Source organism: Ictidomys tridecemlineatus, chromosome X, assembly GCF_052094955.1.
Source record: "Ictidomys tridecemlineatus isolate mIctTri1 chromosome X, mIctTri1.hap1, whole genome shotgun sequence".
Classification (NCBI taxonomy): domain Eukaryota; kingdom Metazoa; phylum Chordata; class Mammalia; order Rodentia; family Sciuridae; genus Ictidomys; species Ictidomys tridecemlineatus.
In genome coordinates, this window is record NC_135493.1 from 38,179,485 (window position 1) to 38,311,763 (window position 132,279).

Below are 132,279 nucleotides of genomic sequence, written 5' to 3' on the forward strand. Positions count from 1 at the left end.
CAGCAATTTAGCAAGGCCATAAGCAACTTGGTGAGAACCTGCCTTAAAATACAAAATAAAAAGGGTAGGGGCGTGGCTCAGTGGAAAAGCACCCCTGGGTTCAATCCCTAGTACTACCTCCATCCCACCCCCCTAAAAAATGTAAAAAGATAGAGATTTCTGCTCTATCTCAATCTATTCAACATTTTATTGGAGGTTTTAGTGAAAGCAGTTGCACAAGAAAAAGAAACAAAAGGCATCCAGACTGGAAAGAATGAAGTTCAACTATCTATTTTCAGATAACATGATTTTACATTCAAGAAATCCTAAAGAATCTTATTTTTTTAAAATTTTAGCACTAATAAATGATTACTTCAGCTAGGTTGAAAGATATAAGATCAATGTAAAAAAAATCAGTTGTGTTTCTATGCATTGAACCATCCCAAAGTGAAATTAATAAAACAATTCCACCTACAATAGCATAAAAAAAACACTTAAGAACAAAGAACAAAAGAAGCTAGCACAGTTACACACACCTGTAATCCCAGCTACTTGAGAGGCTGAGGCAGTCTGGACAATTTAAGTGAGACCCTGTCCCAAGATAAAATTTTAAATGCTGGAGATATAGCTCAGTGGTAAAGCACTTGCCTAGCAGGTAGAAGGCTCTGGGTTCAATCACCACTACTGCAAAAAACCTGTGGGGAATTTTACTCTTATTCTAAAAACTGTAAAATATTGTTGAAAAAATTAAAAAAGACCTTTGTAAGTGGGTTAGAGTTGTAGTCCTCAAATTGATCTACATTCAGTACAACTTCTGTCAAAATCCCTGTTGGCTGTTTTGCAGACAGTGACAAGATGACCCTGAAATTCATATGGAAATGCAAAGGTCCCAGAATAGCCAAAAACAATCTTGAAAGAGATGAACAAATTTGGAGATTTCCAACTTCCCAATTTTGAAACTTGCTGAAAAACTATAGTAATTAATAAGATAGTATGGTTCTAGCAAGAGGACAGACAAATAGATCAATAGAGCAGAATGGAGAGTCCTTAACAAATGGTGCTGGATATTTGCATGTCAAAAAAATAAGTTTAGATACCTTCCTCATGCTATGCAAAAATAACTCAAAATGGATCAATTATCCAAATGTAAGCACCAGGAAACAGAGGTATAAACCTTCATGACCTCGTATTTGAGTGTAGTTTCTTACATATAGTGGCAGAATTATACACAACAAAATAAAGCACTGGAAATTGGACTATGTAATAAATAAACACTTTCTTTGTTTCAAAGAACACTGTTATAAAAGTGAAAAGACAACCCACAGAATGGAAGAAAATATTTGAAACTGATTTACCTAATTTAGGACTGCTATCCAAAATATATAAAGAACACTTACATTTAATAAGAAGACAACTCAATATAAAAATGGAGAAAGGATTTGAAGAGAAATTTCTCCAGAAAAGAGATACAAATAACCATAAGCACATGAAAATATGTTCAACATTATTAGTCATCAAGAAAATTCAAATAAAACCAGAATAAGACACCACTTTGTACCCACTAGGATGGCTGCAATGATAATAACAATATTTATAAAAGGTAAAAAAAGTGTCAACCAGTTTAGAAAACAGTTTGGCAGTTCCTAAAAAGTCAAACGTGGAGATACCATATAACCCAGCCATTTTACAAGGTATATAACCAAGAGAAATGAAAGTATGCATCTATACAAAAACTGGTTCACAAATATTCAATGCAGCATTATTCACGATAACTAAAAAGTGTGAACACCTAAGTATTAATCAATTGATGAGTGAATAAACAAATGGGGCATATTCATACAATGGAACACAAATTATCCACAAAAAGGAAGTAAGTACTGGTAGATAAATGTTATAGTGAACTTGAAAACACTCACTAAGTGAAGTAATACCTAAAAGAGAAAATATTTTATGGTTCCATTTATATGAAATGTTCAAAATAGTTAAATCTATACAGATAATAGACTAGTGGTTGCCTGGTTTGAGGAGAATGGGAAGGAATAGACAGTAACTTGTAATAAGTATAGAGTTTCATTTTGTGGTGATGAAAGTGTTCCAAAATTGATTATATTGATGGTTGCACAACTGAGTGAATATTCTAAAAAACTGCTGAGGGCCATTGTCAAGTAGAAATGACACATCGAAATTTCCTTGCCAGCGTACCCCATGTTAAATGGACTTGCCTTGGACATTCGCTGTGACATTGCATGTGTGTTTGAGAAAGGTGACCCTGCTCAAGGACGAGGGTGGATCCAGGTTTAAGGTGTATCCTGCAGGTTTTAGGAAGTATCTCGCTCCTTGGGTTTAGGGCGGTCCTGGTTTAAGACAATTTGGGTTTAGGGTGTTCCCGGTTTAAGACAATCTGGGTTTAGGGAAGTTCCAGGTTTAAGGTTATTGCTGCTGGGGATAGGGCGTATCCTGCTGCCTGAGTTCCCGTTGAGTTCCCGTGGAATTGAGAAAGTATTTGGGATGTGAATTGTGCGGCAGAACTTGGATTTCCCCAGAACGTGTTTGTAGAGGGCCCGTGTGAGTTCGGGAATAAAGAATTGCTGTTTGAATCTACAAGGTGTGTGGTGGCTCGTGATCTTGTGCCCAGCCAGACTACGGCAAAAAACAATGAATTGTAAAATATAAATGGGTGAATTATATGTGTTATGATTACATCTCAATAAGAAATAATGAGAAAACTTTGGGGATCTACAGGGCAGGTATAGCAGGGGAAATTTTAAGCCCTTTTAAAAAGCCATATATTACTATGAAACATTTGAAGTAGAAATGGCAGCTTGGGGGTTTTAGTTAGAAAGATTCATGAAAGAAATCTAAAATCCCTTGTGGAATTCTGTGGAGGATGCAGAAGGCAGCTGAGGATTAAGTGGCAACCTACCCACCAGGCAGTTGCTGTGGTATAAGGAAACAGCCCCCAAAGAAGAGTCTGTGGGGTGGATAGCCAAAGTAAGGGCCTGGATGGAGGATATGACTAAAGTTTAGAGGGTTAGCAGCAGCACTAGGAGTTGAGATAGGAATACTAGACAGTAAATGTGAAGAGATAGCAAAACTTCCTGACATGACCATTGTGCATTAAATATGCTGAGAGAATGAGCCATAAATGATGGATATTTAAGTAGTGGAGAGTGTGAGACAAAATGAGCTACACTTCAGCTAATATCCAACAGAGGTTATGGGGCTCCTCAGATTTTGCTCCTCAGCACCATGAGTGAGTTGGAAATTTAAATTGAATGTTTGCATAAAAGAGACTTTTAATTCAGAGTAGACTTTTACATTTTAATTAACAGTTTTAATCCTCACCCTGCCCAACCTGTGCCTCCAATCAACGGGAAGAGGTAGGTGTTTCAGAACATGATGAGATTAGTTGTAGGAAAACAAGTATATTTTTATAATTAAATTTGGAGGTGGAGTATAATAGTATACACACCTCAATAGATGCATAGGGAATAGTAGATGAATTCTTTAATGAAAAGGGACAAGACAAAAACAATCAAGTAAAGATTTTCCAAACTATAGTTGACACCTTCATGTTTTTGTTGCTTACAACTCTTCCTTTGTATCATCCCCTCACTGAAAAGCTTTCTTTTCTAATGTACAACTAGCTAGCTCTGTTATATCTTTCACATTCAGTGAAGATATTAGCTTATGTAAATCTCATTAAAGAGTTTATAAAACTTTGTCTCAAGGAAACAGATAGCAAAACAACATTCAATTAGTTTGTATTCAAGTTGATGATAGAAGATGTAAATGAAACAACTAGAAAACCATTCAAGGCAAATCTTGGTGCTTTGGCTCATAAACGTGTTCATTAGATAAAGCAGGGGTTTAGAAAGGGAAGAACTGCTTTACATGAGGAAAACAAAAACTGATGCATCAATTTGAATTGAAAAGTAGGTAAAGAGTTTCAGAATTTACTCCAATATTCATTAAACATAAAAGTGAGCTAATCACCACCTCTACCATCACAACTATTGGTCATATGTGTATAAGGTTAGATCAAAGTAGTAGCTAAGAATATTACATTCTGTGGTTGATAGTTGAGTAAGTTTGATGACAGAAGATAAAAAATAACACCTGTTTGGACATAAATGGCAGATTTTTAAAAAATTAAACTATGTGAACGTTTCTCATCTCACCTACACCCCCAGAAACTGAAGAAACTAATTTTACAACATTAATATGTTTACTATCTCATCAAATTATAATTATTCTTGTTTTCTGAAATTCAATTTCCAGTTTTACCACATAGTAAATAATGTGCATAACCTCTGGTCAAGTAGCATTTCCACAGTTGTAAAAACAAAGACTTTGACAAGAGTTAATAGCAATTTAGAGGTAGATACAAAAGCAGAAATGCTTACAATTTGAATGTGCTTTGTTGACGAAGAGACTATGGCCTATTTATGTTTTTATTTAAAAGAAATGTGGATTCTACTGTCATGTATAACTAAAAAGAACCAATTAAAAAAAAGAAATGTGGAATCTTCAGCTGCCAGCTTGACAGTTACAAAGAGCAGAAGGCACCTTAATGTCTCCTCTGGAGGGTATTATCACTGCACTCCAGTATCAGCAAAGGGTAGAAACACATGTGCTCTATCATACTTTGACCTTTATACTTCAATAGTATCCTGACAAGATCAATTTTCCTATGTAGTATGCACGTTGTATAGTTGTTAAAAAACATTTTCACAGAATTTGTTCTGTGGATTTCATTTATGTTTAAATGAATGTTTGTTTCTATGCTGGAGACACTGCAAGAAAACAAGGCCGGGAAAGGCGTTTCCTCAAAGGCTAAAAAGAGGTATTACCACCACCACCACCACTACCACTGCCACTTCTTGCCAGGGGATTTATAAAGTTTCTTGAAACTCAAGGTTAGGATGGGAGATGAGCCAAGCTTAGGAGAAGTTAACATAGAGGAAAAGGCTAGAAGTTCCCATCCCCTGCCTTTTAGCCAATCTGTACAACAAAGCATTTCAGATGAATAACCCCTAGCGGTCAGGTAATGATATCTTTTCTGCAATGATTACATTTGGTTTGTCTATTTTCTTTATGCTAGTGAGGTTTGAAATCAGAATTAAAAATCCTTGGGAGAAAAGCTATTTTTGTAATTCAGCTGTAATGTCCTTGTCTTTGGGTTTCCCATTGCATCAGTCCCTTAGTCTGGTACCATAGCTGTGATAGTGTTTTGTCTTTTAGATTAAATGCAGAACTAAGGACATGACTTCTGGTGCTTATTAAAGATTCCTTGCTATTTTCACTAGAGTAGGGGCGTTAGACTCTTGTCTACTGGCCAAATTCTAAATTGGGAGATTACATTCTGCTTTCTTAAATTCCCCTTGCAGAAGCAGCCATCCATGGTATCCTACTTTGCTTCCTGTGCTAAACTGCAGTGTGATGTCATTAAATGGCTCTGGTTTTCTGCTCTACAAGTGATCACTTTTTAGTGGGGTGGGGAGAAAATCGGTTCCTATTATCTAATATTGTATTTGATCCAGTTTCTTTTTTTTCTATCTTTATTGAGGTGTAATTGTCAAGTAAAGTTGTATATGTTTCATGTGTATGACTTGATGTTTTAATATATGTATATATATACATTGTGAAATGATCACCATAACCAACCTAATTAAGGTACTCATCACTTCAGAATTAACATTTTCTTTTTCTTTCTTTTAAACATTTATTTTTATTTTTAATTTATATGTAATATTTGAACTTATTTAAGGAGTACAGTATTGTATTTTGACACACATATACAGTATGTAATGTTGATCCAGTTTCAAACAAATTTAAGAAGTACATTGTGATAACTAAAGATAAATTACAGAACACCCTAACAACATATCAGTTATTGTGAAAATTTTAATTTTTGAAACCATTTTGCTTTCTTTTCTGAAAAATCAATAAGAAAATAATGCATTGTTTACTCCAGTAGTAGTTGACAATGAATTGTTATTTGCCTCAAACATAAAGCTAATTCTAAAAGTGATGACAAGGTTTGAGGAGATGAAATCACATTTCACAAACCAGTTAAACCATCTTTATTTGTCTTTATGCTACATGTAATCATTCCAGACAGTTGATCTGTTTCATAAAATCTTTTTGGAAGGAGATTATTCATCTTGGCTTAGTAACATATTTTAGTGTCTCTCAATCTTTTCATAAAAACTAGGTTCTTATTTTTGTTTAACCTCAGTTCCACCTACTATACTTTAATGTCACTATCCTTTGCCCATCACTAAACTTGTTATTACATATTGCTATTGAGAGGCAGGGTAACATAAGGCATAATTTTTAGAATCAGACATGCCTGCATTCAGATCTCTAGTCTGTCAATTTCTAGATGTGTAACACTGGACAACTTACTTCTGAGGTTTAAATGAGCAAATTCAGAGTCTTGCTGTGAATAGCAAATGAGATATTATTTTGAAGGACTGTGGAATAAGACAAAGCATGGTACTGGGCAACTAGAAAGCATTCAATAAATAGTTGCTATTTTTCTTATTATGTGCTTGAATCTGACAATTTATAAACTCCTTGAGAGTGGGAAGCATACTTCCTGTGTATGCCCTGGATTTCAACAGAAATGCAGTGTTGTGAACATAGTATGGTGCAGAGGCTCAATATTTACTCAATGAATACACTTTTTTTTTTTCAGAACAGAAAGAACAGTCCCCAGCTATTTGCAAGATCCCACACACTTAGATCAAAGATGTCAGAATTAATCAATCTTTTGCTCTGTAGAAATATGCAGATACCTGACTTTGTGGAGATGTTTTGGCATGGTATAGATAGACACAATACTTTCTGTCAAGTTTATTTCTATGAATTTTAACATTCAAGTTTTTTTGTAGTTGTAGATGAACAGCATACCTTTATTTTATTTTTATGTGGTGCTCAAGATCAAACCCAGTACCTAACACATGCTAGGCAAGCTCTCTGCCGCTGAGCTACAGTCCCAGCCCTGAAATTTAACATTTTATTATTGTAATTTTAAACATTTTTTAGTTGTAGATGGATATAATACCTTTATTTTGTTTATTTTTTATGTGGTGCTGAGGATCCAATATATGCTAAAGTGCTCTACCACTGAGCTACAACCCCAGCACTTATTATTGTCATTTTAAAGCTGCATTGAGGTGCCCAGAATGGGATTGACTCATATGCCTTCTCATTCATCCAAGCATTTTAAAATTGAAAATAAAAAAATGAATATTAAGATATTTCTAATTACATACTTGAACAAAATCTTCGAACTGGTGACTAAATATACTGCCTTCTCTATTTACCTCTACGATCTGTACACTACAGATGTATTTTGAATTGCTTTGTTCCAAAGCCACCCCCCCAAAAAAAAAACCAGAAAGCCCACTAAACAAATCTCAAAGCTCATTTAACATCTATGAACCAGCGAGGTGTTGTTTAGGACTTTAATTTTTACTTTTGAACGCTTTCACAGGGCTAGGAGCAAAAATTGGGGGAACACATATAGATTCACTGGGCTTTAATATTTGCCAATTAGGAAAGAGTATTGCTTTTTTTTTTACCACACGCTCGGAAAACCCCTGGTGTACACTTAGGTTGGTATTAAAGACACCACATTGTGGCTTTTCCCGGGTCTGCTTTGTATATACTCTACAGGGCGGTCTCAGGTGTGGAGCTCTGAGGAGCACCTGCTTGCTCACACCCCAACAGGTCAGAAACCAGCGTATTTGAGGCCAGGTGGCTCAGGTTCCACGAAACTGGGCTCAAATGTCACTAGCACTACGGGTAGTAGGGTCAGCGAGCTGTGCTTTGGGACTTGGATGCTCACTTCGGACTTTCTCCTTTCTTCTCCCTCCCCCTCCACCACTAGTTTTCCTTTCCCTCTTTCCTCCCCCGTCGTGCCCACCTCCTCCCTTTGCTCCCACTCTCCACTGTCTCGCTCTCGTCTCCTTCACCTTCCTTTCTATCTGGTTTCCTGTCTTCCATCCTCTGTGGGCCCAAGGGCTTGGTCTCTGAGGAGGCGCAAGTCGGGCGGGACAGGCGTGAGGCACCGAGCCACGAAAGTGCGTGGCGCGCGCCGAGATGGGGGCGCGCGCGAGCAGCCGCGTGGCTCGGCAGCCAGGCCTGGGAGCGGCGCGCGCGCACCTCGCGAGCCCCCAGCGCGCCCCCGGCGGCCGGGGCCGCAGCGTGCTCGCCCCCGCCGCCAGCTCGCCTCACTTATGGGTCGGAAGCGCTGCGTGGGGGAGACTGTTCCAAGATGGCGGCGGGTTGCTGTGGGGTGAAGAAGCAGAAACTGTCCAGTTCGCCCCCCTCTGGCTCGGGTGGCGGTGGTGGCGCCTCCTCCTCCTCCCACTGCAGCGGAGAGAGCCAGTGTCGAGCTGGGGAGCTGGGACTAGGAGGCGCCGGTACGCGGCTCAACGGGCTGGGCGGTCTAACCGGAGGAGGTAGCGGCAGCGGCTGTACCCTCTCTCCCCCCCAGAGCTGCGGCGGCGGTGGGGGGATATCCCTGTCGCCACCTCTCAGCTGTGGAGTAGGGACCCTACTTTCTACCCCGGCCGCCGCCACCGCTTCTTCGCCCTCCTCATCGTCCGCCGCCTCGTCCTCATCGCCGGGCTCCCGGAAGATGGTGGTGTCAGCGGAGATGTGCTGCTTTTGCTTCGATGTGCTCTACTGTCACCTGTATGGATACCAGCAGCCCCGGACCCCCCGGTTCACCAACGAGCCCTAGTGAGTACCGTGCCCTCCGTCACCCTCTCTCTTGCGCTCGGAATGGGGCTCAGAGTTGAGGCAAAGTGGAGTTCGCCTCCCCGCTGGCGGCTGCCCCTACCCCTCTCGCTGCCCCGGTCCCCTGAGCCACTCGTCCTAAGTATGGGCACCCCGCGTTTTCTTCCCCACGAGGCAAGCACCCCACACTTGGAGGAGGTTGCTGCTACTAGAGATGGCCCCCTGGCTTGCAGAGGTGTATGCTTTCTCTTTGCGATAACTTCGAGGAGTTTTGACCCTTTTCTTCTCTCTCTGCCTCCCCTCACTTCCCACTCTGTCTGGTTTTGGGAGATCTGGATTACTCAAGGTGCTGACCTCTCCTTACTTTGGTTTCCTTAACCCCATGTGAAAGCCTCGCCAGTCTTCCCACGCCGCGTACCTTGCACATGGAGAGCCACTATCCCAATGCAGGGTGAAAAATAGCAACCATCCAAACTTCCATTCTGCTAGTGATGGAACTTGGCTCCGAAGCTTGAGAGGGTTACCCTTCTTTTCCTGTAGGTTCCCTTGTGCCTTGGAAGCGAGGAGTTTTTTTTTTTTTAACACATTTCCCCTTACTACCTATTTTTATCCGAACATAACCATTAAAATGTGTTTCTAGTGAAGTGAGCGCACCGCCGGCTTCCTCACATTTGAAGAGTGAGACCTTTTTTTTTTTTTTTTCCTCCCTTGGTTCCACTGTCTGGGTAATAGCTCATTCAAAGAGAGCTGTCCCCACAGAGCCACTGTCAGTTTGTACATTTAACGTGCATTCGCTTTTGTGTCGATTTCACTTTTAAGAAATCTATGTTATACTTAACGATTCGAGAAATAAACAGTCCAATAGTGAATGTGTAAGCATTTTTATGGTTTCCTTTGGTTTTGTATTTTACTTTACCCTTCAAGTGTGTGATTGGAATTGTTTAAAATAGCACTCTTACGACTAAAAGCCAGGTTAATTCTAATCCCTGTCCATTTGGATGTGTGAGAGATGTGCATTTTTTTTTAATGTGTAAACTGAGCGTAAACTGACTTTTTGAGTTAAATGCTAGACAGAATGTAAAGACCAAGAGAGGGCAGGATGGGGAAAAGGACGATTGTTTTAATTATGAGTAGTTAGCATCCACAAGAAAAATAAATGAAAAATTTTATTGGAACTCATATTGAAAAGCATTAACCCTTTTTCTAGTTAAGACAAGTGCCCCTGTATAAATACCTAAATTGATGTTCTTTTTTAACTGTTTTTTTTTCATTTTGTGAGATTAGAGGATTGAACAATTACTGATAAGTATAAACACTTCTGCCTAGACTAAAAATATTAATATGTAAAGTGGAAATTGCAATAAAATGTCCTGGAAATTGTGCATTTGTATTTGTTTTCTTTGGCTTGGATACTTTAATTTTCTTTAATTTCATATGATTCCTCTGTGATCTGTGCACTTTCTTTTAGACTTGGTTCATCTTGGGGCATTATTCATGAGAATACTTTTCAAATAAATAAACTATCTTTATAAATTTCAGTGTTAATTCTAGGAACTTAAATGCTAACTCTACACCTTAGCCAATTTATTTTTTGGTTGAGAAGCAAAATTCATTTTGAAAAGACTGCCAAAGAATCTGTGAAATCTTTATTAGCTTGAGTCACTTATTTGTGACTTTTCTGTCTTCTCTTGGATGTCTGTGATGTATCAAAACTAGTCCTGGGATGATAACTTAGATTGACTATGCGAAGTCATGGGACTGTAAAAATTCACTCCTGTTTAGTTCTTGAGCTGTTACATGAGTTTGGCAAAGGCTGTTTTAGTATTCACGCTCCATTGCTTCAAAGCATATGAGAACACACTTTCAGAAGGTGCTATTTTCACACATTTTAAAGTGAGTTTGGGTTAACTGAATGAGTATAACAAAAAATTTGAGAGGAAAGTGAGCTTGACCAGTTCATACGGAAAATTATCTTTGAAAATATCATTATTTGCTTTTTAAAATTTTAAATACCCCAGCTGGTGAATTTATTTTTCAAGGAATTAAGCAGATAAAGAAAACACACTTTTGACCATTGTGTATATGTTGAAATGGTGGTGGGAGAATAATAACTATTATCATTCAGTAGATCTTGAGTGTGTAGTGTATTTTATAGAACAGCTAATTTTGAGTGGACCCTGAATATGCCCAAGCAGAGAAAGGTCACTTATGTGGAAAGAGGGCTGTCTTATTTTCATTTATCTTAAGCTTATTTTTGGTGTGAATTGTATAAAATTCAGAAATATTTCTTGATTATGGGAGTTATATAACTAATCATTCAGCAATGTCTTAGAAGCCACCACACATTTTTCTGTTTCACATACCTAATAGTATGGTATGCTTATTAGTGTAGCATTGTGCTAGGTGCTATAAGGCATGAATAGACATATTAGGCTTATTTCTCAGAGTTATTAGTATCACGAGTAGTGTGTTTCAGGTCCTCTCTCTGTCCACTAGAATATGTGTTTTTGGCAACTTCCAATTCTTATATGTAAAAGCACACTATTTTCACTCCTTCCCAGGACCTTTTTGTCAGAATATCAGTAACGGTGAAATCTGACTTTTATAGGTTTTGAAGTTATATAGATCCACTAGTTTCCCTTCCATTCTGAAAGGTTAGTAGAAATTTCAAGCCATCTATGTTTTTCAGGGTTGAAGGAGATGTAAGTATATAAACAGACTGTGTAAATACAAATTCTTCACTGTTGCTCTTTTTGAATGCATACCCTATTACAGAGAACGCATTGGACCACAGAAATCAGGCTGCAGAATGAGAACAACATAACTTTAGGTGCATTTTACTATTCAAAACCCAGAGCTCTTGAATTTATATGTGAATGAGCTCAGTTAGCATTTGGAGGGAAGTCCTGGGGATTGAACTGAGGGGTGCTTTACCACTGAGCTACATTCCCAGCCCATTTCATTTTTTTTTTTTTTAATTTTAAGACAGGGTCTCACTGAATTGCTAAGGCTGGCCTTGAACTTGTGATCCTCATGCCCCAACCTCCCCATTCGCTGGGATTACAAGCTTGTGCCACCACGCCTGACTGGATAGCCATTTCATAGGAACCTGTTTGTTACTAAAAAGAAATCCACTGTGCCAGGTGTTGAGCCAGTTAGATTCCATAGCAGTCATTCTCAACCTTGGCTGCACATTGGGATCACTGGGAAGTAAATATGGATGCCTGGGTTCCAGCATAGAGATTCTGATTTAAATAACTTGTAGAGGGACCTGGGAATCAGGATTACTAAGAGCTCCCCAAGTGATTTCATTGTGTAGCAAGGGCCGAGAACCTCTGGTTATCTTCTATATCATTCTCTTGAGATTCAGATTAATTTGGCCTAGGGTAGTATCCTGGAAAGCTGTGTTTTATGAGCATCCTGGGTAATTTTGCTGAACAACTGATTTGTGTAACACTTGTAACTGGTCTGCAAAGATGTCACCTGGGAGCTTGTTAGAAAGGTAGGCTTTCAGGCCTCACCTCTGACCTGATGAATTAGAATCTGCATTTTAACAGGCTCCCCAGGTTATTCTTATGCTCATTAAAGTTTTAGGAGGACTGGCTCTCAAACTTTAGCATACATAGTAATCTCCTGTAGTGCCTGTTAAAACAAATTGCTGGGCCCTATTCTCAGAGTTTCAGATTCTCTTGGTGTGGGGTGGGAGTATGAATTTGCATTTCTAACAACCTCTCTGCTGATGCTACTGTTCCCAGGGCCACAGGTCAAGACCACTGGGCTAGAGAGAAGTGAGGGTCTGAATAAGTGTTTGAGTAACTGGGAATGGCAGTTTGGGCTGCCAGTTTCCGATATAAAAACTTCCATTTTCTATATCTATCCTTTGCCATGTTCATTCTCATCTATCATCTGGGAAGTTGAGTGCTGCCAAGAGCATAAGAGTCTGAGGTTCTGGGGATGGTTTCCATTGGGGGATGGAGGGTAGGATGATTCTTGGTAACCCTTGGTATGATTTTAGTTCCTTTTTCAGAAATTGTTATATGTGAGGAGTACATTTCAGTAGTTAAGAGCAACATAAATAGGATATCTTCAAATGAGTTGTGTTGATTTTGATAAGTAAAGCCCCCTCCTGTTCCCACAAACTAAATAACTTGATAAAATGTTAAAAGTGTTTTATGTTTGCTAGGTTTCATTTTAAGAATTTTCCCTATTAGCAAAGAAATATAAAAGAATCTTGCTTAAGATTCAGTGCCCCCCTATCTTAATAGTTTATTTTTAAAATACTTCTGAGTGTGTCCTTTAGTAAGCCTCTTTCACTCCATAGAAAGAAGATGGGCCATAAATGAATTAATTTAGCATTTATGCATAAAACATAAAAATATTATCTACTGAAATTCCACCATTAGAGAAAACCACTCTGGAGATTTGACAGTGTTCCTATTGCTCGATGAGCGCAAGAACCATCTTCAGGAGAGTGACACCACATGCCTTCAATCTTATATTTTTGATGCTGTGTTGTGTGTCACATATTCCATGAACTTTTCATTTTAATCTTCTTACCACCTTTGAAATTAATGCAATGCATCATTTCATATAGACCATAGCATATAGAAGGTGCTTTACTGTTAAATACCAGGAAGTGTGGTTTACTATTGCAATGAATAAAGCATTTTAAAAAATATACTTAGGGACATGGAGATTTTGAGAGATTCAGATCAGATGTTTGAACAGTTAACTCTTTCTTGTCTTGCCACATTAGTCAAATTACTGTTTTCAGTGTGCTTGGGAGGAGTTGGGTTGTTAGGGGAATAGGCACTTTGTTTCACCAGAACAGTAGCCATCCTATTGCACTATCAAAAGATGATTTGATAATGCAGCTCAGGTTAAAGTAATATTAAATCAGCATCTCAAACAAAAGCTATTATATTCCTATTATGTCTTTTTTTTTGAGAAGACTGGCCAGAATAACTGGAAAATTTATCTGTCAATTGCAGGTGATGCTACAAGACCATGACAAATTTCCTTATCCACACTAACATAATGGTACTGACTTCTATTCTCTGGCCATAATGTATAGTTTCCCCTAAATTTTTTTTTCAGAAAAATCATTGAGCCTTTTTGAAGGAATAATATAGGTGTTTTTAGCTATGGTGATTTACATTGGAAGACAATCTGATATCATCCCTTAGTGATAGAGAAGAAGACAGGCATGTCCCCAGTTGCCATTTATGTCACAAAAACTGACAATGGCTGACATGGAAGGATGAATAAATACAAATTATAAAAATTATTTATATTTCCATACATTTAGGTGTATGTAGGACAAAGTATATTTACTTAAAAAGAAAAACCCAATGCTTATTTTACCTTCTCCCCCATGTGGCCAAAGGGAGTGATAATTTAGTGCATAATTCTTCCTGCTTATGAATTGTGTTTATTCTGTGTTCAGGTTCCAATTAATGGGTTGCAGCCAAGAGGGAATCTGATGGGATCTCCCAGTCCAATGTGAAGAAAGACCACTAATGAAAAAGTAAAAATGTTTTGTTAACCCATGCATGAGTTGTTATATCTAAGTATGTGTTTCTCAGAAACATAGTCTTTCACGTTGCTGTCTTTCAGAACCTGTACACTTTTTGAAATTGAATTTGTTATAAACACTGAAACCTTTTTGCTGCAATGGATTGTTTTTGAAGTTAGTTGTAACTTCTCTATTATAGATAATTTTACTTTGAGAATGTATATGTAGGAAGCACTAAAACTTATGTTACAAGATTAGTCAAAGTTCCCAAGTTTTGTGATTTCAATGGGCATTATTCTGTTCTCTCCATGTCACCCAGGCTTGCCTGTTTTAAAGCAGCACAATGACCAGGGCTTTTACATTTAAATTTTCTTAAGTAGTCTCTTTTTCAAACTTGTGTAATAATGTCTCTTTTTGATACTGTTCTGAATCAATTAAGCTAAGTGAGGACCAGCAATAAAACCCAGTAGCTGCTGAGAATGGACCTTCAATGTGTAAGCTGTCTTTCCACAATCAGTAATTGGGTAGTTGCTCAAAGGACATTGGAGACAGTGTTGGAAGCCAGTGGTTGTGTAGGTGGGAAGAGTAGATTCCCAACAGTAAATTTATTTAGACTTTAAATTCTGTAGTTAGTGTTACTAAGAGCAAAAATGATCTACAAGATTATGTAGTATAAAGAAAAAAAACAGAGGAAGAGAAGTATGGTATATAGTATAGTTGGTTGGGTGGAGCATGCTTTATGTTTGGTCCAACTATAAGTGGCATCTTTTGTATCATGTGTGGGTGTGTTTTCTCCAGCTCTTAATGTATCATACTTTCAAACTTGCTCAACCTTAAAAAAAATGTTAGTGTTGAATAGCTGAGTGGAAATTAAACGTCACTGTAAAAAAAAGCCTGTTTTTTAAAATATGTACATTATGCTGAGGTGTATGGTTGGAAATTAGAGATATAAAATGGTCCTCTTCTCATAGAGGTTACAGTCTTTCAAGCTATGACACCAATATAAGGTTGCTTAAAATACCTACAATGCAATATATACAGAATTGTAGATTAATAAGATGTAGATAAAAAGCATAAGTATGGACATGACATGGAATAAAAGAATGGTAAAGAAGAAGGCCTTTGGTATGGGATAACTTGAGTCAAGTTTTTAAATGGAAAAGATACAGAGATTACTGGTTAAGATACTATGACCAGTAGTTCTTGAAATCTCACTTGGTTGTTCTCAAACCGGTTGTTGTCACCACCACACCCCTTGCCACAGCACTTGGGGATTCCCAGCAGCTGTCTTCAGTCAGCAACTTGCACTTTCAGCATTCTTCACCCCACTCCCTTTTGCTTTGGTCTCTAGGATTGTAAAACTTCAAGGGAATTAAACATAGCCTTTGTCTTGGGAACCCTCTGAGAAGACTGGATGGGAGATTTTGCATCTGATTATTGTTTCTTTTACTCAGAAGGGAATGGCACTTGCAGAAGGGTCCTCTAGAATGAAGGTAGATTGGAAGATTTTTAAGATAGATGAGACCAGCTAGGCTTCAGGTTATTAAGACAGTAAGAAAACTGGCATTGGAAAGTGGGAAAACTGTCCTGGGACAGAGTTTGTGAATATAGGAATGTTGCAAAATTAAGAATTGGAAGAAGTTATCAGCATGTGTGGGGAATCCTGCTCCAGAGCCAGGTTTTGTGTAGGAGTGGAAAGATTGCAGCTCACCTGTTTTTTGGCTTCCATCATTGCCTTTTCTTTTCTTGGCTCTGTGCCTAGCTATTCTTGTGCTCAGGAAAAGTTTGTTAAACAACTCTGTTGGAATGGCTATGAAATTTGATCACCAGTATAAGAACCCTCCTCTCCCACTCTTCACCTATTCCCAACTGCATCTAATTTGGGAGAAAGAAGAAGACATGTTGGCTTATAGAATTTGTATCAAACATAAAGATAGTGGGGATAGCTTTTAGATGAGGGCCTACATGTAAGAGGCATTGCAGGAAAATGAGCAAAAAAAAAAAAAAATCCCACTTTACCAAATTCCCATTGCTGGGGGGAAGTGAAAGAGAGGCCTTGAACGCAATTTCAGTTTATAAGGCGGGGGAACCAGGAAGGTGGTGGTGCCACTGAAGGAAAATGGAATAAAACAAATGGTTGGGCAGGTGAAATCAGAATTCTTAATATGAGCAGTTCCAAATGTTGGCAGATACTAAATGTCATTTCTTTTTAAATTAGCAGAACCTGAGAGCGGTAACAGAGCTATTGTGGTGTTTTGGTTGGTCTTTTGGGATCACCTCAGTTACTCTCCCTGCAACTAACATTGATTGAATTGCTCAGATGGGTAGAGAGAGTTTTCAGCTTATTACTGCTAGTAAAAATAACTGGCTTATAAATTTGTAAAGCAGTCAGTGATTCTTATATTTCCTTATGTGTATATCATAAAATAGCCTTTAGCAAAATAGAGCCTGGTGGAGGACCATCTTAGGAAATTTTTGAGTGCATTCTGGTACTAGATTCTAGGTTCTGTGGTTCTGAAGTTTAGAAATTAAGATAGATTGAATCAAGCTTTATCTGTTTTGCAGCTTTGCTTGATAATGAAGGATGGATGTTATCAATAGATAGGATTAGCCATATTGCTTTATGGTCTTTGTGGTCATCAGTGGATGGGCAAATGTGAGTTCTGCTGGAGTCCAGGCCTTACCAATACTAGTTTTTTTTTTTTCAATAAGGTCTGTGATAGTCTTGATGATTCTTGCCTTTCCCCTATCTGTTTGATTTTACAGATAATCCACAATGTGACCCAAAGCCACATGCAATGCTGGGAGAGCACAGTTGACTGTTTTATGCAATATCCTGCCAGAAGATGCTGACCAGCTCTCTAGTAATGGAAAGTAGTGAGACTGACTTAACAGCCTATATAGTTTATCTTGCCATTCCATATATTTTAATGTGATTTGTAAGCATTTGACACACAATTCTAGAAACATCTTCTCTTGGGATTTTGGATTACTGTAAGGTGGTAACATCTTTAAACAGCTATTCTGCTTTGCTTCTAGTGTTAATGGATTTTTGTGTGGTTCTTACAGAATAGACTCTGAAAAATTAATTTTGGTGCTGTTGTCCTAGGGGTCTCACAGCACTCTACCTGGTCAAAGAAATGCTCATGTACTAGTCACATTACTGTGCTTCTTTTCTGTGACATCATTATTGCTTAGCTACACAGGCAATTATAGGTGGTTTGGGGTGCAAATTAAGTTAGATAGCTGGTAAAAGTTGGACCTCAGTAAGCATCTCATTATCATAATGCTAATATTCTGTGTGTGCTGATTTTGAATGATGGTGAGCTAAGTGGTCAGATGATGGGTGCTCTTTTTTAAAATATTTTTTAGTTGTCAGTGGATCTTTTATTTATTTATACGTGGTGCTGAGGATTGAACCTAGGGCCTCATGCATGCCAGGCAAGTGCTCTACCATTGAGCCAGAACTCCAGCCCCTGATGGTGCTTTTTTACATAATTTTTTAATGTGGTAAGTAGAAGATGGTATTAGTGATTTAGTGATTTATTCACCAAAGAAAAATCTCATGAAATCTTCTGACCTTTCTCCATAGTAGTGTTTTTAGTACATTCCATAAATTGTCCCATGATAAAAACAGAAAATAAAAAATCTTGTGATGGCTTCTTTTGTATTAAAACAAACAAAAAACTTGCCACTACCTTGGCCAGGTACTTGATTTTGTGGAATAGCTCTTTGTAGTTAGGGCTAGATGTGGGGCAGTCAGTGGTTAACATTTTGTGTTCAGCTCAAGGAACCATCTACTCCTACACTTTACCACTTTTCAGTTCAAAAAACCCTTACAAAAACAAATGGGAATGATATGGCTTCTATTTCTCTGACACTAATGAGGTGATATGTGGTTTGTGGTGCGCTTTACTCCACAAACTCCTCCAGCTACTGCCCTGTCTAGTGAGTTGTTTTGCAGAAGTCTGCTCTTCTACACGAAAATCATTGGCTATGTAGAGAGAGTCACATAGGACTGGAGGCAGGAATAGAGGGCACCTGGGAATCAGGGAAGGAGAGCAATGAATTGTAGTTAAATGAGGTGAAACACAGATTCAGGGCAGAAAGGGATACTGAACATATGACCAGGAGAGGAGTGCTCTAAGGGGCATGTTTTATATTATATACACCTAGATGTCCCTTCTTTAGGACCAGTGGCCATGACACACCTGTTACAAAAATAATTATTTCTAGCAAAAACGAATGTTCAGCCTGAAGTTTAAAAACATAAAAGGGCTTGCTATGGTCCTTTGAGTACTTCCAACAGACCACCTTGAAAACCATTTATATGGTGTCATCAGAATGAGGCCTGTACACAAGTTTGGGAGTTATGAAACAGATAACTTTAGTATACCTCAAACAGCATAAATATTTCTGGTCATTATAATTTCTTAACTTGTCTATGAACATAGTTATAAATTGTCAGTTATTCAGACATATCTAATTTTAGACTGTTGTATTTATTTATTTATTTATTACTTATTTATATTTTTGGTACTAGGGATTAAACCCAGGGATGCTTTACCACTGAGCTACATTCTCAGCTCTTTTTATTTTTTATTTTGAGACAGTCTCACAGAGTTGCTTACAGCCTTACTAATTTGCCAAGGCTGGTTAGGAACTTGCATCCCCCTACCTCAGCCTCCTGAGTCATTGGGATTATGGTTGTGTGCTACAGCACGTGACCTGTGCATCTATTATTAAGTTTATGTTATATAATTTGCTCCTATTTATTTGTAATAACCAAGATTATAAAACAGATAATATTAAAGGATAGCTCCACTTATAATTTCTTCTTCTTTCTTTTTTTTGGGGGGGAGGGGTGTACTCAGGATTAAACCCAGGGCTGCCCAAATGTTAGGCGCGTATCTACCACTGAGCTATAGTCCCATCCCTCACCTGTTATTTCTAATTGGCTGTTGAATACAGTTACACAAAGGTACATTTCTATATCTTCTGTATTTTGTCTCTAGAGTCTCTTAACAGGACTTGCCATTACATATTACATTGCACACACTACCTTCTTATGAAAAATTAGAGTTTCAGTCATTTTGGATTAAGCAGTTTAATTATATACATGTATGCTGATTTTTGTTTATTTTTTATTGTGGTAAAAAAATATGAGATCTGCCCTCTTAAAGTGTACAGTGTTGTTAATTCTAAGCACAAAGCTTAGCTTACTTTTTAAAGGTACATGATATTGGCTTTACCCAAAGCAATTTATCTTTCGTATGAATTTTGGGAATTCTTTAAAAATTAGTCTCACAAACATGTACTAGAGATGCATAGAGCCTGCTTACAAGAAAGCCTAATTTAGGCTTTGAGGTATTTTTTTTCCAAATTTACTAAAATTATGAATAAACTAGATTAAAGGCATTAGAATCAGAAATGGCCATTTTTAATGTTTCAAACTAGTAGCATTTCAATTAGTATTTAACCCCACATTTATCATTTACTTTATTAGTATACTTAATAACAACTGCTTATATTTGAGAAGAACTTTTCTACCTTTTGTTCTCCTTATCCACTGTTCTTTAGGGCTTTCTGATGAATTTGCTAATAATAATGTAAGGAAACATCTTTGACAGATAGAAGCTTTTGCCTTTGTTCACCTACTTTTAAAGGTGGAAGGACTAAGGCATTAAAGGAGAACATTATTTTTGACAGTTTCTGAGGAATATTTCTGAGCAAATGTACTTTCTAAAGGGATGGAAAATTGGAAGATAAACTGCATAATGGATATAGTAGGTAAGATCTTTAAATCCCTACGTGTGTACATAAACCACTTTAGTTAAGCACTTCTTGAAATTGCTGCTTATAGTCTACATACTTGTTTCTAATGAAAAGCTCTCATCTGTATATGACAGTGGCATATGTGAAAAAAATAGATGTGGTCAAGTCATGGATCTTGAACTTTTTTTTTTTGTCTTTTTGTCTGTATAACCAACATGAAGTTCTTTGTCATTAGCAGGGATGCACATATTTTTAAATATTACCAGTGAATTGTAATGCATCAATTTTGGTTTTGGAACATTTTTTTAACTTCTGCCTTTCAGAGATGGCTTTACAGTTCTAAATAAGAAAGTAGAATTTCCACCACGATTATTCCTTTGCTTATAGACTTTTAAAATGAACATTTGTTCAAGCCAAACATTTATTTGACAATATTATCTTAAGATGGTGTGTTTTACATCAGTACTTGCCTATTATTATAAGCTAATACTTCATATTATTTCTAGTTCAAATATTTTCAGCTCAAGTAATATAGTTGTTGTGGGCAGAGCACTCTGCTTGGCTCCCTTTTGGTTATAAGTGAGAGGCCTATAAAAGAAGCATAAACCATACTTCCTGTCCTTAAAAAAGCTTACAGATATGTTGAGGAGACAACATTCATGAAACAAATTATGAAATCATATATGATTCTATGGCTGAATGAGAGTGATAGAGACAATGAGTTCTGTAGGAGTTTGAACAGATGAATGTAGGCTGGGGTTACATAGAAGCGCTTCAGTGACAAAGTAGGAAGGATTCAGGCTGGGTAGAACTTTCATCGATGGAAAAGGCATTCTAGGCAGGGAAACAACAGAGGTCAGAATGAGCATTATACAATGGTCAGTGGGTACCAATCAAAGATAGATTGAAGTGATGGAGAACCTAGCAAAAAAAGGGCACCTGTCAGGAGTTAACTGTAATTCAGGCATTCGGAAATGAAGTTCTACCAGTTGACAGTTTTCAACTAGTAATGGCCTGTGAATTGCCTCTTTCTTGGTAAAGTTTCCTTTTTGTTCAGTTAATTATGCTTCAGCAGTTCCTTTAATGTCATGAATGTCGTGAAGCCTGGACAAGAAACTGGGAAATAACACAAGCAGGAGTCTGCTATATAGACAGAGTGCTTCATCAGTACACATTCAGGAAAAGTCAGAGTAACACTGGTTGTATCACACTTGCCTGAGTGCCTTCTATGTTCAGTGTTCTTTTTTTTCTTCTAAACTCAGTGTCTCAAATATGAAGTTGGAAAAAATGACTAGCTATGAAGATTATGTAATTTAAAAAAATATTTTAGTTATTATAGACTTAATAGTTTCAACTACTTTTTTCTCCCTAAATTAATAAAGAAAATTTACTTGGATATTGAAAATTTAGCAACAAAATGTAGGTACTGAAAATTATAATAATTGTGTTAGGATTGTGTACTAATTATTGAAAAATACAATTTATTAAATTAGTTGAAACATCAATTAGTCTAATGGGTATGTTCCTCATGGTTCTTAGCATGCCCAATTTATGATTGCTACAACTCTCTCTCTTTCTCTTTTATTTTTGGTACCAGGGGATTGAACCCAAAATATTTAACCACTGAACTACATCCCAAGCCCTTTTTATTTTTTATTTTGAGACAGGGTCTTACAAAGTTTTGGAAGGCATCACTAAATTACTGAGGCTGGCTTTAACTTGGATCCTTCTGCCTGATACACACTATATCTAAGCAAAATGTGTAAAGGTTTTATACTATTATTTAGGAACAAAATTCTAAAATAGTTATTGAATTATAATAAAACAACATTTTTATTTTGTATTGAGTAATGATTACTTTTTAAAGAGAAAAAGAACAAAATTCTGAGTCCATTAGCTAATGGTATATCTTTAATTATATTAAGACGTAAAGTTAAGACCTAAAATTTTTTCAGTTATGACTGTAAAATATTATTTTAGTAGCTTCTTTTTATTCCCCAGAATATGATTCAAAATATAGGGAAATTACTTCCCAAGTATGGAACTGATGATGGGTTCTAACCACATAAGCATTAACATTTTGTCAACATACTTAACAGTGTTCTCTATAGTCTATGTTTATAAGTAAATGAACTCTTCTTCATGTCAAAGGCTGGAATTATGAATAATCTGTGATATGAATTATATATTACTATAATGAGATGACGAAATGATATGTATTGAGAAAAACAGTGAAAATACTTTTTAATAGAAGTTGATGAAGATATGGATATTGACCTAAGCAGTGATTCTGGATCCTTGCTGTGTAATGGGATAGGAGGCCAAATGGAATCTAGCAGTTCTCAGTACAGACCATACAAAGGTTCCTGATAACTCTTATTAACTCTGGTTAATGCTGTATTAACAGAGGTGGTTACCTCATCAGGGAAGAGGGAGGTAACTTTGTTTATACAGGGTTGAACCATTTAGATGTCAACTTCATTTTTCTCAGGCTTAAAACAATGTGCATTTTAATTTGGCAATGACCTCCATAGAGTACAACACAATTGTTGAAAAAAGTCAGTGGCTTTCCATTTTGGCTGTGGCAACAGAACAAGTAAATCTTGTTTTAAAGTGGAAAAAATGTGTATGGGTCCTCCCTCTATCAAGCTACTACTATTAGAACCATAGTTTGTTTATTTCAATTCAGTCTAGAAAAATTCAAATCAGTTCTTACAAAGAGGAAAGGTTTTAGTCTTGAAGCTTTCTTTCACTTTCATGAAGTTATAATTATTGAATATCTCATAATAAGCCCCCATTAACTCTTTGCTAACTAATAATTTCCACTAGCCTAGTATGGTCTCTGGTGCTTTAATTTTCTCAGAATTGGTGTGTGTGTGTGTGTGTGTGTGTGTGTGTGTGTGTGTATTTTGTGGTGGGTACCAGGGATTGAACTCTGGGGCACGTGACCACTGAGCCACAAACCCAGCCCCATTTTGTATTTTATTTAGAGATAGCATCTCATTGAGTTGCTTAACACCTCACTTTTGTTTAGGCTGGCTTTGAACTTGCAGTCCTCCTGTCTCAGCCTCCTGAGCCACTGGGATTGCCACCACATCCGGCAGAATTGGTATATTTATTTTAATACTTTTCTCTCCCACTCTCTCCACCTCATATTTGAGGAATAAATGAAGGAAGAGCCTTCTTTCCCCCCCTTCTCAACATAATTTCTCTCTGGAACTTTGCCATTTTCAAGAGCAATAGTATTGAATATCTGAAAGTCTGTTAGTAACTATATTATGGAATTTTTGCCACTTGAATTCTAACAGTGTTTACCATATTATATTACCTTGAAAGTTATTTACTGATTCTACTTGTTTTCCATTTGGGGGAGGTAGTGGAATGGGGGTGGAGAGGTTGTAAATTTATGATTTCCAAGTGTTTTCAAATAATGCATTTTATTATCTAAAGGTGTATAGACATTATTTAACTGGTTCAATTTTGAATTCAGGGAAACACAAGTCTGAAAAGTTTCTAGGATTTTTTCTAGAAAATGAGTGAAATGTTACATTTTGCTCCTTCCTATACTTTACCTGAAAGTGATTATCTCTTTCTGTGTGTTTAATTGAAATCATAACATCTTTTTGAATTTGATATTTGGGTACTGACTCGAATATATGTAGCTGCATGCAGAGAGTAAGGGTATGTGTTTATGGACCTCTGTGAGATATAGGATAGGCTTTAATTGTGCTTATTTTTAACTCTGATTCCATTTCTACAGAAAATTGAAATGCTTGGAAATTTATTGATACTATTGCTTCTGCCTTTTCTATTGCTTGTTTTAAACTATATGTTCTCATATGTTTAGATAAATGCTTTTTCCTTTCTTAATATGCTTACATCTTTTGTGTCTAAGAGTAGACTTTAGGGGTTTGGCAAATGTAATGATATTTTATGCAAAATTTTGAGGGTAAGAGCATTTTTCTGATATGAAGTTTTTATCTTTCATCAAGGTTTCATAGACGTTTTCAGTAATGCTGACTTTTAACACAAGTCCCAATTTTTTAATTCTACAAACAAAATAAATATTCCAACATTATTTTAAAGTTACCATAAGTGGTATATGTGATGTTCAATTTGAGTTTTCATAGGTGTTTCACATCTGGGACAATGGAACAAAATGGGTTAAGGAATGGGTTAAGAATATTCCAAGATTATTAGCTGACACTGCCTGGGAAAATCAAGGTCTGCTTCTCAAACTGGGGCATTACTGCAAACTCCTAAAATCTGCCCTTGGACTTCAAATGATGACTTCCTGACTGTGGATATCCTAGGGAAGAAAGAAGCATTTGTCTAAACATATTAGTGGTACCTATAAATACATGTGATGGTGTGCTAGAAGATAAATGAAAATACAGGGTAAATATGGTATCTTTCCATGGAATGCCAACTTTTCCAGAAATAAAGCTTAGAACATAAATTTGATATTAAAAGAAACACAAATATACTATGGCATAGAATGTAAAAGTCACAAAGGTAAAGTATGAAACAACAAAAAATTTGTCATTTATGATGGGGCACTGCTATTGTTTGGAACTGGATTGTTCTCCAAAGCTCATGTATTAAATGCTTGATACTCCACTTGTCACTCTTAGGAGATATTGGAACCTTTAGGAGGCAGGGCTTAGTAGGAGGGAGTTAGATCATTGGGACATTCCCTTAAAGGGGATCCCGAGATCCTCACCCCTTCCTCTTTTTCTTGGCTTTCCATGAGGTGAACAGCTTTGCTCTCTACCACACACTCCCTGCCATAATATACTGTGGTGCCACAGGGCCAAAGCTATAGGGCCAAGTAGCCATGGATTGAAATCTTGAAAATCATGAGCCACTATAGAACTTTCCTCCTTTTAAGTTGAATATCTGAGGTATTTGTCACAGCAATGAAAAGTTGACGAACACAATCACTGATGGCAATTCCTACCCATATATACTTTTAATCTTCTTTTCTTACATGGTACCTGAGTTTGAAAGCCTAATGAATCTGTTGGCTTAGTGATTGTGGACCACTGAGAATCAATCCTATGTTAGAAACAAATGAGTATTTCACAGATAAAAATAACCGTAATAGAAAACTGATTTCCATGGTGCACTTATTAATTCACTATTATGTTATTGTCACGTTGCAATACCCTTCACGGTGAAAAAAAAAGGAGTACCTCTTCCCTTGAACAGACATCTTTCCAGGTAGGACATACAGATGGCCAATAGGTACATGAAAAATGGTGATTGATATCTCTAGTAATCAGAAAAATGCAAAGCAAACCACAGTGAAAAAATCACCTCATACATGTTAAGATGGCTGTTATCAGAAAGACAAATGGATGATAAGTGTTTCCAAGGATTGGAGAAAAAGAAACACTAGTACTCTATTGGGTGGAAAGTAAGTTGGTACACCCATTATGGAAAACAGTATTGAGATTCCTCAGAAAATTAAAAATAGGACTACCATTTAGCAATCCCACATCTGGGTTTATATCCAAAGCAAATAGTATGTTGAAATGATACCTGCAGTCCCATGTTCATTACAACATTATTCAGAGCAGTCAAGATGATAACCCAAGCATCCACTGACAGGAAAGTGGATAAAGAAATTGTGATACACATGCACATACCTACACACATACCCAACAGGGATATAATTTAGCCATTAAAGAAGGAAATCCTGCCATTTGCAAAAATATGGATGAACCTGGAGAATATTATGCTAAGTGAAATAAGCCAGAGACAAAAAGATAAACACTGCATGATCTCATTTATATTTGGTGTCTTAAAAAATTCAAACTGATAGAAAAAGTAGAATGGTAGTTGCCAGGGTCTGGGGGAGAGTGAGGGAAATGAGGAAATATTGATCAAGGGGTATAAACTTTCAGTTATAATGTGAACAAATTTGGGAATCTAATATACAGCTTGGATGGTGATGGATATGTTAATTTCATCATGATAATCATTATACAGTGTATGTATATCAAATAATCTAATTGTATGCCTTGAATATTTACAATCTTTATTTTCAATTAAATATCTTCAAGAGGAAGTTACAGTTCTTTGTTTTTATGGAAATTCTTGATGTGTCTGTTCTCACATTAATATAATTTAGATGAAGGAAAACAGATTTGAAGAAGTCTGACCCCAGGGGATTATAAGGTATCCTTGAAAGCACAAATAATATTTTAATATGTAATTTCCTTCATAAAATGTTTTATGGCAGACTTATTTATTTCATTGGTCTGAGTTGAAGCTGAATTCAACACATTAGTTTTTAACTTGTCCAAAATTCATATATTTTGGCTGAGAACCAACTCTGCTTTACAATTCTTAAATCATTTCCTTATATTAATCACCAGCACTAGAAATTGGCTTTATTTGGAGGGGCCTTCTTTTAAAAACAAAAGGTTTATCATTTCTGGCATTAATACATAGTTTACAATGTAAAGAAAATATTTAAGCCTAGTCAGATGATAGGATAGTCTTACTGACCTAGTAGATCATTTGTACACATTAGCCTTAAAGTACATGAGACTCAAATTCTTTAATGTCTTAGTAAAATGAGAAATTATTTAATCAGTGACCTTAATGGTTGGCCATAAGTTCTTGAAATTGCATATTTCAAATCCATAGATTCTCAAGATTTATAGTAATAAAAATTTCCATGTTATATACCTTTATTATAATGCTTATGCTATTTTTATAAAATACATATGATGGAATAGAATAGTGAAGATATGAACAGTTGACAGCATCATAAATATCACTGAGACTATTGTTAGTGTTGTTTTTATGAGTGATATGCTCAATATTAAGTATCTGCTCTATTTAAATTGGTTTCCCAGAAAAACCTTAATGACTTTGTAATTACTCTTATAGTGTTATTATACATTGTCATTGATTCTCAACATTTTTTCCTCAACAGAACTCTATCCGCTGCAGCTTAAATCCCAAACTCAGACCTTATTACAATTCTAGGTGCTACATTAAGAGTGGTAGAGGAAGTGTTTTCATTTCCTCCCTCCCTCTCTTTCTTTCTTTTTTCTCTTTCTCTCTTGTGTGTGCTCTCTCTCTTCCCATACAACCACACGTTATTTTGTTGTAATACCTGCAACCAGAATCATTCATCATCCCCCAGAACTTGACATCTCCTAATTATTAGGAAAATTCTACTATTGTTGTCAAAATTTTTCATAATTGAATTTGACTTGCCAACATTATGGTAAATAACCACTCAGGATAAAGTAGTAAATATTTAAATGAGTTAAAAATGTTTGTGATTCTTTTAAAAGTCAACACTTAGAGCTTATAGTTTCCATTTTCCTCATTTCATCAAAGAAATACATTGGAACCTTAACAACCTTTCATCTGTTTAGGTATGACTCTTAGGCATTGAACTAGATGCTGTGCCATCAATCCTACCATGACTAGGATTAGTTTCTCATCTTCTTTTATTTAAAATTTAAAAATATGAATCTTTAAAAAGAAGCAGTTATTTTAAAAACATTTGAAATGCAGCCAAGTGTTGATAACAATAAATGCATTTTTATTGCATCTGTTATCCAAAAACACATTATTTTCTTGTAGCCACCAAAGGTAAAAGGAATGCAAATCTTCTAATTTTATGGTTCTTGAATACTTTAAAATAGCAGTTTATGTGGAGGTATCAGGGATCCCATGTATTTTGCTGGGCAATTTTAAAAGCTAAAGATTATAGTCATTTTTGGTTTGTTTTTTAAAAGACACCAATACAAGAATTATTTCCAAGGAGAGGATTTCTGGAATAGTGGAGTAAAGTATTCAGAAAATAAATCTCTATAAATGCAATGTGAAACTAGCAAAAATTGTCAAAAACAAACTTTTTCATAGATCTAAAAAATTAACCAAAGGCTTCCAACAGCCCAAGAAGCATTTTTTTCAGTAAGATAATTGATTTTTGCTAAGAATAGTGAGCTCTGTTGTGTTACATCCTAATCTACTGCCTTAGTCCTACTCCCTTTTCTCATTTCCACTTTAGCCTCAAAAGCCATCAAGCTGACCACCATGGTAGCTACAAAAATATGCAGGCACTGGAGGGGGGAAACCTCCCCGGATATACTTAGCTCAAATAGTGACAATTATTTGGGATATCTGGAAGCTCTCTGGAAAGGTTCTATTCACAAGAGTTGTCTTTATTTGATCTTACTCATCCTCACTCAGTGGAAAAGCCCAGAATGTTTGTTGAAAACCATCAGGGACAATTGTTTAACCCTGTATCTGCCTGAGGTGTCTGACTTTGAGACCCTGAGCAAGCAGGAAGTAAAGGACAAGGCAGAATTATAAACTTCCAGAGCATTGAATGTACACCCCAACACATGGGCCCCTTGGCAAAGGGTGAAAGGTCTTGATTCAAAAATTTTTCAGAAACCTGTCTAATCATTAGCTGATAACTAAGCTTAGGGAAGAAAGACTTTAGCAGCAGTCCATGAAATGGAATATAAACTTTACAAAATTAATCCAGGAAAGTCACTAAACAGCACCAATAAAAAAAAAAAAAACCTGGGATAAGGAAATCTAATTTTCAAACTTGCCACATTATACCATATAAAATGTCTTGTTTTCAATGGAAAATCAATATACAGTTGAATAAATATGAAAGTATGGATAGTAAGTAGTCACTAGATGCTGTCTCTGACGAAGCTGACATTGTACTTACTAGACAAAACTTTAATTCAAAGAACTAAAGGGGCCCATGTCCAGAGAATTAAGGGAAAGTATAGTAATTATGTCTCACCAAATAGCAAGAGTCAGAAATTATGAAGAACCAAATATAAAATCTGGAATTGACAGTTACAATAACTGAAATGGAAAAATGGAAAAAATTTACTAAAATCTGACAGTAGAGGTGAGCTTCTAGAAGTAAGAATCAAGAAATTTGAAGATATGTTAACTGAGATGATCATATTTAAGGAAAAAAATGAAAAACAAGCAAATTTTAAGAGACTTGTGGGATAACATCAAGTATATCAACATACAAATACTATCCCAGATTTGGGGACAAGGACAGAATATTTGAAGGAACAACAGCTAAAATCTTCTCAAATTGGTTGGAAAAAAACTGCAACCTCCAAGCTTAATGAACTCAAATTAGGACGGACTCAAAAGGATCTACATCTAGACACATGATAGTCAATTTGTTGAAAGAGTTTGAAACCAGCAAGTGAGAAGAGACTCAACATGAACACGGTATCCTTAATAGGATTATAAGCTGATTTCTGATCAGAAATTATGGGACCAGAAGGGCAGTGGGGTGAAATATTTAAAGTGCTTGAAAGAAATGAACTTTCAACCAAGAATTTTATATATGCCCAAACTATCTTTCTTAAATGAAAGAATTAGAATATTCCCAAATACATAAAAACAGAATTTGTTGCTATTGACCTCCTATATAAGAAATACTAAAAGAAATCCTTCAGATTGAAATGAAATTATACATGGTCTCCAGTTTATGATGGTTCAATGTATGCTTTTTTTGATGTTATGATAGTACCAAAGTGATAAACACTTAGTGCAAACCATACTTCAAATTTTGAATGTGGGTCTTTTCCCAGGCCAGTGATATGCAGTATGATGTCCTCTCATGATGCTGGGCAGTGGCAGTGAGCCACAGCTCCCTGTCAACCATATAATCATAAGTGTAAACAACTGAGATTCTATTTACAGTGCACTGTGTTGCTAAGCTATGATGTTTGGTAGGTTAGGTGTCCTGAGTGCATTTCAACTTATATTTTCAATTTATTATGGGTTTATTGGGATATAACTCTATCATAAGTTGAGGAGCATTTGTAGATATTAAATTCACATGAAGAAATAAAGAGCAATGGTAAAGATAACTGTATAAATATAAAAGACAGATAAAGTTACTTTTGTTTACAACTTTTTCTCCTGATTTAAAAAATCATCTTCATAAAGCATTAATTATAAAACTCTTGATAGGTTTATCACTTATAAATATGTAATTTGAATGTCAATAGCACAAAGGAGAAGAGAGGTAACAGATGTGGTGTAGAAGTTTTTTTATACAATTGACATTGGTTGGTATTAATCTGAAATAGATTTTTAAAAGTTAAGATGTTAACTTTCAGTCCCAGGGCAGCCCTTAAGATAATGACTCAAAGTAAATAAAGAATTGATAGCTTTAGAAATCTCAGTGCTTTGGCCAGTGTGCTCAGAATCTCAGATTGGATTGTGAGTTAGGTTATAGATTATTTCCAAAGCTAAGCTTTATTTAACAATTTTTTCATTTGTTGTGAACAGGTATATTATATTGCTAAAACAGACTATTTACTCTCTAAAACTATTTTAAAACAATACATAATTATCAATTCTAAGAACATTCAAATGAATATGAGTTTGTTCTTGTTCCAATTTTTAAGATGATAAGACTGCCAAAGAGAATGTAAAGCTTTGTCTACTTTTTCCCAGTATGATTTTTAATGTTGTTGAAGTTGCAATACTCAAGCATTGGTTTAGTAACATATCCATTTTCTCCTAAAGTGCTTAATGGCATATATTTGTTATCTGATATTAAAATTAACATTTAAGAATTTCATGATACCCCCCAAAATGATGACAACTATTTAAAATCTCTCTCTGAGCTTTCTCTTCTTTCAGAAGAATTTCAAAAGACTTTCAGTTTTATGTGAAGAAATCTGTCACAGAATTTGTACATCTAAGACCCAGAAAGTTGTTTTTAGATCAGGTGGAATTTCTGAGGAAACCCTGGAAATGTTTGTTTCTGAAATAAGAATGTCACATCAATAAAACAATGTTTGAGATTTTTTCCCCCAGTGCTTGGGATGTGATCAGGGGCTAAGAAGTGCTGGGCAAATGCTCTACTACTTATCTACAACCCCAGTCCCAATGACAAGTATTTTTAACAGAGGTATCTGAATTTTAGAAGTCAGTTTTCTGTCAATTAACAGGTAAATGTATCCTTGGAATAGTTAATTCAAATACATATTTTCAAAGAATTTTCTGTATCCAAGGCAATATGAGAGATTAAAAGATAGTTAAAAATGTGGATTTTGCCCTCATCAAGACATTATTAAAGACAACTATGGCCAGGTGCCAATGGCATATGCATGTAATACTAGCAACTCAAGGCTGTGGCAGGAGGATCTCGAGTTTGAGGCCAGCCTCAGCAACTCAGTGGGAACACTGTCTCAAGGTTAAAAAAAAATGTCTGGGGATGTAGCTCAGTGGTAGCATGTCTGCCTACATGTGAGTCCCTGGGTTCAATCCCCAAAACTATAAAAAAAATAGAGATAAGTGTGAAGGGTTATAATGTGAGGAAAATGGATTGTTTTATATAAATGATTATTTTAAAAATCAATAATTATAATGGAGTTTTAGTATAACCTATCCTTTTTGAACTTATAACCTAACTCACTCAATGAATTACAAAATAGACTAACAAAGATCCATATCATAAATGCTCTTATAATTTGCATTATAACATTATAGAGTTATTCTTATGAGGAGAAAAATCGGCTTTCCTTTGATTCTCTTTCTGTTTTGTTTATCTGAGAAAGAACTAATGTGACAGACAAAAAGAATCAAAGCTCTGAACAGTTTTGAGTATATCTTAAACTGTCTGTAAGTAGCATCAAGCAAGGATCTAATGCTTCTGTTGCTGACTGTCAGGACCAGGGATATCCACCAGACAATTTCTTCTGAGTAGGAAGCTGTTGAACTGGTGCTCTCAGAAGGGACTACCATCTTCTTCCCTCTCCCCCTAGGGATCTTGGTCTCCATATTTAGCATTTGTTTACCAAGTTTGGGGAGAGAGTAGCTTAGCAATTTTGTAGTAATATTTCAGCTTACAGGGTGGCTGTATGTGGTAGAAGGAGGGAGAAAGGAACCACTTTTAGTAAATAAATTAAATTCTGGTCTCACGTCCATGAAATCAGAGCAATATCCTCAAGATGTGAGGCTTGTTAGTTATGAAAGTATCATTTCTTTCTACAATATGTTTGTAAAAATATTTTCTTTACCTTGAAAATAAACCTGTACTATTTTAAGCAAATTCAGTTTAAAATTAAATTATAAAGTTATTTAATTTTTAAATTGTGAAATGTTAATTAAATGAAATAACTTCAAAGATAATCGACCCAAATAATAGTTACTGAGAGGAAAATGTGATATATAAGCTTCCCTGTCCTTAACAGGTTTATACTCTAGTAAGAGAACTATGTTATGCACTCAGATAACTGAAATATGAATAAATAAGTGCCTTGTAGAGGTACAAAGCCTGGAGAAGTTAGAGGGTGATGACTGGATGGGAAATTTTAGCTAAGATGACTGATGAGTCATCTCATTCAGACACATTAAAATAAAAAGAAGATTGATAAATCATATTTCCACAAAATTTCTGCCCTCACAAAAATAAGCCTACATCTTTTTCAGCATTAATGTTTAGGAATAGGCAATTATTGATCTGGGAATGAATTGTGCTAATGAGAAGTTAATATTTTAAACATCATTCTGTGGACAGTCACTGGTAAAGAGTCTTTCTAGGTTTGGAGTTGTAAGAGTAGGTCAAAAGGAATGATCAGAATAATAGGTCAAATTAATTCAAGAAAATTTGTGTTCATAACTGAGTCAGTCATTTTGACCAATAGGGCAAAGGTCCCTTGCCCTTGATTAGTGCACACTCTAACAGAACACATAATGCTGGATCACTGGAAGAACTTATCCCTAAATCCCATCCCATGCTTCCTGGACCTTATAAACTGGGTGAAAAGCATGGAAGGGATACTTAAAAACTTTTTGGCAGGGAAACTGTATGCCTGGAATGGACTTTTCTTTTGAAGAGTTAGTATAAGTTTATGATGTTTAAAATAGCCTGTTCAAATAACACGAGGACAATGAGATGTAAATTTTCCTCCCATCAGTCCCTCCCTAGAGGCAATCAATGCTACTACCAATTTCTTGCATATCTTTAGAGTGGTCTATGTATATACTAGCATTTAAGTTCACATACCTACCTTTTAGTTTTGCACAAAAGGTAGCATCCTATATATACATTGCTTTTTTTTAATTTGTTCTTATTAGTTATACATGGCAGTAGAATGCATTTTGACACACCATACATAAATGGAATATAACTTATCATTCTTCTGGTTGTACATGATGTACAGTTATACAGGTCATTAATCATATATACACATAAGGTAATAAATGTCCAATTCATTCTACTATCATTCCTACCCCTATATCCCTTTCCCTCTTATCATTCCCCTCTATCTAATCCAAAATAACTCTATTCTTCCCTAGCCCCCCCCCCCATTCTGTACATTTCTACACTTTCTTTTTTTGCACTAAACAGTCAATCCTGGAATTACTTTTATAACATTTTATATTTTTAGAGCACTTTTAGTTCACAGAAAAAGTGAGAGGAAAGTACAGAAATATAACATATTCTCTGTCCCCATAGATGCATGGCCTCCCCCACTATCAGTATCTGTCACTGCAATGGTTTATATGTTATAGTTGATGATCCTGGCACATCATTATCACCCAAAACCAATAGTTGCATTGGGGCTCTTAGCATTGTACATTCTGTAGGCTTGAATAAATGTATAATGATATGTGTCCATCATTTTATCAGAATAGTTTCATTGTACTAAAAATCCTTTGTGATTTGCCTATTCATTCTTCCATCCTCCCAAATCTCTAGCAACCACTAATATTTTAAAATAAATTAGTTTTTCTTTCCTGGTACTGATAATTGAACCCAGGGACTTATGAATGATAGGCAAGGGCTCTGCCTCTGAGCTATCTCTCTGACCCTTCACTGATCTTTTTACTGTTTCTATCATTTTACCTTTTCAAGAATGTCATATAGTTGGAAGCATATGGTATTTAAGCCTTTTCAGATTGTCTTCTTTCAGTTAGTAATTTGTATTTAAGTTTCCTCTGTGTCTTTCCTTGGCTGTACATTTCTTTTTAGTGTTGAATACTACTTCATTATCTGGATAGATCAGAGTTTGTTTATCCATTTACCTACTGAAGGATATCTTGGCTGTTTCCGGGTTTTGACAGTTTTGAGTAAAGCTTCCATAAACATCAATGTGCAGGTTTTTGTGTAGACATGTTTTTTAAGTCATTTTGGATAAATATCAAGGAGGTGTAATTTCTGGATCATACAGTAAGAGTGTATTTGGTTTTATAAGAAACCACAAACTGTCTGAAATGACTACCATTTTCTGTTTCTACCAGCAATAAATGAGAGTTCCTGTTGCTTCACATCCTTAGAGATACTTCAATATCAGTGCACCTACAGATGCCTGGTCTTCTATTTTTTCTTTTAACTTTTTATTTTGAAATAATTACAAGCTTACAAGAAGTTGCAAAAATAATACAGAGAGAGATCTTATGTACCTGTCTCCCAGCTTCCCCTACTTGTGATATTTTAACTATAGTATGTTATCAATACCAATCAATTGATTGCCAGAGTATAATAAACTACTAGAATACAGTGATTTTTTTTTATTTTTAGTGCCTGCAAGATATTTCATTGCCTAGGTGTACCATAGTTTTTTTTTAAATTAACCTGTTCTTTATTAATGGGCATTTACATTGTGGCATTGCTTATAGAGAAGGACAGGAAACAATGCAAATCTCTGTGTTGGGGGGAGCCACTTCTAACATATATACTGTCTTTGTGTGAATTAGAAAAATGATACTCCCTTTGGGTGGATGTAGCCCCATAGGCGCATAGCTTAGAAAGCAGAATACAACCTGGATAACTGTATGTAGCACCTCTGTGTGTATATCTGTTTGCACCTATGTGGGAATCCACATGCACGATAATGGAGTGTATTCTGAATTCTGAAGCATGACATCATCGTTCCATCTTGAAACATTGAATTTGTCCCTTTCAGAGTTGGCACATCCCTTCCCCACTTGTAGCTTTGATGACCTCTCCTCAGTACTTCATGCATTGTACATTTTCTATTTGTATATGTTTCTGTCTCTCACATTGGATTTTAAGCTCCTTTGACAGCAGAGACATCAGGCCTTCATCTTTATATTTGCCTTTCTTTTCTTCCCTGCTCCTTTATCTATCTAGAATTTTATTTTGTATAAAGGTACAGAGTGAATTTTTGACCAATTTTTTTCTTAAGGCAAAGAAATTAAGAACAATGAATGTAAAAATCTGCCTCTCAGTACTTCAAGAAGGTGTTTTGAAAATTTCAAACTCAAATTATTTTGAATTAAAATTCCCACACATATCACACTTGTAGGAGAGAGAAAGGGTGTGTTATGAAGTTAACCAACTAATGATAGGATACTGCAATTTCAAAAATATTAAGCATTATACTATTGAGAAGAAGAAAATAGAACAGCTGAACTCCTTGTGACATTGTAAGCAGGTTATTGGGCTTGGTTCCACTGAATTTTTAGACATGGGAATAAGGATAACCCTTTGTAAAGATGTTTTAAGGATTTAAAATGTGCAAAAGAAATGCATACTGGTTTGGATAAAATAAAGCATTTTGAAATGCAATTCAGAATGAAACTAAAATATTTTATATGTAGTATATGCATTTTTTCAGCAAATACAATTCTGAGAAGTTGCATAAATCTTGTACCCTAAAAATATCTAATTTCATCAGATCTTAACTTCTATATGCCATTGATTTAGGAGGGAAATTGTCCATTTTTAACACTGACCTTTTTTATTACTGTTAAGCACTAGAAATGTTTTATGAATTTTTAATTATATTAAATATTTCATTAAAGCTTAAATCATTGGAACCATATGTGGTACATGTCAGAACTGCTACATACATACAAAGAATAATGAAAATGTACTGTTTTTTAATGCATCTTTTTATTGTGTAGACTTTATATTGGCAATGTAACTAAATAAAATTGACAGGCCAACCATACAATCTAATCAGTATAAATCTTATACAAGTGAAAAGTATAGTTATAAAAATAGTTTGATCTGCAGATTAAGTCCATGATGAGGCAGTGAATGGCTTAATGTCCATATTGGGTAATTATGTTTGCTTGTGTACAGTATTTAAGGAAGTACTGCGGGATCTGTGCTGAATAAAACCGTGGAGGAAAATGTTCTTTAGTTCTAATGTTCACAACGAATTACCAAGTGAGAATTGCTTTGCTTAGCATCCCACAAGCATTTCTTCATTATAAGGAATGACTGTTACTCAAAGAGAATTGGAGAAAACATTTGTATTCCATGATTATTTGATGTAAATATTTTAGTAACAAAATCAACAAAGTACTGTGGATTCACTGAGACAGCATTGTTTTATAGAAGTTCTGTTTTTCTGGATGTTAACTATGATGTGTATTTATTTTAAGAAAGATTGGTTGATTCTGATAGCTTTTATTTTTCAATGTTAGTGCTAAAATCAGATTCTGTACAGCTCTGAATCATGGTTCTATAAATTCTTGGCTATACTAAGTAAATTACAGTATATCTTCCAGTACAAGTATAAGAATGCTGAAAAATGCAGGTGCATTAGAGTTTTTATGATTGAAAATTAATTTCCTTCTGAATTTGGCTGATTGGATTTCCATTCTGCTAGTATTGAATATCACTATCAACTATCATTTGAGTGCCATTTATGTATTTAACAGTTCACTAGGGACTAACAGAAGTTTGAAGAATAGAACAGTGCCTCTTTGGTTTACCAAACTTTCTTACTGGGTTAAATAGGATAGATGCTATTACCTTGTGCATATATATGTTTATGTACACGTATTTTTATATTTATCTTGAACTATGGACTTCCAATATATGTAATAATTCAACAACTTACTCTTTCACTGAAATATATGAAAGTAAGCTAGTTTTCTTTTCATTTTAACTAAGCAAGTATCTATTTCTATGATTGTGAGGTATATTTCAATTTTTAATATAAATTGTGGGGTTTTATATACACAACTCTAATTTCTATCAAATGTGTGCTTACACACACACACCCCTGACATAATCCCTGCTTCTCTGAGGGACCCTAATGCACATGGTACAAAATAGAAATATCCTTACCTCCTTTTTTTTTTTCACTTTCCCCTTTATTCCATGAACTGACTTTATATACCTTCTTTGCTCCATTTACTTCTCTGTAGTGGCCATACCATAAGTGGGCAACTGAAAGAGGGGAAGTGCTACATGCGGATAATTGGGAGTTGGGTATTTGCAATAATACATGGTAATGGAGAAGGCATAGTAATCATTTTTAAGTTAATTCTTATTTTTGAAGGAAGGACTCATTTTATGTTTTAAATCTTAAGTAATTAGAATTTGGTTTTGAGGAAAAGGTGTAGACATTCTAGTCAGTGAGGATCATAAACAGCTGGGAGATTGGTTTTGTTTGGGGAACTATCATGTAATGAATATTTGAGAATTCTTGAATCAGGAGAGGGAAGACTGGAGTGGTTTGAAATTAAAACATCAGCTCATTTTGACTTGATTTTCTCACTTATTGGGGAATACTATAAAAGTTATATAGTTGGATCACAGCAAGGAATGATCATATTTAAAACACACTCATTATTGAAGAGAGCATAGGACTAGTTTGTCCCAGAAAGGACTCTGATCTACATAAGGATTAACTATGAAATTAGATTTGAGATGAAAGAATAAATACAAATAGTAGTACAGGAAAAACATGGCATGGTTTGCTATGTGACTGAATAATGTGGGCAGCGATCTAGAGGTTCCTGTTAGGCTAGCGCTATTCATCCAAAGAGGACTGTGCTGTTACCAACTGGAGTTTGGAGAGTTTGGTCATCCAGACACTGATGAAGCTCTGCAGAATAGGGTTTCTACTTTTGCCTCCAGGTATACTTTTAGTAATCTCCAGTTTTCCAACAGTTCCTGGGAGTGCACAGTCTGACTCTTAGAATTCTGGTAGAGTTCATGGAGAGAAATCCGGAGAATCAGGTTTGCTGAGAACCTATTATGTGGCATGTACTCTATTGTTTTACATACTTGCTTTTCTTCCTGTTTCCCCACCAAATCAGTTCTTCTGTGTACATACCAGTGGGTGGGTGAGTGGGCACTGTGCTGAGAGAAATCTCCCCACCCTGTTAAAGCCTTTGTCACCTAAAAAAAGATCAGAAGCCACAGTGCTCCTTTGCTGTTTGACCAGGAGCTTTCTAGCCTTTCCACTTCCTTTTACTGCATTTTCATTTATACTACAATGACATAATATAATACATTGACATAATGTAATTTATCCAGTCATGGGCCTCTTTTTTTGCTTTCCTGAATGTCCAAATTGGGTAAGTGGCTCTCCTCACACTCCTCATTCATAACTATTTTCTTACCATGTTTTGCTTTGTATTAAATTCTCTTCATGTGTTTCTTTCCTTAAGAGAGACTACAAATTCCTGAAGAGGTAGGGATGATATTTCTCATTTCTAATCTACAGTATATGGCACATAGTACAGAAGATTCTTAATAATGCTTTCTTAAACTAAATTAACTGCAGTCTGGATTCTCATCTTGTCTGTCTGTTGAGAATGAAGGGGGCAAGAAAAAGTTTTTAGCTTTCTTTGTAGTTTTTCTTAATTTATTCAACTCTATTCTCTGAATACCTAGTTCTGACTGGCCTCCAGGTAACAGTCCTCCAATGGCATAGTGCCCACAAATGTTCCCTCTATTGGACAGTGCCATGTAGGTTATAACTTGAAAAATGGAAGTATAAGACATAATGGAAGTCAGAATTCTGAGCAGCAGTATACATACTAATTTCTCCTGCAGAATGATGAAACTCAGGAAACAAGGGAGTCCCTGGTCATCTAAGAAGTTTGTGAACTCCAGATAGAAATTAAAATGTCATGCTAATTACTGTCCTTGTGACTGAGACCTGATAGGCAGGCATCCTCTCTACAACAACAATAAGGTGGCCTCTCTCTTTCAAGATTGAAGAGGAAAACAGAACAACTTGAAAGTTCTTGCATAACTAGGTCTGGAAGCACAGCCATTTCTCTGAAGGCAAAAATCCTCTATTTCAGCAACTCCTTCTCAGTCTTAATAACTTTTTGTGACTGTACCACTTTGAACATCTCTGCACTTTGATTCTATTTGGGAAGGAAAAGTGACACAAAATTAAGAGATAGTTTATCCTTCTTCCCCTCTTTTGGTACCCTATTCTTGAACTCTAGTAAATGGAATTCTTATGTCTTTTTCAAACCTGCTACCTTCACAAGAAGGTAAATTGTTTAAACTCACTTGTCTCATATTGACTGGATAGCAGCAGGTTTCATAATTCACAGAAACATTGGCAGTAAGGTTGTTAACCCTTCTTAACAGTCCCATTTTTCTGATGGTTGAAAATTCTACTTAGCTGTCTGTCAGATCTCAAGAAACTATTAACTCATATACAAGATTTAGTGTTCAAGAACCTTGTGTCCCTCCTTGTAATCAAGGGTAACCAGATAGTCCTCAAGAACCCTTGAAATGGTATTGAAGTTTAGTACATAGTAGCTAATCTATAATTCTGGGGATAAACCTGGTCCTTTAAAAAAAAGACTCTCCAGGTTATGGTCAGTGAATTTGTGAAACCAGAAGGACCTAGTGAAACAGGAGGACAGAGATTACCTTAAGAAACTTTTCATACATGCTCTAATTTTTTAAGGGTCATTTGCCCATATAGTCCTCATTGTTCAGAATGAGTTGTAGCAAGAGACTGTATGAGGATATCATTGAAGCTTTTAGCTGTGCTGGTGTTGGCTTCTTTTAAAATTAGACCGTTTCCAGATGGCAGCTATATATTCTGGATTTCCCAAGGTGGCCTTGATTTCATTTTGTCCCATTGTGTCCAGAAGTATCTTACATTAACAAGACTCAATGCCAGTTTTTGGTTTGGAAAATGTGGACACCAGGTGTGTATACTTCCTTCTTGCCACCTGAGAAGAGAGTCCATCACAGCCTATAGCTTTGCTTGGAAAACTCTGCTATTCTTACTGCTAGCAGTTCTCACCCACTGTCAGCAGTCTCTGATTTTGCTCCCATCTCGTTTCCTTAACCTTCATGAGTTAACTAATCTCTTTTCTTTGGCAGCTCCTTGCCTCTGGAGTCAGTAAATAGTGTATCTTTACACTCTCACAAAGCTGCTTGGATGCTAGCATTTTGGTGGTAAGATATTGCCTTTTGAAAATCAGCATACTCACTTTTTCCCAGAGTACCCTTGGAATTTGAAAATTGTTCCTGTGACGTAGTCATCTTCGGAGGCCTTGAAAAACAGATTCAGTAAGAAGTAGCACCATCACTATCACTTACTGAGTGTTTACTATGTATGAGAACTAGAGCAAAATATTTTTAACACTCATTTAATCCTAACTACCCTTCTTACAGATAGGAAACATACTTAGAGAGGTTGATTGTTCAAGATCCACTGGAAATAAAATATTAGCTTTGCACATACTTAGATTATGGATGACATGAACACTGGAATGCTTGGTCAGGTCATCCAAAATTCTAAGTCTGATTCCAACCCCATAATAGAAGTTTTACCTTTATACTTCCCATCACCAGGAAATACATATTTTTGCACAGTAGGTGGGTGAATTTTTGTACATCCTTATATACCAGTATTCTTCAAAGTTGATCATGTGTGAAAATCACCTGGAGGACACAGTTTGCTGACCTCACAGCCATAATTTCTGATTCAGTAGGCCTGAGGTAGGGCCTGACACTTTAAATTTCTAGTAAGTTCCCAGTGGTGCCAATACTGCTGGTCTAGGGACACACTTTTAGAATCATTGCTACACTCTAATCATTTTTGCATTCAGCATACTTAAGGCATTATTTCATACTTAAGGCATTCCAGGCACTAAAGTTCAGTCAGAATCTTTGTTCTCATAAAGCTTATAGTCTAGATAAATGACTGAACTAATTTTATTTGGGAGAAGTAAACAAAGTATTGATGGGTTGAGAAAAATATGCACCTAGGAACTGAGCTCATGAACCTGCCTTTGATGGCCACCTCCCTTACCTTATAACTATTTGTCTGATACCTTAAGATCTTATCTTAATTGCCAGGTAGCACATTTTCCCAGAAAGGGGAGTCTGTGGGAATCTACACAACTCCCTAGCTGTCCTAATGTTAGGTTCCTCTAAGAAAGATTCCCAAATTCTTGCAGAGCAACAGAAAACTGATCTTGCTTTTAGTTTTGTTGACTAAAGTTCACACAATTTCAGGCATTTTAAAAATAATAAATTAAAATATATCTCCTTGTAATTACTTTTTTCCTTTGATTTATCATGAAGTCCACACCCTGAGGCAATCATTTAGTTTTTTCTTTTAATTTAAAAATTTTTATTACTATTATTTTTGATTGTTAAATTACGATTGTATACATCTATGGGGTAAAACACAATGTTTTGATATATTTATACATCGCATCATGATTAAATAAAGGTAATTATCACCTGGTTTACCTATAATTTTTGATAGATATTTAAAATTTACCCTCAGTTACTTGGAATTATTATTATTATTATTATTATTATTATTATTATTATTATTATTATTATTATTCTGCTTTGGATTGAACCCAGGGGGAACTGTACCACTGAAGTACATATCCAGCCCCTTTTTATTTTTTATTTGGAGACATGATGTCACCACTTTGCTTAGGCTAGCCTTGAACTTGCCTCCTAAGTTGCTGAGAATATAGGCGTGCACCATCATGCCTAGCATAATACATTGTAATTGACTATAGTCACCCTGATGTGCAGTAGATCTCAGAAACTACATCTTCTATCCAAAGTTTTGTACCTTTTGATCAAGAAGTCTCTATTCCCTCCCTTCCCCCTCTTCTACTCTCTGGTAACCATCATTGTTCTACTGTTTACTTTTATGAGTTCAACTTTATTAGATTTCACATATGAGTGAGATCATGCAGTATTTGTCTTTCTATGTCTGGCTTATTTCACTTAGCATAATGTCCTTCAGATTTCTTTATGCTGTTGCAAATGACAGGATTTCCTTTTCCAGCTTTTTAAGGCTAAATAATATTCTGTTATGTATATTATGTATATGTACTGCATTTTCTTTATATTTATCCATCGATGGACACTTAGATTGTTTCCATATTGTGGCTGTAGTTCTACAATGAAAATTAGAGTTCAGATATCCTTTTAGCATACCAATTTCATCTCCTTTGGGTGATATACACAGAAGTGGGATAACAGGGTTTGAATAGTAGTTGCTTTTTTTTGTTTGTTTGTTTTTTGGTGCTGGGGATGGAACCCAGGACTTCTTTCATGTTTAGCGAGCACTTTACCACTGAGCAGCCCTGCATTGTAGGGTTTTTTTTGTTGTTGTTTGTTTGTTTTTTTTTTTTTAGTTTTTTGAGGCACCTCCATACTGTTTTCCATAATGGCTGTACTAACTTATATTCCTATCAACAACGAAGTTCTCATTTCTTTGCATCTTCTCCAAAAATTGTCTTTCCTCTTTTTGACAAAAACCACTCTAATAGATGTGAAGTAATATTTCACTGTGGTTGTTGATGGACTTCCCTAATGATTAGTGATATTAGTCATTTTTACATGTATCTCTTGGTCATTTGTATGTCTTTTGAGAAATGTCTGTTTAGCTCCTTTGTTCATTTTAAAATCAGATTGTTTTCTTGATATTGAGTCGAGGTCCTTATATATTTCAGATATTAACCCCTTATCAGATGTATAGTTTGCAAATATTTTCTCCCATTACGTGGGTTGTCTCCTCACTTTGTTAATTGTTTTCTTTGCTTTATAGATGATTTTTTTTTGTTAAGAGAGAGTGAGAGAGAAGAGAGAGAGAGAGAGAGAGAGAGAGAGAGAGAGAGAATTTTTTTTTAATATTTATTTTCAGATCTCGGCGGACACAACATCTTTGTTGGTATGTGGTGCTGAGGATCGAACCTGGGCCGCACGCATGCCAGGCGAGCGCGCTACCGCTTGAGCCACATCCCCAGCCCTACAGATGATTTTTGGTTTGATGACATCTTATTTGTCTCTTTTTACCTTTGTTGCCTGTGCTTTCAAAGGTCCTATCCAATTCATTTTTGCCCAGACCAATGTCATGGAGATTTTGCCCTGTGTTTTCTCCTCATAGTTTTATAGTGTGAGGTCTCATGTTTAATTTTTTAGTTCTTTTGAATTTATTTTTGAATATTTTGTAAGATAAACGTCTAATTTCATTCTTCTGCATGTGGATATCCAGTTTTCTTAAAACAATTTACTAAAGAGACTATCCTTTACCTTTTATTTGTTCTTTGAAACTTTGTCAAAAATTCTGGGATTTCTGTCTTCTTCCTTTGGTCCATGTGCCTGCCTTTGTGCCAGTACCATGCTGTATTGATCATCTTTGCTTTATAATATGTTTTGAATTCAGGGAACATGATGCCTCCAACTTTGTTCTTTTTGCTCAAGGTTGCTTTTGGATATTCAGGTTTGTGGGTGCGTCTTTGTGTGCTGGTGTTATTCCATACAAATTTAAGGAGTTTTATTCCAATTTCTGTGAAAAATGACGTTGCTATTTTGGTAGAAATTTAATCGAATCTGTAGATTGCCTGAGTAGTATGAATATCCTCATATCAATTCCTCATATCAAATCCTCATATCAACCCATGAACATAGGATACGTTTTCATATATTTGTGTTTTTAAACTTCTGGTATCAGCATCTTAAAATTTCAGTGGAAATGTCTGTTACCTCCTTGGTTAAATTTACAATAGTATTTAATTTTTTGTTAATATTGTCAGTGGGATTGTTTTTTTTAATTTCCTTTTCAGATTGTTAATTGTAAATATATAGAAATACTACAGATTGATTTTATATTCTGTAACTGAATTCATTACTGATATGTTCTAATTTTTCAATTTCTTCTTTCTTGTAGGTTGTGAGTGTCTAGAAATTTATTGGTTTCTAGGCTATTCAGTCTGTAAGCATATAATTGCTATAGTAGTCTCTTAGGGCACTTTGTATTTTGGTGGTTTCAGTTTTAATGTCTCCACTTTCATTTCTGATCTTATTTATTTAAGCAGTCTTTCTTTTTTCCTAGTTAGTCTAGCTCAGAGTTTGTGTTTTGATAATCTTTAAAAAAAAGTAACTCTTGGTTTCATTGATTTTTTTCCCCTCTATTATTTTTTGAGTGTCTATTTCATTTATTTCTGCTCTGATCTTTGTTATTTCTTTCCTTCTGCTAAGTTTGGCTTGATTTGTTCTTTTTTCTAGTTCCTTGAGGTGTAACATTAGATTGTTTATTCATGGTCTTTATTCTTTCTTAATGTAGGCATTTATTGCTATTAATTTCCCTCCTTGGGCTGCTTTTGATGTGTCGTATAAGTTTGCTATGTTGTGTTTCCATATTTTTGTCTCAAAATATTTTTTAATTTTTAAAATTTTCTTTCTGTGACTTGTTTAATAGTAGCATTTTGTTTAATTTTCACATATTTGTGTATCTCCCAAGATTTATCCTATTATTGGTTTTTTATTTCATGCCATAATGACCCAATTCAGAGTCTTTCTATACAGCTGTCCTTATCTTTTGCTCTTAGATTGTTAGTCCCGAAGTTTGGTGACTTAATCTTTTTCACTCTGGGCCTTCCCTGCCTTTAGCTTTTGCTTAGAACCTTCCTGTATCTGGAACCATATTCTTGCTGTTCAGTTTTACTTTGTTTTCATTGAACATTTTCTTTGATATTCTGATTCTGTGGAGGAAAAGGGTCTTTTAATAGGTGTTATGATATAACTGTTAGTGTCTCCTCAAATTTCAAATAATGAATCCTAATTTCCTGTGTGATGATATTAAGAGGTAGGATCTTTGGAAGGCATTCAGATCATGAAGCAGAGCCCTCATGAATAGGATTAGTGCCCATATAAAAGGGACCCAAGGACTGGACATGTTGGTGCATGCCTGTAATCCCAGCTGAGGCAGGAGGTTTATAAATTCAAGGCCAGCCTGGGCAACTTAGTGAGACCCTGTCTCAAAATCTGGGGATGTAGCTCAATGGTAGAGTACTTGCCTAGTATGTGGTGAGGCCCTAGGTTTAATCCCCAGCTTCCCCCCTCTTTTTCTCTCATGCATGCGTACATGCACACACACACACACACACACACACACACACACACACACACACACACACACACACACACACACACACACACCACCAAACCTAAATGCCTAAGCCCAAGAGAGCTCATTCATCCATTCTGCCATGTGAGAATACAGTGAGAAGGTGCTGTCTATAAGGAACAGGCCCTTTAATGATGCCTTTATTTTGGACTTTCCAGTCTGTAGAACTATGAGAAATAAAATTCTGTTGTTATAAAATACCCTATGGTATTCTATTGTAGCAGCCTGAACAGACTAGGACACCAGGTATTTCTCTAGGTTTATTCAGGTGAGCATTTTCTTTGGCTTAGGTACATTTGTTCGGATACCAGACTCCCTTAGTCACTTACCATAACTTTCAGAATCGAAGGATGTTTATCAGATGGGGAATAATGAAAATTGATTTTTCTGATTTGCAAAGATGACTTTGAGTTTCTTTGAGAAGTGTTTTGAACAGTCACCCAGTACATGCTTAACAGGATATGATATCTCCTACCCATCTACACCTAGGAGCCAGATTTAGCTACTTTATCCAGCCTGGGAAGCACATTCCTTTGTGGATTCAGAATTTTCTCCTTAATAATTTAGTTCCTGATGGTGTTGAATGGACCAGCATATTTTGTCAACACATATAACTCATATAATCCACAAGAATGACTGAAATAACAAAAGAAATGATATACAAGCTTATTCATATCTAGAAATTTTACATTTTCTGTAGTTTTGGAGTCAGATAGCCCTGGTTATTAGTATCATTTCTATCCCATACTAGCAGTGTTTTGGCTAGTAAACAAGGCTTTTTAAAATTTAAATGATTTTACACTGGTATATAAAATCATAAAAAAATTGCACGTATTAGTAAACCAATCTTGCTGCTAAAATTGAATTCTACGTGAAAGCATCCAGTAGTGTTTGACTTGGTGTAATCTCACTGACTGTTAACTCTGGCTTTCCTCCTTGATGTTCTTAACTTCTGGATCATTTGATTGGGCAAGGCAAAAATCTCTCACAGTATATCCCATCAGCACCAGAATCTTGCATTTCCTAGGTATGGAATTCTTTCAAGAACCACCTATTGTTGATGGAACCACCTATTGTGCTTATTATGATAAATTATAATATGAAGAATATTCCTACATCTCCCAGGTATCCAAGGAAGGAAATTAACAGTTATTGAGAAGCTTCCCAGTAGAGATCTCATTGGCTAAAAATTGTGATAACATTAATAATTATACTTTTACTGATAGGTATTCTAATTCTTGGCAGTTTTCAGGACGATTGTAATGGATAGTGTTCTTAGATTCCTATAGGAATCCATTGAGTATGCAGTTCCCATTTTGCATGTCTGAGGATGAAGATAATTGAGTGACTCCCTCACAGCCTTCTAACCGAATGGTGGAGTTGTTCCTTGGGCCTGTGTCTTCTGGCATTCCTCCACATCCTCTCCTTTTCTAACACTTTTACCTACTGGGACACATGGTTTGAACTCTGAGGTTCTGGTACATGATTTATTTAATAACTAGACTTTTATGAGCAAAGTATTTCTTAGGTTTCCCCTAATTTTATCACTGTTTATCTCCCTAAGAGACAGCTCTAAAATGTGGAAATTTTGAACTCTATCAAAGGGTCAGAGAAAATTGTGTATCCCTTTGATGTAAATTCTGTGTGCTTCTAAACACTAAACACTCAAAAACAGTTTTCTTAGGTGTAGACTTAGAAAAAAACTCTTTTTGAATGTAACATATTCTCATTGTATCTTTTAGATTAAATTATTTCATTAATTCTTTCATTCAACAAACGTATATTTAGCCCTTACTATGTGCCAGGGGCTGGGTATACAAACTGGTAGTGAGAGGTACTGTGAAGAAAAATAAAACACTTTTACATTTTTCTCCAAGCTATGATATTACTAAATTATAATAGATATCAATGACCTCTGATAGACCCTTTTGAAATGTTAGCTGTTGGGAAGATGGCCTTAGACAAGGAACATTGTCTCTGATATCCCTCTGCTGTTCCTACCTTTTTTTCCATTATTTGGGCCAAGCCCTTGCTTCCTTGTATGGTTGTGACAACCTTGATCAGGATGGAGTGTAAGGGAATGATGAAAGTCAGATTGTTCTGTATTTGGGGTAAAAATGGGAGTTCATAACCCACTTGAATCTAATGTATGAAATATGATATGTCAAGAGCTTTGTAATGTTTTGAACAACCAATAATAAAAAAAAAGAAAGTCAGATTGTAAAAGAAGGCTGTTAGGAATAAAACACCTTTGGAGTAACAGTCTCACAACTAATCCTTTTAGAATTGCATTTATCATCTTTTATTCTTTTGAATGTAATGTCTTGCCTTATAGTATGTTATACCAAGAACACTGAAAATAGATGTATTTTAAAATATCTACTTATGCTGCGTTTAACAAAACAAGATATAAAAAGCAACCTCCTCGGATGCTTCCAGTTTTATGGTGTTAAGACCATAGAGTAAGTTCTTTGTGACTTAAGTGTTTTATGAGTTTTGAAGAATAGGGAGTCTTCTAGTTGGAAAGAAGCCATTCTTACCATGAGGCAAATATATACTTGAGTTTAATTTTTAAACTATTACTGCCATTTGACCTTAAATTAAGATAGTCTGTTTCCACTGTGGTATTTTACTGATTGAACAATGAGAATATTTAAAGCAGCTGCCACCAATTAAAATAATTCATAAATGCGGGTTGTAAATAAATATTCTTGAAGTTTTAACTCAATGAAGTCAATCTTTTTAGTGGCACTTTCTGGAAAACAACTTGGTAAAATTCATCAAGAGCTTTAAAATGTTTTATTCACTTTGATCTGGTCATTCTGTTTCCTAAAAGTCTATCCTTAGAAAATAAATTCAAGATCTGGATAAATCATAATGCACAGAGATGTTCCCCACAGTTTAACAAGAAGGAAATGATTATCTAAGTTTTGGTACATGCATATGATGAAATATCATGGAGCCATTAAAATACTTTTGAAGAATACTAACCAAATAGGAAAATATTTATACAATTCAGCTAAAAAAACAATACAAAACCATATAGTATGATCTTAACTATGTGAAAATATTTCATAAAAAAAGACTCAGTACACATTGTAAAATTTTATTTTCTTTGGGTTGTGGATTAAATGTGGTTTTTATTTTCTTTCTACTTGTCTGTATTTTCCAAATAGAATATAATAAGCATGTATTAAATTCATAGTGAATAAAAATGTTATGTAAATGTTTTGATCCTCTCAGTGAGATGCTTTTTAAAAAATATCTAGTCCGTTTATTATTACTTATTTTTACCAGATTTAACCTTAAAATACTTTTTTCTAGTGAATTTTCATATTTTAATCTTATAATGTTTATGTTTAATTTTTGATATATAGAATGTCAACAGTTTGATGTCTGCTGCCTCTAATTTCTAAGTGTTCTTTAAAGCCAATATTTCTTTTTTAATAATATACTTTTTTAGTTATGAATGGACACAATACCTTTAAATTTATTTATTTATTTTTATATGCTGCTGAGGATGGAACCTAGTGCCTTACACATGCTAGGCAAGTGCTCTATCACTGGGCCACAACCCCTAGCCTTTAAAGCCAATATTTCAGTTCCACATTGGGACTACTTTTTTCAGGTGGTTGATATTAAACAACACACAAATATTAATAATATATGATAAAGAGAGTTGGCTCTGGAGCTACAAATATCTGATTTGGGTTCACCACTTAGTAGTTATGTGAACACTGACAAATTAACTGTTCTTCCTGATCCTTGGTTTTCCTATCTTTAAAGTGGATATAATAATAGTATTTACGTCATTGGGCTTTTATGAGGATGTAAAAGAGGTAGTACATGTATACATTGTTATAAAAAGGCCTGGTACATAGTAAATGGTCAGTAAAAGTTTAACTATGTTTAGTCTGTATTTCTACACACACACACACACACACACACACACACACACACAAACATATCATCATTTGCAAAATTGTTCCTTATATCTGTCTTTATTTTTACATAATTGTGATTTATATGTTTATACTGTGTTTATACTCACAAATATTGCTGTCATTTGCAGAATTCTCCTTTATATCTGTCTGTATCTTTTATATAATTGTATCTTTTTTCTTTTTATGGTGCTGGGACTCAAACTCGGGACCTTGTACGTGTTAGACATACTTTCAGTCCCACAATTGTAATTTTAAAATGAAAATTTTTATTTCATTCTCAGAGTTAATTTCCTTTTATGCTTTAAAAGTATTTTTAAAATTTTCATATTTTTGGCAGTAGAAATTTTGTTGATTTGTTTTCTAATCATATATTCCTTTCCTTTATTGGAATTGATCATCACTCACATGGAATGGTTAGATTAAAGGCTGGCTTCATTCAAGGCATAAAAGAATTTATATTTAAATAAAAAGTTGATATTTTTATTTTCACCTATTATTTATTTTAATAAAGTACCACTTTAGTAGAGAAGGAGGGATTGGGCAGGTAATTGTCAGTGAATCTAAAAGTGATAAAACTACATTTGTTTCTTTTTAAACTCTAGAATCCACATTTAGCTAATTCAAACTGATCTTCCCAGACAGATTTGGGGTGAAAAAAGAGCTGTCCTTTATTGAATCAGGCATTGGGCTAGACATTTAAATGTATTATGTAATTTTATAGCCTAATATTAGAACTATTTTAAGTAAAACAATCATTTGAGGATTTTACCATCTTACCTTAAAAAAATCTACAAATGTGTTTCTATTATAAAAGCAATTTGGATTTAACTTATTACCTCTTCCTTTTAGACAATTACAATACTTTTACCATTGTTCAGCTTTACTGCATTGATGAGGTGCTTTTGTGGTATATTTGTGTTGGCAGAATAAGACCCTGGACCACTTTGAAACCTAAGCAAAGATTTTTTCATCACCCTTAGAAATATTTAACTGAGACATATGTAGTCCATAAGTCTGCATCTTTGATTGGAACGGGTGGAAGAGGTGGTCCCTACAAGAGATTATGCTTCCCCTGGTCTTTGATTCTACAGCTGTATAGAGATCCTGGGTAGAGTATGAAGTTCCTTATGTGCATTTCTGATATAAAGGTAGAGAGAATTTAGGGGAATTGTTTAGAAAGGAATTTTTGGATATAATAATTTAATGGTAGATACCACATTGTTTTTTTCTATTCCATTATAAAAGGATTTTGGATATCTGCTGTCATTATTGTACAGCTATGACTTAAGTGACTACTATTCTGTAGATATGGCATTGTTATTGGAAGATTTGTTCTAGTAAGACTATGTTAAATTCAGTGTTTAGGACAGCAAGTGAGGTAAATAGCTGTGTCATGAGAGTGTTTAAATTGTCATAGCTTAAAAAAACCCTTTAAAAATAGCAATAACAAAATACATACCTCAGACATAGTCCATGATTATCAAGTAATTCCTCAAGACTTTTTGAGTGTTGGTAAAAAGGTTGTTCAGATTGCATTTGCTTTTTTTTTTTTAACTCATGGAGGGAGAATAAGAGGAGTGAGTTATTTTTGGCATGGACTTGAAGAAGGAAATATCAGTGTGACTGTTAACTGACACTTTTGTCAAGTTCATTTCTACCTGACTGCTTTGATTTTTTTTTAAATTTCATTACTTTGGACGTTAGAGTTCTTCATATGAAATTTCTTAAGAGTGACATCTCTAACCTTTGGGTTTGAGTAGTGCGTTGCCCCTGAAATTGGTTGAGTCACTTCATATTCTTCTAAGAGTTCACCACCTGTCAAAGCTGAAGAGATCTGTCCCTTTTGCCTTCTGCTTTGTGAACCATTTTCTTGCTGGCAATAATCTTCTATTATTTGTGGCAGGTTTTTCCACATTTAAGCTGTGAAACCTACCATGGAGTTTGACCGTTAAAGTGACTTAGGGTTAAAATAGGCTTTGAGACTTACAATTCAGTCCATGAAAGAGTAACTGGTTCAAGACTCTTGTTCACTCCTTTCCAACTCATATCTCTTACAAACAACTAGAAACTGGGCAAAATTCAAGAAACTCAAGACTAGGGATATAGCTCAGTTGGTAGAGTGCTTGCCTTTGCATGCACAAGGTCCTGGGTTCAATCCCCAGCACCACACACAAAAAATACATGAAACTTTTCAGACATTGGGCAGCAGGCAGCTTAGGCATGTGATTTCTGAGAGAAAAAGAACAAATGAAGTGAGCTCTATTAGAATTCATCCTATTTTTTTTTTTTTTTTTTTTTTTTACTGTAGGCAGTTTTTAGATCACAGCCTTGTGAGAGGGAACCAAAGCAGAGGTACAGTTTTGCTGAATTGATGAGACAGAGAGGAGAACTCAGGGAGGTCTAAGTGGCAGGAATTAGTGTAGTAGCATACTGGACTTGGAAAAATAGCTCCAGAAATCTGCGTAGATGTTCCCCTTATCTTTTCCTGAATATGAATCTTTGCACTTGTCAAGTCATCAGGCTGGCAAAAAACAAACAAAACAAAACAAAAAACCCAACTTAAGCTACATAGATGATCCTCTTTGGCTGAATATGAGTGTACATTTGTCAAACCACATGCTTATTTGTATCTAGGAGACATTTGAGTTCCTACAGCAAGAGTTGTGAGACCTTGTTGAACACCCAGTGCATACAATAGAGACCTTAGAAGGGTCCCCACTTAGTCGTATGACTAAACTAATCCTAGAGTGAATGCTTCTCTAAATCAAAATTAACAAAACTTAAAGCTACATCTTGAAAAATAGTCATCCACAAACAATTTAACTGCAAGACAAAACTTCAAAACTCTTTGAAGGAAGAGAGCAAAATTGACCGTCAACAATGTAATTATTATAATATTTGCATCCACAAAATCACTAAACATTCCAAGAAGCATTAAAATGTGACCTGTAACCAGGAGGAAGTGAGTCAATAGAAACAGAACCAGAAATGATGCTTATAGAATAAGCAGACAAGGACTTTGAAGCAGCTATTAAAATATGTTGAAGTTTTAAAAGAAAGACAAAAATATGATGAGCAAAGAAATGGAAGGCATATAAAGAACCAAATGGAACTTTTGCAACTGAACCATATGCTATATGAGATGGAAATTCTGTGGATAAGATAAAGAGCAAATTAGACCCTACAGAATGAAAAAAATCAATAAAATTGGATGCTTATGAATATAAATTACCCAGTCACCAACAGAATGGACACAAAATGGAAAAGAAAAAAAAAAAAACCCTCAGTGGATTGTGGTACAATACCAAGCAGATTTACATACACATAATTGGAGTCCCATAAGGAAAGGAGAGATAAGAATAATCAGAAAAATAGTTGAAGAAATAATGACCTAGAAATTTTCCAAATATGAAAACTATGAACCCATAGATCAAAAATATCAATGAACCTTAAACAGGAAAAATACAATGAAAACTATACTAAGAGTATAATAAAATTGCTGAAAACCAGGAGTAGAGCATTTTAAAAAGCTACTTGGGGACTCGGGATGTGGCACAGTGATAGAGTGCTTGCCTAACATGCATGAGGCCCTGAATTGGATCCCAGAACCAAAAGGTGAAACATAACAAAACAGGAAAATCTGTTAGGGAAAGAAATAAGGACACATTACATGAGAACCATGTGTTTCTCAGCAGAAACATTGAAAGCTAGAAGATAATGGAATTATATCTTTAAAGTGCTGAAAGTAAAAAAAATAAAGGAAGAATACTGCCAATCTGTTAGGGAAAGAAATAAGGACACATTACATGAGAACCATGTGTTTCTCAGCAGAAACATTGAAAGCTAGAAGATAATGGAATTATATCTTTAAAGTGCTGAAAGTAAAAAAAATAAAGGAAGAATACTGCCAATTTCAAATATCAAACAAATGAAAATATCTTTTAAAAATGAAGGTAGAAAAATGAGGTTCAAATATATTTTTCAGACAAAACCAAAATTGTTACCAGCATACCTGGACCACAAGAAAATTAAAGGTAGCCTTTCAGGCTGAAAGAAATGATACCAGATGGAAACTTGGCTCTCTACAAAGTACTGAAGAGTACCAGATAAATAAGGAAAATGTAGGGTAAATGTGAATGACTTGCCCCTCATTTGAAAATTTTTTTAAAAGTTAAGTGATTGTTTGAGAGAAAAATTAATACTCTGTCATGGGATTTATAAGGTATGTATATGTAAAGGGTGTGAAGTCCCAAGGAACAGGAGGGATGAATTGGAAGGTTATTGTTAAGGTTCTTAAATTATATGTGTAGAGCTATAATATAGCTTGAAGGTAGATTGCAGTAAGTTAACAATGTATCCTATAAATTCTACAGCAACTAGTAAAAAAAGGCATAATAGTGAACAGCAATAATAAGATAAAATACTAAAATATACTCATATAACCTGAAAGAAGTTGGAAAAGAGAAGTAGAGATTACATGGGAAATATCAAGAACAAATATCAAAGATGGTAGATGTAAAATTAACAATTCCAATAGCTAAATTAAATATAAGTTATACAACCACTCTTATTAAAAGGCTGCATCAAAGTACAAGACCTAATTGTATATCATAGGTAAGAAACTGACTTTAATAATAGGCACAGATAGGTTAAAAGTAAAAAAGATGGAAATATATATGCACATGCTATTATAAGCAACAGTGGCTGTGTCACTAAGATGAATTAGTCTTCAGAACAAGCAGTGTTGCCAGGAAGAAGGACCTTTCCATAATAATAAAGTGATCAATTCTTTAAGAAGGCAATATCCTACATTTAAGAGTCTCAAAATGCATGAAAAAAGATATCTGACAGCATAAATAGACTAAACCACAATTAGATTTGGATATGCCAATATTCTTACTCAGCAGTTGATAGAACAAGCAGGAAAAAAAATCAGCAAGGAGATAGAAAACATGATCAACAAACTACTAACTCGACCTAATTGACATTTACAAACACTGGATCTAGCACTATCAGAATACATTTTCTCTTCAAATTAACATGTTAACATTCATTGTGCTAGACCATATTCTGGACCATAAAACAAGTCTTCAATAGATTTAGAATGACTGAAATAACAAAGTATATTCTCTGACCAAAATAGAATTAAAATAGAAGTAAATAGCAATAAATACCTGGAAAATCCCCCAATATTAGGAAATTATACAACATATCTTCTAAATGAATCATGGGTCCAAGCAGAAGTCATAAGAGAGATTAGAAAATATTTTAAATGAATGATAATGAAAATGTGAAAATTTGCAAGATGAAACCAACAGTGTTTAAAGGGAAACATGTCTTGATAACAAGGAGGGATTAAATTAAATGAGCTTTCACTTTAAGAAGCTAGATAAAGAAGAGCAGATTATCTCAGGTAAGTAAAAGAAATAATAGAAAAGCAGAAATCAGTAAAATAGAAAACCAAAAAAGTCAATTAAAAAAATCACCTTATAGAAAAAGTCAATGAAAATGATAAACCTATTGCTACACTGATAAAGAAAAAAAGAAAAGACACAAGTTAATGTGAATTTCTATTGTTAGGAATAAAAGAATAGATATCCACAGATACTACAAGCATTGAAAGGATAATAAAGGAGGGCTGGGGTTGTGGCTCAGTGGTAGAGCACTTGCCTAGCACAGGTGAAGTACAGGGTTCCATCCCCAGCACCACATAAAAAACAAAATAAAGGTTAAATTCTTTAAACAAGCATAATAAGGGAATATTCTGGAAGACTTTATGCCAGTGTATTCTACAACTTAGATACAATAGAGAAATTTCTTGAAAAAAAAAACTACTTACCAAAATGGACTCAAAAAAGACTAGAGAATCTGAATAGCTTTACATCTATTAAAGAAATAAAATTTGTTATTAAAAACCATTCCACAATTAAAATTCTAGCCTACAAGGAATTCAGTGTTGAATTCTGTCAAATATTTAAGAAACAAATACCCCAAATTTATAGAAAATAGAGAATAGAATTCTTTCCAACTCATTCCATGATTCCAGCAAAATTGGAATCCTTGAACTGTGTTGGTGAGAATATGAAATGGTTCAGCAACTATGCAAAACAGTATGGAGATTCCTTTAAAAAATTAAAATAAAACTGCCATGTGATTCAGCATTCTCACTTTGGGGTCTATATCCAAAAGAAATGAAATCAAGATCTTGGGAGATATCTCTACTCCAGTGTTCATTGCAGCATTTTTCATAAAGCCAAGATATGGAAAAACCCAAGTGTCCATCAGCTGATAAATAAAGAAAATATGGTATATACATACAATGAAATATCATTCAGCCTTTACTAAAGAGTAAATCCTGCTGTTCACAATAACATGGATGAGCCTGAAGGACATTATGTTTAAATGAAATAAGTAGTCACAGGACAAACACTGCAGGATTCCACTTACACTGAGACACCTGTAATAGTTGAAGTAACAGAAGCAGATAATGCAATAGTGGTTACCAAGGGGTTGCAGAGGCCCCTGGAGAATTGTTCAGTAGATATAAAGTTTTTTTAATGCTAGATGAATAAATTCTAAAGATTGCTACACAACATATTATCTATAGTTAACAATATGGTATTGTGTGCCTCAAAATTTAAGAGGGTAGATAATCATGTTAAGTGTTCTTACCATAAAACACACAAAACCAAAGGAATAAAAAGACAACTTTTGTGAGGTATTGGATATGTCTATTACCTTGATGATATCACAATTGTTTGCATATATCCAAACTCATTAAATTGTACACATTAAATGTCTGTGTTTCTTTGTTTGTCAATTATACCTTAATAAAGCTATTTAAAAAACTTGAGCACAAATATTTTCATAATGCAGATAGCCCCACACTGAAAGCAACCCAAATATTTATCAGCAGTTCAGTGGATAAAATATTGTGATATAGCCATTCAGTGGAATATTAGTCAGTAATAACAGGACCACACAACATGAAAGAATACCAAAAGCACTATGCTGTGTGAAAGAAGACTGATGCAAGAGACGGCATATTGGGTCATTCTATTTATGTGAAATTCTAGAAAAGGCAAAACTATAGTGACAGAAAGCAGAGTAATGTTTTCCAGGGTCCAGAACTGGGGGGAGAGTGCAGGTTGATTGCAAAAAGGTATGAGGGAACTCTTTAGGGGAATAGAAATGTTCTATTGTACCATGATCCTAAGTTAGGTTACATGTATGTGTATATTTCTCAAAGTTAATTGACTTTGACACTTAAAATGGTTGTTTTTATTGCATATAAATTATACCTTAATAAAATTGACTTTTAGAAAAAGCAGCAGCATTTTGGAGATAAGGGTATCAAATCCATCTAAAAATACCTTGGACTGGTGGTATAGCTCAGTAGAATACTTGCCTAGCATATGTGAGGCCCTGGGTTTGATCCCCAGAACCACAAAATAATGAGAATGTCAAAATTAAAAAAAAAAAAAACAGCCTCTTGGATATTTCATAGTAGACGTTTTTGAGAGATTGAACTATTTTCTGAAAGGTAAAAGAAGAAGGAGAGAAAAAAATCAAAAGTATATACAAGCATCCTTAATACAATCTCAGTTGACTACTTGTCCCTAGATTCTGTGGTTCTTTTTCCTCCTAAAATAAGAAGGGCTTGCTGAATTCCTGCTCTAAAGCTGAGTCTGTCTGGCTGTTTTCTTCCATGGAAGCAAGTAGTACAATACAAGGACCTTAGAATCGGGCTGGGGATGTGGCTCAAGCGGTAGCGCGCTCACCTGGCATGCGTGCGGCCCGGGTTCGATCCTCAGCACCACATACCAACAAAGATGTTGTGTCCGCCAAATACTAAAAAAATAAATAATAAGAAATTCTCTAAAAAAAAAAAGGACCTTAGAATCAAAACAATTACCTTTCTAAACCCAGAAAACATGTGAAAAACAAATACACCATTTTATTGCAGGTCTTACTAAGCTGGCATATTGCATTAGATCTCCTTGTAATGGGAAAAAGATAAAAAATCTAGAATGAAGAAGCTGAATATTATTTTTCTAGCTCTTTTTACATTGGTATTTCAATCAACCCACATATTTATTTCCCATCTATTCCTTTTCTGCTAATTAAGTGGGCTCTGCGGGGAAGACAAGATAGTAGAAGATAGGTCATTAGCTGAAGAAGTAAGATATAGGTACAAAAAACAAAACAGTACTCAGTTGTTTTCACTGTTTCATTTAAAGTGTTATGAATTTTCTGACCATACTTTATAATCACATGGAAGTACCAAAAACTAAGTCCCATAAAAGTCTTTAATGACATACAATCCTAAGACACAACTTTATCAATAAATATTCATTGTAAACCTACTTCTGTCTTTGCTAGTTTTTACCTTATCATTTCATTAAGAAGTCTTTTTAGGCTTAATCTAATATTAAAATAATTAATTCTTAAGTAAAAGCTGAGTCTGATGCCTTAAAGCTGTTTGAACAAATAGTTTCAGAATAAGGATTCCAAGTAGAAATTATTTCATTTTTGAAATCTGTAGCAAACTGTTACTTAAAATTTGTTAGATTTTTAAGTAATAAAGATTTGTGGTGTACTCCTATTATCAGAAAAAAACACAACTATTTAATAACTAAAATGTTACCATATATTAAATTAAGCACTCACTGAAGTATACATTAGGAAAACACATGCAAATATGATATTTTTTTCATTTAAGATAGTTTATATCTTTTAGGGATCTAAAAAAACAAAATTATAAGACAGATTATCTTTGTATATCAAGTCTGTGACTGATTTTTTTTTTAAAAAAGTCTGCTGAAAACTGTTGCTTTATTCTTGCTAAGGGGGAGCAGTGGTACTTTCAGTTAAAAATTGGCAGAATCACTCTAATCCCTTAAAGTATGCTTATGATTTGGGTGATTGTATGTCAGTGGTGATTACCCTTGATTTACAAAAAAAAAATTAAAAAAAAAATAAAAAATCCAGCCTTCCCAATCATCTGTTAGACTTTAGTCTGCTTCTCTTCCTCTGGCATTTACCAGTGAAATTACAATTATAATAATAATGGGGAGGAAAAAAAGAGTATAATGCCACTATGATTGAATTTCTGGGAACATGGGTGAGGAAAAGTATTGAAAGATGGTAATTCTTAATTCCCACTTTCTGATATTTGTGGTCTTCTATACTAATCCATGCTGTCTAAGCAGTGTCTCCTCAGTTTCCTGAGCCTCATGGGATATAGGATATTTACAAAGGTTGGAAGAAGTGTGATATAAGGCTATAGTGGTTTTGAGTGTATTTTCTTCATATGTGGTAAAAGTATGTTGGTGATGAGAAAGCATCAAATGCATGTGAACTTTACCTTCTCTACCCTGATTCCCCAAGATTAGCTCCTTCCATTTTTTTTCTTATTGATTTGGATTTCAAATTATCTAGAAGAGTTAAGCTTCATTCATTCCATTAATATGAATAACTTAATCAAACAATCAGATCCCATACCTAGCTGAGTAGATGATAACCAATGTAATTGGAAATTTTGATTTGGAGGACATTTATAGATAATAGAAGACCTGGGTTTGATGAAGCCTGGCTTAGTAACAGGAAGAATGAAGCAAGAAGGCTGAGAAGGGAGTAAGAAAGGGTGTTGGCAAGTCATCAAAGATAAAATGGTAGGTTTTGCTCTAAGCTTCTAATGGGAATAGTGTAGGACATTGTAAATTATAAATTGGGGCTAGCATTTCTAGACAGATCCAGAATTTCTGGTTTGTCCTTGGTATCTATTCAGGAAATCTTTCTTCTCTCTGCCCTCCTGAGAGGAGGAGGAGTAGGAGGTGAGCTTATTATGCTCATCTGTATGGTAACTATAACATTTGTAGGATTTTCCTATTATTTGGTCTTTTAGATAATGGCTAGGTTTAATACTAACAACTTTTTCCTGTGTCAGGGGAAAACCATATTGAATCTGTAGTAAAATTTGTAGAACTTGCCAGATTCTAACACTAACTAGCTTGGTTACTCTACTTGGTCTTCTTGGATTGCTTTTCTTTTTCCACGTGTGAAATGAAAAGGAAATGGATCCTCTCTTAAAGGCTCTTTCAGCATATGGCTTTGTTACACATGTTGTCATGTAAACTTTAAACTATGTACTAAATTTTTTTTAGGGATTTGTAGTAGATGGAATTTTGTCCAATATCTCAAATTCATTTGTTCAAGTACTAATCCCCAGTGTGACTGTATTTGAAGATAGGGGCCTAAAAGGAAGTAAATATGGTAGAACAGTTATAAAGGTGGGGCCTTGATCTGCTAGGATTAGTGTCCTTATGAGAAAAGACACTGGAGAGCATCCTTACCACTACATTCCCCCTTCTACCACATGCACACAGGAAAGGCCATGTAAGGACAGAGTCTTTGTACAAGCCAGGAAGAGAGCCCTCACCAGGATCCAAACCCTGCTATAACACTGATCTTAGTATTTATAGCCTCCAGAACTTTGAGAAAATAAATTTCTGGCATTTAAGCCCCCCAGTCTATGGTATTTTGTTATGCTAGACTGACTGATATAAGATTTTACCATATAAGGTATGTATGAATTGAACTAGTAGCTGATATGGTTTAGAAATAAAATATATAGTCTTCTTGATAACAACTGTAAGATTTAACCATATTTATTATGTTTTTATGAACCGAACCTATAGACTAGATAGTTTGGCATTTTAACCTAATGGTGGAAAGAATACACCATCATTTAATCATGTTAGTTATGTTTATGAATTGAATTTGTAGCTTATATGGTTTAGAAATGAAATATATAGCTTCTTGCTAACTACCACAAGATTTAACTGTATTTTGTATGTTTCTGTGAATTGAACCTATAAATTATATGGTGTGGAAATGAAATATATCATTTATTTTTATTTAAATAGGAAGTGAAAGGTTTTAACCTGATGGTAGAAGATACCATCATTTCAATTTTTATTTAATCTTCTGGATCATGGAGAATTATGATACTGAGTGTAGTTAGAAGTTATGAGTAGTATATTTAGATTTTTGTGCTAATTTGCTAAGTAATCCAAGTACAATTGAGAAACAACTGTTATTTGGTACTAGAAGAAAAGAACCAAGCTGTAGGGCTTCTTTCTTTTCCTTTATCTACCTTTAATATAAATAACCTAATTGCTTAAACCTATTTTAGTAAATTATTACTGTATTGGTAGGTTCCTATATTATTTTGTTAATGTTACTTATAAATCTCATTCTAAAGAATCTAACTTTAAAGATAAGCAAATTGCTAGGGCGGGAGGTTGCAGTAGTCTAAGACTATTTTTTTTTAACTTCGAATTTTGCATCAGTATGGCAGGAGAGAAAGGATTTAAGGCTTATTATTATTATTATTTAAGTATTTTTATTTATTTTAGTTGAAAACGGACCTTTATTTTATTTATATGTGGTGCTGAGACTCGAACCCATGGCCTCATACATGCTAGGCAAGTGCTCTACCACTGTGCCACAACCCCAACCCCTAAGGCACATTATTATTAAGTAAATATATCTTTTTCATGGTCTTGTTCAATTTTACTCCACTCCCACAAACATATTTCTGATCTGTTTTGGTTTGTATCACTAGTGTAGTCTTGGAAGGAAGAGCATTGGAAATGGCATGCACTTGGACTGCGGAGTGTCATATGCAGATTTATGTTGCTTTTTATACTTCCTGTGATTGAGTGCATCTAAATTTCCCTGAGAGGTACTGTTGACCTGACAATACTGGCTGCCAGTTGGCAGACGAGATTCATCTAGGTGGTTACTTCCTGTTCCTGTCTACAGACTTGAAAAAACGGATTCATTTTCATTCAAAGGCTTCTCTGCACATAATGGCACAAAATGTTCAGAAGTAGGATAATTCCTTATAAATCTATGTCTGGTTACCCTCAGATAAATATTTCCATTATCTCATTTTGTGCTCCTGTTTAGTATGCCACATTTTTCATTGTATGTAGGTGGCCTTAAACCATATAGCAAAAGCATTTCCCCCAAACGCTGAATCTTCTCTTTACTATGAACCATTTTTCTCATTTCCTTGTCATTGAACAGTTCCTCTCAACAGGCTTAAAAAACCTTTTTCTACTTTGATTTTTTTTTCTGATTATGCTGGTGTCTTACAACCTTTTAGGAACTCATACATGTTTTATTAGCACATTTAAGAATGAAATTACCTATTTTTCTTCTGTGTGTTGGTGAAGAAATTTTTTTTGCTATTTTTAGATAATATGTATTTAATGTTCTTATAGTTATTGCCCTGTACAAAGTAGTTATCACATACAAGATGCAATCTCTTGTGCTCAGTGATGTTTATGTTTCAGTCTGCTTTAAAATTCTTAACTTCCTGGGTTCTTTACCCCATTAAATGTTGCTTTTAAACCTTTTGGTTAATTTTAGTTCCAAGTATGTGTTTTTATAAAAGATGTTGGATGAGCATTTGTAAATGAGAAACCAGAGTTCCAGATTTTTTAATAATAGTTTTATTCTGTCAACTAAAATCTGATTTCTTCCCTCTTCAGGTGTCTGTCCTAAACATAATAGAGAGTTTCAATAAATTTATCTATCTTTGACACAGATATTGTCCCATAATTGCATCTATAAAGTGGATGTTGCCTGGGACAGGCAAGGAACAGGTAGGGTATAGACTATTATGCATCTACTTAGAGGGTTCTTAACAACACATACTCAACAGCTCCTAAAATTCAAAGAGTATTAAGTATAAAAGACAGCATAACAAGTTAGCAAGACTGTCAGACAACTTCTTGTTACCTGAATATACTGTGCACTTTTACATTCCAATGCACTTACTTACTGTGGAATGTCTTTGCTCCCCAGGCTGCCTTGCAGAAATGCAATTTACCCTCTAGTACTTTTATGCCCCAAGTTAAATCAATGATAGCATGGTATTATAGGAAACTGTATATAATTCCCCTACATATGTTTGAACACCCTCCATCATATTTTATAGTACAGTATATTCTTTAGTTTGTGTACTTTTTCTGCTTATCCTTTACATTTTGGGTATTTACTTGAGTATATAAGGTTGTATTATAGTATGAATGTTTATGTATAAAATTTAGTGGGATGAATAATAGAATGAAAGATAAAATACTTATAAAAGATTTTTATTTCTAGTGGTTATCATAGGAAATAAATTCACATTTTTTAGAGGTTTCTCAAGTCACTGAGGAAAAGACTATATAACACAGTTCTGTTATCAAGAAAGCCATCATTGCTATTTTAAAGACCTGTTATTATGTATATTAGAGTCTGATTCACTTCATTCTGAGGCTGCAAAAGCTGTTGAAGGACTTGTCTTACATAGAAATACTATGTATTGTGATGGGAGAGGATTGATATCTTAATATCCATAAAATTGTTTCTGATGTTGACTCTACCAAGTTAGAAAGTGCAAAATGAAGAGGTAAAATTCAACTTTAAGATAATGTATACATACCAGTATACTAGTATGTTAAAGAATGGATGAGAAAATAACTCTACCTAATTCTTGTCTTCTGATCAATTGTTAGTCAACACTAGAGAAGAGTTTCCAAAGGGAGCATTAATTAGAATCTTGTCTAAAGTTATATTTTGTACTTATAATATAGAAAGCAGAAAACCTGGCATTTACTTTTTGCTTTTCATTTTCATAACATTAGCATAGGTTATATACTATTTGAATGCTAACTTTGATGTTATACTTTAGTCATCCTTTTTCATGCTATTGGACATTTGGCTGTTGGTAGAAGGGAACTCTTAGTATTGCTTCCATGTTTATGTACTTTATTCAATTAGGAACATTTCTACCATTGTGCCTGTTTATCACAACCTGGCATGATTCATATGTTTGAGGATGGTGGATTAAAATGCTTGAATGGAATATCTTTTTATTCTAACTGCTGATGACTGACTGGAGTGTTTTAAAGAAATAATTTTCTTTAACTCACCAGTGTATTATAAGAAACATGATATGGGATATCTCTCTAAAATTTAAATTCTTAGAAAACAGTTATGTAGCAAATTATACCAGTTTAATGTAAATACTTATATTAGTACATATCATCCCCATCTTGAGATATTTATCTTTTTATGAAATGTTCTAAAATATGTAAATTAATTTATTTCATAAAAAGTAACATAGGGGCTGGGATTGTGGCTCAGAGGTAGAGCACTCACCTTGTGTGTGTGAGGCCCTGGGTTTGATCCTCAACACCACATAAAAATAAATAAATAAAACAAAAGTATTTTTAAAAAACTTGACATATAAAGTGGCTTCTAATTAGAACACATTCGCTTTTGGATTTGACCATTAATTGAGTCTGTCATGGTTTGCTGCAGAATCCAAATATACACTGTGTTAAATTTCATTTGAAACCACATTATACTTAGGCCATTTTTAACAAAAAAAATTGTTTTATTTTTTAGTTGTTGATAGACCTTTATTTTACTTATTTATATGTGGTGCTGAGAATTGAACCCAGTGCCTCACACATGCCAGGCAAGTGCACTACCACTGAGCCCCAGGCCCAGGCCATTTTATTATAATTGCCACTTTGCTCTTTGATACTTGATGGATTGTACTTATAGGCAATATGTTTATATAAAAATTAAAGTAAATTTTCTAATTTATGAGTAGTAGTTTAATGTTTGCTATTGCCCTTTGCCTCTCTGAACTCTACTGATTTTTCTAGGCCAAACAGAATTATCAAGTTTGATGAAGTTTTTGTACACTAGTGGCTTGACTTGTGGAATTTTGTATATGGTTTATAGTAATTGTTTCCTTTTGCCTTATATTATTAGTTAGCTCTGAACATGCCTGCCTCCTGTACTGGCTCCTGGAGAGCAAAGACCTTTAGGTATCCATGTATCTTTTGTAATCTCTTTATAGTACATATATAGCTCCTATATTGTCAGAAAATGTTTATTGAAGTATTGAGGTTATTGATTTCCTCCCTGATTTTCCAAATTGGAGATATGTATCGACAGTAACTTGAGATTTAAATGAGGAATCAGTCATCCATCACATAGAGTTAAGGCTCTGTAATTGATGCTGCACAGGTTTGAATAAAACTAATTTATTATATATCAGCTGTGGGACTACCTCATCTGTAATAGGAATGTATCAGTCTCCTAGAGTAATTGATGAGGATTAACATAAATAGTTGGCTAAAACATTTACTATGGTACCTATCATATAGGACACACTCAATAAAATGTACAGTTTTGTTAAATATAGTACTATTGAGTTCCTTGAGGGCCTGTCTTTTGGGCACCTAACCTAGTGTATGCTAAATACTCAATAAATACTTGCTTGAGTTGAATTGATTGATTTACCCTATTTTTATCTTCCATTACAGCCCACTGTTTGTAACATGGAAGATTGGTCGAGACAAAAGATTGCGTGGATGCATAGGTACTTTTTCTGCCATGAATTTGCATTCAGGACTCAGGGAGTACACACTTACCAGGTGAAGACCAATTTTTGTTACCTCTGCTTCTACATTAAAAAAAATCTTATGGAACTTGAGCCTGATATTTTAACTCCTTTTCCTTTACTGAACTGTCAACATTCTTGACTCCTTTCATGTCAGGTTTTTCCTTCTCTTTGACCAATTACCTTCTCTTATAAAATGTTGTTGATATATATTATCATATTATAAAATACTGTAGTTACATGTATTATGCCATAGATATTTTGAACTCCCCACAATGGCCAGCTCATTTTTTATAACTTGAAAATCAATGACCAAAATATCCGTGGGTTACCCAAAATATTATTTCTATACTAAGTCATTGTTTCTTTCCTTTTAAGCTTTTAAAAAATAGTTAATGTCTCTTTTATCTTACACATTTTGTACACTTTTATGTATTTTTGATTTTGAAGGGAGAACCTAGAAAAAATATAATGCCCCAGCCTGGCAGATAATTATTCACATTCACACTTTAAACTACAGTTACCCTGGATTAATTGTAGTTTGTTTATTTTGTTTCATCTAACACAAGGACAAAGTAATGAGAGCTTCCATACAATTGTTAAAACTTTGTTCTTAATGTCAGATCTCACAAAAAGCTATCTAGCATGCCATCTGATTTATTTGTTCAAATTAAGATTTCTAGCAAATTGTGTTCCAAAATTATTTCAAAAGAAGAAAATTCCTTAAATAATAAGCTATTAGTAAAGGAATTTCCTGTTTTTGTTCATTTTTCAGGACAATTATATGACACCATTTCTATAGTTGTAATATGCACAGTGTCTATCCAACAAAAAACTGGTCCTTGCCAATTGTTGGTACTTGGGGCAAGTTGCTTAACCTCCATAGGTGAAGTAATAATTATAGCATTTTGTTTTATATACTTAATAAGGGCATTAGGGGGGTCTTGAAGGAATGAAATAATTACAACTTTGCTTCAAGATTAATGTGTGGACATTCATTATTTTACTGTAGAATTGTATAAATGCAAACTCCTAACGAGGCACTTTAACTTAATATTCTCATATTTTAAGGTGCACAGTAGCTCACAGCTACAAGATTTTTTCAGTGGACTTACAGTGAAGTCCAGGGGAAAAAAAGCAATGGTTTAGAGGGTCATATTTGGTTTTAGCTTTTCACAGGTATTAGAAACTGAGTGTTTGGATTTGAGCAAATAGCATATAGCCTATAAGGCTTCAAAATATGCATCCTAGAAATAACTACAACTTGTTAGAGTGCAAATGTTAGCCTATTTATGTCAGTTTTTTTATTTTTTACATGAAATACAATAGGCTCATTTTGAGACTTAAGTAAATTCTGCCAGTGACTACCTTTTTGGGACAGGTGCACATGAAATGACATGTTTAATAAATAATCACAGGTAATTTATTGCATGTTTCCCAAAAATAAGTTGAAATGAGGCACACTGGTTCCTTAATTTATTGCATGTTTCCCAAAAATAAGTTGAAATGAGGCACACTGGTTCCTTGGTATTGCCTGAAAAAGAGAATTCTGTGGCCAAGTAAGTTTGGGAAGCACTAATTAAAAAATGTAAACAGTTCTACTCATTGTAGGATTTCCCAGAAACTTTTATTTTACTAGTGTTTTGAATCTCTAATAAATATAGAATGAAGCATTTTTTTAGACTACAGCTTTTTTGACTACAGAACCCCTTTTATCCTCTCATTCCAGGGCCTTGTGCCATTAATGTTTAAAGGAAGACCTTTTTGGAAATACAAGTCTGTTATAAAACTTGAATTTCAGTTTATATCTGGGTAGTAAAAAAATATGTGTGTGTGTGTGTGTGTGTGTGTGTGTGTGTGTGTGTGAGAGAGAGAGAGAGAGAGAGAGAGAGAGAGACCCTTTGTCCCTTTGTGTTTTCTAGTGAGATTGTGGTAGAAATTCCTTATCAAATATTATCTACTTTATTTATTTATTTATTGGTACTAGGAATTGAACCCAGGGGCTCTTAACCATTGAGCCCCAGCCCCAGCCTTAAATATTATCCACTTTAGAAATCTTCAGTAGTAGTAGCTGGTAGCAACTTGGTTTTAAGGAAAATAAATTATTTTGTCTCCATTGATACGGAGGGATGGGAATATACAACTTTTCTGCATTTTTAATTTTATCACTAAGGGTATTACCAGAAGAATTGCAATGTATTTTTCTGGAAATAATAGGATCTGAATGAATTGTTCGGATAATCAAACTTGGACATTTGCCTACATTTGTATACCTTGTTATTTTTATTTTAGTCTGTGGCTCTTCCTGTTTACTTTCCAACTTTTTTCTCATGTTTCTATACAACTTCCTCAAATCGTATATAGCACATTAAAGAGGGATGTGTGTGTGTGTGTGTGTGTGTGTGTGTGTGTGTGTGTGTGTGTGTATACGCACGTTCCTGGTTTTACTATTCAGTTTTGTTTAGCATAATGTTATTTGATTAACATATTAAGAATCAAATTATTTGGAAGAGATGAAAAAAAAATAAGTCTTATAAAATGCAATTAATCTTTTTTCCTGGGTTCATTTTAGAGTCACAAACTATAAAATTAATTTAAGAAGTTTCAATTTCCTGTTTTTAGTCTAACAGTGTGCTTATTTTCTACATGTTATTGTTATGACTATTATTAGTGGCTACCATTTATTAAGAATTTATTATATATTAGACATTGCTGAGGAGCTTTATATGTACAGTCCTCACAATTCTTAGATATTTATAGCCACAATTTTAAAATGAGGAAACTGAGATTAAATAATTTAAATAATTTGCCCATAAAAGTTGATGACAGTATACAAATTAAGGTATTTATCAGATCTCAAGACTTCAAAGTGCAAATATTCTGTCTCAGTTAAGAAGAATATATTGTTTACCAATATTTCTTGAATTTACTTACATTTATGACTTTTACATGTTAGAAAGCAGAGATTTTTCTTCTTTTAGTACTTATAAAACATATACAGATGAGAGTTATGATTAATAGAGATAAATACAAACATATCAGTTGAGGAAGATTCCTTAAATATAGGGCTCAGAAGTTGTACCACAGACTACAGATCTGTTTCTTCATGTAAATTCAAGTTGGTAGTAAGTTTTCTAGAATATAAAACTGATTAATATATGTGTTTCTTATTTAGTGAAAACAGGAATGTGGTCTGTCACCATACTTAAAAGTCTGTCTTTCCTGACTTCTCATTTACTTTGTCATATTTAGACCTCTTGGCAGTGAAATAATTATGCAGGTGCTAGCAGCGTCTGGAGCTTGATTCTGAACTATGCTACTTTTGTGCTGCTTAATTCTGAGAAATTAGCAATGGAGGTTTAGTCCTTTCTAGGGAACGGGGTAATCACATAAAGGCTGATGTGTTTGCTTTGTTTTGTTCTGTGTGAGTGAGTAAGTGAGTGGGGTGTTTTTATATGTGTGTTGCACTTTACAAATGTTTACTTCTGCTGGATTATTTAAGATACTGAAAATAACTAAAGGTCTTAGGTGGGCTGAGCACTTTTGGGTGATTAGAAGCATTGTAAACCAAAATTGCTTCTATATTTTGATGGTGTACTCTGACCTTTTTCTAGAGCAGTGTGTGTTTAAAAACCATTGTAAGCAGCATGATTATATTTCTCCCATTGGAGTAGGCTATTATGTGATAATTCTTATTCTTCATTTTTTTAAAGTAACTACACTTGGCTCATTATGAGTAATTATATTAAGCAAGTCCCCCTCCTCATAAAATATTAGTCCTTTGGTAGCATCACCCAGATCAATTTTTCTTATAAAAAGAAAAGCTTTACATGAGTCACTTCTGACTGTACATTATTGTCATGGAAGCTCATTTAGAGATGTTAAGGTTAGACTATTTTTGGCAAGTGTCTCTGGCAGGACTTCTGGCTAAAGTATGCTTTTGGGGGAAATAATTTAGATGTATTTGAAACACAGTGCTTAGTCTAGCTTAGTCTAAAACCCACATTTTGTTGCCTTTTTAGAAAAGGGAGGATGGCCTGAGTCATAAAAAATTATATATAATTTGATAGTTTGTTTATTGATTACCAAATAACTAATTAAATATACGTCAGATTTTGTAAGCATTTAATTTAAGGTGTAATTGGAACCTGTATCGTTGTAAGCTATTTACTTCACATTATCCATAGGAAAGCATAGTGAAACTATTTATTTGGAGAAATTGGGAGTCTTCATTTTAGCTTCTAGGTTAATGCACTCCTTCATTATCCCAAGACTGTATTAATTTGCCAAGAGGTAGCCAAAAAATGGCCAGCGGAATGTGGAAGGGGAAACTAAAGAGCAAGAACCTTTCCCAGTATGGGTAGTGGCGCTTGAATTATAGAGAATTGTCTGAATTCATATAGCACTTACTGCCCCAAAATTAAGTGCAGTGAGTGTATCAGATTCTTATTCCTTATCACTTCTTTCAGATCTTCAGAGTCTCCAGTTGAAATGTCCCTGCTGCTTTGATTAAGAGCCACAGGCACAATGCCGTTGGACAAAAAAGTAGAAAAGACCATCTATAAAAAGGTGTGAGGGAAGCTGAACATGTTTTTTACCCCCAGTGTCAGGGCTATTGAATTTAATCAGGAGGGGGTAAAGTACAAGAAATTAACCCTATTCTTACATATGTCTATGAACTTTACAAAACTCTTTGCTCTGAGGAGGCTGCTATTTCCCCCTTTTAATCATGTTTAAACAGTGCATCCTGCAAATCTTGTCTACATTTTGCCTCAGGAGTTAATAATATGGTAAGAGAGAAAAGAAGTTATATAAATAATTATAGTCTTAGGTAGAATGTGATTTTTGCCTAAAAGGCAAAGGAGATGATACTGGATGAATACAATTACGCTTTTTCTGTAATAAAAACTGGAATGTATTTAAAGCAATTTACAGAATTATTTCATCAATCCATCCATTGTTCACTGCATGTAAAATCCAAAATTGTTTTTATCTACATGGTTAAAAAAATCAAAATGCAAGAGTGTGTTTAAATTATTATCAGAAGTAATTATGTATTAGAAGTGGGAGATTCTGAGAGGAAAAAGTGAGCTTATAATGGAAAAAGTCCTCTAAAATAAGACTCTTGAAAATGGGTGTGCATGTGCACACACACACAGCCCACCAAATAGTACCTAGAACCAAGTTGGATTATAGCCCTGATGCTTGAAGAATGAAGAAAATTAAAAAGTTAATGGTTTATATCCACTTTCCTCTTGTCTAAATAATGTGAATTCACGTTTTGCTTCAGTACAATGAAACTCATATCTATCTCCTTTCCTGAGAATCATTGTTTCAGATAGTCTTCATTTCTTCAGATGTAACTCTGAAATGGTAAAGCTAAATTAGAACACAAATAATATATTAAATTATTATATGTGGCCTAAAATTATATTGTAGACATTAAAATATATTTATTTTTGTCTGAACATCTGCATGATAAATATTGTGTCTATTCATAAGTGTCTAAAGCAGTTGAGTCCTTAGGACTTCAATGAACAAGAGAAAAGATTTTTATCTTAAAGTGTTCTGGAAAAATAAAGTGGTTATACCAATGTGAGCTCAAGGCGATTATTCCTGTCTAGAATATCACACAAATAATATGCTTTTACCACTTCGAGGGGACAATGTTACTAGTAATTTGAGTATTTTAAAATAATTGAATGTTGAGATTTTTGTGCAGCAATTTAATATTAAATTTTTAGTTATAGTTTTATGAACATGAGAAAATACAAATCCTTCTCTCAAACTTTAAAGTGCCTCATGTGTATATTAAAAGTAGTAATCTTTGGAAGAAAAATTCCTTTTCATTACTGATAATAATTTGGTGTTCTATAAAGGCTAACTATTTACTGCTGGCCCTTTACTTTACATCATAAATTTATTTTTCATAGAAACAACTTCTGGGTTTATTTTATACTGTCTCACTTTTTAAATAAAGAGCAAATATTCCATATAAAAATCTTGTCCTAAAGAGTTACATTATCTGAGCTACTTATTGTTAACAAAAGAAACTTCATACACACATACACATAGACACACACACACACACACACACACACACACACACACACACCCCACAGGTTAACAAAATAAACTTGGACAAATGGTAGATTTTTAATATTTTCAATTAGAATAAAGATTTTATAAGTGCTAGGAATTTTTAAAGATGGAAAACTATTTAATCTCCTCTGTTGAGAACAATGCAGTTATTATTGATATCAAATTAGTATGTTTAAAATCTAAAAGAAAATATATTTAGATTTATAAAGTATAGTTACAATTGGTCTTATGTTTAGAAAACTCACTTTTATGGCTTATACAATCTTATTTCAACTCACATTATCCTAAAAATATTTACATTAAAACTATAGGCTCATCATATAAATTAGATTACCATGTTATTGGCCCCATTTTTAACCCTTGTTTTTTTTAATTTCTACATTGAAATGCTAGTTTGTATCCTTTCTAGTGTTAAAAGAGAAAATTAGAAAAGGCCAAAAAATAAATTCTTCAGAAGCTTTAATTAAATTGACTGCCCAGAACTCAACTTCCTGCTGCTAGGCACAGCTATCTTCAGGACTGCTTTCTGTGTTCCACAAAGCTGATTTAAAAGGTTCCAACTGTAGCCACTTCACTAGGGTTGGCAGGAAAGAGAATCTCTTTTTAATTTCTTCAGGCAGCTTTTAACCTAAGCAGTTCTTCTAACATGACCTTTTGTTGCCCCTGTAAAGGGGGATTGATTGCCTACCTAAGTCTGGAGAAGTAGTCTAAGCCTTTGAAATGAGTGGAGCTGTGTTGCATATGAAAAGCAGTAAACAATTATATACTGCTGGTTAGACTTATACTGCTAATGAGGTCATGAGTTCAATCCCTGTTTGGACCAATTCACTTTGTTTTGCTCCACATCTTAGACTTCACCCTGGACCCCAGGCAATTTATACAGCAGGGCTCAGACAGAATAAGTGGATGATTCAGTACCAAATACAAGCTTCAGCACCAACTCGGCATATGCATTTGGAGTGCCCCAAACTTAGCTAGCTCATGAATAGTTAACAATAGTTGTAATAATAATTGCTTTGAATCTACAAGAAAAAAACAAGAATATTTAAAATTTTTAATTTATTTTCAAGTGCCCTCTGAAGAGAAACAATGTAACATTGGGGGTTAAAAAAAAAAAAAAAGAGAGCTCTTTGGGGACTGGGGTTGTGGCTCAGTGACCGAGCACTTGCCTTGAACATTTAAGGCACTGGGCTTGATCCTCAGCACCACTTGAAAATGAATAAACAAAATAAAGGTATTGTGTCCATGTATAACTAAAACATATTTTTAAAAAAAGCTCTTTGGATGGCAGTAGAACTGAGAATGCAGGTTGGACTTTAATAGTCGTGAAAATGCTATGGACAAAAGCGATTTCTGCTTGGAAACCTGGCTTCAAAGCAACCTGAAAAAAATAATTCATTACTCCCTCTTTCCTGAGTTTCTATCTCTAATAAAGTTGTGGCTAGGAATGGGAGTCATCTAAGATAATACTAGATTTCAGCTTAAGCAGATCTTAAATATTTCAGTGGCAAAAGGATGACTATGTTAAATTCACAGATTTGTAAATATATGTTATAAAATGTAATTGATCTTTTTGAAAGCACATTTTTAAAAGATTTCATTTTAAAGTTCTCATCTATTATGAATTGAGATATTTCCTGTGCCTCATATATCAACTCACTAAGGTGTGTATCTATTGTCCAAGTATATGTGCCCTCCCATGCTGTCGCATCTTCCATTTCATAGGTTTCATTTTTGCTCAGAGCAGCACACTTACCACATTAGTGAGCATAAACATGGGCATAAACATACTCATTGGCATGATAAACTCCTCAATTGGTGTTAATTCTTATATCTGACACAAGCCCTTCTATATATCTGCCTTTCTTGCCTAAAGCAAAAGCCAAAGTCATTACAAGACCTGTATTTCACTTGGAGAAAAGTTAATATTCCACATTGCCACTGTGTTTTGCTTTGCCTCTGCCTCTTTCTTAATTTCCCACTCTCGCTTCCCTTCATTCACTTGGCCTTAGCCATGACTGATTCTTTGTTTTTCTTTTAACACACCAAGTATGGTCCATTATCGGGCCTTTGCACATGCCATTTTCTCTACCTAGAACAATCTTTTCTCAGATGTACATATACCTTGGCTCCCTACCTCCCTTCAGGTTTTTATTAAAATATATGAGAATATTATAATGATGCAGCCGTTCTTAAAATAATAATATTTGCTTTTTAATTTTATTTAAAACATTTTTCTATGTTCTTTTTAAGAGCAGTGTGAGGTTGTTGAAAGAGCTTGGGCTTTAAAGTCACCCATACCTGGGTTTAAGTGCTGGTTCCCTTAATTCTTAACTTTGTTACCTTAGAAAAGGGAATGAATTTCTGCCAATGACTGGTTTCCTCATCTGTAAAATGAGTATAATATCAACATAGTAGGTTTGTTGTGAGGATTCAGAGACATATGTATATAAAGTATTGGCACATGCTCCTTATTTCTACTTCAGAAAGGAATTAAGCAGTGAGCAAAGCCAATAAATGAAATTTGAAATAAATTTCTAGCAATTTCAGTTGTTCTTTTTCTCTTGGACACATGTAGGTTAACAGGGATTTTCATAATATGAGAAGAAACGAGCAGCATCAGAAAATAAATCAGTCACCCCACAATCTGTCACCATATCTTTTGTGTTTATGTAATCTGTTGAAAAATCCACACATACAGAAAACTGACCGTTGCGTGTAATGCTGTCAGTCAGTCAATATTTTCTGTCGGTTCTATCTTCCAAATATCTTTTGAATCCATCCTTTCTTCTCCAGCCTCAATGTCACTTAGTCTGAATTTTCATTCTGGCTCGCCAATTTACCTGCTTCCCCTCAAAACTATTTATACCAGTCACCAGAGTTATCTTTGTTGACACAAATCTATGTCACTCTCCTGCTTAAAGGAGCTATTATTACTTCCCATCAACATAGAGGAAAGCCTATCCTTTTTAAGCATGGCCTCCTCTGAGGTCCTAACCTCACAATCCAACCGTATACAATTACTTACCGCTTCCTAAAAATATTCTTTCATGTCTCTCTGACTTTGAACACTTTTTTCTGCCAATCATGCCTCACCCCATTTCTACCCAGTCAGCTCCTACTCATCCTTCAAGACTCAGCTTGCTTGTTACTTCCTCTATGAAATTTTCTTAACCCTCCTCAGCAAAACTGGCCAGTCTCTGTGTTCCCACAGAACTTTTTATGGGCCTCTATTTTAATACATAACACACTGGGTTATAATTATTAATTTTATACGTTTGTCTCTCTTTTGAAATTACTCTCAGCAGTAGTTTACCAAGCTACTTCAAAGCAGATAAACAAAAAAATAGTCTTATTGCTTCATAGCATCTTTACTTGATCCTGATAGCCATTTCTGTTCTCTTTCCTTTCTGTATGCTGTTAATTCTGTCACCTTTCTCTGCTGCCAGTATACTTGAGCCAATAAGAATTGCTGATGTTGATTAATAGTTAGAGGGGTGATTTAAGGCCAGTTGGAATTAGACTGAGCCAGGGGACAGGGAATTCTTATACAGGACACTTTAGAAAGCAGATTAATATAATGTTGATCTCTTGTTATAGGAGCTGTATGTGATTGAAAAAGCACAATGTGAATTGATGTTTGCTATAGAACTATAGATTTGAAAGAGATCCTTAGAATTAATCTCGCCCAACCCCAATCAGATATTTTAATCAGTCTTAAAATCTCCCAAGAAGTGGTCATCTAGTTTCTATCTGAATATCCCCATTGACTTGGAAACTTAACTACTATAGCTCAAGTTACTACATAGTGTTAGTTGAAATGCCAGAAGGTAAGATTGTCTGTATTTGTTGTTTCATTCTTTATGAAAACCTCATTAACCAGGAATGGTTAAATTTACCCTCTGAGTAATGTCTGAGACTTTAGAACTTCAAGAGTGGTAAGATATACAGCTTTACAATTGACTTCCATCCACCCACCCATAACAATTTTAACTGACCCCTTATTAGTGAAACCTTTGAAGCTACTGCCATCACAACTTCTTTTCCTGCCTACATTGGACTTCTGGAGTTGATTGAGCCATAGAGCCTAGAGATTTCAAGATAGAGCTGGTACCAGATATTTTAGTTAGATACTTCATGACACAGAAGAAGTGGAAGTAGGGTTAGAACATAGATCTCCTGTCACTAAAATTTCCAAAATAGAAAATATCCATAAAGTATGTGAATTTATTTATTTTAGTTTTATGTTAAAAAGGGGGCATGGGGGCAGGAAACATGGTGGAATGAAATGGTCATCATTATTCTAGGTACATGTGTCACACATAAGGTGTGACACTATATTGTGTATAACCAGAGATATGAAAAGTTGTGCTGCAGTTGTATACAATGAATTGAAATGCATTCTGCTGTCATATATACCTAATTAGAATAAATAAATAAACAAACAAACAAACAAATAAATAAATAAAAGAAACACATAGTTTCAAGGAACCCTGTGATAAAATTATCATTTCATAATGTGAAAAATAATTCTTAAGATACCTTGTATCAAGATGGCATATTTCCATAAAATGAAGAATAGCCTTAGAGCTTTTCAATTGAAACTATAGGAGTAACAGAATGTATTATAGAAATGCAAAGCAAACCTAAATTTATTCTTGTATTTCCCTTTTTTCAAACATACCTCCAACATACTACTGATTATATATCCTAACCATAATAAAAACTTCTATTTTTTTTGTGTTCTTTACCTGCCCTAAGTACTTTATATAAGTTACCTCATTTGATCTTTTCAACAATCACATGAACATTTCACTTATAGTATCATTAGGAAAACTGGAGCTTAGAGAGGTTAAGTAATTTGCTCAATGACAGCTAATAGAATACAGAACCTGAATTTGAACTGGAATCTGTCAAACTCCAAAATCTGTATTACCAGTCACTGTGCTATACTGCTTCTCTCCAGCAATGTCACTCCCCATTTACTATGAAAGATTCTTATAGATGTTTTCTTCATTAACTCAACTGGATCTCCTAGTCTCAGCTCACAGAAAAAAAGTTAAGTAAGATTTTTCATTATGTGGAGACTCAGTTTCTTAACTCAGTTTTCCAAAATTTCCCTTAAACCTACCCCAGCCCATTAATTCTACTCTCATTCAAATTCTCCTTTCTTTTATACTCTAGAGGCACTGTGTTCTTGAATGTACATTTTCTCTTCACATCTGTCTTCTCAGTCCATCAGAATTTATAATCTCTGCATGCACATACCCAAACTTTGATTTCTTTCAATACATTTGCATTTAACATCAGCAAATTTAAATGGAACACTAGTTTGGCCCTCGAGTTCTAGGCAGGCCCAACTCTCTGAAATGTACCATGACGATTGGAGGACAGGGGGAAATTTTACCTCAAGGGGTCCTGTGGATAAAAGTCCTGACTCTGCTCTTCTCTATAACTGGTCAAAGGGAGTCATCATTCAGAGCATAAGAAGTTAGTCTATCTGTTAGAAATTAAGGAAACAAATTCCAAATTTCTAAGTAATTGACACCAAATATACTGCCTTGGTTTTATTTTAGGTTCTTGGGGCAACTTCCCATAAAATAATAAATCATTCCATATATAAGAGGACAAATATATCCATGACTGACATTTTTCTCATAGAAATAAAAGGAATTTCAGGAAGGAATTGCATATATTTGTGTTTTATATACATGTTTCTTAGAATAGTTCAATTTTTAAGAAGACAGAAAAATAAACCAGATTGTGTTTTGCTGTAGCTGAGATTTGGGAATCTGATTATTAGAAAGACAAAGGAGATTTTTTTTAAATGTATACAAGTATTTTATGGATGCATTGTCTTTTCAAACTTTGAAATAAACAGTAATAAAAACTATTTATTATTAGAGACATAGGCATTATTGAATATCTCCTGCTTTTGCCCCTGATCTATTTAAAAGCTTTGTTATCTGAAACAAATAATATTATTTGGAAGCTTGTTGTTAGGGATAGGTATTTTTAAATTTGACAATGAAAACACCTTTCAATTTTTAATTCACATATTGCCTGTTAATTAGAATAAAATTAATAGCAGTGTTAGTTGGGACATTGTCCGTGCCACATCTTTCTTAATAGGATTTCAAAGAATTTTATCAGGGCAAGAAGTTGTCATTTTATATATTTCATTCTCATATACTTGATCATGGCAACATGGCAAATTAATGATGCAGAGGAAGAAAAACTAGCAAATAGCTGGAGATGTAGCCTAGAAATTTATAATACTTTTAGTCTTTCAAGTGAGACTTAACAATTTTTTTGATACCAGGGATTGAACCCAGAGGTCTTTAATCGCTGAGCCACATCCCCAGCCCTTTTTTATATTTCATTTAGAGACAGGGTCTTGCTGAGTTGCTTAGGGCCTTGGGTAAGTTATTGAAGCTGGCTTTGAACTCAGGGTCCTCCTGCCTCAGCCTCCTGAGCCTCTGGGATCACAGGCATGTGCCGCCACACCCAGCTTAAACAATATATTTAAGTGTGTTTGGTAGGCTAAGGAGGTGTAAGGAAAGAGTGATAGGGCATGGAAGAGCCAAAATTCTGAGTATTTGAGTATTAGAATTGATTGCTGCTGTTCTGTTGCTTATATAATGTTTCTCCCACTTTAAGTTCAAGGCTAAGAAAATCTTCCAGAAAGGAAATTAAAACTTTCCAGAGAAAATCAATCAGTAAATATTCATGGCTTTACACTTTTACACTACAGATTTCTTCTTCTGTTTCCTAAAAGACTTTCTGAGGAATTTCCTCACACTGCCCAGAGTTATTGCTTCTTTTTCTTTGTATGTTCATAAAACATTGCTGGTCCTTCTGCTATAGCCCTTGTTTTATCTTGCCTAGTTAGTTTCTCGCATGATTGTCTTCCCTATTTAGGTTGCTAGTCCCTTGAGGATGTATGCTAAATTTTTCACATCTTTGCATCCCCTAAGTAACTGTGGGGGTTTGGGCATAGATGAAAATAGTGTTTGGATAAGCAAGTCATTTCTTTCAGTGTACTGAAGTATTTGTTTACAAGGTTGGTAAAGTAATTAAAGAAAGTGTTGGGAAACACAGCCTGTATAAAGGAAGCAAAAAGTTAAGAATAAAGCATCTCTGAAAATGTAAGTCATAGGAAAATAAAATGATTTGCAAAATAATTTACTTTCATTTTTAGTGAATTACTTCTAAAGTGAGAAGTAGTTGTATATTGTCATCTATTTATAATTTTAAATCAAGGAATTTTTTTAAAATTTTAATTTGTTATATATGATAGTAAAATGCATTACAATTAAGGAAATTTTTATTCATTGCTTAGTTTGTAACCAAATCAGTTGTGATTTAATAAATGAGTGGAATGCTCAATTCTTATGGGAGGTTTTAAATAGATAAATTATTTATATATTCTAGTTGGATTTGCTAACATGAAGAAACCTAAATATATGTACACTGATTATTGGTTCTTTTTAGTTATACATGATAGTGGAATCCATTTGACATAATTGTATATATCTTGTTCTAATTCAGACCTTTCTTACCTTTCCTTCCTCCCCTACCCCCACCCCATGCTCTCTTCCCTCTATTGATCTTTCTGCCACTTACCCAGTTATTTTTAAAAATTAATTTCTTATGGATGACACAATAGTGAGATTCACTTTGGTATATACACTAATTTTGAAAATAAGATAGATGAGAAAAAGAAATAGCCTGAAGAAAAGAAATAAGGATGCTATTTATCATTCTATGTATTACATGTAGCACATGATTGCAACTTAAAAGCATTTATAAGAGAAGATGCCATGAGGTTACTTATTAGAATTATTTCACAGAAGACATTTTATTCACAGTAGCTCTGCTGTCTTTCTATATATTTTTAGTTGTAGTTGGGCACAATACTTTATTTTATTTATTTATTTTTATGTGGTGCTGAGGATCAAACCCAGTGCTTCGCACATGCTAGACAAGTGCTCTGCCTCTGAGCCACAACCCCAGCCCCTGTCTATATATTTTTAAATTCCCATCAGAGATAGAAAGTGAGTCATTTCTGCAAAGTTTGTTTATATTTTCTAATCCTAGAGAGGTTGGATGAGTGATGATGACTTTCCAGAAATGATGTTTCTGTAATGGCAGAACACTTTGGGAGGACCAAAGTTTCAGGTGAGCAAGCAATCTTTGGTTATGGCTTCACATTATGCCATTTATTAACATCTAGTAAATTATGCTGTTAATGGATGAAATTACATAGAGAGGGCTATGTTAATGAAGAAATAAAACTTGAATTCAATAAACAAAACAGAACACCATATCTTTTTCCCAAGGAAGAGTGTTGGGCTAGGGATTAGGACATTATATTTAGTAAGTTCCAAAAAGTTCTTTTGAGAAGCAGCCTCTAAGGGCTCCTGTCAACAGTCATATACTGTGGGAATATTCATTCCCAAATGGATCCCACCCTATTCTGAGCTTGACTTTCCTCCTCATTCCCCATGCAATAAATACCACACAGTAAGTGTCTGTATAACAAACAGTTTGGAGGTCAAATGGAATGCTTAATATAATAAAGCTCATTTGCAGTGGGGAAAAGTCTTTTTGATATGCATTTGATAGGAATGTATAAATTTCAACAAAACATCTGGTGTAAAAAAAAAGTTGTGAATGTAGGACATTTGAGGGGGTTATAGAAGGAGAAGGGATTTACTGTACTTAACAATTGCCAGTAGTCAGGCCACTTCCAAGTTGTGATTTTGTCAGACTTGGAAATTAAGTGGAATCAGATCTACTCAGCCCTTCAGTGGGAGAAGGTCCAAATCCAGCTGCAGCAAGGAGCAGTGAGTGAGTCAGAATTAATGCACTCTATACAGTGTCTCCTAACTAGTTTTCATTAATATGCTTAATATTACCCTCTTTGTATTCTGAGTTAAAACAAAAAGAAGGCCTTGTGGCTTATTGGTTGAACTTGTACAGCTGAATCTACTCTAAAAAGGTCTTTTTTTCATTGGCATTATAGTCCCACAGATTTCAATGTTCTTGCTGTTCTAATTTTCTTTTTTAAAAAAATATTTTTCTTTTAGTTGTAGATGGACACAATAACTTTATTTCATTTATTTATTTATTTGTAGTGCTAAGGATCGAACCTAGTGCCTTTAATGTGCTAGGCGAGCACTCTACCACTGAGCCACAACCCCATCCCCTCTACTAATTTTCTTCATAAGGTAATTCAAACTTAGAATAGTTACTATAGTTCCAAAGATTGATTGAGAGATGAATTCAAATTTTCTCAATGAAGCAATTATAGCAACACAGATGTAGTTAAAGATAGAATCCTGACAGTCTTGCTTCTCAATTACATTGGGCTGATATAAGGCTTATTCATTTCAATTCCACATTTATTGGGCACTTAACTCAGCAAGTTATTGTATTAGGTTCTATGGAGCTACAAAGTTGAATAATATATGGTAGCTACCTTCAAGGAACTTGTGGTCTTATAAGGGGGATTGGCATATACACAAAAGAATTATAAGGAGGTATAATATAATAAGTACTACAGAAGATATAGATATAGTGCAGGTGCACATGGAAGAAATTAACTGTGGTTGGAAATATTTGGGGAAGACTTTATAGAAAAACTGACACTTAAGTTGAACTCCTATTCATTTAAAATTAAGAATCAATTTCAACATTCAAAAGTGAGGAAATGGGGCTGGGTTGTAGCTCAGTGGTGAAGCACTTGCCTGGTACATGTGAGGCACTGGATTCGAGTCTTGGCACCACATAAAAATAAATAAAATAAATAAATGTATTGTGTCCATCTACAACTAGAACATTTAAAAAATGTGGGGAAATGGGGGCTGGGGTTGTAGCTCAGTGGTAGAGTGCTTGCCTAGCACATGTGAGGCACTGGATTTAAATCTCAGCACCACATAAAAATAAATAAATAAAAGTATTGAGTCCATCTACAATTAGAACATTTTTTAAAAAACAATGTGGGGAAATAGGGGCTGGGGTGGTGGCTCAGCAGTAGAGTGATCACCTACCTAGCACATGTAGGGCGCTGGGTTCTATCCTCAGCACCACATAAAAATAAAATAAAGTTGTTGTGTCCAACTACAACTAAAACAAAATATTTTTTTTAAAAGTGGGAAAATGGAGAAGGTGTGCATTATATGTCCAAAAAACTACCCTGAGCCAAATATAAGGGGGGGGCTGTAACCCTGCATGATTTGGTCTCAAGGGGGGTACAATGGGAGGAAAAATAGATAGACTGGGGGGCTAGATATTTTTCTCTAAAGGCATTGAGTTGCCATTGAAAGATTGTCAGCAGAGGAATAAGGTTATCAGGGATGACTCAGGCTGCATATATATATATGAAGGGAAAGGCTAGAGATTGGAGACAAAAGAGGAGGCTAATTTTAAATATTTCAAATGAGAGATGGCATAGGCTTGAATTAGATTAGTACCAGGAGGGACATAAAGAGACATGTAGCAGAGACAAGGTAGTAATCAGATTAGATAAGGCTGTATGTGGGAGCTAAGGTGAAGGGAGGAGTTGAAGATGACTCCAAAAGTTCCTTCTTACATGACGTGAAGGGAGGAATGTGATACCATTAAAACTAATAGACAACACAGGAAGAGGATTACACTTAATACATTGTAAAAGACTTATTTTAATTTCAAAAGTAATTTTGAAACCGGGAGCAGTGGCACACACCTCTAATCTCAGTGGCTTGGGAGTCTGAGGCAAGAGGATCACAAGTTCAAAGCCAGTCTCAGCAAAAGTGAGGTGCTAAGCAACTCGATAAGACTATCTTTAAATAAAATACAAAATAGGGCTGGGGATGTGGCTCAGTAGTTGAGTGCCCCTGAGTTCAATCCCAGGTACCCACATCCCCCAAAAGGGGAAGAGACCCTTGATGTTGTTATTCTCTTAACCTGATCTACAAGCAAAGTTTGTAAAATAAAAGATATTTTTTTCTTTTTTAAAATTAGGTATATATGACAGCAGAATGCATTTTGACTCATTGTACACAATTGCAGCACAACTTTACATTTCTATGGTTGTACATGATGTAGCATCACACCATATGTGCAGTCATTCATGTACCTAGGTTAATGATGTCCATCTCATTCCACCATCTTTCTTACCCCCACACCCTGACCTCCACTTCTCCCTCCCCTTTGCCCCATCAGAGTTAAAAGATAATTTTTATAAGCTTGCAGGAACATTGATATTGGGACATTTGTAAAAGTATAGCAGAACCCTCAAAATTCCTCTTTGTAACCAAAAATACATTTGGTGGATGAGATATCTATAAAGAAATAAATGTTTGTAAACATTGGGTGGTTGTTATGGAATTTAAAAAACTGTACTTATTACCTAAGCACGTCTGGGTTTCAAGGTTGAATTAAAATAGATTCCAGACCTCCTTAAAGGTAAATAGCACATCTGTTGGTTTGTCTAGTACAATGGAAACTGACTAAATTTTGATTATGATAAAAGTCAGTGTCTTCTGTTCCATCTATTTAGCAATACTTTTGGGTAATCATTCTCCTTTGGGGAACTTTCCAGATGTTTTGTTAATATGATTCCAATTTACAAGAGTTGTTTTTATATTGTAGCTGAGTGATGTCCTAACTATGAAACTCAGACTGGGTGTAATTCTTTCCAAAGTGTCCTATGCAGTGTGTGTAGGAGTGCCCTGTGATACCTTGATTTTTTCAACTTTCCTAGACTCTCAAAGCTGCTGGGAGCAGACTTGGGTGGGAGGAGCAGTTTCCTAGAGGCAAAGAATCCAGCTCCCATTGTAGTAATTTATATTAACAAAGAAAATAACATTTCTAGCAATTAGCTGGCGTTACTAAGTTTTGAGCAACATTCATATAATGCAGTGGAAATGAACAACTAGTACCAAAACATGATTTAGATGGTTCCTTGTAGGTACAGGAACTTTTTAAAGGGAAGATAAGCCCTGAAATTTAGTGTAAATGACATGGTAATTACCACTATATTTACATTATCAAAAATAAACATTTCAAATAACAAATCATAAATACTTATTTTAATGAAAATATGTTGTAATGGTTTAGTATTGAGTATAGAAACAACTTTAGACAAGCATCCAAATCATTTTATGACTCCATTTATTTCTTAATATTTATATAGAAATTTCATAGTCAATGCATAGTTTTATGCCGGGTATGGATTATAACTTTTATATTTCATAGAAAAACACTCCCTAACTCCCTTACTGGAACAACTCTGAACTTCCTCATTCTGCCCAGCAGCTGGTTTGTGCCTGTGTTTGCTGACTACCTTAAATATTTGCCCAAGGCAAGCATAATTTAAAAGGCAAAATTCTCATTTAAAGAGTCACATACTTATGGTGTCCAATTGTAGATTATTTTTGAACTGTGGGCTCTTTTTCCTTTTTGTTTACACTAACCATACAGAAGTGACACAGATGGTTAACCCAGTTCATAAAAGAGACATTTTAAAAGAGAGGAGACTTTTTGTGACTTTGTTACCCAACACTATTTTGAAGATTTTTCCCCCCATAAATAAATTTACTGGCTAGCATTTCCTTTTGTCAGAATATTGGTCTATGATTATTTTATTCAGTATTCCTGTATAGGCCTTCAAAAGATACCTATCAATTTTACTGTCCCAAATTTTCTTAAGTAAACACATTTGGTGGTTCTGGTATTTTCAAGGTTTCCATAGAAACAAGAAATTTTGGAGCCATTTTTATTTTATTGCTCAGATTTACAATTCTGTAAATGAAAAGGAGGATTATCTTAAACCAAGCAAAATTAGTAAAGCACCCATGATGTTCTAGTTTGGTGTTTCTTGTGCTTAAGGGAAACCTGTGCAAACCCAGGAGCCTACAATATAATTAGAATGACCAGACCTTGCTTTATGGTAAGGTAATAACTAAACCTTGGAGGCTGTGAGCCATGCTTGTAGAGGGAGTGGTTGTAGAGAGCTGGAAGACTGCCCTGTGCTAGTGAAATGAGAGTCAGTGTGGATGTGTGAGGATTGCTTCCTTTGGACAGTGGTGATACTTGGTTGGACTTTGATTTTATATTTATTTCATAATGACTAGGTATTTAGTACGTAACTTATACACTTCTGAAGGATTTTATTTGATGCTTTTGCTTTTCATTTTGTTTGAGTGTATAGATCTGTAACTTCAGGGGTATAAGCCTTTTCCCCCTTATTTTATGGCTTGATGTATCCCAAAGTACTATAACTTCCTTAAGTGATACAGGGAGTAAGGAATCAAATTTAGTCAAAAAGGCTTGAGCTGTATTTCTGTTGCAGTTATTAGTAACCTTACAATAAGACTGAAACTTAGAGGTCTTTGTCACAGTAGGCAAGTAGCTAACGACACCAAAGTGAAAATAAAAGCTGTTATATTCAAAATAATTGTAGGACGTTCAGTATAATATATAAGGAATTAATGAAATATTTCTTTAAAAATAGTTTTGCATGGTTTACTGACCATAGATATCTCAAAATTAACCCAGTGTTATCAGGTAGAAGTCCTCCAGAGACTTGCTTCTTAACAGCCATGAAAGATTTATAATTATGATGTTATAGTGTCTGTGGATGGATAATTCTAAATTCCAGAAGGTAATTTGTTTGTCTTTAAGCAAGTCCTATATTTCTCTTATAACTTTAATTACAAAGTTGATTTGTTTCACAGATCCTTCTTTTCCAGACTTGCTAAGGGAAACCTTTAGTCTAGGTCTGTTTGAATTTTCCCAAATTTTGGAATAGTGAAGCTCAAATTAGTGAAATTTTACTCTGTTACAAAAATGTTATTTTCCATCACTAATAATTATTTCCAGGAAAGTTAAGTCCACAGAAATTATTCATTCAGTTTCCTTAATGTTATTTACCAAAGTTTAAGAAGTGGTTTTTAGTTACATTCGGGGGGTGGGTGGGGAGTTGAGAGGACATGGCAAGGGTAAAGGAAAACGAGGTGCTATAACCTGGTTTCTCAGATTTGTGGAGCAAGCTCTGAGCAGTGTTCTAAACCAATATAATTTCTTCTAAAAGGCATACCAGACCTTGGAATTTTAAAGTCTAATGTGATTGAGAGAATGTGTGCTGGTGCATACTAATGCTTTAACCCCCATCAGCCTGGTAAATTGTAAGTTGACAAAAATTCTGACAGCCCCGCCAGATGTGCACCACTCCCACCTATCTTCATCAAAGTCAGCCTCTTCCCACTAGATAATTCTCATGGCTTCAGAGGCCTGATTTTCAACAAGCCTCCTTTCCCCCTTGGATACTTACTAACCTGCAATCCCACAGAGAACAGGAAGTGGCCATGGGACTTTTTGAAAGGATTTTTTATTTGTGAACTAATGTCTGATTTCCTTTAGGCCCATGTTCATTTAGCAAGACTGTTACTTATGCTTCTTTTTTTTCTGTTGCAGCCCTTGATGTTTTATGATTCATCCAGTTCTCCTTTTGTAAGAAAGTGAGAAAAGCACAAAAATAGGCTGGTAATATGGACCCCTGTATGTTTTAAGCTACAATAAAATAGTAATAATAACACTACAAACATAAAAAGCCACTGGGCTGCTTCAGGATGCAAAGCATCAGTGTTTTCCTTAGGGGGAAAGGCTTGTGAGATCAAAGCAACTCTGTGACTCTATCATGGAAGACTATTATCTATTTGTTGTCTAATTCTATGAGTTTTAGATAGAAAAATGTTGCCAAACTGCTGCACTGTGAATGCACAGTAATCTAGCTAAAGACTAAAAAGACCAGTTATTGCCTTCTAAATGAACAGCATTTAATAGATATAAACAGAGGAAGACACACTTTAGTGGAACAGTTTTTAAGCTGATCAATGAAAGATAGTCAAAGACTATAAGAATAAAGGAATATAAGGGAATGTTGACCATTTAATAAAGTATAACTGGTAAGTTCATCTAAATGCTTATTACACTACCAATAAATGTTTATTAAATATGAAACTTATGTTCCCATGTTCTTTCATTCATTAAATACTTATTAAATATATACTTACTAAATATTGATTTATATAGGCATTGGGTACACAGTAGTGAGCAAAAATGAGCAGTCACTATATTCATTGGGCTTATGGTCTAATGAGTTACACATACAACATGTACACGAGTATAAATAATCAAAAGTTAGTTTTTTATAAGGATATTTTCCTACAGAAAGGCTAATATCCATAAAAATTAAGAAGTAAAGCCTTTGTGAGCTTAGATATCTTACCCTTTTTGTTTTGGTGTTTTTTAAATATTTTTTTAGCTGTAGATGAATGCAATATCTTTATTTTTAGGTGGTCCTGAGGATCAAATCCAGTGCCTCACGCATGTGAGGCAAGCACCCTACCACTGAGCTACAACCCCAGCTCCTTTTTTGGTTTTGATTTAACCTTTGAAAAATAACTTAGTTTATAAGATCTGAACTTGTCATTAAGTGCTTTGAGTAGCTTGTATGAACATTAGTTATGTTATTACAGTGTATAAAATCTTTCATGCTCAGGTGTTCTGCAGTACTCAAACTGAACATCCTATGTCCCTGGATATGTACTTGTGATAGGCACATAGCAGGTACTCAGTAAATAATTCAGTTATATCTATAGATATTCCTTTCTATTAATAATCATCAGGAGTGTCTCTTACTTTTTCTGCTGTATGAGATAGAGCTATTGTAACATGACTGTAATTCAAATCACATGGCTTTTATTCATTGCATTTTTCCATCCTCAAATGATTTCACTATCTATTGTTGTTTTCCTAATATGTACCATAGTACAGAATCAGCAATAGCTATTATTTCAGCAGCATATCATGAAGCTTTTCCAACATAGTTTATTATCCCATGTCCTGGTCTGATGGAACAAACTTGAAATAGGACATTTTCATTGAGAGAATTAAGTAATTTTTAATGGTAACAGAGTGGAAAACTATACAGACAGAATTTTTCTTTGCCTTTGGAAAATTAGGTTCTTAAGACATGAGTGAATAAGAGATGAAGAGTTAAAGTGTCCTTTTCTGTTTCTCAGACTTATTTTAAACATATTTGTTAAAAGAAGTAAAATAAATGTTCCAAGTTGAGAGATTGGGAAGTCAGATAAAGTCTGAGAGCTTTAGCAGTACATCAAGAACCACATATCGCTCCTGCACTGATTCTGCACATGGCATCGTGCTATTTACTTGAAAATGAGCACTAAGGTTATCTTGCCCTGACCAGTTTATAATTTTGACATATTTATACACATAAAAGCAGAACCTACCATGTCATTTATGTAGGGACAGATTTTCTAGTTGTTGAAATTTTATAAAAAGAATTCAATACCCTGATTTTTTAAATGTGTAAAATTTGGTGCCACATGCCTGTAATCCCAGCAACTTGGGAGGCTGAGAAAGGAGGATTACATGTTTGAGGTTAGCTGCAGCAAAGCTCTAGCAACTTGATATGTCTCTCAAAATGAAAAATATATTTTTATAGTTGTAGGTAGACAGCATGCCTTTATTTATTTTTTTGTGGTGCTGAGAATCAAACCCAGTGCCTTGCACATACTAGGCAAGTGCTCTACCACTCATCTACAGCCCTAACCTTGAAAAAGTAATTTTAAAAAATGGTCAAGGGGAGGCTAGGGTTGTGGCTCAGTGGTGGAGCACTCCCCTAGCATGTGCAAGATGCTGGGATTGATCCTCAGCACCACATAAAAATAAATAAATAAAGATATTGTATCCAACTACAACCAAAAAAATAAAAATTAAAAAAAGATTTAAAGAAAAATTTTAAAAGGACTAGAGATGTAGTTCAGTGGTGAAGTGCCCCTGGGTCCAATCCACAGCACCAAAAAAAAAAGTAACTTTTCTATTGAATAATTATTTATGTAACTCAGCAGCTAAGGAGAAATGATGGGATAGAATGGATGATATATAGGGTAAGAATAGAAAGGGATATGCAAAATGAAAAGAAAAGGAGAGTGATCCTCCTATTAGGAGTGTGTAAGAAACATGTGAGATAAAAAGAGGAATGGATGAGAAATGCAAAATGAGGGACATATGTTAAGACTGAATTTCTCACAGGCAGTGTTGGTAGTCTGCTTCTGCCCTACCCTTATTTGCTCAGTTTCTAGGTTCTATTTGACTTTAGCATACTGACAATTGCCAGGTGCCTGACAGTGTTGAGTTATGCTGAACAGCTCACTATTTTATTGTTCTAGCAATTCCCTTGTGCCCTAGGCATCATTTTCTTCTTTACTTCTTGAACCTCCGCTCTAGAGTGTTATTGGATTAGGATATCTGGTCAAGATATTTATGAAAGAGTAATGGAAAAATCAGTGGATGAGGGAACAAGGGAAATAAGGAAATATAGCATGTGGTCCCAACTGTTATTAAGTACTTGTGTGACTTTGTGGACACACCATGTTAAATGTCAAATGAATGGTGCAAATCAGTTGATCTCTAAGCACTTACCCCATGACTGAAGGGGGCCTTGTTCTTGGAGGACACATATCATGGTGTCTAATATGATATATTAGATTTGTTTACTTTATGTGGCTATCTTATGGTTCAGCTAAGATAAAAGATGTGAAATTACTTTGGAAACTCTGTGAAGTATTTCTGTAAAATGAAGATGATATGAATGGTTAAAAGATACTTTGCCCCAAATATAAAATATGATAAAAATTGAAATAGTCCTTTTAAATGAATGTGAGGCAAGTTACAAGAGGGTTTAGCCAGGTGCAGTGGCACACATTTGTAATACCAGTTACATGGAAGGCTAAGGTGGGATGATCACAAGGCTAGCTTTGGCAATTTAACAAGACCCTATTTCATAGTGAAAAATAAAGGACTGGCTGTGTAATTGTGTGGTAGAGAGTGTCTCTGTGTTCAATACCTAGTACCTACAAATTCTAATATAAATTAAAACTACAGAGCCCTTAAACACAGATGCATGGTTATACATGTTGTAGTGAGATATGCCACTTAAAAGTACACGGATCAAGGAACTGATTAAATAAACTTTGGTTGATATTAATTGGTAAAGCAGCTAGGCTGTGGGGCTGAGGCACTCTACTTTTCTTCCAATCCCCCTCCTGCCTGTAAAAGCTATCCTAAAATCCCTAGAAAAAAAATACATTCTGGATCAAGTACTTTTCTCTGTCATCATTATCCAAAGACTGAAATAAAATATGACAAACTGTACAAAAGGGAAAGGGTCATTTTGACTCAATGATAGAGTGTGAACACATGGAGCTGCCTCATCATCTGACTTGTTGGAATAATCTTGAATAGCAGGGCAGGAGGCCACTGTATGCCTTTGTCTTAGTGATTGCCTTTTTGTAATTCATGTCTTTCTTTTGACATTTTATTTTTTTCTTCATTACCTTATTAAGGTAGAAAGAGAGAAAAAAAGGAAGGATAACATCTAGAACTGGGAGTGAGGAAGAATTAACAAAAATAAAGTTGAAAACCATTGCAGTGAAGTAGTAGGGAGGGTTGGGTTCCTTCTCTCCCTCAATATGATAGAGGTGGTAAGTTTACTTTGTACCTCATCATGAATTTTGACTTCAGTCTTTCCCTTGGTTACCTTTAGTCCCCACACCAGTGACATTTGTAAAAATACAGACAATACACATAATAAGAAGCAGACTATCTTGCAGCAGACCCATACCATCTAAGACTAGCAATGGTTTTAGAAAAGACAAACTAGTAGATAAGAGCCAACCACCTTAACATGGCATATAAGTTAGGGTGACAATGTATGTTTTGCTGGTGACAGAGTTACATTTGCTTTTCATGAAAGGAGGGAAGGAAAAAAATTACATGATTTTATGACAAGCCTGAGACAACTTATTCATTCAGGTTGGAAAAGCAAAGTTAAAAATCAGAAACAGACCCACCAGCCTAGATATGTCCAAATTCTGGTACTTTGGTAACTGTATTACGATTTCCAACAGATTAAATTTCAAATTGTGGAAAGGCTTCAGAATAAAGGAAGGCTTAGTATCCCACTAATAGAGCTTATTAAGTTTAGATAAAACAGATGTTTTTCAATGGCAGCAGCTCTGAATCACCAAGATCAAAATGTAGAAGGAAGAGGAGAATGAAAACAAGCTGGTACTTAAACACACACACACACACACACACACACACACACACACACACAGTACCATTTATATTAGACAGTTTCAGAATCTGCTCACACTTGTACCTAAAGCTTTCTTTCAGTTAAACTCCTTGAAAGAAAACATGAAGCATGGGATCCCTAAAACTGATTATTTGTGTTGTTTTCCTGACATTCTGGAAGTGATTCTGGGAAAGCAGACTAAGCTTTATAGGCAGACAGTGCTGAGTTCAAACATCAGCTCTTTTACTATTTTTGACCTTTGTTAAATTGCTTATTCTCACTGAAGATCACTGAATCTCAATATCCTTATCTGCAAAATGGGTGTATTTGAGGACTAAATAAGATGATGCATGTATAACACCTGGCTAACAGAACTCAACAGATACTGGCTTTTTGTTATTTAAAATTGGTTTTGCTCATGATGTTATGTGCAAATATATTAGAAAAAGTCTTCTAGAGCTTAATTAGGAGCTTTAGATTAGCAGTCTTCCAAGAGGGATGCACTCAGCTAAGCTATTGTAGGGTACCAAGAAAATATTAGAAATTCTATTTAGGAAAATTTTATCTAAAATATAAGAAACTATTTAAAATCTACTAATATTTAACATTTGAATTGACCCTGGTACTTTAATTTGGTCCATGTGAGGGTCACTATCACATACTGTAAATGAAGGACTGTGAGGAAGGCATGAGATCCACCAATTGGTGGGGTTTGAAAGTGGCACAACATTCATTCACTCATTTTCAACATACTGCAGTGTATTTCAGTTTATATTTGCTTGGTTAAGTAGATTCATAGTTCTTAATATTATGTTCAGTTTGTAGTATCTTTGTGTACATCATCTTAAACCATATGACCATTATTAATAGGTTATCTAAAGTTAGATAAATTAACCTATGCTGAATGGAAAAGTAGCTTAAGAAGATTCCTGTAAAGGAAAAATGAGTTGATGGTCATTCTAATAATAGAAGTACAAGGCAAGGTTAAGAAAATGGTGAAACTAAGTAACATTTCTCCTACCTTATAAGTTAGTGGCTGAAGTTATAAAGTAAAAACAAAAATAATCTAATCAGACCTGAAAAGATGTCAGCCCAAAAACAAGAAAATAAGTGTCAAGTACATTATTTAATTTTTATACCTCCTAACTTTAAGAACAAAGCTTCCTTTGAGTATATTGTGCTTTGATATATTAGCTAATGATTGTACTTCATAAACATACATAATGGGAATATGTGCTCAACTTTCTTTGCTGATAAGAATGCTCAAAGTAAATTGGAGACCACTGGTTTAGCTGAGGAAGGCAGTTGCTGCCTTTGGAGTCTCTCATCTCTTACTGTGTGCCTGCCTCTTACAGAGTTTGTTGTTTGGGTTTCTAAAATATTTTTATTTTAATTTTTTCCTAATGAGTTTAGTGTATGTAGGATGATAGATAATAATATATCTAAACCCATTGAAGATAAATTGAACAGAACTTAGGGAACTTCATTTCTTGATAAAAATTCATTGCATAGAAGTAAAAATCCAATCCCTGCCTTAGAGATTTTAAAACTCTAGTTCAGAAAACCTAAGAAAATGTTTCAAAATAATATACAAATGGGTTCTTGAGAAATAATGGAAATTCTTTATGAAGGCACACCTTATGTGATGAAATAGATTTGTTTTTGGGAACAAATATGTATCATTTCATGTAAAATTTATCTGCAATTACCAGTAAGCTAATAGCAGAATGTGTAAAACAGATTTTTCTAAAGTAGGAGCTCATATAATCATTCCTCACAGCATTCCCATTATATATGATTTTAATAAGTGTTTTATACATGTCCATTTATTATTTAGTATTCTCTTTACTACATATTGAGTATCCCTTAGCTGAAATGCTTCTTAGGACTACAAATGTTAAAAATTTTTTAAATTTTCAGATTTTGGAATGTTTACATAGACTTGGACATAATTGTTCTAAAATCCAAAATCTGAAATGCTCCAAAAGCCAAAACTTTTCAAATGTCATGTTGGTGCTCAAAAAATTTGTAATGAAGTAAACAAACAAACAAAAACAATGCTTTCTTTGTGGAGTTTCTGAATGTACTCTCTCCTGTGGACTTTTGTAGCTTATTATTCTTTTATTGTCACAGTAGCACAATGAATTAGGTACTATTATTATCTCCACTTTATAGATGAGTAAATGGATGCTGGCATAAGTTAATACTTGCCTAAATGTTGCATAAGTACTATGCAATACAGCCAGGATCCAAATAAAATTATGTTTGACCTCAGAGCCCAAGCTCTTGATCATTCTGCTGTGCTAGGTTCTATAGAACTGTGAAATAGTGCTTATATATTAAGGATTAATTTTTCATTTTTAGGTGCTATTATTGACATTAAGTCACAGGAAGCTGTTGTTATACCTGAGAGACATGAGAGACATGCTTTTAATGGCCATTAGGGGAATAATACTCATTCAGGGTTGTAGATGAGGTTTCTAAATTCCAATTCAGTTTAAGAGGTAGTTCCTTAAGTTTTATAGTATTCTAACTTAGGGAACACAAGGATAAGATGCCTGGAAAATTTGAAAGTATATGTCAGGTTATTTTGTGTTAGTTTTTTAAAGGTAGAAACAATCTCACATTTTCAGATTTCCCCAGATGGAAATTGTGAGTGACCATGCTAAAATCTGTTTTCCAAACCCACACATTTTTTTTCCTTTCCAACACCATGACAGTACTGTTCTTATCACATATAGTAATGAATGACTCAAAATCATATTGAGTTTTAAAGATGAACTTGAGTCATGAAGAAAAAAATTATGATCATTATACTCTGGCAGAATATATTTTAAAGAATTTTCATCTGAAAAAATAATTAAAGCAAACATGGGTTCTAGTAGTTCATTTCTAAAAACAGAATAGAGTAAATCTAGAAATTCCACAGAGAAAGCATTATGTGGAAGGAAATGAGAAATATTTGCCATATACACATTTAGCCATCTGTCCCTTTATGTATCTTATATTTTCCAGTTTTAGTTCTGCTCCACTAAATCAAATTCACAACCAATTCCTTTAATTTAGAGGGGAAGAACTTGTGGCCTAGGAGGCAGATTCTGATGATACCACTCTGGTCATCACAGCTTGAAGCCCAGAAGGCATTTTTCCTCCTGATGGGCAGTGTAGGCTGTCTCATAGAGAGTAGAGGCTTTTAAGAATTGAAGACTTGAACAATTCAAGAACTGTAGGCTAATCAGAGGGCAGTAGGTGATAACACCCTTAAAGGCTAAGTGAATCTCACAGGAGGCAAATAATAGAAAAATGTACTGAACCCATTGCCCTTATCTCCCTCTCTTTCTTATCCTTCCATTATTCTTTTCTTGCTTTCTCTCTTTGTCCCTTTGTGCTTGTCTCTATTTGCACCCTTTCTAGGGGTCCCTCTCTTTTTGTACTTTCTTTGCCTCCCACTTCCTTTTCCTGCTTCTTCCTTTTGTCTTTATCTCCATCTTTTTTCTTTGTCTATTTTTTCTTTTCTTCCTTTCTCCCTTCTCTTCACTTCATCCTATCCCTTAGTTCTTCCCTCTGTTCCTCATGAATTACTCATCATGTCACATTAAATATGCATATATCTTAAAATTAATAGACATTATTTTCATTGAGCAGCAAGTGGGTTGTATTTATAACTGGAAAGGGAAAAACATCTCCCAATTAAGTAACACTGAACATATGGCTCGCAAGTGAAATTTTTCTTTGGAGTCACAGTCCTCACCAAAATAAGGTTCCTATTCTTTTTCCCTTTTCCCCTAAATATAATTATGTTTTTTGTTGCTCCTCTCTACCCTTAGGTTTGGTGAGTATTCAAATTGTTTGCATTTTGTTTTGTATCCCTTATTTCTTGAATTTGTAGAAGTCAATATTGCTTCTTAATGAGTAAAAGAGCTTATGTAGGTGGACATGGTGGCACACACCTGTAATCCCAGTGACTCAGGAGGCTGAGGCAGGATGATTCCAAGTTCAAGGCCAACCACAGCAACTTAGCAAGTCCCTAAACAACTTAGTGAAACCCTGTCTCAAAATTAAAAAAAAAAATAAGAAGAGCTGGGGATATGGCTCAGTGGTTAAATGCCTTGGGTTCAATCCTTGTTACCAACAAAACAAAACAAAAACAAATCAGCAACAAAAAACCCCACAAAAACATATTTATAATTTTTCAGATGTAGGTTTGGGATTCTAATATTCTGAGTTTCTGAGGTTCAAATATGTCATGGGTTTTTACTGTTCCATGTGCTCTAATGGATAATGGCAGTTTATGAGATTTCCTGAAGACTGAAACCCCCCATGAAGAAACTTTATTTTTAGACTGATGCATGGTTCATTTGCTTTACTTTGCCTATATAAACAGTGATTTTTTTTTTGGTTTTAATTATTTCCTTTTCCTGAAAAAAAAAAGATTGTATGTAATATGAAGTCCCTCTGAGTTTGGTAACTTTCCACTGGTTAACCGATTAAGGGCATCAAAGTTTTAGAAAATGAATGAACAAATGAATAAATGGCTAGACAGATTTCACTTAAATCATTCCTGTTGCATGCTATGTTGTTTATGATGAGCCTTGTAATAGCTGAGGTTTTGCCTCTTTTCAACTAGTGTTTTTTTTTCTTTTTAGCATATTTTCCAGGGACTGTCACAAACCCTTTGATTCTTTGATAGCTAAATTCTTAATTTCTTTTCTTAAAATGTTCATTTTCATTAGAGTGCTATTTAACATTAGACATTAACTTTGACAGATGTTATTGCTGCTTCTCAATTAGGTAAAGTGTATTCTTGGGAAGGTGCCAATTTGAATTGAATATATTTGAATTTGGTATGTGAACTAAATTGTTGTTTAAAACCTTCACCCATCTATCATTGATGGAGCAGGCAGCTAGTTTTGTACATAAGTGTTTTGTTTTATTTTTTCCTAGTAAAATTTGAACATTTAGGAAATGACTTCCTATTCTAGTAAAGAGAATTTCATATAAATTTACTAAAAGATACACTTGACAGTTCCTTAGATTGCTAGAATTTAAATTGGCAGAGACTACTTTGGTATAAAATGCTTTCTATGGACAATATTAATATTTGAAAACCCCTTTTATCATGCAGATTTTGAATAGACAGGAAGTCAAGCTCTATTTACCCATTGGCTACTAATGAATGCCATTGAATTATTATTTATCATCTTCAGGCAAAAACACTGTAGTTATGAGATCAGAATTGCCAATTAAAGCAAGCATTTAATTTTAAAATTTAAAAAAGAATCCATTCAGAGGTGAAAACTAAAGTATGGATACTCGAAAGAATTTTGAACTTGAATCAGAAAATCGGGATTGTATCCCTACTTCTATCATTAATTTAGCTGGGTCACCTCAATCAAGTCACTACCAACTCGGAACTGCAATATCCTAATGGTTCAGCTTTAACATTACGTGTTCTATATATTAAAAAAGAGCTTGGTTGAGGAAAGCTGATTCCTCTTGTTTATCGTCTATCCACACCAGCCTGGCAGCTCAGAGGTCAGTCTCCAGCTGCATTTTCGTCATTTTATAATCCCTTAAATCCTTGCTAGGCTTTCATTGCTAGTTCAGTTCCCTAGGAATTTGCATTTAGAGACACATAGGGCTTCCTACCTTTGGAATTTTTCTATGCTTGTGAGTTTAATGAAAAATTACCTAGAGTTGGATGAAAATCCCAAGAATCAAGTCTTGTTTGAATGTTTTCTCTAAAATCAGACTATTATGACTAATGTTTCTCTATTGTTTCTGAGCTTTGAAGTTACTATGTTGAATCTTAGTGTAGTGAAGCATTGTTGTCATTTTCTCCCATTATCTGTTATCATTTTCTCCCTTACTCATTATTCTAAATATTCTTGTTTGTGAAGCTTACGAATGATTGAGCAACAAGGTTCCATATCATGAGAAAAGCTTGCTACCCTGATTCTGTTATGTTAGGTATTTTAAATCTTTATTGATTAGAAATAGGTTGAATTACACCAAGCTAAAATTAAACTTTCCTTGGTTTGCTTAAGTAATAGAGTAAACAAAATGGGATTTGCATCAAGGAGATTAAAAAATTAATTGTATGGCTACTTTAGAACATGTAGTTTTCATAAGAAAGCTAGAGCTAGATTTTTTTTTTTTTGGTTGCTAATGGGAAAGGGGATTTCTTTTTGAGGAGATGAAATATTCTAATATTGAGAGGTGGTGATTCTTATACAACTCTGAATACACTAAACATTTGCCAAGGCAAAATTACTATAGGATTCTACTTATACAAAAGGTCTGGAATAGGCAAATCCATAGAAAGTAGATTCTTTCCCAGGACCTGTGGGTTGGGGCATGAGCAGTGGTTGCTAATGGGAAAGGGGATTTCTTTTTGAGGAGATGAAATATTCTAATATTGAGAGGTGGTGATTCTTGAACAACTCTGAATACACTAAACATTTTTGAATTGTATACATTAAATTTACTGGTACATAAATTATATCTCAATAAGACTGTTTTATATATAAAAAAAATAGGTAGTTGGGCTCAGTGGCACACGCCTGTAATCCCAGCACCTCGGGAAGATGAGAAGGGAGGATTGCAAGTTCAAAGCCAGCCTCAGCCATAGGAAGGCACTAAGCAGCTCAGGGAGATCCTGTCTCTAAATAAAATACTAAATAGGGCTGGGATGTAGCTCAGTGGTTGAGTGCCTATGAGTTCAATCCCCAGTACCCACCCCCCAAAAAAATCCCCAAAGCACTAGTGACTTAGCAGTATAACTAAAGTGTATTTAAATTGTTTTATGCTAGGGACTGAGGGAAGCAGGGAACGGGGAATTAGTGTTTAGTTAGATGTTGGTACTAGGGATTAAACCCAACATTGAGCTACAGCCCCAGTTCTTTCTATTTTTTATTTTGAGACAGGGTCTTACTAATTTGCTGACACTGGTCTTAAACTTGTGATCCTCCTGTCTCAGCCTCCTGTATTGCTGGGATGACAGTAGTATTCCACCACACCCAGGAGGAGTTAGTAATTAATGAATAGAGTTTCAATTGAGGAAAACAAAAAGGTTCTGGAGGTGGATGGTGATGATGGTGTGAATGTACTTAATCTTATGGAACTGTATATTTTAAAATGATTAAAATGTTAATTTATGTATATTTATCAAAATAAAAATACATAACTCTAAAAAATTGCATTTCATATTATTCTAATGTACAAGGCTTTTTTTCCTTTCTTTTTAACAGGAAAATAAAAAATGTGATTGGCCTTTTTTATGCATGGGATTCTTCTGAACTATGTATTAGAATTTCTCTCCAGTATGTGTGTATAGGGGAGATGCTTATATAAACATGTCTTTATCTTGACTTTTAAAAAAGACTTTTAAGCTCTCATTCAAACTTTATTTGCCAGTAGAAAAATAAAAGAAGCTAAACCTCAGGAAATTTATGTTGTTAAATTATAAAATATTGAAGTGCTGATTTTAGAATATGAGTTATCACAATTTCCTGATTTTCTTGGTTAATCCTGGCTTCTTGAATAGGAGAAACATTTATACTTTACAAATATATAACATCTCTATATCTTCCTAAAATCATTTTCTTTTGTATAACAAGAGAGAAAGAACAAGCACTAAAATGCATTGAAAATGTAAACACAATGGATTAGTTTCAGAATACAAATGAAGGGATGAAAATGAAAAAAAGAAGAAAATTTAGTAATAAGAAAGTCACTGAAAGGGGAATTAAATTATTTTCAAAGGCCATGGAACTTTGTTATGACCAAACAGTTGGTAGGGTCTAAGTTTTTGGCCTCTAAGGATTAATCTGTGAAAACACTTTCTAAGCCTGGCTGCTATATGGGACATTGGAAGAAGAATGACTTGAATGCCCATAGTGTCATTAATATTTTGGACAAACAGAGGTGTGATTGTTTTTCTTGATCAGGAAATGGTTTCTTATAAAAATATAAGGAACCCACAAAGGGTGTTATCTATCTACCTACTTACCTACCTACTTACCTACCAGCCTATCTACTATATAAAACATATATATTTCAGTCTGTTCCACTATTGCAGGAAGAAGTATGGCCTTACAAAATTTTTGTCCTTTAGAGTGAGATCCTTCCATAACTTAGCACTTGGTTAATGGATCCAATCAGAGTTTGTATACTCAGAAATTCATTGCATGGGATTAATGATCTCCTAATTGTAATTTTATTTCCCAGATTAGCCTTATTTCCTGTAGTTTCATAATTTTTGAGTCATCTTGAGTTATCATTTACAAGGGACATGAAATTTTGTATATTTACTCTATAACTTGTATAATTTTTAAAAATCTTTTTTGAATTCTGAGTCTTCTGTGGTATCTGGCCAAACTAGTATAAACTATTTTATTGTGTACAATATGATTATTACACACATAGCCAGAGATATATTACTTTTTGTATACTTTTTTTTTTTAAACTTTCATTAACACTAGAGCCAGAGGTCTTCCAATAAGTTTCCATTAGTCTGGTTTTTATTCCCCTCAAAAGTAAAATAGAACTTTCTCAGATTATACAAGTAACACAAAGAGATCTCAAGAAATGGATGTACAGGAAATTTTATTGTAATCTACTCTTTATAATCAAAAGTGGTCACAGGATTGGCTGACAAACAATCTAGTCAATGCAAAAAATGGATGACTTCTAAAATTTGGGAGGGCTTTGAATATATTTAAAGATTATTGGTACCTTTGATATTTCATGGATTCTTTTTAATCTCTTACCTTTTTCAAATGATTGCATTTGAAATTAGGAAATTTCTTATTCAGTGATTGTTTTAATATTTGCTTTGTTTTCAACAGTGCCCTTAAAGATAGCCGTTTTCCCCCAATGACAAGAGATGAGCTGCCACGGCTTTTTTGCTCAGTGTCTCTGCTCACTAACTTTGAAGATGTCTGTGATTATTTGGACTGGGAGGTAAGATTAAGAAACTTTTAAAAGAACAAGTGAAAGTAACCCCTGATAAATGTTAAAAGCTAGTCTCAGAAAATACTTCATTTGATCCATTCTTATGAATAAATAAATTTCGCCATTGAATAGTGAGATTTGAATAATGGAATTTTTAAAAGGCAAAGTGCCATGTGTTGTTATAATCCATAAATCTGAATTTGGCTTTCATTTTTGTCCTACTACCTCACTAGAGCATCTCATAAAAGCTGTTAATAAGTAGTAAGAAGGACTGAATGGAATTTATTTCTCCTTCTATTTTTATTCCAATGCACTTTGTTGTAGCTGCTACCAAGTGATTAGGTAGTCAGAGGATACATCTCAGAAGCAAAAAGCAAGTTATTTAGGGTAAGATACCACTTGGAGAAATCAGCTCATCATGACAAAGCATGGGTTAACTAGAATTAAATAATATAAGTCATTCTTGGCTACCTCAATTCACACACTGAACACACTAACAAATTTATATTGAGAGTATCTCTGTGCTTTGGCATTATCAGAGAACCCTGTATCAATCATATTTTTATTCTTCTTTTGTATGTGGGGTTGGCTTATTAAGTTCACACATTCTCATCCTAATTTGCTTCAGTGGTTAAGAGGAGATGATTGAGTGTAGGTCTATGAAATTTTGCATGCATACACATACCCATATTATGGAATGCCTACTGTGTTTCAGGCACTATACTACATATACAAAAGTGGTACAATTTTTTCTTTACTATAAAGCATCTTATGTTCTATGGTAGAGAAAAAATGTGTATAAAAAATAAGAAGGAATAAGTGCTATCAGAATTAAACAATAGAAATTCAGCCATAGACACAGCATTTTATCTCATGCCGCTCATAAATGGCATTACTATATCATTATGATATAACATGTTTTAATTCTAATGCTGTTTTAGAAGAACTGGCCCCCCATGGCAACTGTAATATTTTGCTTTGTGGCCAAATCACTGTCTTCACAGTTAATTGAACTTGAGTTTTATTTCTGGCTTTATTCTGATTTCTTCTGAGACTTTGGGCAGTTTATTTCACTGTGATTCACTTTTTCCATGTACAGAATAAGACATTTGTAAAGTTCTTGATATTCATTTGGAAAAAAAAAAACTTTTGTTATAGAATTTATTGTTGTTTTCCTAGACCTATTTAAAAACTTTTCTGCATAGGATGAAGGGAGTTCCTTCTGGGTTTCATGGAACATTATCAAAATATGAAAGCATCTTAGTATTTTGTGGAAGAAATAAGTTTGGAAAAGGAAGGAATAAAACAATCCAATAATGCTGATCCTAACAGAGTTGGCATGTGTAAAGAATTTTGTATAATTAAAAATTTCCTATTTTATTGTGTTTCTAAGTTTGTTGTTCCTATTTGGTTTTCCTTAAAGAAAAGTTTACCAATATTATGGAAATATTTCCCAGTTTGTCCGTCTGTCTGTCCTTTCTTCCGTCCGTCCTTCCTTCCGTCCGTCCTTCCTTCCTTCCTTCCTTCCTTCCTTCCTTCCTTCCTTCCTTCCTTCCTTCCTTCCTTCCTTCCTTCCTTCCCTCCCTCCCTCCCTCCCTCCCTCCTTCCTTCCTTCCTTCCTTCCTTCCCTCCCTCCCTCCATTCCTTTCCTTCGTTTCCTTCTTTCTCCCTCTCCCTCCTCCCCCCCTCCTTCCCCCTCTCCCTCTCCCTCTCAATTTTGGAGACTAGGAATTTAACTCGGGGCACTTAACCACTGAGCCATATCCCCAGCCATTTTTTATTTAAACAGGGCCTCAATGAGTTATTTAGGTCCATGCTAAGTTGCTGAGGCTTTCTTCGAACTCGGGATCTTCCTGCTTCAGCTCCCAAGCTGTTGGGATTACAGATGTGCACCACTGTGTCCAGTCCTAGTACTTTATTTTTAAATGGTCCCAAATCATGTCCTCCTTTTATTAATATATATGACAGTTTAGAGGCTGCTTTTAGTTTTCAGACTGCCACTTTTTCTTCTGTAGCCAGAGTTTCAGTTTTGCTTTCTAGATTGCAGGGTGCAGTGTATGTAGAAGTGGGAGAGGCAAAAGCCCAAGATCTAGGGGATGACCAAGCTAAAAAACACTTCTGTACTTACTAGAAGCCACTGAATTGGAAGTACAGTTAAGGCACAAGCTCTTGCATGTATATTGAATGTATAGTGTATGAATATATGCTTGTATTTCAAGAGAAGGAAAAACAGGAGAATCCAATGGCTATTAAATGGGTACAGATAAGCTCAGAGTACACCATCATCTTTTTTGCCCATTCCAAGAATTATCTACAGCTAAAATTAACCTTGATGTTATTGGGCTTTTATGTTCATGACATGGGTACGTTTTCTGTTAAAAGGGTAGGAAGTAAAGCACATAATAATAAGAACTGTGTACTCTTTCAGGTTCTATTTATCCTCTTTGGGCACCATCTGCCAGCTTGAGTTTCTGGAAGAGTCTATATTGCTTCTCCTTGATCTTGTATATTTAATATATTTAATATTCTTGTACATTTAATATATAGTCATATATTTAATATAATCTGCCTGGTCTTATATATTTAATGTATTGTTAGTCTTGTATATTCAATATATCCTCTTTGGGTACTATATGCCAGCTTGAGTTTCTAGAAGATTCTATATTGCTTCTGCTTGGTCTTGTATATTTAATATGTTCTTTAAACAGGTGTTGAAACACAAACTTGCACACAAATGTTCAAAGCAGCACTATTCACGATAGGTAGAACCTGGAAACAACCCAAATGTTTATCAGTACATAAATGGATAAATAGGATATGGTATATCTTCTTACTCAACTATAAAAATAAATGAAGTACTAACGCTTGCTACAACATTAGTTAACCTTGAAAACATAATGTTGAAAGAAGCCATATGCAAAAACCCACCTACTATCTGATTCCATTTATACGAAATCTCCAGAATGGGCAAATCCATAGAAATAGAAAGCAAATTCATGGTTGTCAGGGTTTGGGGGGAGGGGTGAATGGAAAGTGACTAATGGGTACAGGGTTTCCATTTGGAGTAATGAAAAAGTTCTGGGATTAAATTATGATGATGTTTGCACAACAATGTGAATATAGTTCATGCCACTGAATTGTTTGCTTTTCTGTTATGATATTTTACCACAATAAAACATGGAAAATAAATTTTATACATATATAACAATGGTCCATGATAGTAATTTTAATTTATTGAAGAAGAAAAAATTTAAATCCAAAGAATATAAATAAGGAGATGCCAGTTATTCACAATTATACTATTCTGTGATAACTATGGTTAATATTTCAAAATACTGGCAGAACCTCCATATCTGTGGGTTCTGTATACATGGATTCAACCAACTACATATTGAAAATATTTTGAAAAGGAATTGCATCTGTATTGAATAATAGACATTTTTCCTTGACATTATTCCCATGATAATATAGTATAATAGCTGTTTACATTCTTCTAAGTATTATACATAATCTAGAGATGATTTGCATGTTGGTAACATGCAAATACTATGCCACTTTATATAAGGGATGTGAGCATCCTAGGATAATGGTTTGGAGGCAGTGTCCTAGAAAAAGTCCCCCATAGATACCAAGGGACAGTGGCATTTCTTTCTATCTGTGTTTTTGTATCAGTAAATCTGCATATTTGATTATGAGATCATATTTAATATTCACTTATAATTTAAAAGAAAATTCAGGGAAATCTTTGTTTATTGTTCATCTGTATGTGTAAGTTTATTATTTATATTGTGAATTTCCTTTGTGAAAAGTCAGTCTATATTTATGAAAGTATACCTTCACTTTGGGGAATTTTATACTGTCAAATAAGTATACCTTTTCTTTTAAGGATAAAATATCCTATTCCCTATAATATTTAATTTTAACCCAAAATGCAAAGTTCTATATGTTTACACTACTGGTAGAAATAAAAAGATTATTTTGAAAATTTGATAGAGAATTTTTTAATAGAGAATTTTAAAATCAAAGTTAGATAATGAACATGTTTTATATAAGCAGAAGCCTCTAACAGAGGGATTTTCTGGTTTGAAATTTGACTTCCATTGGTGAAGTGTGTTATAGTGGTGGTGTCCCTTGTTAAAGGGACGAAAATGCACACAGATCAAAGCAAAAAGAGGGCAATGTCTAGAAGTCCCAAAGCATAGAGGTAGATAACTTTGCTAAGAAAGAGAGACATCCTTGTGTTCATGAGGGTAAGGGACGTGATTGGTGATAAGCCAACTAATTTTCATATGTTCAGGAAAGAAATGGACTGCCACAGGTCTGGCTACCATCTTATTGTCTTTTTCATCAAAAGTTAAAAGAAATCTATTTGAACTCTCCTTTGGTAACATGTTTCTAGTTTTATAATGGAAGTTAGTAGGAAAATAAGATTTTACAATATGTTTTGGGTGCTTGTTTTATAATGTAAGAAATGTTTGATAAATGGTTTCAAAAGTGAGTCTAATTAATTCCAAGTCAATATTGAATTGTCTATATGTTGTATTCCACAAAGTAATAATTATAACATTTGAAATGAGTGTCTATAGATAGCCTTTCAAGGAGTCTAAATAGTTATTTAAAGACAACAAAATTACCCATAGAAGGCTATAAATTATAAATAGATTGGAGCAGTGGCCTAACTCTTCCAAGAGTTTCTGATCATCACCCACATAGTGATCTATTTAGTAACCTGGTAGGTATACAAGTATGAAGAGTGAATAATTTGAGAAAGAATTCATTAACTGATAAATAACAATATCTACCTAAAAAGACCAAAATGGTTCTGAAATGAGAAGAATTGCTCCCCTAGGGAGAAATCCAACATGGTGTGCCTTATGTTTGAACACAAAAAGTAATCACCATTGTTCTGAGCTCTTCAGTGGACATTTATCTTAACTCTGAATGACAGGATGATTGACAGACACAGAGATTTAGAAAGAAAAAAAAAAAACAACTCATGAGTATGTTGGAGCCCTCCAAAATGACAAATAGCCTGGAATTAGTGTAGTTAAACTGTTTGGGCATCATGTTTCCTTTTAAGAAATCTGAAAGGGTATAAATCCAGTGACATTACTAGAGTTTGACTTGAGGGGTAATTCTAGGTGTGTCATTTCATAGCTGCTCATTTTCAGAATGATATAAATGAATAAGCTTTTTGTTTGTAGAAGAACTTGTATAACAAGTATGATACCAGTGATTTTGTGGGAGCTAATATAGCACTTTGCTGACAGAAGTCAAAATATTTCCTAAATTGTAATCAGGCATCTTTTACTTTGAAGCTATAGAGACAAGATCATTTAAAGAAACGCATGAAGAAGGAAACATTTTCTGTATCCTAAAGTAAATGTTTAGATCATATTTTAGTATATTAATGACATCTTCTCAAACCTGAAGACATTTTTCTTGTATCTAGCTTTCTGCACCATTGATATCTCACTTGTCTATACAGCCATCACCTGGGCAATACATTGTTGTCCTAAGACAGTGTGTTGGTTCCTTTTTAGTATATGACATTTACATGGAATCAACCCATTCAGGTGGGACTGGCCAGTATGTTTCTTCTGTGGTGCCAAAATCTGTCCCTGCAGTATAAAACTAGATCTCTGAGTCCCTACTCTTCTGTCCCTAAAGTACCAAAGCATGTGTCATTTTGTAGGAGCCTTGTAGACTCCTGGTACTCAGAGAACTGCACTTCACTTTAAAAGCAACCTCTAAAGAACTCCTCTTGAGCAATTGCAGCTCCATTTCTGACGTATTTAGTTGCAGTAAATAATAGGACGCTTTTATAACAGCCTTTATGAGAGTAAACAGATGAGATGAACAAATTGGCTACCGTCATTATCTCCCATATATTTTAGAAGTTAATGTTCTCCTGTTCACCCTCACTTCCCCAAAAAGGTTTACTTTTTTTTTTTAGCTCCTTTTAATATACCACTGAAAACAGAGTTCCCATTCATACACAGATGGTTAGCGTGACTCATAAAGTCAGCAAATGAAATGACTTCTAGTTGTATACGTTCTGTTTCTTCCATTGGTTATATTTTCCCAGCTATGAGGTATACCATGTTTTGCTCTCTTATAATTTAAAATTCCCGCCTCACTAAAAAACATGGGCCTTTTACATCTAGAAAATGTGCTTCACATCTATTTTCCCAGAGGCCTTGATGTTTTTGTGTAAAACATCACTATCATGGTAATTTAGTCTTTATCTTGATATTCTAAATGTTGGTTCAAGTGCTGTGGAGCACTGGGAACGTGGTTTACATTTCTTGGCCATCTACAAAGAATTTGTGAGCATCAGCAAGTCAGTGTATAAGAAGCCTAGCGGAGACGCAAGCTGTACTAAGTAATGTAACTTTTTTGGGGATACAGGGATTTGACCCAGGGATGCTTAACCTATGAGTCACATCCCCAGTCTCCTTTTTATAATTTTTATTTTGAGACAGGGTCTTTCTAATTTACTTAGGACCTCGATAAGTAGCTGAGGCTGGCCTGGAACTTGATAAACTTCTGCTTCAGCCTCCTGAGCTGCTGGGATTACAGGCATGCACCACTATGTCTGGTGTAATGTAACTTCTTAGAAGGTGATTTAATGCAAAGAAGTTTTCATTAGCTGTTATTACCCTTAGAAATGGGTAGCTTAGAGCATTCTCTAGCTTCCTGCTTTCCTATGTTCTTTGGCCAGGGGCAGTGGGGGGTTTCTGCTTCTTTCTTCATAATAAACAAACTTTTTTTCTGCTCCTTCCCAAGGAATGCCATTATGATCTATTCTTTTATGTAGTGTTTGCCTATGTGTGTGTAACCCCAACATTTAATAAAAAGTGCTGAATTTTGGGAATAAGAAGACCTGGTTTTGTTCCTGACTATCACTACCCAGCTTTGTGACCTTTCCAGACCTCAGTTCAGTTTTGCCAGGAAGCTGAAAAGGTTGGACTAGTTAATACCTCAGGTTTCTTTGGACACAGAATGTGGTTCTATGACTGACTTCCTTTTTTAAAAAAAAATTGCTTCTGTTTCATTTTAAATCCAGAGACTGAATCATCAGTAGCCATTTAGAAGTCATAAGAAGAGGTCCCTAACTTTTAAAATGGCCATTGTCAACCTAAACATAGGCAACAAAAGTGGAAAATGATTCAATTTTTAAAATTGTACATATTCTAGATTTCTTTTCCTCAATAGAATTGTCTTTGGGAAGGAAAATACTCTAAACCATTAAGGCCTCTATTTTTATTACATCATTCCTTGTTTTAAGTCAATATTATATATTGAAATGAAGCAAGTATATTAGGGAAAGATTATTCACATTACAAGTAGATATTTTGCTTTGCATAAGGACTCATTCTAGGGTCTCATTTTCTTCCTCATAACTTCAGGATTAATTCATTTATATAAATAAAATGCATATGTAACTTTTTTGTAGTACTGGTGATTGAACCCAGGGGTGCTCTACCACTGAGAGGTATACCCACAGTACTCCCCACCCTGTTTTTTTGTTTTTTTTTTTTTGAGTCAGGGTCTTGCTAAATTGCCAAGACTAGTGATCATCCTGCATCAGCTTCTCAAGTCACTGGGATTACAGGTGTGCATCACTGGGAGGTGTGCACCACCATACCGAGTTCCCATGTATAACTTTTTAAGAAACAAATCTCTTTTGTAGACTGAGTTGAACCATTTTGAGTCAGATACTCAATGTACAGCTCCGATCTGAATATGACTTTTCTTAATTTCCTATCATGTAAACATTACTACATATTGAATATGTCTGTCAAGATATGGTTCTCCCTAGCATTTGGAAAATAAAATAAGTCTTTCTAGATTCTCATAAAATTTTATAACTTTGATTTTCTTATATATAAATTTACCTCCTTCCTCATCCCCTTTTTAAAAAAATGGTAGGAATGTATTTTTCTAACTTTTGATGAAAAGAGGCTTTTTATTTAAAGGTCACCTGTGTTGCCTGAACTTTGCTTGGGAAACATCAGGATGTTCAGTTTTCATGGAATGCTCATTATAATTAATCATTACCGAGATTTTTTTCCTTAATTATACTCTGAGTTTTCACTTGTTCTCTGCAAAACCTTAGGGTAAGAACAGTTTCTTTCATTGCAAATGATATATAACCATGTTTGGCTTATAGCTTCTCAAAGCACCTCTTCATTAACCTTGCTTTATTTAAAATCTTACTAATGCTTTAAAAGTTTGTGGGGGTGATTATTAGATAGTTCAGGTATTTTAGAGCTATGTGTCAGTTGTTATTTAAATAAATGTTATCAGGTTGTTGTTCAGTAGCCATTGTGAATAAATTGGCAGGCTTGATAGACAAGATGTCTAAATCTCCTACATGAATCAAAATTGGTACTAATTAGTCCTTTAGTAAGCTCTGCAAAAGCCAAGAACTGGTCCATGGAGACTGAACTAATTTCTAAGCTAAAGGTGACTAATTTGCAGATATACACAAATGTATCTTGGTCAAGGGAACCTTTGCAGTTGTTTTCACAAAATAACCAGGGGAGAAAAAACCCTTCATCTGAGGTAGATGATGAATCAGAGTTTTCATAATAGAATATGTTAAAAGGTTACTGGTGTCTAAGTGATGGCTTGCAACCAATTATCCTCTTTGATTTTTGTTTCTAGTATTTGTTCTAAATCTTCTCAAAGGCTATTTGAAAGCAAAGACAGCTATAGGAATGGGTCAGATAATGGATAAAAACAACCTAAAATGTTTTCCTTGGTGGTGTCTCAGTTGGTTCAAGAAGAAGAAATATTTTTTAAGTCACTAAGAGTTTTATCTAGGTAGTACTAGGATTACAAGCCATCTTTATTTTTCCCTTCATAATTTTCTGAAGAGATTTTTTTCTTATAACATGTACAAACTATTTCATGAACAGATTAAAAATAATTCATGGTTGAAGTTTACAAAAGTAAAAGTTACTGAGTCAAAAAAATAGCAGAATTGCATCAGCACTCTTTAAATTTTTACAATTTGGCCCAGTTCTGAAGGAATCATGTTCACCAGATGGGCACCTGCAAAACTTCTGGCTAGCTTCTTAAATTGGTGGGTGGAATGAAATGACACAGTCATGACTGTGAGGATTTGATGGGCAGATCCTAGATAGTCTGGAGTCCAAAAAAATTTGGGGGGTTGTGTCAGGTTTAGGAGGAGTAGTGGTTTATTAGAATCTGTATAAATAATTATCAGCCCCTCTGATTAAAATCTCAATTTTTCTTGCCCAAAGAGTTGTTACTCAAGAGTATAAACTTGGAGTAGACCCAAGTTTGAAGCATTTTCTACTCGTGTTGAATTTGTGTTCACTAGGCAAAGGAAGAGACACTATTTTCACAAGGCTGAGCTGGGGTGGAGCAAGAGGTACTGTGCAGTGATGAGCATAAAAGGGGGATATGCTGCACTGGGAATTTTGTATTCTTTAGGGCAATAGCACATTTATTTATTTCCTCTATATAAGAAATGCCAGACTCTGGCTCAGAAGTTTGAACTGTCTGATGCAATGTTTGTTTCTGTCTGTGGTAGCCTGGATCATTTTGTGACAGCACATGCACATCTTCTATGATGCCAACATCAAAAGGTTAGGGTGTATGCCAAACACCCTGAGCTCCTCTCATAAGGAACAGAGACCTTCCATTCAGTTCAATGGTATTGGCACATTGAACCTGGCAGGTCAGTCTTATGTGAATGGCCAGTAACTGACTGTGTTGTTAATTACATAGTATGTTTTGTCAAATTATTTTGTCCAAAAAGCATGTTGAACAACTTTTGCTACTTTGACCTCCTGTTTTTTTATGTTATTCAAGATGAATTCAATAAAAATGAGTAGAGTGAGCCATGGCAATATTTTTATTCTTTCAGGGCAACCCATAATTTGGTTTTGAAAATGAGTTGAATGGGACTGATTGTGGCATGGACTAAGACAGGATTCCACCTGAAAAAGTAGACTGGTTCTGTTGGCTGTCCAGAATACGATCAGAGGCAGATTTGGCATTGAGGGTCATGACTTTGAAAGTAATTGTGGACCCACATGGTCACAGGTTTGCATGGAGCCTATTCAACTTAACCAGGGCACATTTTATACACATTCATGTTTTTAGCCAGATGGCTTTTGTTGTTTCCGCCTATTCAGATCATAGGCTTGCTAAATAGGCTTGCAGGCAAAAGTTAGCACCTTTTGTAGTGCTGCTAGTGGATCACAGGACTGACACTTGCCTTATAGACAGATTAGGTATTAAGCTTTGACTATGCAATTGTGAGGAACATAATATGAACCGTGTATTATAATGGGGTAGGAGGGGCACTCTTTTTTTTTTAAATGTTCTTGTGTTCAGGGTCACTGCATTAGAGGATAATAGTTTTAAGTGAAGCCACATTTCTAACAAGGGGCCAGATAATGAGGATAAATGAAATCTGCAGACAGTCTCAAAGCTTCATTTTAACCATTATTTATAATCTCTTCTTCTACCAAGCCTTTTACTATGTAGCAAAATTGATTAATTTGTGTGTATCTCTACTTTCTCTGCCCACATCCACTCTAATAGAGAAATGAACAAGAGGAAAGAGGATGGGCTGAGACCAGGTGGAGTTGGGGATGCATAATCCCCAAACTGGATAATCAACTCCAGAATAATCAAGATATATTTTAGGGTTTTAATATTACTCTTGATATTTAATCATTCTGAACAATGTTAAAACAAAATATTGTATAATAGCATTAATAAAAATCACTTGTGGAATGGTTCAGAATAAATATGGCTTTCTTTTTAGCATGAAATAGGACTCTGTTGAACTGGTCTTAATGTTCTCTCAGCACACACAGATACAGCTCTATTTAATTCCATATCCTCTTATCTGTAAGTCCTACATTTAATTTACTACCATTAGAATTGATTTATAGCTTTGCTTAGCAAAAGTACAGTCTTGATTAAAAGAATATTATCACAGCTGATGGACCTTGAAAGCATTTTTTTCTTAAGACTTTCTAATAATTTTGAAAATGATCTGCAGACTCCCATAAGGCTAGATTTGCAAGTAACCATTTGTTTCTCACCTACCTCTACTTTGCACAATGAAGGATTAGTTAAGGGTTTGTTTCATGACAGTTTTCCCAAATGCTGCCTTCCTTCTTCGTTCTTAGAAAGTTACTGTGATAGCATTTTATAGCAGGTATGCAACTGGGAATCCCACTTCCCTAGTCAGTTGATTTCTTATCCAGCTGATAAATGCCAACTATAGCCTTTGCTTCCTGGGATGCTGTTGGACTAGAGGATTCTCCAATCTATAAAAGGGGGGATTCAATTACTAGGCATGAAGATTACATTTTGGAGTTGCTGCTATAACACGTGCCTCCCTGAAACAATATGGAATCTATTTCTGATGTTCATTTTGGTGGAGATGACTTAATTTGAAAAGCCAGTGATTTCCACAAGGTGGCCAGAATCAGTCATTCTCCACAGCAGGCCATTTTCCACTCTCCTGTTTTGATTGTACTGTGTGACTATTTGGCACCATCTGGGATTCTGAGAGTGAAGAAAATGTTATCGCTCAACAAGTGACAAAAGTTATTATGCTTTTGATCCTGTTAAGAATGTTATTTTCTTGATTCTGATGGTTGAAAAAAAAATTAGTCACTCTGGGTCTGGCTTTGTGGAGTATATATTTGACCTATGAAAAAGTTATTTTTCACAAAGGATTCACTTTAAAATCACTATGTTTTCATTTCAATTTATAGGGCTTTCAATTGTTCAGAATCATAGGAATCCAACAAAAATTAAAATTTATAAATGTTGCAAGAAAGAAAAATGGGATAATTTTGGCTTTTTAAAATCAAAGTTGATGGTGGAGCCTTCTTAAAAATACAAATAGAGCATTCTTATTCATGAATGATTTTCATTTTGCTCAACATGTCCTTAGACTTTGAGTTAATCTCATATAAACACCTTTATTGAGATATAATGAACATACCATACAATTAGCAAATTGTTTAAAATTATTTTTTAAATTACTCTTTTAATTGTTAAATTACTAAGCTTTAAAATCTCTGACATTTTTGTTGAAGAACACAGGTTGTACTCCTAAGAAGGATTTATGAGTCCAAATTACACCCCCATTTGCCTAAATCAGTTCTCCCACTGCAGTACATAGCCACAGTTTGTCAGAGCTAGGATGGTTATTAGAGGTCACCTCATTCAAGTAGGATAAAAATCACCTGGCGAGTTGTTCTTTTTCCAAAGTCTACTTGCTGAAGCATAAAACCTCTTGAAATTCTGATAAACTTTTCAGCCTCTTCCCCTCATCATGCCAATTAAATATTAATAATTTGTCTGACACTCTCATCTCACAGATAGACATTCTTCCTCTCACAATTCTGACTAGACATCTTAATAAACACCAAAATTCTTTTCAATTTTAGCATGACAGATTTTTGATAAATAGAATGAAAGATTCAAGATTCACTTCAGTGAATGAAGGGGCATAAATTACTTAGGCTGTATATTTTTTATAAAAAAACAAATTATGAAGAATCTGATATTGTTGAAGGAAAAAAATCAGAGTCACCGAACAGGAAGTCAGTATACAGAAAATGTTGCAAATTTGTCATTGCCTCTGTGCTATGTCAGGCACCAGAGAGATTACTAGATGTCCTTTATCCTGGAAATGCCTGATAGCTAAGCACTCATATTTCTTCTCAGCTGTCCACAGTCATTTCCCACAGGGTATGGGAGGTCTTATTGTGTTAGTTTTTAAACAGCTGCCCTGGTTGCATTTTTAGTAGAAGGAGATTCATAAGAATGTTGATATTAAATAGATAGAAGAAATAGCCACAGAAATATGCTTTAATAAAAAAAAAAACCTCCTGAGAAGATCTGACAGGCTGTAATGGATAGATGTTTGGAGATCTGAGGATCAAACGAAATGGATTTCCCAGAGGAGTTTTTATTCCCTGAAAAAATTAGAAAATTTCATGCTAGGGGAAGAAGCAGGTAAAAAGGTTTTCATTCACCCCTTTTCTTCTTCTAAATATTTACTTCCATACAGATGGAAAGATTAAGGTCTATGACTTAACTCACCTGCTCTGACAAGAAGCCACCATCCTGGGGGATAATGTTCACCTGGTTTTACATCTGTACCTTGGATACTTCACTTAGTAAACATTGATTTGACTCATCCACAGAATTGAGAGAATGTAGTGGGGTGTTTATGCTTTTGAAATCTTATTTTTATTGTCAGTGTTCACAAAGAGATTAAGAACTTTGATCTTTCATTAGTGTTCCCTATTCTATGTAAGATATGAGGGGAAAGGCCAGTTTCCTTTTGATTGTATGCTAATCAAAGGACAAGCATATTAATTTTTAAAAACATTAGCAAGAAAGCCCACTCTTACTTAGAAAATGATCTTTTTTAGGTCATCACCAAAAGTTTGTTTGACATTTTAAAAAGTTAGGCTAGGAAAATAGAAATGCTGGACAAAAATACCTTGCTCATGAATTAGTTGAAATCTTAATTGCTCTTAAATGGAAAGGTACTGTGTGATGTATGTCTGGTTTTCATATTGTTTTCAGTCTCATCTGACAGTATTTTTTTTTGCCTACATATAAATCAAGGTCTCAAAAAGACTGGACAGCAGTACATGGTGGCACATGCCTACAGTCCCAGCTACTTGTCAGTCTAAGGCAGAAGGATCACAAGTTCAAAGCCAGCCTTGGCAACTTATCGAGACCCTGTCTCAAAGTTAAATAAAAGAAAAAAAAAAGCGTTGGTGGGGGCTGGGGTAGTGGCTCACTAGTAGAGTGCTCGCCTAGCACATGCGAGGCCCTGGGTTCGATCCTAAGCACCACATAAAAAAATAAAAAAATAAAGGTATTGTGTCCAACTGCAACTAAAAAATAAATTTAAAAAAAGGGTTGGAAAATATAGTACAGTGGTAGAGCACTTGCCTAGCATGTGCAATGCTTTGGGTTCAATCCCCAGCACCCCCCCACACACATACACACACAAAGAAAGAATAGACCATTTGGGAGGGGGGTCAACAAAGGAAGTTTGGGAATGTAACCTGAAATGGTGAGTGTACCTGCAAAATACGGTGATTGTTTGTCATCTCTTTAAAGTCAGTTCCCTTTGTCTAGTTCCTTAGTGTCATGAGTCACAATTTGAGAGTGGCAGCAGGATTATTGCCATCAACTATCTTGCTCTACATCTCCAGAATGGTTGTTCCAGTTTTCCAAACAGAATAGCATAGCCTGCTACATTTGCAAATCAATATTTTCAGTCTCCATGGCTATCATAATAGCCTTCAAATCCAAAGTCAAAATTATGGAAAGAGAATTGATATGCACTTCTTAAAACATGGGGAAGAGAAAGAACAGCATTCTCTTGAAAATTAAATTATAACCGTTTCTTTCTGTTTCTATGAAGAAGACTGTACTAATAAAACTGCCGATTTCTTTCAGGTGGGTGTACATGGCATTAGAATAGAATTCATCAATGAAAAAGGATCAAAACGCACCGCCACCTACCTACCGGAGGTTGCAAAGGAGCAAGGTCATTATTGTACTTTATTTCATATAATCTGGTGAAGAATTTAAACAAATATACAAATTGAAATGCGATTTCTGACCTTGCAGTTATACCCAATAATTGATCAGTGTCAAATTAAGAAGCAACTCTTCTATCACTGCCACTGCAATGTCTGTATCAAATTAGTGAATTACACTCAAGCCAAATCTCTGTACTGAAGTTTGACAGCATAAACTCAAAATATATACTTTTCAAAACAGCATAGATTTGTAAAAGTTGGTTTTGATTTAGGCAATAATTTGCTACTAATTTGAAAGACTCTTCTCCTGTATTCTGTTGTACTGTAAATAGCCTTGTGGAATAAACAAGCCTTTAGTTTGACAGCCACATAGTTCATTATCACTGCCAGAATCTAATGTTTCATTATTAGGTGGTTGCCATTACTCATCCTGCTAATATTAAGATGGTATGTTTCCCCTTAAAATTGGAAGCATCATGAATACACAAAGCATTCATGTTTTATATGCTGGGTCTGCACTTCCTAACCAACAAACATTTTCTTATTCCATGAATGTATCTTTATGAACCAATACTGCAACACAACATAACTTTGTAGTAATTTGTTTTTTTCTAGCCACTACTAAATTCTGATCTCATATAATTTGATAATCTCTATTTTTACCTTGTTGAGCTTTTCTTTTACTCACAAAGCATTTAAATTTGGTTTGATCATGTTTGATAATATAAATATAAGATATCTAACAGAAAAATATAGTGAAATTAAACCTCCAAATGAGAAAAGTTAGTCTTTAAGTCCATTATCTAAAGAAAATATCCTCATCCTCTAGTATTACTGACTCTGTAAAGCATACATAAGAGAGAAGGGGGGCCTGAGATATTAGGATATCATCCATGTCAGAACCAAAAAAAAAAAACCATATCTTTGGATACCGCCCACAAATATAATTTATTACAGAGATACCATTCACACCAACAGTTACCATGAGGTATTGTGAGAATCTTATACACTACTGAGTTGGCACAATGAAATGCGGGCTTTTCCCTCTCTTTTGAAAATTTCACTGTTGGAGAATACAATGGATGTGGTTTGTTACAGACTAACTGAGCAGATTCTCCCAGTCCCTTAGACTACGTACCTTCGAATATAGTTGAGATAAGGAAGCCAATGTTGTTAGACATGTGCACAGCTAAAATTTAAGGTGTGTGGTAATGAACCTGCCTTTGTATAGGATGTAATCTTAGCTCTTCTGTATGATTGTTTTTAGAACCAGAGCAGTTGATGGCATTTGGAGACAGTGATAGCTGACATCAACAAAGTCATTTTGTATTTAACCAAAGGTGCTTATTACATGTGCTTAACCAATATTTTATCTGGTTAACTCTTCACAGGATGGGACCATATTCAGACCATAGACTCCTTACTGAGGAAAGGAGGATACAAAGCTCCGATTACTAATGAATTCAGGAAAACCATAAAACTGACCAGGTAAGAAGGCATTTTCTAGTACAAGGCTAACCAGTACATTTCAATGCATATGACTATAACCTTTGTATTTCCTTGGTCTCTCTAACTTACCCTTGCTTCTCTTTTCTGAAACAGTGGAAGTGAATGGCAGGGCTATACTGAGGGTGAATACAATGGAACTCGGCTTGGCAGTAGAGCCTATGTGATGTATGAGCCCATCCTTCCCACTTTAGCTCTCTGTGATTACTCTGGCTGTGTATGAGTAAGCCCTCTAAGACTTTAGATTACGTTATTGGAGAAAGTGCCAGAATTAGCTATTGGCTAGCTTTTGACATTGCCTAGCAGAACCCCAGGATTCTGATAAGCAGTCTTCAAATTTGAATTTAACCTTAGCATTTTGGCAGTGATAAAAGTCTACCATGAAGGCTTGTTGAAAAACACAATTGAGCTAAACTTGAATGCTACATAAATTTCGGCATGAAATAATAGGGATACTTATTTTAAGAGGAAAATATCAAACATTTTAGGAAAATGGGTTGCTGTTTCCATTTATTTTAATGCCAGAGAATTGCATTGAATGCCTGTAGTCTAAAAATGGTCTATTCTCAGCTCTAAACAGTCACAAATTTGAAAATGCCTCCATCTCTGCTCTCCCTGCATTCACAATTGAGAATAGAAAGACATGTAAAAAAATAATTACTATTATAAAGCAGAATATGTTGGATGATGTAAGATCAAAAAGTAAGGAAAGAGGAATTCCAAGAAGGGATGGGGAGGGAACAGAAGGCTTCTAAGAGGAGGTAGATTTAGGGATGGGTTTGAGGAATGGGTAGAATATTTGACAGGTAGAAAATAAGGGAGGAAAGGGATTCCCCAAAGACTTTGTAAGTCAAGGCATTTAGATGGCAAAGTGCAAAGTACTGAGGAATGTGAAAGTTGGATTTGGCTGGTCTTTCAGTGATGCACATAGAGAAGGTAGTCATTAGGGGGAAAATAGGGCCCAGAAAGTAAGTCAGACAGTGGAGGGTCTAACATTCTAGACTAGGAAGTTGGACCTGATTCTATAGGCAATTAGTAGCCCTTGTAGGGTTTCAAACAGATGGCCTTGGAGAAGTGTAAGATTGGAATTGGAAACAGGAAAATTGAAGTACTGCTAAAATCTAAAATCTATAGAAGTTCAGTGGGGCCCTTTATCTAGAGTGGCAGGTGGATGAGAAGAAAGGGACAGATATGAAAATATTATGCAAGAAATGAAAAGATATAGTCACCAATTAGAAGCAAAAAAGTCAAGGCTTTAATGTACATAAAAGGGATCACAGTCATCCCTTGAAGCAAGATAGGGACCATAGGAAGAGTTGTTTTATGTGTTACTTCTAGATTTGAAGTACTTCCTTCGATACCTATCCAGAAACATTTAGAAGGTCACTGAAAATGTACATGTATAGTGCTCATGACTAGAGATAATGCTTTAAGATCAGCTGCACAAAAGATCATGGATGAAGCTATAAGGATTGGGTTCACTGAGAGGTTCAAAGTATAGAGTCAAAAGAACTAAGGATAGAAATAGAAAATCCTACAAGATATGGGTAGGAGGAACACTCATAGATAAGAAACAGAGGGAGAAGCAGAGGCATGTGGAGTCACTGGGCCTCTCTGCAGATGGGACTAGAGAGCTTCAGAAAGAGTATGAGGGGTATCACATTGGAAAGGTCAAATAGAATCAAGGATAACTTTCAGACAGTTGTTTCCATGGAAGAGAATCCAGGGAGCACTGGGCTGCAGAGTAATGGAAGAAAGAGATTGAAGGCAAAAACCACATATGACATTTTATAGAAGCTAGATATGGGGAAGAGAGGGTTCTGGTACCAGCATTAGGAAATATTGTCAGTTAATGACAACACCTAAGTAAGATGTATAGACAGAGAAAGAAATGGCAAAAGAAGGAGAGATGAAAGATCTCTGAAGGAAAACCATCAAATGAATGCAATGTATATATAATAGTAAAAGGTTGCCCTTTCCTTGTTCCTTCCTTTTAGCAAGCCAGGGCTCAGGGATAATAAAGTTTCTAGAAAAATTTAAACAAAGAGGAGTAGAGTGGAAAGAGCATTAGACTCAGACTTTGAATACCTGTGTTCTGAAATTAGCTTCACTTTCTAGCCACATGTCCTTGTGCAAGTCACTTGTTCTCTCTAGGCCTCCATTTCCTGACCTATAAAATTATATTAGGCCATTCCTATCTCTGACAATGGCATATCACTTCATGTTAACTTTTCTCTTCCCTGACTTTCTTTCAGGTACCGTAGTGAAAAGATGACCTTGAGTTATGCTGAATACCTTGCTCATCGCCAGCATCATCACTTCCAAAATGGCATTGGGCATCCCCTTCCACCATACAACCATTATTCCTGACACTGAGCCGCACAACCAGTCACTGGGCCTCTCTGCAGACCTCTTCCCAGGAGACCCTACACCTTCTTGGTCTAGCTATCTCTTTTACTGTACCATTTTATGATGATAGTTTCCGTTGCCATGGTGAAGCTTCGACATCGTCAATTAAGATCATCATGGTAACGGGTAGGAAAGTGGCATTTGTTAAGAAGATCCTGTTTTATTATTTTAGATCTTTGATTTTTTTGCAGCATATATAAATTTTTGGGTTTTCTTTTCTTACAATATGAGATAGAATTTTGCTTTGCTTTCTTAGGTTTCTGTTCTTCCTGTGTTCCTTTCTGCCTCTTCTTCTTTTCTTTCCTTCCTTCGTTCCTCCCTACCTTCAACTGTGGATGGAAGAAATTGTGCAGTTTTTGAGGGTTTTATTTAGACTTGTCTTTAATTTTTCTCAGTAAGATAGTTATTTCTGATAGCTGAGTTTGGGAGTAATTCATGTCAAATTCAGGTATTCATATATTACCGTTGGATTTGCCTAAATTTCACTTTGCTATGAGAGCTTAGTATTTGAGTCTTCACTAGAATATGTTTTTCCCATGGTTAAAATAGATGAACTTTCATTCTAATAGTGAACATTCAAGGGTCCATGATAGGGCTTGTCACAAAGACAAACCATTTATGCCTACTTTGCTGGTTATTGTAGTTAGGAGAGACTGCCTCATCACTTTTTACAGAACCAATTTACAAACTAAAACACTGTTTTAAGAAAATACAAACTATCTTTCAAATAGGCTACAGAAATCATTTTGAAGAGCAGCAAATATTAGGAAGAGAACAGATGCAGAATTTAGTGCCTTTGAGAAGACTATAATTAAGTGGAATCAAGAGGGGTTAGAAAAAAAAGGCAATTTAGAGAAATATTCTTGTAAAATTTTATTGTTTCTATATGTGAAACAACAGATTAGACAAATTCCTTACTCTGGAGTATTTTTTTAGCTGAAAAAAAATTTATTTTGAGCAAATAACCAAAAAGACATTTGTCTATTTTGTATTAATTTAAATTTGTTAGTTTTAGGTTTCAATAAGTCATAATTGGCTAGAGACAATTTAACTACCATCTAAAGATATGGTAAAGATAATCTAGTGAAAGAAAAGTTCATACATGCCATTTCACATATGGTTTGTCTGTCATGGAGACAATACTGAAGATACTAGAAAATAGCTTGAATCTCTTTCTGCACTACATACTTTTGATAGAAACACGTTTATTATGTTGCTAAGATGCTATGTTATACCTATAAAGATGGAGTTGGCATTCAGATAGGCTTCAATTAGAGTCTGGCTCAGTTGCAGGGCCAGTCTTCCTGATTCGTACAAAGAGAACTTACTGATGTCGATAGGAGGTACATACATAGATTCCCCAGGAAAAATCACACATGATTCTGGAGAAAGATGACCTTCATTTGATGGTAGTATATATAGATATATATAAGTATATATATTTGGGAAAATATATAATTTTTTCAAATAGGAAATCAATATATCAAGTGATGAATAAAAGTATGCTGCAGAATATATATTCTAAAACTATGAGAAATGTCACTGAATATCAAAAGGATATACCTTATACATGTACTTGCTTGTGACAAGTAATGGACTGCTAGTTCAGAATTCTAAAATTCTTTCCTAATTTGTGAAAAGTGCGTAATTGGCTTAACTCCTTCTGCTTGCCACTAAGGCAAAGCACACTGCTTTAGTTTTTGATGAGAGATCTTAGAAATTTGTTGGTATTCCTTCATCCACAACATCCATTGTTGAAATAACCATTTTCAGTTGTGATGCCTTAAACTAAGAAGCCAATTGTTAGCCTGAAATGCAATCTTGGTAGCCTGTTCCCTTGAACTCCTAGAGATAAGTCAGAAAAAGTTAACTGTTGGGCTTTAGAAAGAGATTTGCAATCCTGTTATTTCTACTTGGAAGCATTTTGGAGTAGATTAGTCTTTCATTATAAAAACAAGTGGCTACCTGATGGAAACTTTTTCTTACCCTTATGGGGAAACTGAGCACAATGCTGAATGATATTGTCTGCTGCAAAAAAAAAAAAAAGGTAAATGAAACAAACTGAAGAGAGACAGAATAGACCAATATTGTTGTGAAATCCATCCTTATCCATCATCTCATCAGTTCAACAGGCTCCTCGTCCTGGGTGGAGCTTATGGTTAGAAGTTTTTTTAAAGAAAAGATCTATTACATACATATATGTGTGTGTGTATACCTATACTTACACATACATGCATACATATGTGTGTTTATGTATTTAACGGTGCTAATCAATCTTGAGCAGGTCACGTGACTGGTCATGCGGACTCTAAAATCATATCAGATTTTTTAAAATCCTTGATATATGCAGATGTTATACAGATTTTCTTACCAGTGTAATAATGTTATACTGAAGAAATAACCATCCTGCAGGCTTCAAAGGACGAGGTCAGCAATATTTCCCACCATGGCTTGGGGGAAAAGGATAGTTTTGTCTCCTTTTGTATTCAAGTTGATGAACAGTGCATTTTTGTCTCCTAAGTAGCTGTTGACTAAAAGATTTTGTAGTATAAAGGGTGTTATACAAACTTTAATGGTGTGCTTCAAAGAAACAAATGCTAGACCCTTTCACCTTTGTCGTTAATATTACCAAGCTGTTAAATATGTGGTTTGAATTAACTTTGAACATGTTGAAAAATGTAGCATGTGTCTTTAACTCAGACGAAGATTCTAATTGCACAGGTTGTGTTCTAGCCAGTTGTGGTTTATTTGTTCAGAAACACAAATGTGAACTGCACTCATCACCAGAATATTGTACAAGTTCAGTGATCTTTAAACAGCTCTGAAGTAATACTTGAACTTCATTTGAGTAGCACAAAGTTTACATAGCCCCTTTTCAATGTTCATTAGTTCTATATGAGTTTTCTGTTTTCAAACACATGGGGGGTTCCTCTTGGAAAAAATAGTATGTATTTTACTTTGGTATGTAGCAAAAGGCTTCCACTTCTGGAAGGGTTTTCTTGTTCTTAAACAGGGTCAGCCAGGTACCAGATTCTAAAAGAACACTTGTCCCCCCCCACCCCTCAAGTGGCCTTCTGACTGCACAAGAACGTGCTACTACCCTCTCTAGTCTCCCCTACTGTGAGAGGTCGGTGAAGTTGATGGAGGAAGTGCAAGGCTTGCTCTCTTTCCCACACCCCACTTAAAGCAGTTTTAAGATTTTCGGTCCAGTGCATACAGTCCCAATGCCGGCACACCGGAAGTTTGTATACTGGCCTCTTCTTGTCTTGTGCAGGAAATTTGAAACTGTCATCTGGAATAGGTTCCATCTCTTATGTGTGTTAGATCAAACCAAAGAAGCCCCCAGCCATGCCCAAATGCTGCTCCAAAAGCCTGCCTTCCAGTCCTTACAAAAACCTTGCAGGATTAAATGTGTTAACTTTTTTATTTTTGTACAGTTTCTAAGTGATTTTTGCTAGTGATGTTAAACTGAATTAAGTTTATTTGAGGGGTGTGAACACCTCCTCCATTTAAATAAACTGGTGACTTTCCTTTTATTTTTTAAAAGCAGAAACCCTTTGTGTGCCTCTCAATTTAAGGGTTTCTGATTACATTATTCTTAAGACCAGCATTGATTCTTTATATACAAAGATATGTTTTCCTTGTTTTTTTATTAACTGTTTCAGAAGAAAATAAACTTTTTATTTTGCTCTGGACCCAGTAACTGCGCTGGTACATAGACGCACTGAGAAAATAAAACTTTTGTAACCACCTCTGACTGCTTTTGTATATCAAAGTTGATTACTTTTGAAATATTTGGATCTAGTTTCTAAGTTATTTTAGTGTTTTATATGTTCCCCCAAATTACTTTGAATCGGTCACCAGCATAAAGAGTTCTTGGTGATGCAATGGTGAGACTTGTAATGAGCAAAAAGCTACCTGGAGTAGCTCTTCTTTTCCTTCTTTCTTAGTAACCTGTTTTTTGATTACAGTAAGACATCACAGATTATCTGAAACCCCTTCCAGTATAACTAGGTCCTCCTTCCTTCCACATTTAATTGCTTAATAGTTTGAAGAAACTGTTGGAAATGGGCATTTTATATGAAATGTATGGCTTTAAAATATCAAAAATGAGCAAAAGGAAATATATGAGAAGGTTTACATGGGTCTGTAAGGTATGGCTGTGGAAAGATATTGTAGTAGTTTTGACACTATTGTTATTACCTTTAAAATCATTTACCCAATAAAATGTTAAAACCAAGCTATCATTTGTTGTTTGTTTATTTGACCTGACTCATCATAGGATCTTGGTCTCATAAATACTTCTGACTCAAAGGTTAACAGCTGAAGACTCTGAAATAATACAGTTAGGAACTGATATTGATTAAGTTCCAAATAGCACACGGGAAGTCTTACGTGCCTGCAGCTGCTCCCTACTGTCTGATTTGTAGATGTCATCTTTTTGCCTAGTCCTGAATGCTGCCTTGGTGATGCAGATTAACTTTTATTTGGACAATCTAACCTGGCCACAGATCTGAGGCAAGCATAAGACTTGAATTCCGGTGGGAGCTTAGCTGTGCTTAAGCCTGATCGGATATCTTCCAAATCAGTCAGTGGTTATTGGGCGTTTGCCCTTTGTGAGCTGGTGGCAGACAGTAGCAGTGCTGTCCATGAAAACCACCCAATGAAGTGGGAACCCTTTCCTCTGCCATTAAGGGAGTCTTGGTCATTTTTTGAGTATAGGACAGACTCTGAAAATGTCCAAGTTGTGGCCACCCAGAGCCTGCATGCATTCATATACACACTAGGCACAACACACATAGACTTAGTACCAGTTACTTTTCAAGTTCCGGATTGGTACCTCCAACTTCAGCTTGAGGGAAATGCCTGAGTGTGTGGTAGGACAACTGGTGCTACTGACTTGGAAGGGCCAGATAAGAGCCTGCATACAAAAAGGAAGCTCTTGAGGTGCCACTGCCAGCAGCTGCTGCCCTGTCTTTCTCTATGGACATTGTTGAAATACTTCTGGCTCTTTCTAAATCACTTGCTGTCTCACTTTCATTGTGCACATTCCAGGGTTAGTTGCTAGTTGAGTATATGAAGGACAAATTTTCTGTTACATTGCCCCAAACCCCTGGTGCCATATCAATTTTATGACATGTGCTTATCTCAATCACGGTGGCTAAAATCGGCCATCTCAGCTCCAAGAGGACTACTGTGAGTTTGAATAGTTCTCCATTAAGGCAGCCATCTGCTCAGGGTTTATTCATTTTCATCATTTGTGTTTAATGGGACGTAAGATTTTTTAAATGATTTAGACTATTAATAGGTTCAGGTGGAATTAAATAATGAGGTCACAGCATTTTTTATATATATATGTGTGTGTGTGCATAAAATATATATAAAAGAAATATATATAAAATATATATAGGGGCTGGGGATGTGGCTCAAGCGGTAGCGCGCTTGCCTGGCATGCGTGCGGCCCGGGTTCGATCCTCAGCACCACATACCAACAAAGATGTTGTGTCTGCCAACTAAAAAATATTAAAAAATTCTCTCTCTCCTCTCTCAATCTCTCTTTAAAAAAATATATATAAATAAATATATTAATATATAAATATATATAAAAGAAATATGTATAATATATAGATATATAAAATAATATATAAATATGTAAAAGAAATATATATATATAAAATAATATATAAATATATATAAAAGATATATATATATATAATGTATGTATGTATGTTAGTGGTTGTATTGAGGATATAATATTAGTGGTTCCCTCAATGGTCTAGACAGATTTCAACTTCACTAATCACTTCACCTACCTAAATTCTTCCCAGAGTTTCTGCATTTTCTCTTTAGATTTTATGCCTCACTGGACACCTTTTAAATAGCTCTACTGCTTCAGAGGGCAAGCACAGCATGTAGCATGAGGCAATTCCTTTCTGTTGGTGGAAAATAGTGTCATATCCATGGGATCCTATCAGCATGAGCCGGAGAAAGTGCTGTGGGGAAATCACACTTAGTTCAGAGCTACCAGCCAGGAGAACCAGTGAATGACTGCCCACTCCCACTGGCTCTTCCCAATTTGTGCAGCTCTGACTGCATGAGCTGAGACAAGTGTGGGTTTAGGTTGGTTAAACTCTGATAGCTTCTCATCTGTTTGCCAAGGCTTTTCACCTTCAAGAGGAAAAACTGAGTGGGAAAATGCTACTGAGGCAAGCCCTGCACGTTTTTGTTTTCAGCTGCTACATTAAAAGGTCTTCCTTGGGGGCTGGGGCTGTAGCGCAGTGGTGGAGCACCTGCCTCGCACTTGTGAGGCACTGGTTCGATCCTCAGCACCACATAAAAATACATAAATAAAGATACTGTGTCCATCTACAACTAAAAAATATTTTTGAAAAGGCCTTCCTTGATATATGCGGTCTCATGGCATGATCTAATGTTCCAGACTCCAAGTCTAATGATAGAAATCTTTCAAGAACTGGAAGCCTTAGAAGAACTGTTCAGAAGTGAGTTTACCTTCTGATCCCCAAAACTTAATTATAACTTTATACAATGCCATACACCTATAATCCCAATGGCTATGGAGGCTGAGGCAGGAGGATTGTGAGTTCAAAACTAGTATCAGCAACTTAGTAAGACCCTAAGCACCTTAGTGAGACCCTGTCTCTAAATAAAAAGGGCTTGGGATTGAGTGGTTCAGTGCCCCTGGGTTCAATTCTCCAGCACCAAAAAATTAAAAAAAAAACCCTTCAGGACTGTAAAGTGTAGCTCAGTGATAGAGTGCTTGCCTAAGGTTTGAGGCCCTGGATTTGATCTCCAGCACTGCAAAAAATATCACCCCCCTTGATGTACAGTAGATACCCCTTATCTGCAGTGAATATATTTCAAGATCCCCAGGGGATGCCTGAAACTGCAGGTAGCACCAAACCCTATATATACACTAGGGCTTTCCCTTGTGCATACCTATGGTATAGTTTAGGCACAGAGGTTAATAATAATAAAATAGAACAATTATAACAATATACTATAATAAAATTGCCAGTATCACTGCTCTTATATTTGGGGCCATTAAGTAAAATAAGGGTTACCTGACCATAAACACTGCAGTACTGTAACAATCTGATAACTCAGATGGCTGCTAAGTGACCAACTAGTGTGTAGGATATACATTGTGGATATGCTGGAAAAGGGATGATTCACACCCTGAGCAAGAGGAAGCAGGATGATAGGCAATTTCACCATACTACTCAGTATGCAATTTAAAACTTAAGAATTGGGAGGGGGGCGTTGGGGATTACTGGGGATTGAACTCAGGGGTACTGGACCACTGAGCCACATCCCCAGCCCTATTTTGTACTTTATTTAGAGACAGGGTCTCACTAAGTTGCTTAGCGCCTCACTTTTGCTGAGGCTGGGTTTGAATTTGTGATCCTCCTGTCTCAGCTGTCCCACCCCAATACTTGTTTATTTCTTGAAATTTCCACATAATAACTTTTGAACCATGCTGACTGCAGCAACTGAAATCCCAGAAAGCAAAATCATACACATAGTGGAGATTATTATTGACTATCTCAAATTGCTTCAACAGACCCACCCAGAGAGCTGGTGTAGGGCATGTGCTTTACAAAAACACTGATCTGCCCTTGGAGATTTCCATTATGGCAGATGATTACCTAACTTAACACAGGTGAGATGTAGAGTTGCTAAGGCTGGATCATGCAGTTGGGTAGTGGCTGCATTATATCTGCTCACCAACCGCCACGGCATCCTTGAGGTCATGCTCTCATTCTAACAGGATTCATCCAGACTACAAGGGGCAGATAATTTCTTCACGCATTAATCTCCCTCCATGGTGGAAGTGACACTCATTTTTTCATCAAAATCTTAGATGATACCTTATTATGTTAAAAACATGAGATTAAAATTAGGATTTCATTGCTATAAGATACAAATGTATGTCAATTTCTGAGAACAACAGGGCTGTTTTAATGCCTATAAAAAATGTGTTATGGGGGTGATGGGTAGAAGTGGCAGTTACAGTCTCAGGACTCTAATTCTATATTTTGAATTGATTGTACAACAGCAAGAAGGTCTTGATTTGCATAGAGAAGGAGCTAGCTATCTTACTTGCATAATTTTATGAAAGTGGGTACATAGCTGGGCGTGGTGCCACACGCCTGTAATCGCCATGGTTCGGGAGGCTGAGGGAGGAAGACTGCAAGTTGAAGGCCAGCCTCAGCAAGTTAGCAAGGTCCCAAGTAATTTAATGAGACCCTATCTCAAAATAATAAAAGGATGTGGCTCAGTGGTTAAGCATCTCTGGGTTTAATGCCTGGTACCAAAAAAAAAAAAAAAAAAAAAAAAAAGTGCGTACATATAGGCTTAAGTTGTGAAAATCCAGTGCAGTCACGACATTCTGAACCAATGAGTCAAGGCTTGCAAAAATTCATACAGGAAGAAGCATCACTCCCAAGGTTTCAAAACAGAAATGAGTACACTCATAGCTCTTAACAATTGGTGGTCTTCAATTGCTATTCTGGATGTGACACATTAGGTGTCTGTTAAGTGTTTTCTTCCATTTTTATTACATTTTTAAAATATTACACATAATGTGTTTTCTGAATTATATGTTTAAGAAAATTTAGAGCAGTTCCAACAGGACCCAGTATCTCACAAGGCAATCTGAAAACCATTACTGGAGCCTCAACACTCCCAGTTATTTTGAGAGCCTTTGGGAAGCCATTATTTGATGAAATGACAGGTTTTTTTTTTTTTGTTTTTGTTTTTTTTTTTTTTTTGCCTTTTCCTCCCAAATGTCAGGCTCACTGTGATCCATCAATATTTATTGAGTGCCTGTCCCCAAGAGGCACAGAACCGTGCTTGGTTTCAGAATGAATATAGTATCATTACGTAAGACAAATTAACAGTCTACTGTTTGAGCTAAGAGTTGGGAGGGGGATATAAGAAGTTTGGTCTAGTTGGAAAAAGTCCTTCAGACTGTGCCCCAGGCAACAGTGGGCTGGCTTTACAGGGTTTCACGAAATGACTTCCATCTCTGAGCGGCTAGGGCACAGTTGTATTTGCCCCTTTGGGAAATGGCCTTTTATGCAGGGGTGAGGGGGCTCACCAACATGCCAGCACCACATGATTTGTGATTAGAGAAGGAGATCATTTCTATTCCCACAATGTGTCTCTTTTGCTCCTTAGCAGGAATGTGCAAGGTAGTTGGGAGAGAAGTTAGGAAATTGTATAGGAAATATATTTATGGACATGCAGAATAGCATATGACAGCTGAAAGTTGTGTTCTATACTGCAAAGCTGCCTTCTGAGAGGCATCAGGCCTTCCTGTGACCAGGGTAGAGACAAGACAGAATTTGCTGCAGAGGCTTCCTTGAGGCGTAGGGAGAAGAAAGTTTACAGTACACTAACTGGTCAAACAATCATCGCACAGGTGGTGGAGTCCTTACGTGGGGCAGGAGGAGGGTAAATGACAAGGAAAGGGAAATTAGAGTAGCCTTCTGAATCGCCTGCTATGTGGGAAGGGCAGGAAGGCAGTATTTGGGATATTGTAAAACAGAAAGCACAACTGGTACCCAATAGCATGTTTAAATCACATTTTAACTGACAGAAAGCTGGGGAGAATCACAGCCATTGCTTGAACATCAGGCGGATTTAAAACTAGGAGTTGCTAAGTCATGTCATGAAACTTGTATTTCCACCTAAGTGGTATTCCAGGTTACCATATGTGCCAACATACATAAGTGGATCTGTGTGTATTCACATGGGAGATAGGGTCTGGCCAGGCAGCTGGATGGAGCAATTATATTTCCCATTCCCAAATATCCTGGGAGAATTAAAAAGGTGTCTTTTATCCAGAATAAAAAAAGTACTTGGACTGGAAAGTGTGGAAAACCCCACCTTTTTAAGGACTATACTGGTATGAGTAATGCAAACATTTCCCTAAACTTTTACTGCAAACATCCAAATGAATTCCAGGAACTCTTCTTGGAGACATTGCCACGTTGCTGGCACAGACCTCAGCAATGGCCTCTTTCCCAGAATTGTGGTTAAGGGCAGAGCTGGGTGGCTATAGTGACCTGTGTACATAAAGTGCTGCCCCTTGGTGATTTGGTTGTTTTTCTTGCCTAGCACACATTTAGTGTTCCATGGTACTCATGAATGATGGGTTTAAAAGTGAAACACGGGGCCAGTGGAGTGGTTAAATTGGATGGAATTGCTCCTGTAGGGTACATAGGTCTAATTGGCACCTTCGTCCCCCATTTAGATTTGTACCGCTCTGGGAGACTCTGCAGCCTCCAAGGTCAAATAGACATTGCAAACAATCATCCCCAGGCTGAAAAAGTGAATGCAACATCCTTTGCTCTAGGGAAGGTTAGACAGCAGGTCCTGTGAGAAGGGTGCACAGGGTACTTGAAAGCACAAAAGAAACTCCTTTATTTTCAACCCCTTTTGGGGACAGTATCTTTTATTGAGATGAAATTCACATAAAATACAACTCGTCATTTTACACAATTCTCATCATTTATTGTATTTGTAATATTATACAACCACCAGGTCTCTTTTTCAAACCATATTAATGACTCCATAAAAACATTCCATATTAAAAAAAAAAACATTCCATATCCAGGAAGAAAGGCCACTCTCCAACCCTCACTCTCAACCTCTAAAAATTAACCTGCAATCTTCCATCTCTCTGAATTTGCCTATTCTGTGTGTGAAAGTGTGTGTGTATGTTTGTGTGTGTGTGTGTGTGTAGTTACAGAATGTATGACCTTTGTATGGAACTTCTTTCACTTAGTGTAATATTTTCAATGTCTGTCTAAGTTGTAGCATATTTTAGTTCTCTGTGCCTTTTTATGGCTGAATAATACTTCATGTACTCTATGGTTCATCATAATGAACATTTGGGTTGTTTTTACCTTTTGGCCATTAGGAACACCGCTGCCATAAACTGTCATGTACAAATTTCTATGTGAGCACATGCTTTCATTTCTCTTGAGTACATACTTTGGAGTGAAATTACTAAGTCATATGGTTCTTCTATGTTTAACTTTTTGAGGAACCACCAAACTACATTCCAGCATGGCTCCATCATTTGCATTCTCACTAGTCATGTATATGACATCCTATTACTTACCTTCACCATTATTTCCTTTTTTAAAAATTAACTGGGGCTGGGGATGTGGCTCAAGCGATAGCACGCTTGCCTGGCATGTGCGGGGCACTGGGTTGGATCCTCAGCACCACATAAATATAAAATAAAGATGTTGTGTCCACCAAAAACTAAAAAATAAATAAATATTAAAGAAATTCTCTCTCGCTAAAAATAAATAAATAAATAACGTCATCCTGCCTGACCAATGTGATTCTGCAACCTGTGCACTCAGAAAAATGAAAAATTATATCCCATCTGATTCAAATGTATGATACGTCAGGATCATTGTACTGACATGTGTAACTAAGTAAAACAAATTTCAAAAATTTTTAAAAAAAGTTAAAAGAAAAAAATTAATGTCATCTTGGTAGATGTGAAGTCATTATATAATTTTTATAGTTTGGATAAGTGTCCTCCAAAGGCCCAAGTGTTAAAGGCTTGGTTCCCAGCCTGTGACGCTAGAGAGAGGTGGTGGAACTTTGAAGGGTGGGACATAATGCAAGGAAGTCCAGTTGCTGAAAGGCAATATTGGACCTAGTCCCTTTCCTCTGCCTTTGCTTCCCAGCTGCCATGAGGTAAGCCTCTTCTTCCACCACTCACTGCCACCGTGATGTGCTGCCTCACCACAGTCCCACAAGAAACAAGCCAACCGACCATGGACCGAAACCTCCAAAACTGTGAGCCAAAATAACCATTACCTCCTTATAAAGTGATTATCTCAGGTGTTCAGTACAGTAACAGGAAGCTGACAAACACATTATGGTTTTCATTGGCATCTCCCTAATGACTAGAGGTGTTGGTCTCTTTTCCATGTGCTTACTGGTTATTTAAGTATCTTCTTCAGAGAAATGTCTACTCAAGTTCTTTGCCCCAATTTTTCATTAACAGGAATAACTTTATTTCCATATTTACACCAAAGTAGAAATTGTTTCATTATGAAATCATGACCAACTTACTGAGAGTATAATCATTTTGAAAAATAATTTATGTGTGTGCTTTATATTCATTTAGACTTTAGATTCGTAAGTGGAGTGACCACAGCTGTATCAGTTACATAGCTCAATAGCTGTTTGTTGAATGCTTGTTGCTTTAAATATGAGGCCTTGCCTTTGTATAGTTTTTAATTGTCTTTTTGCTGTTGAGTTCTAAGAATTTGTCATATTTAACTATCATTAGATATATGATTTGCAAATCTTTTCTATTTGTGTAGTTTGTCTTTTTCACATTCTTGATTGACACACCATGATCATCCAAATCCATAGTTTACATTAGGGGTTACTCTTGGTATCACACATTCTATGAGTTTTGACAAGTGTATTATGAAAAGTAGTAACCATTATAGTATCATACAGAATTATTTTTTATAGGTAGACACAATATCTTTTTTAAAATTTTTTTATGTGGTGCTGAAGATTGAACCCAATGCCTCACACATGGTAGGCGAGCGCTCTACCTCTGAGCCACAACCCCAGTCCTCATACAGAATGTTTTCATTGCCCTAAAGTTCCTGTGTTAGCCAGGCACGGTGGCGCATGCCTGTAATCCCAGCAGCTCAGGAGGCTGAGACAGGAGGATTGTGAGTTCAAAGCCAACATCATCAACTTAGTGAGGCCCTAAGCAACTCAGTGAGACCCTGTCTCTAAATAAAACATAAAAAGGGCTAGGGATGTGGCTCAGTGGTTATGTACCCCTGAGTTCAACCCCTAGAACCAAAAAAAAAAAAAAAATCCTGTGCTTAGCCTGTTCATACCTTCCTCCCCCAACACTGGAAACCACTGACTCACCTTGATCATCCCCTTTTAATAACTATGACAACCAACATTTATTGAGTGCTTACTATGAGCTAAGAACCATGTGCTATATATTTTTCAATAGCCCCATGAATAAGAATGCAGTTTAAAGAAATTGTCACTTATTCATGGTCACCTAGCTACAAAGTGGCAAAATCAGGTTTCAAACCAAGTTTGTTGGGCTTCAGAGAATGAGCACTTTACCATCCACTCTTTGTCTTGATGAGGACGATGCTGGTGACAGTGGTGGTGGTGATGGTAGTGGTGATGGTAGTGGTGGTGTCTAACATAAAAGCAGTGCTTACAATGTGTTGCCAGGCACTGTGCCAACTGTGTTCTGTATTTTATCTATTCAATCCTTACAACAGCACTAGGAAGTATATACTATTGTTATTGCCCCATTATAGATAAGTAAATGGACACTCAGAAAGGTTAGGTAACAAATCCCTTGAGTGCACAGAATCTACCAAGTGGAAGATTAGTGACCATCATGGAAGACTTAATTTTGACAATCCACCATCTCTGCCGAGGGCTGGAGATAGTAATGTGTGGGACTGAGTCTCATTGGTTGGCTTGGCTTTGAATTTCAAAAATCTGGGTATCCACCTTGAAATGATTTGGCTATTGCTTTTATAAGGATACATGAGGTCTGATGGCAATGTTCTCTGATGGGCAGGGCACACTGTGCTCTTGGCTGTCCAGCCTTAGTTGTTGTCTTTCTAGTCAGGGGAAGACTGCCCCCAGGCTTCTGGGTATACAACTAGAGCTCAGAAATAGCCCCCTAATCGGCCTCATCAGCTTTGAAGGAGGCCACCACAGGAGGGGCCTAAGTAGGCCAACACTTTAACCCAGTTACATGAGGGCAGCTGTAATCTGGGCTGATCATGTCTTACTAAGCTCTCTAGGGGAAAAATGTCCAAAAGCTGCTTCTTGCATCCAAGAATCCCTGGACTGCACTGCAGACACTCCCTTTCCCCTCTGGAAGAACATAACCTAGAGGTTACAAGGGCAGAGCTTAATTTGAGTGGCTACCAGGATTGAGGAAAGGCTGGTGGCAGTTTACAACTGGTGGCTCTGGCTGTTCTAGGCCAAAGTGCTGTTTTTCCTTGAAAGGTCCACAGACTAACCTTCTTATACCTCATTTGAGGAGGCAAGGAAATTATTGTCTTCCTCTGTGGGGCCAGACAGCCACTCGAGTCAGACCAGCAGGTTCCGGACAGGCTGGGCCCTGACTCCCCTGTGTCCCCACTCCTGCCAGCTCACCTCACATCTGGCAATGACTAGCCCTGAAAGTTCCTGGGGGAAGCAGGCTGGGCTGTCTGGCCAAGCTGTGGTTGGGAAATAATGAACCAGAACTCTACTGGGTCCTGCTTGGCCTAGTTTGTCTCACTCCCTCCCTGTCGTCTGTCATGGGGGGCTTCCTCATGCAGGTGCACTCTGCCTCCTCCCTCACGCATTCCACAAACCATCTGTCCCAAGAGACAGCTCAACAAAGTGGGCCCCACTCTGGGCAGGAAGCAGAAAGCTTGCCTGGCCTAGGTGGATGCTGGCAAGGAAGAAAGAGAGGATGGAGTGTTATAATGAGGCCATATGCTAAAAATTTGTTTATACATTTTTCCAAAGGAGTTTCCTCTAGCAGGAAGGTGACTTTCATAGGGGAGGAGGAAGTGGAATCCAAGCTAACAATTACACTATTGCATTGACTCTAGGCACCTTAGGTTGTAAGATACCCATTATTTTATATACTGCTGAAAGACAAAAAGAGTTGCTGATTAAGCTATGTCATGTAACTATAAGGTATGTCCCAATTTTAGAGATAATAAAACATTAAAAATTGTGTCACAGAGTCAATAAAATAGAGAAAAATTCCTTAAAACTGAGATAGCAACACACACACACACACACACACACACACGTGTGTGTGTGTGTGTGTGTATGTGTGTGTGTCATGCAAACATACCCCACAATCATGCAGAACACATTAAA

General features: G+C 35.3%; 1 protein-coding gene across 4 annotated transcripts; it reads left to right on the top strand.

The window, feature by feature from the left end:
- Positions 1 to 8,200: 8,200 nt before the first annotated feature.
- Ammecr1 (AMMECR nuclear protein 1) lies at positions 8,201 to 121,573 on the top strand. 4 transcript variants are annotated; one of them, XM_040284211.2, is made up of 7 exons: positions 8,207 to 8,736; positions 64,547 to 64,657; positions 98,731 to 98,845; positions 113,333 to 113,423; positions 114,810 to 114,906; positions 115,021 to 115,092; positions 117,180 to 121,573. In XM_040284211.2, the coding sequence occupies exons 1-7, from the start codon at positions 8,267 to 8,269 to the stop codon at positions 117,292 to 117,294; spliced, it is 1,071 nt and encodes a 356-aa protein (XP_040140145.1). In that variant the 5' UTR covers positions 8,207 to 8,266; the 3' UTR covers positions 117,295 to 121,573. The 4 variants fall into 4 exon arrangements, with proteins under 4 accessions (XP_040140150.1, XP_005323415.1, XP_040140145.1 ...); XM_040284216.2 differs by lacking the exon at positions 64,547 to 64,657 and having other exon boundaries at positions 8,201 to 8,736; XM_005323357.4 differs by lacking the exon at positions 115,021 to 115,092 and having other exon boundaries at positions 8,209 to 8,736.
- The last annotated feature ends 10,706 nt before the right edge of the window (positions 121,574 to 132,279 follow it).

Coding starts and splice junctions, on each gene's coding strand:
- Ammecr1 (XM_040284211.2), top strand. CDS start 8,267: ATGGCGGCGGGTTGCTGTGGGGTGAAGAAGCAGAAACTGTCCAGTTCG. Junction 8,737..64,546: donor CGGTTCACCAACGAGCCCTA/GTGAGTACCGTG, acceptor CTTCCATTACAG/CCCACTGTTTGTAACATGGA. Junction 64,658..98,730: donor AGGGAGTACACACTTACCAG/GTGAAGACCAAT, acceptor TGTTTTCAACAG/TGCCCTTAAAGATAGCCGTT.